Source organism: Dipodomys spectabilis, unplaced genomic scaffold, assembly GCF_019054845.1.
Source record: "Dipodomys spectabilis isolate Male_0828 unplaced genomic scaffold, ASM1905484v1 ptg000047l, whole genome shotgun sequence".
Lineage (NCBI taxonomy): Eukaryota > Metazoa > Chordata > Mammalia > Rodentia > Heteromyidae > Dipodomys > Dipodomys spectabilis.
Genome location: NW_024870724.1, coordinates 3,013,434 through 3,157,612, shown reverse-complemented (window position 1 = coordinate 3,157,612; position 144,179 = coordinate 3,013,434).

Genomic DNA, 144,179 nt, shown 5'->3' with positions numbered 1-144,179 from the left:
AAAAAACTGAGCCTGGTGAGACATATTCTTCTGGTACTCATAGGAGGGCCAAGGTTAGAGGTAAGAAGTAGGGTAGAGGACAGTTGCTGGTGGCTCACCTCTGTAATCTTAGCTACTCAGGAGGCTGAGATCTGAGGATCACAATTGCAAGCAGGAAAGTCTATATGAGACACTTTTCTCCAATCAAACACCCAAAAAGTCAGAAGTAGAGCTGTGGTTCAAGGAATAGAATGCTAGCCTTGACCACAAAACCTCAGGAATAGCATCCAGGCCATGAATTCAAACCTCAGGACTGCCACAAACACACACACACACACACACACATACACACACACACACACACACACACACACACACACACACACACACACACCAAGCTAGAGCATTTACCAGTCAGCCTGCACAAGTTCCATCTCTAGCAACTCAATATTTAAAAAAAAGGGGGGAAAGGGAAGGAAAGACTTGCTCCTGGAGGTGATATAACCAGTGCCAAAATTCCACAGGCATTCTAAGATGTGGAACAAGATAGAGAGCCTCAGGCAGAAGGTACAACATGCACAAAGTTTCCTGAGGTGTGGTGTAGAATAGGTGGTGTGGGTGGAATGAAGGTTCTGTGGCTTCAGACATGTCCAGCAGCACATTCAAGGCTGGGTCAAGGTTTATACTTGAGGCACAGGGAGGGCAGATGGAGGAGGTCCCAGAATGGGGCCCAGGGGGAAGATTAGCTTGGCTTTTAACCATGGACCCCAGCCTTTACTTGTGGCTGGAAGCCTATTTTTCACAGCTCCTGACCCTCAGACCTCCTTTGCATGGAGGAGTCAGGGCAAATGCAGGGAAGAACACTTGCTTAAGAAAAGCTTCTAGCCCAATGCCAGTGGTGGTTCAACCCCTGCAAATCCTAGCTACTCAAAAGACTGAGATCAGAAGTCGTGGGTCAAAGCCAGCTCAGGGGAGGAAAGTTAGTGAGACTCTTCTTGCCGATCAACTACCAAAATCCAGAAAAGGAGCTGTGGCTCAAGTGGTAGAGTGTCAGCCTTGAGGCAAAAATTAAAGAGACTAGAGTTCAGAATCTAAGTTCAAGCCCCAGTACTGGCACATAAAAAATAAAGAAAAGCTTTCAGGAGGTCTTAGTCCACTGTGGTGAAAGCCCAAATCAGTTGCGTGTGGTTGGCTCATGCCTATCCTCCTAGCTCCTCAGGAAGCTGAGATCTGAGGATCATGGTTCAAAGCCAGCCCAGGCAGGAAAGTCCGGGAGACTCTGATCTCCAATGAACCACAGAAAAACTGGAAGTGTTACTGTGGCTCAAGTGGTAAGCTGAAGAGCTGAAGAAACAGTGCCCAGGCCCAGAGTTCAAGCCCCAGGAGCAACACCTGGCCTGCTTGAACCTCACTCTGTGGCTCTAGGCAGAGTAATTTCCAGTGGGCCCCTAAGGGTCTCCCAAGATCTAGGTGTCCTACAATTCTTGAAAGCAGCCTCTTTGGGAGCCTTTTCCTACAGAGCGGGCCAAAGTAGCAGAGAAGGGTCTAGCCTTGGGGCACAGAGGTCATTGGCCAGGTCATCAGAATAGCATCTGTCATGGGTGCAGTGTGGATCTGAGCAGTGAATCAATATTTCAGACCAGGTTTCTGGGCCAGGAGAGGCAAGAGCTGCAAGATGGCACAGGGGCAAATTTGTCAGGCACACCTTGGGTGGGTGTTGAGTTGGGCTCATGAAAGACTTGTAGGCTCAGGAATCCACAGCTGGCTGGCTACTGCTTGTAGTAGTGGCTATCCCAGGAGTCCCAGGGCTCAGAGCCCTGCTTTCCTCACCAATGTTCAGCGGCAGATGAAGGTCTGCAATCATGCACTGAGTATAAACGAGCATCCATCGTGTTCTTCCTTTGATCCTTTACCTTAGGCATGGATGGAGGTGCAGGTTCCATGCACCAGACCCCTCAGCCCAAGAAAGAGTTGGGGAGAAATAACTGATGTGGCAAGAGGTTACTATGACTGTGCCTTTGAACTGCCCCCAGTTATATCTCAGCTCATCATTACCACCTTCCTATGTGTGTGTGTGTGTGTGTGTGTGTGTGTGTGTGTGTGTGTGTGTGCATGGGCACATCGTGGTACTAGGGGTTGAACTCAGGATCCGGGCTCTGTCCCTCACTTTTCATTCAAGGCTAGCAACTCTAGCACTTGAGCCACAGCTTTTCTTCCAGCTTTCAGGTGGTTATTGGGAAAGGAGAGTCTCACACACTTTAGAAAAGTGAGCTGGTGATAAGAAATGTACTCATTATCTTGCCCATGTAATTGTAACTCCTCTGTACAGTATTTTCACACACACAAAAAAATAGATCCTACTGATACTAAAAAAAATGAAAGAAAGAAGAAAAGTGAGCTGGGCTTCCTCTGAATGCCAATCCTTAGATCTCAGCCTCCTGAGGAGCTAGGAATATGAGAGCATGAGCTATTAACTTCTGGCCACACTTTCCTTCTTGGCTAAGACAGTGTACCTATCTCCCAGCCTAGCAGCCGCTACAGCTAACCTTCCTCCCCCGCCCCCCACTATTCCTCCAGGCTTCAGAGGAAACGTACCCTCACCTGAGGACATAGAAATAGGATGCTTGACAGGTTTGAGCTTTATGTTCTCCACTCAGTCAAGGGCTGCTGGGAGCTGATGTGGAGATCAGAGATCTAGGCCAGGGCAAGTAGACAACTGTTAGAACAGAAGACAGTATGAAGAGACATCCTTGCAGCTGGATGCCAGTGGCTCATGCTTATAATCCTAGCTACTCAAGGCTGACACATGAGGATCAATCAAGATTCGAAGCTAGCCTGGGTGGGCAGACTCTTATTTCCAATGAATCACCAAAAAGCTGGGAAGCAGAGCTACTGGAGTGCAAGTGCTACAGCACCAACCTTGAGCAAACAAGCTAAAGGATAACAACTAGGCTCTGAGTTCAAGCCCTGGTAAACACACACACACACACACACACACACACACACACACACACACACACACACACACACACACAAACATCCTTAGCAGGTGCCAGTGGCTCATACTAGCAATCCTAGCTACTCAAGAGGCTGAGCTCTTAAGATGGCAGCTTGAAGCCAGCCCAGGCAGGAAAGTTCCCGAGACTCTTATCTCCACTAAACTACTAAAAAAGATGAAATGTGAGCTGTGGTTCAAGTGGTAGAGTGATAGATTTGAGCAAAGGAAGCTCGGTGCCTAGGGCCTGAGTTTCAGCTCTAAGTTTTTTTTTAAAAGACATCTTTTGACACCCCCCCCCCTCCCTCTGGCCATAAATCCAGATTTTGATCATACTAGATCTCACTTCCACTCCTGCCACTTCCACAGCACCACCACAAGTGGCCTGTTTCTGGCCAGTTCTGGGTTAAGAAGTGACGTGCACAATGGGGGCATACCCAGGTCAAGGCTAATGCTCCAGAACATTGAAGTATTGGCCATACCAGTCTCTCCTCCCCCAATTCCTTGGCCCTGGAATCTAAAATCTGTGCCTCTGTATTCTGGGCATCCAGAATTCTCTAGAATGATTGGAGAGGACCAGCTGGGGCTGGAAGATAGACTTGCCTGAGATAAAGTACGTTGACATTTCCTAGACACTAACAGATACTTCCAAGCCACCTTGGCCTTACATCCAATGTAGCCCAGAATCCTTCTTGCTTGGGCGGCCTTCAGTCCGCTATCAAGCTGGAGTTGGCCAGAGCCACCGGCAACCCCCTTCCCCCACTCCAAAGCCAGCCTGCTGAGAGGGACATGCAGCCAGAGGTCTAGCTGAGGAAAAGGGCAGGACATCCCATGTCTGAGTTCCCCACCCAGAGACAGGCAAGACTTTATTGCAGCTGGCCCGGCTGACCCAGAATCCCCTGCAGGTGGCCAAAGATTTGGACAGCTGGACTTGGGCCCCAAAGAAAAGCTTGAACTCAGGTCTCTAGCAATTTAGGACTCATTGTAGACCCAGATAGGAGGCTAAAGGCAAGGTCGGTGTGGAGGAGGGGCACCATCCGAGGTCAGAAAGAGGCAGACAGGCACCCAAGAAGGGGACAGAGAAAGATGAGGAAAACACATACACACACACACACACACACACTCACACACATATGGCACTGGTGTCTCACACCTGTCATCCTAGCTACTCAGGAGGCTGAGGTCAAAGCCAGTCAGCACAGAAATGTCTGTGAGACTCCTATCTCCAATGAACCACCAAATAGCCAGAAATGGAGCTGCAGCTCAAGTGTTAGAGCACTAGCTTTGAGCACAGAAGCATAGGAACTTCACCTAGACCCTGAGTTCAAGGCCCAGGTCTTCTACATCCAAGCACACAGACACAGACACATACAGACAAAAGACACACAAGCACACAGACACACACACTGGTAGCCCAAGGCCTCAACAGTCCCTGAGCACCCTGAATATTCCACCCCAGAGATGATGGCACTACCATCATCAGACCAAGTGTAGACAAAACTCAGAGCCTCTCACATGTCTGGAATGGTTCACAACACATCATGGCATTTCTACTGTACACACTGTTATGCAGAAAATTCAGCTACCTTTTGTTTGGCTGTAGGTTATGGAGTTTGAACTTTGGGCCAGCCAGCAGGCCCTCAGCTCTTCAGATGAAAGTGTGCGCTCTACTCCTGGAGCCACAGCACCACATCCAATTTTCTGGTGGTTCATTGGAGATAAAGTCTCACAGATTTTTCTGTCCAAGTTGGCTTTGAACCGTGATCCTTAGATATCAGCCTCCTGAGTACCTAGGATGACAGTTGTGAGCCACTGGCAGCACCCGGCTACACCCAACTTCCTTTTTTTTTTCTTCAGCTCTTTTCTTTCTTTCTTTTTAATTGTGAAAATACTGTACACAGGGGTTACAATTACATGGGCAAGATAAGGAGTACATATCTTATCAAGAATTGTAGCCTCCTCCTTTGTTTCCCCTTCCCACCCCTTCCCAGCTTCCCTCTACCTCCCAACCAACCCTCCCCCCACCACCAAAGTTGTAAAGTTCATTTTCGATATGACAACTTGTACTTCTCATTGATGCAAGAGTCAGCCTGTATCCTTATTTCAACGACTTGTTTTTCCCCTTCCCCTCCACAAACTATACCATAATTAAATACAGTGAAAGCAGGGGTTGTACTGTAGGCGAGGGACATACAAAGCAACAAAGAAATAATCTTATAAATGCATTAGAAACAAATGCATGAAAGAAAAAAAAACATTTAAATATAAACCTTAGGGTTCATTTTCCTAACATCACCTTACCTAACCTTTTCTGCTTGACTCATATATATACTAAATATTGCAAATAAGGAAAACCATGGGATCTATGTTTCTTTTAGCTTGGCTTACTTCACTTAATATAATTTTTTCCGTCTTTCCATTTCCTAACAAATGGGGCAATGTCATTCTTTCTGATGGAGGCATAGAATTCCATGGTGTATATATACCACATTTTCTTGATCCATTCATCTACTGAGGGGCATCTGGGTTGGTTCCATATCTTAGCTATGGTAAATAATGCTGCAATAAACATAGTTGTGCTGGTAGCTTTAGTGTGGTCTTGTTTCTAAACATTTGGGTAAATGCCCAATAGTGGGATTGGTGGGTCATAGGGGCGCTCTATGTGGAGTCTTTTGAAGAACCTCCATACTACTTTCCAAAGTGGTTGAACAAGTTCACACCCCCACCAACAATGAAGTAAGGTTCCCTTCTGTCCACATCCCCTCCAGCATCTGTTGTTATTAGAGTTCTTGATTTTTGCCATTCTACCCGGGGTGAGGTAGTATCTTAATGTTGTTTTTATTTGCAACCCTACTACTTCACCATCTCTTGCAAGCAAGGAAGGGGTATCTTTCTTTCTTGTTTGGTTTTTTGTTTTTTGTTTTGGTTGAGGGGCTTGAACTCAGGGCTTGGGTACTGTCCCTGATGTCTAATTTTCCTCAAGGCCAGTGCTCTACCATTTGAGCCACAGTGCTCCTTCCAGTTAGAGATTGGAGATGAGGCTCTGGAGGGACTTTCCTGCCTAGCTGGGAAATGAGATCCTCTGGATCTCAGCCTCCCACGTGGCCAGGATGACACATGTGAGCCACCAGCTCATGGCTTAAGGTGTCTGAAGGACTAGACATCTTAAGCCAAAAATGGCAAAAACTCCCATGCTCTTGGATTGGAAAGATTAACATTGTGAAAATGGCAATACTTCAGAAGGCTATCTACAAATTCAATGTCATACCTATCAAAATTCCAACCTCATTCTTCAAGGAAATAGAAGAGGCAATCCAAAAATTCATATGGAACAATAAAAGACCCCAAATAGCAAATATGCTCCTCAACGGAAAGAACGCTGCGGGAGGAATATCAATACCAAATTTCAAACTCTACTATAAAGACATAGTAATCAGAACAGCTTGGTACTGGCACAAGAACAGACCTCAGGACCAATGGAATAGAACTGAAAACCCAGAAATGAACCTAAAAACCTATAGCCATCTAATCTTTGATAAGGGAGCTAAAAAAATAGAATGGAAGAAAGACAGCCTCTTCAGTAAATGGTGCTGGCAAAATTGGTTAACTACTTGTAGAAAACTAAAGTTAGATCCTTATATACCACCCTGCACCAGAATCAACTCCAAATGGATCAAAGACCTCGGAGTCAAAGCAGACACTCTGAAAACATTACAGGATGGAATAGGAGAAACCCTAGGTCTTCTTGGCGCAGGCCAAAATGTTCTTAATAGAGACCCAGAAACACAACAAATCAAAGAAAGGTTGGAGAAATCGGATTGCATGAAGTTGCAGAGCATCTGCATGGCAAAGGACATAGCTACCAAGATCAATAGAAAGCTTACAGATTGGGAGAAGATCTTCACTAGCCATACAATGGACAAGGGTCTCATATCTAAAATATACTTGGAACTCAAAAAATTAGATCCCCCAACAACAAATCCTCAAAGAAACAACTGCCCAATAAATAAGTGGGCTAAAGACTTAAAGAGAAAATTCTCTGAAGAAGAAAGAAGTATGGCCAATAGACACATGAAGAAATGCTCAACCTCCCTAGCCATAAAAGGAGTACATTTCTTATCAAGCATTGTAGCCTCCTCTGCAGCCACCTTCTTATACCAAGGGAAAACCCAACTCATCAAGACACAAACCAAATGTAACCCTACACTTCAGACTTTGTCACCAGCATCCAAAACCATTCTTCCATGGATGGAGAGCATATAATTGACACTACCATTCCACCCCAGCTCCCATTCACCCACTCCCTGCCTGCCATAGCCATAACCTCTGGAGTTCTTGGTAAGGCACCACCCACACTGCTTTGGCTTCACACTGGGGCAAACCTGGGGACTTATTAGAAAAGTCTATACTGTGAGGTCAGCATCTGGTCTCACAACCACAGCAACCCTACTACTTCACCATCTTTTGCAAGCAAGGAAGGGGTGTCTTTCTTTCTTGTTTGTTTTTTTGTTTTTTGTTTTTGGTTGAGCGGCTTGAACTCAGTGCTTGGGTAGTGTCCCTGATGTCTAATTTTCCTCAAGGCTAGTGCTCTACCACTTGAGCCACAGTGCCACTTCCGGTTGGAGATTGGAGATGAGGCTCTGGAGGGACTTTCCTGCCTGGCTGGGAAATGAGAACCTCTGGATCTCAGCCTCCCTAGTGGCCAGGATGACAGGTGTGAGCCACTGGCTCATGGCTTAATGTGTCTAGTCCTTCAGAATTTCCACCTAGTCATCTAGACACTACCACCTAGACACCCCTCTACCTCCTTCAGGGAAAGTAAAGGAGGCTAGAATCTGGGTGGGGCCATGGGCATTAAAGGGCCCACTCTACATCACTAACCCCCTCTAAGCTCCCATCTGCCTCCTCTGGTTTGCCTGGTCTTCCCGGGCAGATCAGACCCACTAGGAGTTCTGGGCTTGCTCTATGTCCCCATACCCCACCCAACCGATACCTGAGGACTTCTGGGGCCAGCTGCTCCATGTCCCGGTGGAAGACGTTGGGAGGGTTGCTGATAACTGGGCCCAAGGGTGCCCAGGGCAGAAGGAGTGTCCAGCTCCCCTCTGTCAAAGGAGACACAAAGCACGGATGGATTTATTAAGAGCTTCAGGGCATAGCCATCTACCTGTCACAAAGGTCCCTGGGAGAAATGTTTTATAGTGACAGCCCTGGGGCCTGACCTCATGGCCCAGCACTGTCCCTGACTTTCTGTGTCTGCAGGGGAGTGCTCTTTCACCTGAGCCACGGTGCCACTTCCAGCTTTTTCTGTGTATGCAGGACCTAGGAATCGAACCCATGCTTTCCTGTGTGCTAGGCGAGCCTTCTATCTCTAGGACACAATCCCAGCCCTGGATAGCTGTTCTTCTGTGACCCCTCAGGCCTGTCTTGGGACAGTCTCGCACATCTATACCAAGTCTCTCATCAGCAGCCCTGGCTGGAAATGAACACGCTCTGCTATGTTGCCCATCATCTGTAGCACCTTTGTTCTCTATGCTACCTTCAGATCCTCCTTGTTAAGCAAGACCCCCTTTTCAAGTGCTGTCTCCAAGAAGCCCTTTCTGATCACCTTGGAAAAGCTGGAGCCTCTCCGCTGTGCAGGCTGCCAGCCTTGTCAGGCTCTGCCCTCCAGCCAGTGTGGGTTGAGAATGCATGGAAGGGGAAGGCCTGGATTCCACCACCGGATTTGTCAAGGCCCTGATACACCACCCAGGGGCAGGTGATGTATCACACTCCATGAGACTGGGCTCGAGGCCTAGGCAATCTGTGGGCAACATGACAGGGCCATTTCTTTTTGTGGGCTTGAACTGAGGATCTGGGAGCTGTCTTTCTGAGTTTTATTGCTCAAGGCTGGTGCTCTACCACTTCAGCCACAGCTCCACTTCTGGCTTTTTGGTGGTTCCATGGAGAGAAGAGTCTCTCTGGCTTTCCAGCTTATGGCTGGCTTTGATCTTTGATCCTCAGATCTCTGCCTCCCAAGTCGCCAGGATGTCAGGCTTGACCCTGAGCCAGAGGTGACGGGCACCAAAAGCTTTTTGGTTTCTGTTTGCTTCCGTTTATCTCCTGTGAACTAGCAAGCCCAAGTTAAAATAATCAGTTACAGGGGATCAAATTCCTCTCCTAGGTCAGTTAATCCAAGGAGATAAAGTGTCTTTGGAAAAGGCTAGTCTGAGTTGGCTTAGTGGTGTTTATGTTTGTGTGTGTGTGTGTGTGTGTGTGTGTGTGTGTGAGTGTTGGGGATACCTACCCTCATCTCTGTGATGCCTCCTCCTCCCAGCAGGGAGAGCATCCAGGATCCTGACCCCAAGAGAGGTGGATGGGGGAGGGTACCTAAAGTCACATCCAGGGTGATGATCCGAATTCTGTCCTGCAGCAGATAAAGCCTGGATCGATAAAGGAGAGAAGGAGAGGGTTAGGGGAACATGAAAGGGAGCCCCTTACCTTTGGCTACATGTACCAGTGAGAAAACTGAATACATCTTTCTTGGTAGTCAGATGAAAGATGTACACTATTCATTTATTTTATGATTGTGTTAGTCTTAGGGCTTGGATTCAGGGCTTGGGTGTTATCCCTGAGCTTCTTTTGTTCAAGGCTGAGGCTCTACCAGTTGAGCCACAGCACCACATCTGGCTTTTTTGTGTGTGGGTTTGGGGAGGAAGGTGGTTTATGGGAGATAAGAATCTCCTGGACTTTCCTGTCCGGGCTGCTCTGAGTCACAACCATCAGACCTCAGCCTCCCAAAGAGCCAGGATGATGGGTGGGAGCCATGAGCTCCTGACTGCCACCATCCATTTATAATCCCTTAGGCCAAGGGCCTGGCCACCCATACTACACCTCCTTGTTGGGAGTAGGAAGCAGACACGAGTGGGTTTGATACTTCAACAGCCTACCTATCTTTGAGCATTGTTCTGGGTCAGTCTGATGGAGGCTTCTTCCTTATCCACAGCAATGACTTGGCTCTGTCACAAGAACAAATGTCCCCCTGGGAGGTGTCAGGTCTGGGGTCTTTCCTCTGAGCCCCGCCCCCCTAACCAAAATGACACTCCCCAGCAAAGGGTAGTACACACAGAGTATTTTTATTGTCTTATAGCCAGGGTCTTGTCAGATAGGTGGGGGTATAGGTCAGAGGCCCAGGATTGTGCTGGGCAGGGGGACAAGGTTACACCTTCTCATCCACTTTCCTTCAACGGTGAAGCAGAGGGATGTGGGGAAGGACTCATAGGATGGACAATGAATAACTGTCACAGTCTAGCCAGGGCACAGAGGAGCTTACCTCATGAAGCTGGTTCAACAGGCTGAGCAAAACAGGTCCTGACCCACAGGCCACCTCCAGGATGAGAGGGCTACCTGGGGTTCTTGCCACATGGGGGTGCTGGGCCACCTCCTCTAGCACTCATTCAATCAGTTCCTGAGAGAGAGAAAGAGAGAGGGTGAGAGAGAGAGAGAGAGAGTCAGAGAGACAGAGCGACAGAGAGACAGAGAGGGAGAGACAGAGGTCCAGAATTACACTTAAGCCTGGTGCCGGTGGCTCAGACCTATAATCCTACCTACACAGGAGGCTGAGATGTGAAGATCGTGGTTCATAGCTGGCTCAGGAGGAATGTCTGTGATACTCTTATCCTCAAAGAACCAACAGAAAACTGGAAGTGATGTTGTGGCACAGGGGGTAGAGTACTAGCCTTGATCTGAAGAGCTCAGGGATAGCATCCAGGCCCAGAATCCCCACAAATGACAAGAACTGGTCTTCCCACCACAAGAAGTGGACTGAATAACACCCACTGTCCTAGGAAGCATGGCAAAGAAATCAGGCCAAGATTCCTGTCAGCTGGAGGTCATGAGTAGGTCACCTGGCTTCTCAATGACTCATTTTCCCCAGCTGGAAAAATGAATAGAGTGAAGGATCCCTTCCTCATTGGGATAGGATAATGATGAAAGACAGCCATGTTTTGTTTCATAATCCCACACCTGTTGCATGATTAGTAACAGACCGCATCTGAGCCCTTTCCTGGCAACTTCCTGTCATATGCTCACAGAATTGTTGAGAACTGTATCTGACACCTGTCCCTCTGTACCTGGCCCTGCTCCAGAGATCCATCTGTATTAGCCCCTTATTCACTCACAACTGTCCCATGAGGAGACTGATGTCCGATGGTCGACATCCAACCCAGAGCTTCACCTGTGGTCAAGAATTGGCTGCCGTGAACTAAGAGTTTGGCACAAGCCATCTAAAATGATGACTGAGCAGGGTGCTAAATGTCTATCACCCCCCCCACACACACACACACACATACACACAAACACACCTCCATCGTCCTTTGCAGGCAAAGATGTTTTACTTTGTTTCTTTTTGTTGGTTGTGGGGCTTGAACTCTGGGCCTGGGTGCTATCCCTGAGGTCTTCAACTCAAGTCCAGCACTCTACTACTTGAGCCACAGCACCACTTCCAGTTTCCTGGTGCTTTATTGGAGAGAAGAGTCTGAGGGTCTTTCCTGCCCAAGCTGGCTTTCACCCGTGATCCTAAGATTCAGCTCTGGTGTACTTAGGATGACAGCCATGAGCCACTGGCAATGGCCAAAGATGCTTTTCTATGCCTGTCATCCTATCCCCTCAGGAGACTGAGATCTGAGAACTGCAGTTGGATGCCACCCTTGGCAGCAAAGTCATTCAGAACTCTTATCTCCAATTAAACACCCAAAAACCTTGCAAGTGGAGCTGTGGCTCAAATGGTAGAGTGCTAGCTTTGAGCATGAAACAAGGGATGGGACACAGGCCCTAGTTTTAAGCTTTTTCTAGCATAGACCCACCCAAGAAAAGGAAGCAGGTGAGCACACAGGAGCTCAAAGCTCACACATAATACTCAAGACTCACAGAATAGACCCCATCCTGCTCTGATTCTCTAGATTCTATGTCCTAGATCATGGCAGGCTGAGATGGGACTGACCATGCACCAAGTCAGGACATTCAAGTACAATCTCATACTGAGGATCCCATGACCTCATCAAGGACTCAAGATCTCTCACTCTCCTACCTTGACACTGGGCAGTCAGGTGAGATCTTGTTATCCAAACAAAGGTTATGGGAATGAATGAATTTCTCAGCCAAGGGATGCAGACTGGAGGGCTCTAGGCCCCTCTCTCTCAAGGAGGAGAAAAGGGCTGATCCATCTCAGGAATGTTCTTGGGTTGTGAGTATCCTCAAAAAAACAACCCTGCTCCCAGCCCAGTGACTCCTGTTTTCCCACTAGCCTTGACCTTCATTCAGCCCCTCCCACATCTGCCATCTAGACTAAAGGCTGAGCCAGCAAAGAGACCCACCTCTACCTCTGAGGTTGGCAGTCACGGGGCCCTAAAGTCCCCTAGATGAAATCTGGGGGCAACACGGGTCTGACTCTCGCCCTCATTCCCTGGGTGTCCTGTTCCAGTGGCACGCTTACCTCTGTCTCTGGTTGAGGAATGAACACTGGGGGTGTCATCTTCAGATTGAGCCAGCAAAAGTGCCAGTCCCCAAGGATGTACTGCACAGGCATCCTGCAGTGGATGACAGGCAGGTTGTCAACGGTGAACACAGAGTGCCAGGACTTTTAATAGCCATGTGGCTGGGTTGAAGATTCTATCACTGATAGTCTAGGTTGTCAGTTGAGGTCATGGCTCCAATGGCCTGACACACTGGATCTGGGATTTTCCTCCCTCTTCATCTTCCTGCTTATCCCTTGCCATCCCACCTCCTGCCACTCCCTCACCTTATACCTCCCCAGCCCTGGGACAGGTTCTTCTTATCTGAGCCAGGGGAGATTGAAACTCTGTGACCCACCCTGAGCCCTAGGTTCTACCCGAGGCTGTTTCCTTCTGCAGTCAGCAACCACTCAGATTTGGATGTCATGAAGTTGCTAATGTCATGAATGGGTCAGTGGCTTGGTCCTACACACTAGCTTTAGGCTCTGAAACTGTCCCCACAAAGATTGTGAATGGCTGGCTCCCTTGATCCTGGGACTCCAAACCAAGTCTTCCATGCTCCCTTCTTCCTTACTTTCCTCCTTTTCTCCCTCCATCCTTCCCTCCTCTCTTTCTCTTTCCTTTCTTTGTGTCACTCCTGGGCATGAACTCAGAGCCTGGGTGCTGTCCCTGAGCCTTTTTACTCAAGGCCAACAGTTGACAGCTTGAGCTATTCATCCACTTCTGGCATTTTCTTTTTGGTAGTCAGTTGGAGATAAGAGTCTTACAGGCTTTTCTGCCTGGCCCTTAAGCCTCAATCCTCCTATCTCAGCCTCCTAAGTAGTTAGGATGACAGTTGTGAGGCACCAGCATCAAGCTCAAACCAAGATTTCTTCATGTGCTATGGAACCAGCACTGGAGCCTTTCATCGTGTATGACCCCCATGACATCCCCCCCAGGATCTGGCACACACTGTAACGTTTTGTTAGATAAATAGATGAGCATCTGTCTATGACAATACTATAGAAAAGTCCCATCCAGCTCAGGGAAGCATCCTGGGTGGGAGTAAGCCTAATATAGCTCTTCCACAGTTCTCTCTCCTCCCTCTTCCCACCCTCCTGGTGCCACCACACTTAACTGTTTTGGTTCCAAGGACATGAGCCATGATGTACTCACTGTATTCTGGGGCCTCTGGGATGCCTATCTTCTCAAAGATCTCTGTCCAGCCACTGACCAGCTGTATGGCACTCAATTCCCCACTCAGCTGTGAACAAGGTTGTCGTGAGGCGAAAGCCTGGCTCAAGGGGCCTCCTCTGCACTCCCTAGGGCCAGACAGGATGGTCCACCATATCCAACCCCCAATTTTCATGTTGCAGAAAAGGATCCCTGAGGCATCCTGGGTCTCTGAATCTCCCAGAGTCCAGTACAGGTCCTGGGAATTGTCTCTGCTCACAGCGATCAGGCTGCAGATGACAAGGTCACAATCTCTGCTCCCCACAACATTCTCGGCTGTAGTGATCACCCTAGAGAGAGCCGGAAGGAGAATCGACAGCTGCCGGAGAAAGGCAGTCAAGGCAGGACGTTCATAGCAGGACACCATTTGGCTCATTAACTCTGCTTGTGCTGCTTGAATGTCATTGTTTGGTGGCTGAAATGGTCCATCTCATTTGACCCAGTATCCCAAGCATTAGAAGAAATTGCCAGCTTCAAGGAAAAATGCCTGGAAATGCTGGCATTTCAACTTGTCCCAATCAAACTTAAAGGGTTCCAAAGTCAGTGGTCCCCTTTTCCTTCCAGACAGCCTACAGCAGGTTACAGAAAATGGCATTCAGAGAGCCCTAGCTAACTGCTATGTCCTGATCCCAAGTAGGCTCCAGCAGGGGGAACACACTTGCCTACCATTGCCCAGCTGGAAACAGTCCAGGAGGGACACAGATTGGAGTCTGCAGGACTCCAGGGAGGACTGCCCACCAGTGCACTGTCCCTGGAGGGAATCCATGTCACCATTGGGAGCCCAGAGCCCCCTGCCCAGATGCCCACTTTCACAGTCAATACCCTGGGTAAGATTCCCCTCTCATCCTCAGTCGTGGTGAACCATCTGCAATGTCACACCGTTCGTCACTTTCCAGACCCTCCTAGATTCACAGCCCCTGTCCTACTACCTCCCATCTCGTTCCCTATTTTTGTTTGGCAGACTCATTCCCAACCTTGAATTAGCTCCAACTATACACACCAGAGCAGACTGTCTGGCTGGAAGAGTGCGGCTGTGATCACAGTAGCCTCATGAGCCTTCTGGCTAAAGACAGAAGGGCAGGTGATCACTCTCGTCTGCGGTTCACACTGGACTCCTAGGGAGACCCACGCAGGTCCAGCAGCTACTGTGGGCTGCAGGAAAGGGGAAGAAAGAGGTGGAAAGGAACATCTACTGAAACCTTCTCTAAAGGAGCCATGAAACGGTGAAAGAGAAAACAAAAATTATGGCTGGGCTCATACTGGGCATTAATTGAAAAAGAATAACAAATACACACATACACACAAATAAAATGCTTTTGCTCTTTTTAGACATGGTGACTGTACAATGAGAAAGATGATCTCTCTCTCTCTCTCTCTCTCTCACACACACACACACACATACACACACACACACACACACACACACACACACACAGATTCAGAGCAGTGTCTCTCCTGAGTTTGTTGGTTTATCATCTGGGCAATGTACTAGCTAGAACACAGGGGTTCCCTTGTCAGAACCAGGGAATCTCACCCAAGGGGAACAATGCTCTAAAAATGCAGAACCACCCTGACTCTCCCTTTCTTTAGGGCCAGAACCTTCCCATTGGGAACAAGCAGCCTTGACTCCCCATTCACCAAAACCCTAGGCCAGGACGCTGGGTGAAGGAGTCCCGAGACACGTGGCTTCTCAGAGCCTGGACAGAAAACAAAGCAGGTGCCTCCAGAAAGGTGTCTGACCTGCGGTGGGGGTGTTGTTGGGGACTTTGATGGGGTCCTAAAGGCTATAGACATGGTTGGAGTCCCTACTTCCCTCCTACATACTTCTGGGCAACTTGGCAAATTCTTGGGGAGGACTAGGAGACAGAATGGACTGGGAGCATTAGCAGAAACTGGCAGAAGTGGGAAATGTGATCACCCAGTCAGAACTGTCGGATGCTGGGGTTGGGGGTACAGGCCGGTTGTATGTGTGTCAGAGGGGGTGTGTTTTTCTCCCAAATACCCACCTTCTATCTGACCCCAGTGCCCTCACCTCTCTAGTGGGCTCTTCTGGGAATGTCCTCAGTTGAAAGGGTGACTGAGCAAAAAAGACAAGGGCTCACACAGCAAGAGGGTCTATCTTCTGCATCCAACACCCCCTTCCCAGCAAAAGGGAAAAGAACCGAGAAGGCAGGTGTGGAGGTGCAGCTCCCCACCTCTGACTAAAGCCACCAGGTTCCCACCAGGGAGAGGAATGGGCAGATGCACAGCTGTGTGGCTCCCACTGCTCCAGGCCAGGGGCTCTGTGGTGCCCCCACTTCCCCATCCCTGAAGCTCCCCTTTTCCTGGAACACTGGCCACTAGGGATGAGGGTAGGATCCCTGCGTGGACACCCACCTCCACCCCCCACCCCTGGGGTGCATTTGTGGCAGAACCAGAACAGACTGTGGGGCACGGGGGGGAGAGGGGGGAGGCACAGGCAGGAAGGGAGGGGGAGGCAAGAGGCAAGGATCCGGGTTCGCGAGGATTGGGAGGAAGGGTAGAGTGGGGGACGGGGTTTACAGGGGGTGTTGTGGGGTGCGTGAGCGCAGTTCGGCCACTCACGTGTGCTGCTGGAAGAAGCTGTAGGCTGCGACTCCAGGTGCATGCCGGGAGTCTGAAGACCGAGGGCCGGAACCAAGTCAGGGTCACAAGCAGGCCAGGGGCACAACAGCTCAGCCAGGTGACTGCTAGAGGCTCCGCGGGTCCCAGCCAGCAGGGCCATGTTTGAAACGCAGCGCGGGTGCATGGTGAAGCTGCTCACAGCCTCTGCTCCTCCTCAGCCACCACCGCAGCCTCAGCGGCCTCCTAACCTGTGGCCGCCGCCGCCTCAGCAGCCACTGCCTCTGCCGTGCTCCCCGCACCGGGACCTCAGACTCAGGGCCACCATGGCTGGGCGCCTCCGAGGGGCTGCGTGTGGTGATGTGCCTGCCATGCAGGCTCCACATGCTCTGCGCACCCAGCCAGGACCCACACTATGATCTGAGCAGCCGCCAGCCACTGAAGCCATTTCCACGGGTGCTAGTTCTCGTGGTCCCTCTTCTCCCAGCTCTCTCTTGGCCCCAAACTTCTCTCCTGGGCCACCCTGCCCCTGCTGCACACACACCCCTGCCCCCTTGGGCTCCTGGCCTTTGCTGCCACCAAAGTGCGCTCCTGGGCCCCGCCCCCTCCTCTCCAGGGCCCGCCCCCCAGCCCTGGCCACAATTGCAGCCCTGACTGAGCCCTGAGGCTTCTAGACCATGGCAATTGCAGCCTTACCTCAGCTCAGCACTACCCTCCACCCCCAGTACAGGCCCAAGGGATTGAATCTCCCCTCAGCCCCACCGCTGGAGAAGACTCTCCTCCATCCTCCTCCACTCCACACACCAAGCAGGTGCATGGTGACACTCGTGTGTGTATGTTTTTTTGTGTTTGTGTCTGTGTGATTGTTGGGGATAACCACCTCTCAAGGACTCAGAACATAGCACCCTTTGGGATGACTCAGCACACAGCACAATTCCAAAATCAGCACAAAGCACCCTGTGTAAATGACTCAGCACACAGCTCCCTTTGAAGGACTCAGCATGTAGTATGCTGGGTTGAGTACTCAGCACACAGCACCCTTTGAAGGAGGGAGTCCATAGCCCACAGTGTAAAGGACTCAGTGCATGGCCGCTTTGAAACACTCAGCACGTAGCAATCTTTTCCAGGGACTCATCACACTTTGTGTTGAAGCACGCTGTGTAAAACACCCAGTGCACAGCTTCCTTCGATAAACTCAGCACACAGAACAATTTTGAAGGACTCAGCACATACCACACTGTGGAAGCTCTCAGCACACAGAACCATTTGAAGGACAATACAGAGCACCCTATGTAAAGGACTTGGCACACAGCACTCAAAATACACCTCATCCCTCTCTTCTCAAGGGCTCACACATAGCAGGACCCTTCAGGATGCATTAGCACACCACACCTTTTGAAGGACTCAGCATACAATACATTGTCTAATGGACTCAGCACTAAGCCCCCTTTAAAAAACCCAGGATGGCCCACTCTTCTCAGGGACTCAGCACATAGCACCCTTTGGGATGACTCAGCAAACAGCACATTTTTGAGGACTCAGCACATAACTTCCATGAGGGAAGGACCCAGGAAATACGGCCCTGTGAGGGACTCAGCACATAGCTGTATGTCACAAGTTCAGCTGTCATTAGAATTAGGGTGCTTTCTTCAGTATCACCATTCTTCAGAAACACTTCACAAATCCTACTAGTTCACATTTAGACAAGTTGTGTTTTATGGGGGAATGTAAGCTGGGGGTCTTGAACTCAAAGCTTGGGGGCCCTGTCCCTGAGCTCTTTGGTTCAATGCTAGAACTCTACCACTTGGAGGCCCAGCTCCAATTTGGTTTTTTGGGCTTGTTCTTTGACAGGTCTTATGGTGATAAGTAAGACCAAGTTGGGGTATCCGTGGGCAAAGGCTCTTAGCTCAGCCTGGAGCAGACCTCTCCCTTCCTTGTGTCGCTGAAAAGCCGGGCCTCCTGGAGCTCTCTTGGCCTAGGGTGGAACAGACCTGCTCTAGCATCAGCAATCAGGGTGAGCAAAAGTCAATGGCATGGGACCGCCTGTTCCTTGTGTGGCCACAAGGGGGCAGGAGTGACCCACCATAGAGATTGTACCTGCGAGTTGTGTTTACTCTTGCTTCCCTGGGGCCCCCATCATGATTCAAAGCCACCCTGGAGAGGAAAGTCCTTGAGACTCTTACCTACAATTAACCATCCAAAAGCAAGTGGGGCTGTGGCTCAAGTAGCACAACGCTAGTTTTGAGCAAGAAAACCCAGGGAAGCCGGGTGCTGGTGGCTCACGCCTGTAATCCTAGCTACTCAGGAGGCTGAGATCTGAGGATCGCAGTTCAAAGCCAGTCCGGGCAGGAGAGACCGTGAGACTCCTATCTCCAATAAACCACCAGAAAACCGGAAGTGGGGCTGTAGCTCAAGTGGTAGAGCACTCGCCTTGAGCTGAAGAGCTGAGGGACAGCGCCCAGGCCCAGAGTTCAAGTCACACGACCGACAAAAAAGAAAAAAAAGAAAACCCAGGGATAGAGCCTCGGCCCTGAGTTCACACACACACACACACACACACACACACACACACACACGCACACACACACACACACACACACACACCACATGAATGCAAAATCAGAGATTTCTACGCTGCAGTCTTTGGGTATTCTCTACTTTTTCCACAATAAGCCTGGTGTCTGCTGGCCTAGGTGTTTGGTGCATACAACATCACCTGGCATCTTCAATGTTGGGGGAACAGAATGGCTAGAAGGTCAACCTTCCCCCATCCTAGCTCCTTAATTGGGTCATGGTCTATTCAGGCCCTTTGGGGATCCTTTACAGACTCGCCAAGATGCCTTCAAAAGGCATCACATACTGGGCACTGGTGGCTCATGCCTGTCATCCTAGCTACTCAGGAAGCTGAGATCAGGAGGATCACAGTGCCAAGCCAGTCTGGGCAGGACAGTGTATGAGACTCTTATCAATGAACCATCAGAAAACAAAAGAGGCATTGTGGCTCAAGTGGTAGAGTGCCAGCCTTGAGAAAAAGAGCTCAGGGACAGTGCTCACGGCCAACAACAACAAGGAGAGACATTGCATACTGTCTTTGGGATTGGCATGGGCCAAATATCATTGGAATTAATTATAATTGGAATTAATCAAGTCCCCTAAGACAAAGCAGTACCTCCTTTAGTCCTGTTCTACTCCATCTCATCTCACCCCCTGGCCTTGTCCGTGCTTTGGGTCAGCATGTGTCTGGTTGGACGGGAGGGCTCCAAGGAAGTTCCCAGAGCAATCACCCCACTTCCTTCTGCCCTGTTCACCCTGCTGCTTTTGCTCTTTGCCATAGACCTTCTTCCTGGAATCCAGCCATGAGGTCATCACCACCAACATAGTGGTAAGTGGTGGGTCTAGCCTAACTGGAGGCAGTCAGAAGTGGAAGTAGGTCTGGACTAGGAGCTTCCACTTTGGGTGTGGGCTGAGGCCTGGTCTGACCTTTATTTCATCCTGAGCCTTGCAGTGGTGGGGAGACAGTGTAGATTTCACATTGAGTCAGGTAAAATCACAATCTGGAGAACCACTTGTGTGGGGAAGGATGTGGGACTCAGGGGGACACGGTTGTTGGTACTCTCTTGGGACTCCCCTCTCCCTCTCTCATCCCTCAATGGTAGAAGAGAAACTTCAACTCAGCGTGTGGGAAGATGGTGCGGGGGAATATTTTGGGGGGAACCAGACTTGTGCTTCATATTCATCCTAGCCCCTACTTCCTATTTATCTGAGGAATGGCCATATGGGTTTGGGAGGGGGAAAAATCATCCTACCTAAGAATGTGGCTCAGTGGTAGAGTGTTTGCCTAGCATGCCTGAAGCCCTTGGTTCTATTCCACACAGAAAAAAGCTGGAAAGAGGGGTGGGGCAATCCTGGAACAAAAAGAGCTCAGGGACAGTGGCCAGACCCTGAGTTCAAGTCCCAGGGCTGGAAGAACAAATCTTTGCTTTTAGGCTGTTTTTTTTTTTTTTTGCTTTGAAAACAATTTATTCTTTGTGATAAGCAAAACATAGGACTCTTTCCTGGCCACCAATGGGCAATTAGATGTCCCTTGAGTTTGGACCAACTTCCTGCAGCCTCTGCCCTACCCTACCCCCAGTTTAACCTTCCAGTTGCCCGGCAGATGGAGGCCTGAGAGAAAGCCACTTCGTCACCTACTTCTGGTGGCTGCCAAGGCTTTTGAGAGTCAGTATGTCACATAGAGAGGCATGATCTGCAGCAATCTACAGGAGAAAGTGAGGGAGCACTCCTACCCTGAGCCTGGGAGCTGTGGGCAGATCTGGATGTGGGGCATCTGGGGCAGGACATACTCCTTGAGGGAGTCCACTATGGGGTCGGGAACCCTGACCTCTCCTCTGGCAGTTTCCATGCTGTCTTCAAGTTGCATCTGAAGCAGTGTTGTGGGAGGGGGGGGGGAGGCTCAGCCTGTGCTGGCATCTGGAGACTGCTGTCTGTGCCTTCCCTTGCGAGGAGTGACAGCAGCTCCCGCAGCACTCTCCTCTTCTCTATCTTCTCCTGGGACAGCCAGTGCATGCACTGGGCTTTCTCCCAACACAGTTCATTCAGGATCAACATCTGCTCTTTACACACCATGAGGGATTCCTCGATAGTTTGGATGTGTGCTGACAGCTGGCTGCATCAATGGTGGAGCTCACTTGCTGGACTATGGAAGTCCACCTCATCAGGCAGGTCACGGACAAAGCAGATTTTCTTTTCAGATGCCTATGTGTCCCGCTTCCCATCCCCATGCATGCTGTGGTGGCAGCTCATGGGGCTGAGGGCCTCTGGCTCCAGCTCAGTCTGGCACTGAGCTGCTGGGGCGGCCAGGGGGCATCTGAAGCTGGCCCGCCATTCTTGTGTCAGAAGTTTCCCCCGTGGATCTCATCCTCCAAGAGCACTCTCAGAGCCATGTCACTCTTGGTCTGGGGGACATCTCCATCCTCTGTGATGGTCACATGGCGGGGGGGAGGGAGTCGCCTCTTTACCTTTGGCTTCTCAAGGGTTCATGCCTTCCCCTTCCCCAGGGAAAGCCAAGGAGCTCAGCTGGGCCTGCAGGCACTCCTCCTGTGATCTGGTGGCTTCCAGGCTCTTGAGAGTGTCCTGCAACTTCGGGGACACCACCTGGTCCCTCCAGTTTGTTGAGCCCTGCACTTGCTTCAGCTGCTCCAGCAGCTGGGCTGCCTCTCTAAGTGCTGCTGCAGGGCCTCCTTCTCAGAGCACAGCCGCTCATTGGGGGCAATGTGCCATTCACAGGAGGCTCCGAACTCCTGCACTGCCCAGGGACTGCTCCTGCTGCTCCTGAGCCGCTTGGCTCTCTCTCAGCCACCACTATCCATTTCTCTATCTTCTCCTCTGAGCAGTCCAACTGTTCCCACAGATGTTCCTTCATCTGCTGCTCTGCGTCCAGGATGCTGGCAAGCTCCTCCTTCTCACTGCTCACCTTGTGGAGAGCGTCCCACAGCAGGGCCAGCTTTTCCACAGGTTGTTCATCCCACACACATGCGCATCGTGGGGTCTCAGGGATCTCCTGCCCATCCTAGACTTTCTCCTCCAGTCTCTGCAGTTACTCCTGCTGCTCCACATTCTGAAGACGGAGACTCTGGTTTTCCTGGACCTGGATGTGAAGTTGTTCCTCTAGGTTCTTCAATTCCATCTGCTTGCTGTAGGCCTATGCTTGCAGCTGCTGCTTGGCCTGAGATGGTCCCTGGGGTGGGCTGTGGCTTTACCAGCTCCCTTCTCAGTTTGCACAGCTCATTCCCTAGGTCCAACACATGCCTTGCCCCTCATTCCTTCTCCTCTGTCAGTTGGTTCAGCCATTGGGTCCGCCGCCATGCCTCCTCCTTCCGTGCGACCTCTCAATGCTCAGGTCCTCCATGAAGGTGTGGCTCTCCAGATTCGCTGTGGTAACCAGCCAGCTCAGGTTGTCCAGTAGTGTCTTCAGTACCTCACGCCACTCCAGCACTTGTTGGAACTTGCATATTCTCTTCTTCATGTTGCTCGTCTGTATCCACAGCACTTCCACCATCTCCTGCAACTCTGTGTTCACTTGCTCCAGGTCATCAAAGTTTCTGGTCTTTTCCTCGAGCTGAAGGGTCACATCATTCAGCTGTTTGAAGAACATTTTGGTCCCCTTCTTTGCAGCAGTGACCGCAGAAGCCGTTATCTCCAGCTCTGCCACACACCACTCTAGCTTGCAGGCAGCTGGTGAGAGCTTCGTGCTCCCTTTCTCTGTCATCAGTGGCCTGCTGCACTTGGGCCAGTGCACATTGTAAATTGCTTTCTGCTGAAACCAACCACTGTATGGGTGCCTTGTGGATCTCTACCTCCATTTTTGGCTCTGCGTATATCTGGACTATCTTCTCCCTCTCTTACTCCCATTGACCCTGCGGGTCTGTCTTTCCTTGCTTCAGTGGTTGGATCTTGGCAAAGAGTGCCTGGTTTCTTATTTTCTGTGGTCTAGGGTGGGCACCACATGAGGGTAGCACCTCTGTGGATCCTTGGTGGTATTGGGACCCTTGACACTCTGGACCCTGGTGGCTGTGACTGTGTCCAAAGGGAGGGGAGGCCCATGGTCCGCATCACCTTTGGCCGGACTCTCCCTTCAATCCGGCTCCCCAGTGCTGTTTGTCTTGGGGATCCCTCCCTTTTTCCTGTGCTTTGTTTTCTTGAATGCTTCAGGTCTGTCAGGAGGATACTGCTGGTGTTCTTGGGGCAGTTTCTTGCCCAGAGTTCTCTCATTGAGTCATTGTTTCAGACATCTGAGCAATGGGACGGAAAAGTTGGGCTGCCCAGTACCCAGGCTCTAGGAAATCCTCTATTCTCCCACTCACAGACTAGGACATCATTTCCTACTCTACCTCAAAGTCACCTGGAGTCTCTTGCTCACCACTCAGCCACCTCTGTCTTCCTCAACTGCTGGTAGTGGTGTCAACCAACAGAGGGAATCCAGGTGTAACTGGGAAGCATGGAATGTGGACGTGGCCACTATTCTTGTATCCCATTGGTCAAAAAGAACCATGAAAGAATGGGAGTGTGCCTGGAATCCTGTGATGCAGACATAATGGGCAGAGTCAAGATGACTGCAGCCCCTTTACCAGGAAACTCTGTCCAATCCAGTTGGGGAAAAGAGGGAGACCTGCTTTAGCCAGATGGCTGCACAGATGGTGTGTATGTCTGTTTGTTGCCAGTCCTGGACCTTGAACTCAGGACCTGGGCACAGTTCTTGCTCAAGATTAGCCCTCTACCACTGGAGCCACACAGCTCTACTTCTGGCTTTGTTGGCATTGAGGTTGGACAGGGGTCTCTAGGACTTTCCTGCCTAGGGTGACTTTGACCATGATCCTCCTATCACAGCCTTGTAAGTATGAAGGAGGACTGGTGAGAGCCACTGGTGCCTGGCTAATCATTGTTCGGGATTATGGCTTCCTCAGTAGCCTGCAAACCTTCAGCAATGCAAGGTGAAGTATCCTTTGGAACCAGATCACTCAGACCCAGATGGCCATAGTGCAAAGAAGAAACTGTAAAAACGCTATCCCGCCACTTTTTTTCTGTGCATTTCCCCCCCTGCACAAGGCCTGAAGTTCTAGGATCCCAGGATAGGCTGTGTTTCCAGCGGCTGCACGCCAGCCTATGGTGATGAAAGCTGAGACACGGTTGCCCTGACCTGAGTTCAAGACCGTGCCTGGCACAAAAAGTAAAAAAAAAAAAAAAAAAAAAATAGCTCCCTGGCTTGCAATTCACGCCGTTTCTCCTACCTTTGAATTTGAACTTAAGGCCTGGGTAACTCTGAAGCACTGTGGATGAAGGGGAAGCTCACCATGCTCGAAGACAAGAAAATAAGACCTGGTCCCTAGGACTGAATTCAAGTCCCAGTGGTTATTTATTGTATTTTTGTTTTATTCATTTATTTTCCTTTTTTTATTGCGAAAATACTGTACAGACGAGTTACAATAACATGGTCAAGATAATGAGTACATTTCTTATCAAGCATTGTAGCTTCCTCCTTTGTTTCCCCTTCCCATCCCTTCCCATCCTCCCCTCCGCCACCCATCCAATCCTCCCTGCTCCCCCATGCCACCCTGCACCAAAGTTGTAAAGTTCGTTTTCAACATAACGACTTGTACATCTCATTGTTGCAATGGGTCCACCTGTATCCCTGTTTAAGTGAATTGTTTTTCCCCTTCCCCTCCACAAATTATACCGACATCAAAGAGTGAAAGCAGGGGTTATACTGTGGGGGAGGGTCACTCAAAGCAACAAAGAAATAATCTTATAAATGTGTTAGAAACAATCACAAGAAAGAAAAAAACATTTGAGTACATATCTTAGGGCTCATTTCCTTAAAATCATCTTATCTGACCTTTTCTGCTTGATTCCGACATATACTAGATATTGCAAATAAGGGAAACTATGGGACCTATGTTTCTTTGGGCCTGGCTTACTTCACTTAATATAATTTTTTCCAAGTCTTTCCATTTGCTAATAAATGGGGCAATGTCTTTCTTGCTGATGGAGGCATAGAATTCCATTGTGTATATATACCACATTTCCTTGATCCATTCATCTACTGAGGGGCATCTGGGTTGGTTCCATATCTTAGCTATAGTAAATAGTTTTGAAATAAACATAGTCGTGCTGTTAGCTTTAGTGTGGTCTTGTTTGTAAACATTTGGATAAATGCCCAAAAATGGGATTGCTGGGTCATAGGAGCGCTCTATGTGGAGTCTTTTCAGGAACCTCCATACTACTTTCCAAAGTGGTTGAACAAGTTCACACTCCCACCAACAATGAAGTAAGGTTCCCTTCTGTCTACATTCCCTCCAGCATCTGTTGTTATTAGAGTTCTTGATTATAGCCATTCTAACTGGGTGAGGTGGTATCTCAATGCTGTTTTGTTTTGCATTTCTTCTATGGCTAGGGAAGTTGAGCATTTCTTCATGTGTTTATTGGCCATCCTTCTTTCCTCTTTAGAGAAGTTTCTTATTAAGTCTTTTGCCCACTTATTTATTGGGCACTTGTTTCTTTGAGGATTTGTTGTTGGTGGATTTAATTTTTTGAGTTCCAAGTATATTTTATATATGAGATTATTGACTGTGATGACAAACATTCCATTTATGATATTGATGACTACCCATCACATAGTATCTGGATTTGTAGATGTGTTCTTCATCATGTGTGACACCCAGGACTCTCAGAGAAAAGGAAAACAGGTATCACACTCAGCTTCTTACTCCATGATCCAATTGTTGGCAGTGCTAGGATCTGAACTCAGGGCCTGGCAGACCAAATTCAGACCCAGAATGGGTGTGTCAACATGGCAACCACTAGCCAATGAAGCTGACAGAGAATTTCCAGTGAATTCACAGACCCTGAGATTGAGCCACAGGGTTGGACAAAATAGCCATACATGGATAGACAGGTGGTAGAACACCAATTTATATATATTTGTACAGAGTGCCAGAGACATCTACCTAGGATTCAATGACATCAACTATATTCCTACTAACTCTTAGGTATTTATTATGCCACCATTGAAGGAATAGTATTCTTTTCATGCTTAATAAACCATTCATTAAGATGAATCATCGTCCTAGGATCATTGCATCTAATTTTGGACTAGACTAATACATGCAGAAACTTCTCATTTAATCATGAGTTTGCTAACATTTCATTGTTATTCCCATGCATAGGAACAAGTATCTTGGGATCTCCCCCAACTGGTAGGTGTCAGGATCAGGATTCAAGCTCAGGGCCTACGTAGTCGCATGGGCCTATATCTTCCCTGATAGCCCATTAACCTTCATCAATGCAAGGTGAAATAACATTTACAGCCATGTAATTCAGACCCAGGATTGTCACCGTACAAAAGAAAATATAAAAAATCCATCCTGCGACATTTTTTCTGTCATTTTTTTCCTGTCATTTTTCTGACATTTTTTTCCTGCAAAGTTTCAAAGCCTAAGATCCCAGGATCGGCTACGGGCCTAGGGAGTCCACCAGTCTGAGGTGATCGAAGCTGAGGCAAAGTTGTCATAACCTGAGTTCAAATCCCATGCTTAGCAATAATAATAATAATAACAGCAAACCCTGGCTCAGAATTCTCACCATTTTTCTGCCACCTCTGAGATTCCAACTCAGGTCTGTGTAACTTTGTTGAACTGTGGGGGAAGGTGAAGCTCATCATCCTTGAAACTAGAAGGTCAGGCCTAGTCCCAGGGCCTGAACTGAAGCCCCAGCACTGGCAAAAATCATATGCTCACCTATTTTACACATAGGATCTCTCTTTACATAGAGATGTGGAATGCATCATGCATTCAATGTAGTTATTCTTTTTATTGTGTGTCTTAGTCATGGATGCATTTTGTATTTTATTACATATGATGACAGCTATAACTGTGCTGACATGGATGGCAACTGATTCCCATGAATATAGAGTTGCCTATATAGCATACTGCATCCTAGCTGAGACCCAGGACTTTCACAGGACAGAGAAACAGGTGCAACGATTGGCTGCTCACATCAGGTTTCATCTTTTGGCAGTGCTGGAATCTGACACGGGGACTGACAGGCCCAATAGACGAATGGGTCCAGGTAAGCACACCAGCCTGTGAGCCACTGAGGAGCTAGGCCATTCCCAGGACCTGAGATTGAGCCCCGGAGGGGGAGGGGAGAGGGGGAAGCACAATAGTCATCCATTCAAAATCTGAAGGTAATATGTAAATAAGTACATATTTGTATACAGTAGGAGAGATAGGGACCAGTGATGGAATCCAATCTACCTTGTGACTAACAATTCTTGGATCTTCCCCAAAGCCTCCATTTCATGACTGTGATGATTATGGCCATGTTTCATCAACTCTTCATTAAAAAATATTCGATACCCCATGAGTCTTGCCTATCATTTCCTACTCGTATCAAGCAGGAACTACTCATTCAAAGATGAGATCCATCGAATTCCATGTCTCTTCCTAGGTCCGGAAATGAGTATCTCAGGATCTCCTGCCATTCCCTCAATGTATGGGGGCTGACTGGGAATCGAACTTGGGGCCTACATTGCTGGGTCTGCCTCTGGCTCTTTTGATAGCCAACAGGCCATCAGCCACTCCAGGTCACCTTCACTCTGCAGGCCACCGTGTTTGGACCCAGCATGGTCAGCATGCAAAGGAAAATAAATGTAAAAGTGCCAGGTGGAACTTCCCACCGCTTTTATTCCCCCTCGCGGCTTTTTTTTTCCAGCAAGCCCCGGGATCCTAGGGTCCGAGGTCTGTGGGTCCAGAGGCTGCAGCCTAGGATGATAAGAGCTGAGGCAGTGTTACCATGACTTGAGTTCAAGTCCTGGGTCTGGCAAAAAAAAAAATTAAAAAATTATGAATGAAGCACTCTAGCTAAGAACTCACAGTGCTATAATGCTAAAGCTGGGATTTGAACTCAGGTCTAGGGAACCCCATTGCACTATGGGAGAAGGGGAAGCTCACCATCCTTGAAGACTAGAATATCAGGCCTGGTCCAGGTCTTGATTTGAAGCCCAAGCACTGGACAAAAAACAAGCCCACTTCATTAACACATAGGATCTCTATTTACATACAGGTGTGGTATGCATCTTGCATTCAATGTAGTTATCTTTTTTTTATTCTGAGTGTTATTCATGGATGTATTGTGTATTTTATTGAGTATGGTGACAGGTATATCTGTGCTGACATGGATGACAACTATTCCCATTTCTATAGAGTTGCCTATATAGCATTCTCCATCCTCGCTGAGGCCCAGGACTTTCACAGGACAGGAAAACAGGGGGATCGATGGGCTTCTCACATCAGGGTGAAGCTTTTGGCAGTACTGGGATTTGAACTCAGGGCCTAGCAAGCCCAATTGGTGAATGGGTCAATTTGAGCACACCAGCCTGTGAGCCACTATGGAGCTAGGATGTACCCAGGTCCTGAGACTGAGCCCTGGAAGCGGGGATCAATATAGTCATGAATTCATAATTTAAATACAGGATCTATATTATCATACATGGATGGGTGACATCTTGCATTCAGTGTACTCATTCTCTTTATTTTGTGTCTTATTCATGGATGCAATGTGTATTATATCGATTATGATGACAGATATAACTGTGCTGACATGGATGGCAACCCATTCCCTTGGGTATAGGGTTGCCTATGTAGTAATCTCTGTCCTCCCTGAAACCCAGGTCTTTCTCAAGATAGGAAAACAGATGGATCGATGGGTTTCTCACATCAGGATAATCTTTTGGCAGTGCTGGGATACAAACTCAGGGCCTAGCAGGCCCAATTGGTGAATGGGTAAAGGTGAGCACACCAGCCTGTGAGCCACTAAGGAGGTAGGCCAATCCCAGAACCTGAGATACAGCCCTGGGAAGAGGAGATTGGGAGGAGGGCGGAAATAGACATGCATTTATAAGTGTAAGTTAATATGCAAATAAGTACATATTTTTATAGTGTAGGAGAGATGGCGACCTTAATGGAATCTACCTTGTGACTACCAATGCTTGGATCTTCCCCGATGCCTCCATTTCATGACTGTGATGATTATGGTCACGCTTCATCAATTCTTCATTAAAAATAATCGATACCCCATGAGTCTTGCCTATCATCTCCTACTCGCATCAAGCAGGAACTACTCATTCAAGGATGAGATTGATTGCATTCCACGACTTTTCCTAGGTCTGGAAACGAGTGTCCCAGGATCTCCAGCCATTCCTTCGTAGTAACAAGGCTGACTGGGATTCATCTTCGGGGCCTTTATTGTCTGGTTAGACTGTGGCTCCTCCGAAAACCAGCAGGCCTTCAGCCATGCCAGGTTACCTTCACTCTGCAGGCAGCCATGTTCTGACCCAGAATGGTCACCATGCAAAGGAAAATAAACATAGAAGCGGCAGGTGGAACTTGCCACTGCTTTTTTTTCCCCTTGCCTGTTTGTTTTTTTCTTCGAGCAAGCCCCAGGGTCCGAGGGTCCAAGGACCGGCTGTTGGTCCAGAGGCTGCAGCCTAGAATTATCAGACCTGAGGCAGAGTTGCCACGACTTGAGTTCAAGCCCCGGGTCTGGTAACAAAAAAAAAAAAATGGAAAAACTATGAACGAAGAACCCTAGATCAGAATTTGTGGCATTTTACTGCGAGAGCTGGGATTTGAACTCAGGTTTGGGTAACTCTGTTGCACTGTAGAGGAAGGTGAAGTTCACCATCCTTGAAGACTAAAAGGTCAGACCTGGTACTGGGCCTGATTTGAAGCCCCAGCACTGGACAAGCCCACCTCTTTTAAACATAGGATCTCTATATACATACAGGTGTGGTATGAACTTTCTTTTCAGTATAGTTATCTTTTTATTTTGTGTCTTATTCATCTATGTATTGTGTATTTTATTGAGTATAGGATGACATATATAACTGTGCTCACATGGATGACAACCTATTCCCATGGGTATAGAGTTGCCTATGCTTTCTAGATCCTAGCTGTGACCCAGGACTTGCACAGGATAGGGAAACATCTGCAAGGTTTGGCATCTCACATCAGGATGAACCTTTTGGCAGTGCTGGAAGTTGAACTCAGGGACTGGCACAACCAACTGCCAAATGGGTCCACATGAGCACACCAGCTTGTGAGCCACTTAGGAGCTAGGCCATTCCCAGGACCTGAGACCTAGCCCTGGGGTGGGGGTGGAGCACCATATTCATCCATTCATAAGCTGAAACTAATATGCTAATAAAGGCCTGTTTGTATAGAGTAGGAGATGTGGCGAGCTGTGTTGGAATCCTATCTTTCATGTGACTACCGATTCTTGGATCTTTCCCAATGCTTGGATTTCCTGAATGTAATTATAATTGTCACACTTCATGCACTCATACTTGAGTTCAAATCCTGTGCCAAGCCAAAAATGAAAAATTAAGTCACTGACTTCAGTTGGGGGATGGGGGGTAGCTGTGGAGGTGGGAGGGAAGGGATGGCAAAGGGAAAACAAAGGAGGAGGCAACAATGCTCAATAGTAAATGTACTCATTACTTTGCTCATGTAACTGTAACCCCTCTATACAACATTTTTACAACAAAAAAATGGACAAAAAAGGAAACAATTTAGAGCTCGGAGAAGCACTTTGCAGGTAAGGGAAGGATGTCTGAATAGATATACAAATTAATACACTGCTGTTTTTAAAATGTTCAGTATGGAACTGAATAAAAATAACTGCTTCCATTAAAAATAATTAAGTCACTGTCTTGGAACTGGGGCTAGTATTTCTGCCACTGTTGGGATTTGATCTCACCATCCGGGTAACTCTTTTGCATCATAGGTGAAGGGGAAGCTCACTGTCCTTGAGGAAAAGAAATTCAGGGTAGAGTTCCCAGGGCCTGAATTAAGTCCCTATAATGGAAAATATTTATGTACATGTGTAATATATGTTATGTATTACATGTGTATGTTCAATACAAACTATGATTTTTTATTATTGATTTTGTATTTCTGTATTTCTATATTTTAGTCATTTACTTATTGTTTATTGTATTAGTATTATTATACACATAATATTTATTATATTTTGCACATCTATTATAGAATTATATACAATAATTTATGACATTGACTCATTTTTAATTAATACTTTATTAAGTGTTAAAACATGATACATAATTAAATGGAGACTTTTGTCACAGTCTTCACATGTTTAGAGTCTCTCCCAAATATGAGCTTTGACTTGTTTATCTTTAACACCTTCCTATAGGGATTTCTTTAGATGATTTATACTCAGAAGCCTTTCCTTGAGGATATGCAAGTTGAGGGATAATATTGTAAGGGTGGGACTGGGAATGTGGCTTAGTGGTAGAGAGCTTGCTCAGCATGCATGAATGCCAGGGTTTGAATCTTCAGTGCCACATACTCAGAAAAAGCCAGAAGCTGTGGAGTGCTCAAGTGGTAGAGCACTAGCCTTGAGAAAAAGAAGCACGGAGACAGTACCCAGGCTTTAACTTCAAGCCCCAGCACTTTCAAAAACAATAGGCCAGATGCCAGTGGCTCACACCTGGAAACCTATCTTCTCAGGAGGCTGAGATCCGAAGACCACAAATCAAAGACATCCTAGGCAAGGAAAGCCTGTTAGATTCTTATCACCAATGAACCACCAAAAGACCCCATATGGTGCTGTGGCTCAAGTAATAGAGTGTTCGCCTTGAGATGAAGGGCTCAAGAACAGTGCCCAGGCTTGAGTTCGAGACACACAATGGAAAAAAAGTGAGTGTTAATCAAAGTACTTGTCCTATTTGCTAATTAGGAGAACATTCTCTGGGAAATGAACGCTGATGCTGATGTACACCAGAATTGGAGTCAGAGCTCAAGGTTCAAGTTTAGGAGATCCATATGCCCAGCCTCTCAGACTCCAGCATTATAACCTTGTGTCCTACATGGTTCTGAAAGGTCCATTTTTGAAAGGCTTAATATGCGCCCCAAGTCCTTTGTGATAAGCAGTTGACTTGTATTGTCAATGTCATTACACTTCTGACCTAGCAGAGCACCAGTAGCTAAGGCCCATCACCCTTGCTCAGGAGGTCTGAAGATCACAAGGTGAAGCCAGCCAGGGCAGGAAAGTCTATGACACTCTGATTTCCACTTTTGAAAGGCAGCTGTTCAAGAACTTCCTGGATTTCCCTTGGTGATGAGAAGTTACTTGTGCTTGAGTTGAACTCAAGGCCTGGGCACTGTCTCTAGAACTATACTACTAGAGCCACAGCACCAATTCTGGCTTTTTCTGTGCATGTGCTACAGAGGAATCAAACCCTCTGTAGGGCTTCTTGCATGGCAGGGAAAAGAACTCTCTCACTAATCCACATTCCAAGACCTCTCATCTTTTTCTTAATGGTAGTTTCTACATAAGTATGCTACCATTTTACATCCCCCAAGTTTAATTTTCTGAATACGGGTTATTTCAAAAACCCTGATCTTCTCTTCCCCTGCCTGATTTGTGGCTGTTCCTGCCTTGGCCTCATAATAAAATGTAAATAAAGGCTGCTGAGATCTTAAGTGTGCATCATATAAGGACCCAGGCTTGGAATTCTGGAAGAGAAAAGCCATGGGACTGAAAAGAAGAGAACGATGCAGTATGTGCAACAAGCCTATCTGAAATATAAATCTGTACATAAAAGGAGAAGCATTGCATACAATCTGTTTGCACTCAGGGAGGTAATATACACACATAAGTAGGTAGGACACTCATACATAAACTTGGCCTTCTATTTTTGAATTTTTTTGGTGGTCATCTCAAGGCTTAAACTCAGGGCCCTATGTGTTCCTCAGCTGTTTTGCTCAAGGCTGAGACTCTACCACTACCACAGCTCCACTTCTAGCCATCTGGCTTAATTGGACATAAGCGCCTGCCAGGTTTTCCTGCCTGGTCTGGCTTGTATCTCCTGTTCGGCTTTCTTTCTCAAAGCTGGAGCTCTACGCTCTGGGCCACTGATACACTTTTGGTTTTCTGGTGGTTTATTGGAAATAAGAGTCTCACAGACTTTCCTGCTCGGGCTGGCTTTGAACAGAGATCTCCTGAGGAGACTTCAAGTGGCTTTTCTCAGGGATTCGCCAATAATCCCCTCCACATAAACCCTTAGTCTAAATCTCCAGAGGTTCTAGAGAAAAAAGAAAACATGAAGATGCTTCTAGTATGTTCTAGATACTTCAGGTTGGAGACACAAATCACTCATAAGTATTAGATAATTTAAAAGGCAGACAGTATGAGGATCACTCCAGCTTTTGGTCCTCTCAACCTGAGACAGTAAATTCACTGCAGCTCAATGCTAAGTTACTGAACTGGCATGTCCTGTGGACATTTGCTGCCAAAATCATGTGACACTCATTTCTCACCTTTGGCTTCAAACCTGTGTACAGAGGAGAAGATAAGGAAAGATAATGCTTCTCAGAGAAAGCACCTATAAAGAACATTAGGTAGTTTACTTATAAATTCAAGACATTAGAATGATGCTGTTAAGAAGTCAGATTGTCCAGATTAAAAAATGAAGAAGAAAAGAAAAGCACGTGCCAGTGGCTGATGACTGTAATCTCAGCTCCTCAGGAGGCTGAGATGTAGAGAATCTGAGTTTGAATCCAGCCAGCATAGGAAAGTCCATGACAATGTTATTTCTAAGAGATCACAGAAAACCCAGAAGTGGGGCTGTGGCTCAAGGTTAATGCACTACTCTTGAGGAAAAGTAGCTCAGGGACAATGCCTATGCTCACAGTTCAACCCCAGGACCTGCTTCCATGTCTTTGTGCATGTGTGGATGTATTCTTATAGGTGAAGCTCCAGAGTAGCTATGATGAAAGCCACCAAGCTAGAAAATTTGTTTTCAATACAATGATTTCATAACACAGAGACTACTTTCATGACAGTGCATGTTCCTGGGCTCCCGTCACAGTTCCCAGTGCAGCCTGAGGGTTTCTCTGCCTCCCAGGCCTGTTGGAAGAAGGCTCTCTCATTGTCTGGACAGGCAGACAAAAGGCCTCAGTCCTGTACAGCTGTGTAACAAACAACTCCATCTGGGCCAATTAGTGAGGATGAGTGTGGATGAGCTCTGAAGGTCACGACAAAAAGGCCTCTTTGTACCCCAAGCTATCTCTCTCCCCAGTGCTCCATTTTGACAGGAAGCCTTCATTTGTGCCACCTCCTGTGACAGGCCATGTTCCCAGCACTTATCCTGCCTTTGTGAGACTATATTCTGGTGTTCAGATACAGTGCTCAATATAATTCATGAGTCCTTCTGGCAGACAACTAGGGCACTTAACCTCAAGAAATGTTCCATTGAGGGTGATGATGGGGTTAGGTTTCCAGAAGCTTTGGAAATCCAAGCACCTGTCTGATCTCACCATGCTTCCTGTCATCTAGGACTGCTGAAGCACATTAGGTTTTGAAACCTTTGACCTCTCCTAATTGAGCTCTGGGTGGCAAGGTTTTGGAGATGAACACAGGACCTGTGTGCTGACCATGAGCTCAGTGCAGGAGCCCAGTGCTTTACCATTTTCTGTCACAGCTTTACTTCTAGTCTGTGTGTGTGTGTGTGTGTGTGTGCATGCGTGCACACATACACCAGTCCTGAAGCTTGAATTCAGGACCTGAGCCCTGTACCTAATTTCTCTTTTACGAGGATAGCCCTCTCCCACTTGAGCCACAGAGCCACTTCAGTTTTTTTTCTAGTGATGTGTTCCTGAGAATTCAAGTCCAGAGTTTCATAGATGCAAAGTACTCTACCCGTAAGGCACATTCTCAGCCCTCTACTTCAGGTTTGTTATTTTGTTTCTTTTTTGTTGCTGTTTCTTGTAGGAGTTGAAGTCTGGGCCTGGGTGCTGTCCCTCAAGTCTTGTGCTCTACCACTTGAGCCAAAGCACCATTTTAGGTTTTCTCATGGTTCATTGGAGCTAAATGTCTCGAGGACTTTTCTGCCCAGGCTAGCTTTGAACCATGATCCTCCGAGCTCAACCTCCTGAGGAGAAGCTAGGATGACAAGTATGAGTGACAAGCATCCAGCTTCCATTTCAGGTTTCTTAGTGGTGAATTGGAGATAATAGTCTCATGGGACCTTTTGTGTCTGGCATAGTTTAGATGCCAGATCCTCAGATCTCAGCTTCCTGAGAAGGCAGGCTGACAGACCTCAGCCATAAACCCCAAGGCTGTGGCACTTTACTGCAAGGGGGTCCTTGGCTCCACATGGTGGAGTGCTAGCCATGTGCCCAAGAGGTAAGGGTCAGTGCCTATGCCGCGAGTTCAAGGTTCATGATTGGGAAAAATCAAAACAAAACAATTGTCTGCAATAGACAACTCACCCACTCTTCAGTAATACATAATTTTGTCCCTGCCATGGGGACATATCTGCATCTCAATATTCTTGTCTGCATAATCATCTCAGTTGTGTAGCTCTTACAAGGACCATATGAAAGAATGCACTCTGTGAAGGACACAGCAGATGGCACTCTTTGAAGGACTCAGCACACAATATCCTGTGAAGACTCAGCACCCAGCACCCAATGTAGGACTCAGCACATAGCACCCTATGAAGGACTCAGCACATAGCTCTATTCCACAAGCTGTCATTAGAATTAGGTTGCTTTCATCAGTATCACCATTCTTTGAGGAACATTTCACAAATCACACAAATTCACTTCTAATAGTTTAGTGTGGGTATTTTTTTTTGGGGGGGGAAGGCTACCCATAGGGCTTGAACTCAATGCATGGGGATACTGTTCTAATAACATTTGCTCAAGTCTAAGGCTCTACTACTTAGAGCCACATCTCCAAGAGTCTCACATACTACCTACCAGGGCTTGGTTTTAAAACTCCCAAGCAGCCAGGATGATGGGGGTAAGACAGCAGCATCTGGTTCTATGGAGCTGGGTTGCAGCTGTTTACATCTGCCTGAGTCAGGTCAGATGGCAGCTGTGTGCCAACTCCTAGCTTGTTCTGTGATGTGGTATTTGTAGTCCTGTCCTTCTATAATTGCAGTTAGAACATTCTACCTTTTGTTGGTGGCAGTGCTGGGAATTGAGTAAGGGCTTAGACTCTGTCCCTAAGCATTTGTGCTCAAGGCTAGCACTCAATTGATTGAAAGACAGCAGAACTTCCAGGTTTTCTGCTTATGTGGCACTGAGGAATCGAACCCAGGGCTTCGTGCTTATTAGGGGAACACTCAATCACTGAGCCCCAGGAGTAAAGGAGGTATAAATAGATAGATTGTTGTATATAAATATTATATACACAAAAGAGAAATGTCTATATTATTAAATTATAGATAATATTATTACCAATTATTAGGTATTAAGTTATATCTCCATTTAATGATGTGTCCCAGCTAACAATTAATAAAGCATTAATACTCAATATCCTGTTATTGTTTATCACATATGTACATACGTCTATGCATATAATTAAATATTTTAAAGAATGAGACAGATGTCTATATATTATTAAATTATGCATCATGTGCTACTACCAATTATTAGGTATTTATGTCTCCATGCAATTTTTATTCTGTTATTACTTAATATTAATTAAACTTAATCCATGTCCTATAATTACTGCATCTAATTTTATCCTAGAATGATTCATTACTAATTCAATCTGTTTATTATTTATTGTAGTGACAATTCTTCCACCTATGATTTTTTTTTAACTTTGTGACATCCTATTTACATAGCATATTGATTTGCATCCGAATTATATACCCTACCTTACACGGAGCACTTTCAAAGAAAAGAAAATCATGTGTCACACTCGGCTTCCCAGTCCACGATTACATTTTTGGCAGTGCTGGGATCTAAACTCAGGGCCTAGAAGGCTCAATTCATTTATGGGTGGCTGCCAGCACAGCAGCCTCTAGCCAATTCAGCTGCCAGGTTGTTCCCAGGCCCTGAGATCGAGCCCCATATATTGACTCCAAATTGTGCTTAGTGTAGCTATTCATTTTTTTGTTTTATTCATTTATTTACCATTTATTTTATTGACTGTTCTTAAACATGGACTATTTATTACATTTATTATATAGGATAGATTTGCCTATGTATGAAACTTCACACCTGACATCCAGGACTTTCACAGCAAAGGAAAACCTGTGTCACCATGGGCTTCTTACTCCATGAGTCAATTTTTGTGAGTGCTGGCATCTGAACTCACAACCTACAAGGCCCAATTCATGAATGGGTGAGTGTCAGTACGCCAGCCTGGGGCATATTGAGCTGACAAGCAGTTTCCAGCACCTGAGGTCAAGCCCCAGGGGTTGACAAAATAAGAACAGATTGACATTGGTAGTACACAAATAAATATAGATCTTTATAGAGTGCCAGAGATGTCTATACATTATTCAGTTAAATAGGCTACATTCCTACCAATATTTGGGTATTTTTAATGCCTCCATGTAATTTATATTATTGTTTTCATCCTTAATGAATTATTAATTAAACCAACCACTGTCCCGAAACTATTGCGTCCATGTAATTAATAGTATTCTTTTAATGTGTCAAAAATATTCATTAAAATCCATCAGCCTCCTAAAATCACTCTAATTTTATAGTAGTATCATTCAGGACCAACTAATTCAACCTTGACATTCATAACCTTCCATCAGTATTCCTATGAATAGGAATGAGACTATTAGGATCTCCCGCCATTTGTCGGGGTCAGGACCAGGCTTTGAACCCAGGGCCTATGTTGCCGTGTTGGCCTATGCCTTCCCTGGTAGCCCTCCAGCCTTCAGCAATGCCAGGTTTCCAACACTTTTCAGCCATGTCATTCAGACCCAGGAAGTTCACCTTGAAAAGAAAACAAATATAAAACCGGCAGCCATCTGGAAGTTGCAGGTTTTTCTTCTTTGTTTCTGTGTTGTTTTATTTATTTATTATTCCTGTCAGCGTTTGGTCCCCAGGTACCCAGGTTTGGATGTGGGTCCAGTGGCTGCACCAAGCCTGGAGTGATCGAAGCTGAGGCAGAGTTGCCATGCCGAGTTCAAGTTCTGTGCTTGACAAAATAAAAATAAATAAATATAATAATAAAAACACATTCAAAATATTTTAAAAAATATGAAGCTGCTTGGCTTAGAATTCATGCCATTTTTTTCTGCCAGTCCTGGGATTTGAACTCAGAGCCTGGGTACATCTACAGCGCTGTGGGAGAAGGGGAAGCTGACCGTGCTGGTAGACAAGAAAGTCAGGCCTGTTCCCAGGGCCTGAATTCAAGTCCTAGCTCTTGCAAAAATAATATTTGTATGCATTTTAAATACAGGATTCATATTTACATACACATGTTTACTGCATATTGCAGTTAGTGTGGTTATTCATTTTATTTTGTGTTTTATCTATTTCTTATGTATTTTAGTGAATATGATTACACACATAACCTTTTTTACATCTTATTACATAGGACATAGATTTGCCAATGTACTATAAATCATTCCTGAGACTCAGGACTTTCACCGATAAGGAAAACAAATGGGACATTTGGCTTCTTCCACCAGGATTACTTAAGTTTTTGGCAGTTCTGTGATTTGAACTCAGGGCCTAGAAAGCCCACTTCATGAATGGGGACTGGATCAATTTGCACCAGTCTGAAGCAAGTGAAGTTGTCAGGCAAATTTGGCCCTAGAAGTGGCCAATATATAAACATATAGATGCGTAAAATGCAGTGTGTGTGTTTACATATTTCTGCAGATTCTAGTGTATAACTAGACATTTATGTAGATTTTAGTGTATAACTCTATATAAAGAGTGATGTCTATATCTTACTTTTATATATTCTGTTACTAATAATTTTTGGTCTAAAATTATTCCTCCATTAATTAATCACAATAGAAGACTTAATAAAGTATTAATTAAATTAATGAATGACCCATATTTAACGCATACAATCTTACATTAGAAAGACGTTAATTAGTAATTTAATTAGTACATTTCAAACATTCTATTAGTGTTCCTAGAGATAGGAACCAGTTTCCTAGGACCTTCAGCCATGTGTATGTGGCAGTCCCAGGAATGAACTCAGGGCCCAGGTGTCTGGGTTAACCTCAGGCTTCACTGACAGCCCACCAGCCTCAGCCATGCAAAGTCATGTACAATTTTCAAGCCAAGTCAGTGAGACCCAGGATGGTCACTGTGCAAAAGAAACAAAGGTAAAACTGTTGTGTAAAACTTTCTGGATTTTCCTCTTCCATTTTGATTTGTTTGTTTTTTGGCCAGTGCTGGGAGTTGAAATTGGGTCCTAGGATCCCTGGATCATCTGTGGGTGTAAAAGCTGCACCCTAGCCTAGGGTAATCAAGGCTGAGGCAGAGTTGTGACGACCTGAGTTCAAGCCCCGTGCCTGCTCCCCCCAAAAAGTTAAGGTCCTGCCTTGGAATTTGGTATATTTTATCTGCCATACCTAGGATTTGAAATCAGGGCCTGGGTAACTCTATTTTGCTGTGGGTGAAGTGGAAGCTCACCCTCCTTGAATAAAAGAAAGTCAAGAGCATTTCCCAGGGCATGAATTCTAGCCCCAGGACTGGCAAAATATTTATATACATTTATAATGCCCATCATATATATGTATTTGCATAGGTATTACATATTGTACCGAGGAAACAATATTTTCACAGACAGCAGAACAGGTCAACATTGGTTTCTTACTCCACCTATTGTCTTTAGCACTGCTAGGATTTGAACTCAGGACCTGGAATGCCAATTCATCAAGGGATCAATGTAAACACAGCAGCCTCAAACAAATTCACTGCCAGGGAGTTCCCAGGACCTAAGTTTAACCTCCAGGAGTGGCCAATATATAAATAGATAGATGCATAAATTGCTACAAATACATAGATATGCATAGAGAGTCAGAGAGAAAGAGAGAGAGATGTATATGTGTATTCCAGTGTATATGTAAATATATAAATATATTTATACAATGTGAGATATTTGCCAGGTGCTGGTGGCTCACGCCTGTAATCCTAGCTACTCAGGAGGCTGAGATCTGAGGATCACGGTTCAAAGCCAGCCCGGGCAGGAGAGACCATGAGACTCCTATCTCCAATAAACCACCAGAAAACCAGTGGCGCTGTAGCTCGGGTGGTAGAGTGCTTGCCTTGAGCTGAAGAGCTGAGGGACAGCGCCCAGGCCCAGAGTTCAAGCCCCACGAATAACAAAAAAAAAAAAAAAAAAAAGAATGTGAGATATCTATATATCATTAAATTACATGTAATATATTACTAATAATTATTAGGTATTAAATTATGCCTTCATTTAATGATGTATTATGGTTTAAGGCACAATAAATTGCTTCCTTGTGCAAAAGGAGCTCAGGGACAATGTCTAAGCTCACACAGTTCAAGCCTCAGGACCTGTACTAAAAAAATAAAAAATAGAGCCAGTAACTCCATGTGTCTGTGTATGTGTGAATGTATTTCTATTGGTGAACATCCAGAGTCGCTATGAAGAAAGGCACCCAGCTAGGAAATTAGCTTTGAATAGAATGATTTCATAGCACAGAGAGTGCTTTCAAGACAGTGCATGTGCCAGGGCTCCCCTCCCTGTTCCCAGTGTAGCCTGAGGGTTTCTCCACACCCCAGGTTGCTAGAGGAACTCTGTCTCTTTGTTGGAACAGGCAGAAAAAAGGCCTCACTCCTGTACAGCTCTGTAACAAACAACTCTATCCGGGCCAACTAGTGATGATGAGTGTGGAAAGGCTCTGAAGACCATGAGAAAAAAGGCCTCTTTGTACCCCAAGATATCTCTCTCCCCAGTGCTCTGGTTTGACAGGAAGCCTTCATTTGTGCCACCTCCCATGGCAGGCCAAGTTCCCTGCACTTATCCTGTCTTTCTTAGACTATGTTTCTGTGTTGAAACAAACTGCTACAATTAATTCAAGATTTCTTCTGGCAGACAACAACTAGGGAGCTGAACCTAATGCAATGATTCATTATTGGCAACGGTGCCTACCTAGTTTTTCGGGTGCTTGCTACATCTAAGCACATTTGCAAAATCACTAAGTTCCCTGTTATGTAAGGCTGGTGGAGCTCATCAGGTTTAGAAACCTTTGACCTCTCCTAGTTGGGCCTTGGGTGGCTAGCTTTCCGGGTTGAACACACGGCCTGAGTACTGACCAGAGCAGTACAGCTCAGAACAGAAGCTCAATGTGTAGTGGGAAGACCCCTACTCAGGCAGGCAAAGCCACCTAGTCGTCTGGAGTGACAGAAACCACCGCAACAAAGTTGTTAACAAAGAAGCAACTTTATTGAGAAGTTTCCTACACTGACCAGCCAGGGCCACAGCACAGGCTCAGGAGCTGATACTGCCACCCTGAGCAGCCCCCGTTCTTTGGTCTGTAAAGGCAAAATCCATGAGGTTGAGCCTGGTAATGCACAGGTGACCAATGGGATCATACCACACAAAAGGATTGCATGGTCATACCAGACCACACACTGGTGTCCAATAGGCAGAGTTTACTGTAAGCATGTGTGAAAGGCAGGGTTGACCACCATAAGCACGTGCTGTCGGGTAGTTGGAGCCATTTAACAATCTATCTGTTTTATGGGTCAGTCTTTAACTCAACAATCAAGGTGAGTTAGGTTGTTAAGGAGAGGGAGACCTAGAGGCATTCTTTCCATTCCAGGAATAGGGCTGCTTGGAGCCAAGGTCTAGTTAACCTTGTTTAAAGTTTCTTTTTCTAAAATCCCTAAAACAAAGGCAAAGCCTGGAAAGAAGCTGTACCAGCTCAAGACTCCTCTAAGGGCCTATTTCCCAGTGCTTTACCCTTTGATGTCACAGTTTCACTTCTGGTATCTGTGAGTGGGGGGTGGGGGGGATAATTTGTGTGCATATACCAGTCCTGGAGCTTGAACTCAGGACCTCAGCACTGTACCTGAGTTTCTCCTGTATAAGGATAGCACTCTACCACTTGAGCCACAGAGCCACTTCAGGCTTTTTTTCTAGTGATGTGCCACTGAGGATTCGAAGCCAGGGTTTCATACATGCAAAGCACTCTACCCCCAAGACCCATTCCCAGCAGTGCACTTCAGGTTTCTTTCTTTCTTTTCTTGTAAGTTAGAGGAGTTGAAGTCTGGGCCTGGGTGCTGTCACTCAGCTCTTCAGCTCCAGTGGAGAGCTCTACCACTTGAGCTACAGAGCCCATTTAGGTTTTCTGGTGGTTCATTGGAGATAATCATCTCAAGGAATCTCCTGCTCAAGCTGGCTTTGGACCATGATCCTGAGCTCTCGACCTGCTGAGTAAGTAGCTAGCATGACAGGCATGAGTCACCGGCACCCAGCTTCCACTAAAAGTTTCTAAGTGGTGAATAAGAGATGATAGTGTCATGGGACCTGTTGTGTGTGGGATACTTTTGAACCCAGATCCTCAGCTTCCTGAGCAGGCAGGATGATAGAACTCAGCTAAAGACACCTAACCCGTGACACTTTGCTGCAAGGGGGTCCTTGGCTCCACGTGGTAGAGTGCTAGCCAAGAGCACAAGAGGAAAATCAGAGTCTAGGCTCTGAGTTCAAGGTTCATGATTTAGAAAACTAAACCAAAACAATTGTCTGCAGGATACAAGTCAGTAGAGTTCAGTACATACATAAATTTGGCCCTGCCTTGGGAAATATCTGTGTCTCAAGTTTCTCATCTGCACAATCTTCTTACTTTTAAAGCTCTAACAAGGATCAGATGAAAGAATACACCCCGTGAAGGACTCAGCACATAGCACCCTGTGAAGGACTCAGCACACAGCATCCCGTGAAGGACCTAGCACTCCATGAAGGACTCAGCACCCAGCACCCCAGGAAGGACTCTTTATATAGCTGTATCCCACAAGCTGTCATTAGAATTAGGATGCTTTCATCAGTATCACCATTCCTTCAGAAACATGTCACGAACCAAACAAGTTCACATCTAATGGTTTAGATGGGTGGTTAGTCGGGGGGAGGGTCATCAGACTCAGGGGTTGCACTCATAAGTTGTGGGTACTGTCCTAAGATCTTTTCCTCAAGGCTAGAGCTCTACCACTCTGAGCCACAGCTCAGAGTCTCACAGACTTCTTGTCAGGGCTGAGTTTTCAACCCACCAGTGTCATATCTCATCCCCTGAGCAGCTAGAAATGAGCCAGCAGCATCTGCTTCATTGGAGTTGGTTTGCAGCTGTTAACCTCTGGCTGTCAGGATAGATGGCAGCCGTCATCTTCAGATTCCCGGCTTGCTCTGTCATGAAGTATTTAAAGTCCTGGCTTTGTATAATTGCAGTTAGAACATTCTAACTTTTCTTTGGTGCTTGAGTGACAGCACCACTTCCGGCTTTTTCTGTGCATGTGATAGTGTGGAAACGAACCCAGGGCTTCATACATACTAGGCAAACACTCTACACTGAGCCCCAGGAGTGACAAGTGTAGAAATAGATATATAGACTGCTTATATATATATACACATATATATGTATGTATAAAATAAGAAATATATCTGTACATTATTAAATTACATATACCATATTACTACCAATTATCCATAATTAAATTATTCCTTCCTTTATTTCTCATTGTTGAAAATATAATAAAGTATTAATTGAAAAATAGTCAATGTACTATGATTATTGTTTACAATTTGAAAATATAATCATATACTAGCTACTAATGTAATTGTTACTTTTATAACATTCCATTCATATGGATATATGTCAGAATGCATTTCTTAGGATCTCCCGCCATTTGAAGGTGGTGGTCCCGGGATTTGAACCCTGGGCCTAGGTTGCTGGTTTTGGCTATGGCTTGCCTGATAGCCCACCAAACTTCAGCAGTGTAAAGTCACATACTCTTTCTGGTCCCTTTCATTTAGACCCAGAATGGTCACAATGCAAAGGAAAAAACAAAGTAAAACTGCCTTCTGGAACTTCCCAGTTTTAGCCTTATTCTTTTTTTCCCTCTCTCTCTCTCTCTTTTTTTCTTTTTTGTTGGTTGTGGGGCCAGAAATGTGGGTCTGGACACTGTTCCTCAACTATTCACTCAAGACTAGTGTTCTGCCACTTGAGCCATAGCACCACTTCCAGCTTTTTTCTCCTTATGTGGTGCTGAGGAATCAAGCCCAGGGCCTTATGCATGCAAGGCAAGCACTCTACTACTGAGCCACCTTCCCTGCCCTTCTCCTTTTTTTTTTTAATCAGGCAAAAGATTTGAACTCGGGTCCTAGGATCTCAGGATGGGCTGTGGGTCCATTGGCTGCACCCCAGCCTAGGGTGATCGAAGCTGAGGCAGAATTGCCACAACATGAGTTCAAGCCTGGAGCCTGGACAAAATAAATTAAGGCCGTGACTAGGAATTTGCTTCATTTTTCTGGCAGGCCTGGGATTTGAACTCAGGGTCTGGGTAACTCTGTGACACTGTGGGGAAGGGGAAGCTCACTATTGTTGAAGACAAGAATTTCAGACCAGTTTCTAGGCCTGAATTTAAGCGCTAGCACTGGAAAAAATTATATTCATTTATGTGATCTTTTTACATACATGGGTTTACTCCATATGACATTTATTACCCTTATTTATTCATTATTTATTTTATTTAGTATTATTACATATATAACATTTATTTCATTTATTGCATCTTATCACATGGATATATTTGCATATGGATTATACTTCATACTGAGACCCAAGATTTTTACAGAGAAGGAAAAAAAAATGTGTCAAAGTAGGCAGGGTGACAGATATCAGCCACAGATGCCTAGACTGTAACACTTTTGTACGGGTGTCCTTGGGTCCCCTTGGTACCGTGCTAACCATGAGCCCAACAGGGAATGGTCAGTGGCTAGGCCCTGAGTTCAAGGTTCATGACCAAGAAAAATAAACCAAAACAATTGTCTGCAGGAGAAAACTCACTAGAGTTCAGTACGTACATCATTTTGGCCCTGACATGGGGACATATCTGAGCCTCAAGGTTCTCATCTGCACAATAATCTGTGGAGCTCTTACAAGGACCAGATGCAAGAATGCACTCAGTACACCATTCCTCATATAAGACTCAAGACATAGATGTATCCCACATGCTGTCATTAGAATTAGGGTGCTTTCATCAGTATCGACAAACTACACAAAGTTCACATCAAATGATTTAGAGGGGTGGGTTTTTTGTTGAGGGGGCAGGGAGTCAGCCACGGAGATTCCACTGAAAGTTTGTGGGTACTGTCCTAAAATCTTTTGCTCAAGGCTAGAGCTCTACCACTTTGAACCACAGCTCAGAGTTTTGCAGACTTCCTGTCAGGGCTGGATTTTAAAACTACCAGTGTCTGATCTCGGCCCCCCCGTATCTTGGGATGACAGGGTTGAGTGAGCCACAAGCATCTGGTTCTGTGTAGCTGGGTTGCAAGCAATTTACCTCTGGCTAGGTCAGGTTAGATGGCAGCTCTCAGCACCAGACTCTTAGCTTGCTCTACGATGATGTATTTGCAGTCCTATCCTTAAATCTTCGTAGTCAGAACATTCTATCGTTTTGTTTTGGTGCTAGTTCAACAGCTTGAGTAAGTGTCCAGACACAGTCCCTAAACTTTTATGCTCAAAGCTAGTACTCGACTGCTTGAGCAACAGCATGACTCCTGGATTTTTCTGTGCAAGTGGTAGTGAGGAACGGAACCCAGGACTTTGCACATACTCGGTGAGCACTCTAACACTGAGCCCCAGGAGTGACAAGTGTATAAACAGATAAATGTGTAGATTGATAGAGATAGATAGATAGATAGATAGATAGATAGATAGATAGATAGATAGATAGATAGATGTATATGTATAAAACAAGAGATATCTGCATATTGTGAAACTGCATATATGATATTAATACCAATTTTTGGCAATTAAATTATTCCTTCCTTTTTTAAGTATCATCATTGAATACATAATAAAACATTAATTGAAAATTAGTTAATGTAGAATAATTATTGTGTATAATTTTAGAATATAATCATACACTAAATACTAATTTAAATGTTACTTTTATAACATTCCATTTGTACAGATGTATATCAGAATGGGTTTCTTAGAACCTCCCACCATTCCTTAGTGGCAGTTCTAAGATTCGACCTCCAGGCCTAAGTTGCTGGTTTCAGCTATGGCTTCCCTAATAACCCACCAAACATTAGCAATGCAATCATGTACACATTCTGGGGCTTGTCATTTAGACCCAGGATGGTCACAATACAAAGGGAAAAAAAAGTAAAACCACCTTCTTGAACTTCTCAGTTTTATCCTTCTTCTTTTTATTTATCTATTTTTTTGCCAGCCCCGAAAATTGAAGTAGGGTGGTAGGATCCAATGATAAGCTATGGCAGAGATGCGAAAACCTGAGTTCAAGCTCTGTTCTAGGCCAAAAAAAAGTAATAATAACAATAAGACCCTGGCTAGGAAATTGCACCATTTTTCTAGCAGGCCTGGGATTTGAACTCAGGGTCTGGGTAACTCTGACACTGTGTGTGAAAGGGAGAGCTCACCGTCCTTGAAGACAAGAAATTCATGGGGCTGGGAAGGTGGCTCAGTGGTAAAGTGCTTTCCTTGCATGCATGAGGCCCTGGGTTCAATTCTTCAGCACCACATAAGCAGAAAAACTGGAAGTTGCACTGTAGCTCAAGTGGTAGAGCACTCACCTTGAGCTAAAGAGCTGAGGGACAGTCCCCAGGCCCAGAGTTCAGGCACCATGATTGGCAAAAAAAAAAAAAAAAAAAAGAAAAAGAAATTCAGACCAGTTCCCAGGGCCTGAATTGAAGCCCCAGCACTGGAAAAAATAGTATTCATATATATGAGATCTATTTACATATATGGGTTCTACTTCATATGACATTTATTACCCTTATTTATTTAGTATTATTACACATATAACATTTCATTTATTATATCATATCACATAGGATATATTTGCATATGGATTATACATCGTATTGAGACCCAGGACATTCACGGAGAAGGAAAAAAATTTGTTAAATTGGCTTCTTACTCCACAAATAAATTTATGGCCATGCTGGGATTTCAACTCACCTACAATGCCCAATCCATAAATGGGGTACAGTCTTAGCACACTAGCCTCCGGCAAATTGAGCACCTAGGAATTCTGAGGACCTGTAATCAAGCCACAGTAGTGACCAATAGATAGATATGTACATTGATATTATATATATATACATACATATATACCTACATATATATGAATATATATATATATATACACACACACACATACAAAGAGAGAATGTGAGGATATTATTAAATTATATATATATATATATATATATATGTTATTACCAATTATTAGTTACTAAAGTATTACTCCATTTAATAAAGTATCATGGTTGAATACTTATAAAAGCATTAATTACAAATTAGTCAATATCCTTAATCATACCATGGTGCTAGAATGGAAGATATAAATCCAATAATATTTGTGTGGCATTCTAAAATAGAATCATGAATTAACTGCAAATTTAATTATTACTTTTATAACATTCCATTAGTATTCACATGAACAGGAATGAGTCCATCAGGATCTCCCTCCATTTGTGGGTGGTAGTCATAGCAATCGAATTCCAGGCCTGGATAGATTACTTTGAATGCAAATCATTGGAATGACACCTTGAAGATTTCAGAGTGTCATGATTAAAAAAGAGAACAACAAGAAGAAAAGAAAACCAGATGTCAGTGGCTCCTGCCTATAAACCTAATTCCTCCTGGGGCTGAGATGTAGAGAATGCCAATTTGAATGCATCCGGGGCAGGAAAGTCCACAACACTCTTCTTTCTAAGAGATCACAGGGGGAAAAAACCATGATTGGGGCTGTGGATCAAGGGCAGAGTGCTATCCTTGAGCAAAAGGAGCTCAGGGACAGGCCTAGGCTCATAGTACAACCCTGGACTTGCCTCATCCCCTCAAATAAAGGAGGCAATAACTCCATGTCTCTGTGTATGGATGGATGATGTATGGATGATGGATATTCAGCAGGTTGCCCATGTCCATCCCCCCAACCTGGGCAAGTCCTCAGAGAGTCCTAAGTCAGAGCCAGCAGCAAGAACAAAGCATCCTTCTCTGCCATTTAATAACTGAAGCCCCACCGGCATTGCCTGGGCTGTGCAACAAGTGCCTTATGTTCTGGCTGAGATGTCCCATCGGGTCACCTAGCAGCCAGCCACTGCCTCCAGGCAGACCACAGTTCCTAGGCTGTAGGAGTTGTCAAAGGTTCTGGCTCCATATTCTCTATCCCTCTGTAGAATATGTGAGCCTACTCCTCTGGGGTCTGGTGGCTATCCCTCATTCATCATTCCTCATTGCCCAGTCACAGACTGGTCCCAAATCTTGGCAGAGGTAAGAAATAGCCAGCGATTTCTGCACCAAAAGGGGTAAGCCAATAAATCCCACCCTCATAGATCCTGTCAGAACTGAGCCTTGGGCTGCGAATGTGGCTTAGTGGTAGAGTGCTTACCTAGCACGCACGAAGCCCTGGGCTTGATTCCTCAGTATCACAGAAACAGAAAAAGCCAAAAGTGGCACTGTGGCTTAAGTGATAAGAGTGCTAGCCTTGACCAAAAGAAACTCAGGAACATGCCCAGACTCTGAGTTCAAGCCCTAAGACTGGCAAAAAAGTGAGCCTGGTGAGATACATTCTTCTCCTACTCATAGGAGGGCCAAGGTTAGAGGTAAGAGGTAGGGTAGAGGACAGTTGCTAGTGGCTCACACCTATAATCTTAGCTACTCAGAAGGCTGAGATCTGAAGATCACAATTGCTAGCAGGAAAGTCTACATGAGACACTTTTCTCCAATTAAACCCCCCAAAAGTCAGAAGTAGAGCTGTGGTTCAAGTAATAGAGTGCTAGCTTGAGCACAAAACCTCAGGGACAGCATCCAGGCCATGAATTCAAACCCCAGGACTGGCACAAACACACACATACACACACACACACACACACACACACACACACACACACACACACCAAGCTAGAGCATTTGCCAGTCAGCCTGCACAAGTTCTATCTCTAGTAACTCAATATTAAAAAAAAAAAAAAAAGAGGGAGAAAGAAAGGAAAGACTTGCTCCTGGAGGTGATATAACCAGTGTCAAAATTTCACAGGAGTTCTAAGATGTGGAACAAGATAGAGAGACTCAGGCACATGGTACAACATGCACAAAGTTTCCTGAGGTGTAGTATAGAATAGGTGGTGTGGGTGGAATGAAGGTTCTGTGGCTTCAGACCAGTCCAGCAGGACATTCAAGGCTGGGTTAAGGTTTGTACTTGAGTCACAGGGAGGGCAGAGGGTTAAGGTCCCAGAATGGGACCTAAGGGGAACATTAGTTTGGCTTTTCACCATGGACCCCAGCCATTTCCTGTGGCTGGAAGCCTATTTTTCACAGCTCCTGACCCTCAGGCTTCCTTTACATGGAGGAGTAAGGGTAAATGCAGAGAAGAAAACTTGATTAAGAAAAGCTTCTAGCCCAGTGTCAGTGGTGGCTCAACCCCTGCAAATCCTAGCTACTGAAAAGACTGAGATCAGAAGTCGTGGGTCAAAGCCAGCTCAGGGGAAGAAAGTTAGTGAGACTCTTCTTGCCAATGAACTACCAAAATCCAGAAAAGGAGCTGTGGCTCAAGTGGTAGAGTGTCAGCCTTGAGGCAAAAATTAAAAGACCGGAGCCCAGACCCTAAGTTCAAGCCCCAGTACTGGCACATAAAAAATAAAGAAAAGCTTTCAGGAGTTCCTAGTCCACTGTGGTGAAAGTCCAAATCAGTTGGGTGCTGCTGGCTCATGCTTATCCTCCTAGCTCCTCAGGAGGCTGAGATCTGAGGATCATGTTTCAAAGTCAGCCCTGGCAGGAAAGTCCGGGAGACTCTGATCTCCAATGAACCACAAAAAAACTGGAAGTGGTACTGTGGCTCAAGTGGTAAGCTGAAGAGCTGAAGGGACAGTGCCCAGGCCCACAGTTCAAGCCCCACCTGGCCTGCTTGAACCTCACTCTGTGGCTCTAGGCAGAGTAATTTCCAGTGGGCCCCTAAGGGTCTCCCAATATCTAGTTGTCCTACAAGTCTTAAAAGCAGCCTCTTTGGGAGCTTTTGCCTACAGAGCGGGCCAAAATATCCGAGAAGGGTCTAGCCTTGGGGCACGGAAATCATCGGCCAGGTCATCAGAAAGGCACCTGTCATGGGTGCAGTGTGGATCTGGGCAGTAAATCAACATTGCAGACCAGGTTTCTGGGCCAGGAGGGGCAAGAGCTGCAAGATGGCACAGCAGGTAATGCCTACTCACAGGGGCAAATTTGTCAGGCACACCTTGGGTGGGTGTTGAGTTGGGCTCATGAAAGACTTGTAGGCTCAGGAATCTATAGCTGGCTGGCTGCTGCTTGTAGCAGTGACTATCCCAGGAGTTCCAGGGCTCAGAGCCCTGTTTTCCTCACCAATGTTCAGAGGCAGATTAAGGTCTGAAATCATGCACCGAGTATAAATGAGCATCCACCTTGTTCTTCCCTTGGTCTTGTACCCTACGCATGGATAGAGGTGCAGGTTCCATGGAACTTACTGCCATGGCCCAGACCGCTCAGCCCAAGAAGGAGTTGGGGAGAAAAAACTTACGTGTTGAGAGTTTACTATGACTGTGCATCTGGACTGCCCCCAGTTCTAGCTCAGCTCATCATTACCACATTCCTGTGTGTGTGTGTGTGTGTGTGTGTGTGTGTGTGTGTGTGTGTGTGTGTATGTGTGTGCGCATGGGCACATCTTGGTACTAGGGCTTGAACTCAGGACCCGGGCTCTGTCCTTCACTTTTTTCATTCAAGACTAGCAACTCTACCACTTGAGCCACAACTTTTCTTCCAGCTTTCAGGTGGTTATTGGGAGAGGAGTCTCACACACTTTAGAAAAGTGAGCTGGTGATAAGAAATGTACTCATTATCTTGCCCATGTAATTGTAACCCCTCTGTACAGTATTTTCACACACAAAAAAGGTCCTACTGATACAAAAAGAAAGAAAAAAAGAAAGAAAGAAAGAAAGAAAGAAAGAAAGAAAGAAAGAAAGAAAGAAAGAAAGAAAGAAAGAAAGAAAGGAAAGGAAGAAAGAAAGAAAGAAAGAAAGAAAGAAAGAAAGAAAGAAAGAAAGAAAGAAAGAAAGAAAGAAAGAAAGAAAGAAAGAAAGAAAGAAAGAAAGAAAGAAAGAAAGGAAGGAAGAAAGAAAGAAAGAGAAAAGTGAGCTGGGCTTCCTCTTAATGCCAATCCTTAGATCTCAGCCTCCTGAGGAGCTAGGAATATGAGAGCATGAGCTATGAGCATCTGTCCACACTTTCCTTCTTGGCTCATACAATGTACCTCTCTCCCAGCCTAGCACCCATCTACAGCTAACCTTCCTCCCCCTCCCCCTACTTCTCCAGGCTTCAGAGGAAACGTACCCTCCCCTGAGGACATAGAAATAGAATGCTTGACAGGTTTGAGCTTTATGTTCTCCACACAGGCAAGGGCTGCTGGGAGCTGATGTGGAGATCAGAGATCTAGGCCAGGGCAAGTAGACAGCCGTTAGAACAGAAGACAGTATGTAGAGACATCCTTGCAGCTGGATGCCGGTGGCTCATGCCTATAATCCTAGCTACTCAAGGCTGACACATGAGGATCAATCAAGATTCAAAGCTAGCCTGGGCAGACTCTTACCTCCAATGAATGACCAAAAAGCTGGGAAGCAGAGCTACTGCAGTGCAAGTGGTAGAGCAAGAGCCTTGAGCAAACAAGCTAAAGGATACCACCAAGGCTCTGAGTTCAAGCCCTGGTAAACACACACACACACACACACACACACACACACACACACACACACACACACACATCCTTAGCAGGTGCCAGTGGTTCATACCAGCAAACCTAGCTACTCAAGAGGCTGAGCTCTTAAGATGGCAGCTTGAAGCCAGCCCAGGCAGGAATGTTCCTGAGACTCTTATCTCCACTAAACTACTGAAAAAGATGAAATGTGAGCTGTGGTTCAAGTGGTAGAGTGTTAGATTTGAGCAAAGGAAGCTCAGTGCCTAGGCCCTGAGTTCCAGTTCTAAGAGGTTTTTTTTAAAAACACCTTCCCCCGCCCCTCCCTCAGGCCATCAATCGAGATTTTGGTCATCCTAGATTTCAATTCCACTCCTGCCACTTCTACAGCACCACCACAAGTGGCCTGTTTCTGGCCAGTTCTGGGTTAAGAAGTGAATGTACAAAAGGGGGGCATAGCCAGGTCAAGGCTAATGCCCCAGAACATTGAGGTATTGGCCATACCAGTCTCTCCTCCCCCAATTCCCTGGCCCTGGAATCTAAAGACTGTGTCTCTGTATTCTGGGCATCCAGAATTCTCTAGAAAGATTGGAGAGGCACACCTGGGGCTGGAAGATAGACTTGCCTGAGATAAAGTACGTTGACATTGCCTAGACACCAACAGACACTTCCAAGCCACCTTGGCCTCACCTCCAATGCAGGCCGAAATCCTCCTTGCTTGGGCGGCCTTCAGTCCGCTATCAAGCTCAAGGTGGCCAGAGCCACCGGCAACCCCCTTCACCCACTCCAAAGCCAGCCTGCTGAGAGGGACATGCAGCCAGAGGTCTAGCTGAGGAAAAGGGCAGGACATCCCATGTCTGAGTTCCCTACCCAGAGACAGGAAGACTCTATTGTAGCTGGCCCGGCTGACTCAGAATCCCCTGCAGGTGGCCAAAGATTTGGACAGCTGGAACTGGGCCCCCAAGAAAAACTTGAACTCAAGTCTCTGGCAATTTAGGACTCATTGTAGACCCAGATAGGAGGCTAAAGGCAAGGTCGGTGTGGAGGAGGGGCACCATCCGAGGTCAGAAAGAGGCAGACAGGCACCCAAGAAGGGGACAGAGAAAGATGAGGAAAACACATACACACACACACACACACACACACACACACACACACACACACACACAAATATGGCACTGGTCTTGTCATCCTAGCTACTCAGGAGGCTGAGGTCAAAGCCAGCTAGCACAGAAATGTCTGTGAGGCTCTTATCTCCAATGAACCACCAAATAGCCAGAAATGGAGCTGCAGCTCAAGTGTTAGAGCACTAGCTTTGAGCACAGAAGCATAGGAACTTCAACTAGACCCTGAGTTCAAGTCCCAGGTCTTCTACATCCAAACACACAGACACAGACACACACAGACAAAAGACACACGAACACACAGACACACACAGTGGTAGCCCAAAGCCTCAGCAGTCCCTGAGCACCCTGAATATTCCACCCCAGAGATGATGGCACTACCATCATCAGACCAACTGTAGACAAAGCTCAGAGCCTCTCACATGTCTGGAATGGTTCACAATATATCATGGCATTTCTACTGTACACACTGTTATACAGAAAATTCAGATACCTTTTGTTTGGTTGTAGGTTATGGGGTTTGAACTTTGAGCCTGCCAGCAGGGTCTCAGCTCTTCAGATGAAGGTGTGCACACTACTACTGGAGCCACAGCACCACATCCAATTTTCTGGTGGTTCATTGGAGATAATGTCTCACAGACTTTCCTGCCCAAGCTGGCTTTGAACCGTGATCCTCAGATCTCAGCCTCCTGATTAGCTAGGATGACAGTTATGAGCCACTGGCAGCGCCTGGCTACACCCAACTTTTTTTTTTGTCAGCTCTTTTCTTTCTTTCTTTTTTTATTGTGAAAATACTGTACAGAGGGGTTACAATTACATGGGCAAGATAAGGAGTACATTTCTTATCAAGCATTGTAGCCTCCTCATGCAGCCACCTTCTTATACCAAGGGAAAACCCAACTCATCAAGACACAAACCAAATGTAACCCTACACGTCAGACTTTGTCACCAGCATCCAAAACCATTCTTCCATGGATGAAGAGCACATAATTGACACTACCATCCCACCCCTGCTCCCATTCACCCACTCCCTCCCTGCCCTAGGCCACAAACTCTGGAGTTCTTGGTAAGGCACCACCCACCCTGCTATGGCTTCACACTGGGGTAAACCTGGGGAGTTTTTAGAAATGTCTGTACTGTGATGCCAGCATCTGGTCTCACAACCACAGCAACCCTACTACTTCACTATCTCTTGCGAGCAAGGAAGGGGTGTCTTTCTTTCTTGTTTGGTTTTTTGTTTTTGTTTTTTGGTAGAGGGGCTTGAACTCAGGGCTTGGGTACTCTCCCTGATGTCTAATTTTCTTCAAAGCCAGTGCTCTACCACTTGAGCCACAGTGCCACTTCCGGTTGGAGATTGGAGATGAGGCTCTGGTGGGACTTCCCTGTCTGGCTTGGAAATGAGAACCTCTGGATCTCAGCCTCCCTAGTGGCCAGGATGACAGGTGTGGGATGACAGGCATGAGCCACCGGCTCATGGCTTAAGGAGTCTAGTCCTTCAGAATTTCCACCTAGTCCTTCTCTAGACACTACCACCTAGACACCCCTCTACCTCCCTCAGGGACAGCAAAGGGAGGCTAGAATCTGGGTGGAACCATGGAGATTAAAGGGCCCCCTCCACATCACTAACCCCCTCTATCCTCCCATCTGCCTCCTCCGGATTGCCTGGTCTTCCAGGGCAGATCAGAACCACAGTTCTGGAGCCTGCCCTAGGTCCCCCTGCCCCACCCAACCGATACCTGAGGACTTCTGAGGCCAGCTGCTCCATGTCCTGGTTGAAGACGTTGGGAGGGTTGCTGATGGCCGGGCCCAGGGGTGCCCAGGACAGAAGGAGTGTCCAGCTCCCCTCTGTCAAAGGAGACACAAAGCAAGGATGAATCTACTGAGAGCTTCAGTGCATAGCCATCCACCTGTCACAAAGGTCACTGGGAAAACTGTTTTATGGTGATAGGGCTGGGGCCTGACGTCAGGGCCCCGGCACTGTCCCTGACTTTCTTCGTCTCCAGGGCAGTGCTCTTTCACCTGAGCCACCATGCCACTTCCAGCTTTTACTGTGTATGCAGGACCTAGGAATCGAACCTATTCTTTCCTGTGTGCTAGGCGAGCCCTCCACCTCTAAAACAAAATCCCAGTCCTAGTTAGCTGTTCTTCTGTGACTCCTCAGGCCTGTCTTGGGACAGTCTCGCACATCTATACCAAGTCTCTTACCAGAAGCCCTGGCTGGAAATGAACACGCTCTGCTATGTTGTCCATCATCTGCAGCACCTTTGTTCTCTGTGCTTCCTTCAGATTCTCCTTGTTAAGCAACACCCCCTTTTCAAGTGCTGTCTCCAAGAAGCCCTTTCTGATCACCTTGGCAAAGCTGGAGCCTCTGCACTGTGCAGGCTGCAAGCCTTTTCAGGCTCTGCCTTCCAGCCAGTGTGGGTTGAGAATGCACCAAGGGGAAGGCCTGGATTCCACCACCGGATTTCAGAAGGCCCTCATACACCACCCAGGGGCAGGTGTTGTATCACACTCCGAGAGAGGGGGCTCGAGGCCTGGGCAATCTGTGGGCAACAAGACTGGGCCATTTCTTGGTGTGGGCTTGAACTGAGGATCTGGGAGCTGTCTCTCTGAGTTTTATTGCTCAAGGCTGGTGCTCTACCACTTGAGCCACAGCACCAATTCTGGCTTTTTGGTGGTTCCATGGAGAGTAGAGTTTCACGGGCTTTCCAGCTTATGTCTGGCTTCAAACTGTGATCCTCAGATCTCAGCCTCCCGAGTAGCTAGGATGACAGGCTTGAGCCTGAACCCCAGGTGATGGGCACCAAAGGCTTTTTGGTTTTTGTTTGCTCCCATTTATCTCCTGTCAACTAACAAGCCCAAGTTAAGATAATCAGTTACAGGGGATCAAATTCCTCTCCTAGGTCAGTTAATCCAAGGAGATAAAGTGTCTTTGGAAAAGGCTAGTCTGAGTTGGCTTAGGGGTGTTTGTGTGTTTGTGTGTGTGTGTGTGTGTGTGTGTGTGTGTGTGTGTATGTGTGTGATTGTTGGGGATACCTACCCTCATCTCTGTGGTGCCTCATCCTCCCAGCAGGGAGTGCATCCAGGATCCTGACCCCAAGGGAGGTGGATGGGGGAGGGTACCTAAGGTCACTTCCAGGGGGATATTCCCAATTCTGCCCTGCAACCTAAGCCTGGACAGATAAAGGAGAGAAGAAGAGGGTTAAGGGAACATCAAAGAGAGCCCCTTATCTTTCGCTACATGTACCAGTGAGAAAACTGAATACATCTTTCTTGGTAGTCAGATAAAAGGTGTACACTATCCATTTATTTCATGATTGTGTTAGTCCTAGAGCTTGGATTCAGGGCCTAGGTGTTATCCCTGAGCTTCTTTTGTTCAAGGCCGAGGCTCTACCAGTTGACCCACAGCACCACATCTGGCTTTCTTGTGTGTGGGTTTGGGGAGGAAGGTGGTTTATGGGAGATAAGATTCTCACAGACTTTTCTGCCCGGTTACTCTGAGTCATAACCATCAGACCTCAGCCTCCCAAAGAGCCAGGATGATGGATGGGAGCCATGAGCTCCTGACCGCCACCATCCATTTATAATCCCTTCGGCCTAGGGCCAGGCCACCCACACTACACCTCCTTGTTGGGAGTAGGAAGCAGACATGAGTGGGTTTGATACTTCAACAGCCTACCTATCTTTGAGCAATATTCTGGGTCAGTCTAATGGAGGCTTCTTCCTTATCCACAGCAATGACTTGGCTCTGTCACAAGAACAAATGTCCAATGGGAGGTGTCAGGTCTGGGGTCTTTTCTCTGAACCCCGCCACACTAACCAAAACGACATTCCCTAGCAAAGGGTAGTACACACAGAGTGTTTTTATTGTCTTATAGCCAGGGTCTTGACAGATGGGTTAGGTTATAGGTCAGAGGCCCTGGATTGTGCTGGGCAGGGGGAAAAGGCGACACCTTCTCATCCATTTTTCTGCAATGGTGTAACAGAGGGATGTGGGGAAGGACTCATGGGATGGACAATGAAAAATAGTCAAGGCCTAGCCAGGGCACAGAGGGGTTTACCTCATGAAGCTGGTTCAACAGGCTGAGCAAACAGCTTCTGACCCACAGCCCACCTCCAGAATGAGAGGGCCACCTTGGGTTCAAGCCACATGAGGATGCTGGGCCACCTCCTCCAGCATTCATTCAACAATTCCTGAGAGAAGGCTGGGAAGGTGGCTCAGTGGTAGAGTGCTTGCCTTGCATGCCTGAGGTCCTGGATTTGATTCCTAAGCACCACATAAGAAAAAAGTAGGAACTGGCGCTGTGGCTCAAGTGATAGAGTGCTAGCCTTGAGCTGAAGAGCTGAGGGACAGCTCCCAGGACCTGAGTTCAGGCCCCACGACCGGACCAAAAAAAAACAAAAAATAAATAAAAAAATTCCATAGAGAGAGAAAGAGAGAGAGAGAGACAGAGAGAGAGACACACACACACACAGAGGGCCAGAATTACACTTAAGCCAGATGCCGGTGGTTCAGACCTATAATCCTAACTACACAGGAGGCTGAGATGTGAAGATCATAGTTCATAGCTGGCTCGGGAGGAATGTCTGTGAGACTCTTATCCTCAAAGAACCAACAGAAAACTGGAAGTGATGATGTGGCTCTTGTGGTAGAGCGCTAGCCTTGATCTGAGAAGCTCAGGGACAGCATCCAGGCCCAGAATTCAAGCCCATAAATGACAAGAAGTGGACTTCCCACCACAAGAAGTGGACTGAATAACACCCACTGTACTAGGAAGCATGGCAGAGAAATCAGGCCAAGATTCCTGTCAGCTGGGGGTCATGAGTAGGTCACCTGGCTTCTCCATGACTCATTTTCCCCAGCTGGAAAAATCAATAGAGTGAAGGATCCCTTCCTCATGGGGACAGGGTAATGATGAAAGACAGCCATGTTTTGTTTCATAATCCCACACCTGTTGCATGATTAATAACAGACCCCATCTGAGCCCTTTCCTGGCAACTTCCTGTCATATGCTCACAGAATTATTGAGAACTGTATCTGACACTTGCTCCCTCTGTGCCTGGCCCTGCTCCAGAGATCCCTCTGTATTAGTCCCTTATTTACTCACAACTGTCCCATGAGGAGACTGAGGTCCGATGACCGACATCCAACCCAGAGCTTCACCTGAGGTCAAGAATCGACTGCCATCTTCCCGGGCACTGGTGGCTCACGCCTGTAATCCTAGCTACTCAGGAGGCTAAGATCTGAGGATCGAGGTTCAAAGCCAGCCCGGGCAGGAGAGACCATGAGACTCCTATCTCCAATAAACTACCAGAAAACCGGAAGTAGCGCTGTAGCTCCAGTGGTAGAGCGCTCGCCTTGAGCTGAAGAGCTGAGGGACAGTGCCCAGGCCCCAGAGTTCAAGCCCCACAGCCGAACAAAAAAAAAAAATCGGTTGCCGTGAACTAAGAGTTTGGGACAATCCATCTAAAATGATGACTGAGCAGGGCGCTAAATGTCTACCAACACCCCCCTCACACACACACACACACACACACACACACACACACATACATACAAACAAACCTCCACCGTACTTTGCAGCCAAAGATGTTTTACTTTCTTTCTTTTTGTTGGTTGTGGGGCTTGAACTCTGGGCCTGGGTGCTACCCCTGAGCTCTTCAGCTCAAGTCCAGCACTCTACTACTTGAGCCACAGCACCACTTCCGGTTTTCTGGTGCTTTGCTGGAGAGAAGAGTCTGAGGGTCTTTCCTGCCCAAGCTGGCTTTGAACGGTGATCCAAAGATTCAGCTCCTGAGTACTTAGGATGACAGCCATGAGCCACTGGCACCTGGCCAAAGATGCTTTTCTATGCCTGTCATCCTATCCCCTCAGGACACTGAGATCTGAGGACTGCAGTTGGATGCCACCTTTGGCAGCAAAGTAATTGAGAACACTTATCTCCAATTAAACACCTAAAAACTTTGCAAGTGGAGCTGTGGCTCAAATGGTAGAGTGCTAGCTTTGAGCATAAAACAAGGGATGGGGCGCATGCCCTAGTTTTAAGCTTTTTCTAGCATAGACCAACCCAAGAAAAGGAAGCAGGTGAGCACACGGGAGCTCAAAGCTCACACATAATACTCAAGACTCACAGAATAGACCCCATCCTGCTCTGATTCTCTAGATTCTATGTCCTAGATCATGGCAGTCTTAGATGGGACTGACCACGCACCAAGTCATGACGTTCAAGTACAATCTCATACTGAGGATCCCATGACCTCATCAAGGACTCAAGATCTCTCACTGTCCTGCCTTGACACTGGGCAGTCAGGTGAGATCCAGTTGTACAACCAAAGGATATTGGATTGAATGATTTCTCAGCCAAGGGATGCACACTGGAGGACTCTACGTCCCCCTCTTTTGGGAAGGAGAAAAGGGCTGATCCATCTCAGGAATGATCCTGGGTTGTGAGTATCCTCGAAGAAACAACCCTGCTCAGAGCCCAGTGCCTCTTGTGTTCGCACCAGCCTCAACCTTCAGTCCACCCTCTCTAAATCCCACATCTGCCATCTAGACTAAAGGCTGAGCCAACAAGGAGACCCACCTCTACCTCTGAGAATGGCAGTCACGGGGCCCTAGAGTCCCCTAGAGGAAGTCTCAGAGCAACATGGGTCTGACTCCTGCCCGCATTCCCTGGCTGTCCTGTTCCACTGGCCTGGTTTCGTCTGTCTATGGTTGAGGAATGAACATTGGGGGTGTCATCTTCAGATTGAGCCAGCAAAAGTCTCAGTCCCCAAGGATGTACTGCACAGGCACCCTGCAGTGGACGAAAGCGACGTTGTCAACGGTGAACCCAGAGTGCCAAGACTTTTAATAGCCATGTGGCTGGGTCGAAGGCTCTATCACTGATGGTCTAGGTTGTCAGGTGAGGTCCTGGCTTCAATGGCCTGACACACCTGATCTGGGATCATCCTCCCTCTTCATCTTCCTGCTTATCCCCTGCCACCCCCCTCTGGACACTCTCTCTCCCTATCCTCCCTAGCCTTTGGACACTTTCTTCTTATCTGACCAGAAAATAAACTCGGTGAGCCAGGGGAGATTGGAACTCTGTGACCCACCCTCAGCCCTAGGGTCTACCAGAGGCTGTTTCCATCTGCAGTCGGCCGACCATTCAGATTCTGGATGTCATGAATTTGCTGAGGGGATAGTGGCTTGGTCATACATACTGGCTTTAGGCTCTGAAACTGTCCCCACAGAGATTGTGAATGGTTTTCTCCCTTGATCCAGATACTTCAAACCAAGGCCTGCATGCTCCCTTCTTCCTTCCTTTCCTCCTTTTCTCCCTCCATCCTTCCCTCCTCTCTTTCTCTTTCCTCTCTTTGTGTCACTCCTAGGCCTTGAAATCAGATCCTGGGTGCTGTCTCTGAGCCTTTTTACTCAAGACCAACAGTCTATGGCTTGAGCCACTCATCCACTTCTGGCATTTTCTTTTTGGTAATTAGTTGGAGAAAAGAGTCTTACAGGCTTTCCTGCATGGGCCTTAAGCCTCAATCCTCCCATCTTAGCCTCCTAAGTAGCTAGGATGACAGGAGTGAAGCAATGCTATCCAGCTCAAACCAAGATTTTTTCATGTGCTGTGGAACCAGTACTGGAACCTTTCATTGTGTATGCCCCCCCCCCCCTTCCTGCCCTGGGCTTGGCACATGCTGTAACGGTTTGTTGGATAAATAAATGAGCATCTGTCTATGACAATACTACAGCAAAGTCCCATCCAATTCAAGTAAGCATCCTGGGTGGGGGCAAAGCCTGATATAGCTCTCCAACAGTTCTCCCTCCTCCCTCTTCCCACCCTCCTGGTGCCACCGCACTTAACTGTTTTGGTTCCAAGGACGTGAGGCATGATGTCCTCACTGGATTCCAGGGCCTCTGGGATGCCTATCCTTCTCAAAGATCTCTGTGCAGACACTGAACAGCTCTGTGGCACTCCACTCCCCACTCAAGTGTGAACAAGGTTGCTGTGAGGTGAACGCTAGGCTAAAGGGGCCTCCTCTCCACTCTCTGGGGCAGACAGGATGGTCCACTATATCCGGCCCCCAAGTTTCATGTTGCAGAGAAAGGATCCTTGAGGCATCCCGGGTCTCTGAATCTCCCAGATTCCAGTGCCAGTGCTGGGAATTGTCTCTGCTCACAGCTGGCTGGCTGCGGGTGGCGAGGTCACAATCTCTGCTCCCCAAGACATCCTCAATTGTAGTGGTCACCCTAGAGAGAGCTGGAGGAGAATCAGCAGCTGCCGGAGAAAGGCAGTCAAGGCAAGACTTTCGTAGCAGGAAACCATCTGGCTTGGGAACTCTGCCTGTGCCGCTTTGAACGTCATTGTTTGGTGGCTGAAAGGTCCATCTAATTTGACCCAGAATCTCAGGCGTTAGTAGAAATTGCCAGCTTCAAGAAAAAACCCTGGAAAAGCTGGCATTTCACTTGTCCCAATAGAACTTAATGGGTTCCAAAATCAGTAGTCCCCTTTTCCTTCCAGACAGCCTACAGCAGGTTACAGAAAATGGCATTCAGAGAGCCCTAGCTAACTGCCATGTCCTGATCCCAAGTAGGCTCCAGCAGGGGGAACACACTTGCCTACCATTGCCCAGCTGGAAACAGCTCAGGAGGGACACAGATTGGAGGTCTGCAGGACTCCAGGAAGGACTACCCACCAGTGCACAGCCCTGGGAGGAAATCCATGGCAACATTGGGGGCCCAGAGCCCCCTGCTAAGATGCCCATGGACACCATCAATGCCCTGCGTAAGATGCCCCTCTCATCCTCGGTTGTGATGAACCATCTGCCATGTCACACCGTTCATCAATTCCCAGACCCTCCTAGCTTCACAGCCCCTGCCCTACACCCCCTATGTCATTCCCTAATTATGTTTGGCAGACACATTCCCAACTTTGAATTAGCTCCAACTATACACATGAGAACAGACTGTCTGGCTGGAAGAGTGCAGCTGTGGTCACAGTAGCCTCATGAGCCTTCTGGCTAAAGACAGAAGGGCAGGTATCCACGCTGGTCTGCGGTTCACACAGGCCTCCTAGGGGAGACCCATGCAGACCCAGCAGTTACTGTGGGCTGCAGGAAAGGGGAAGAAAGTGGTGGGAAGGAACATCTAATGAAACCTTCTCTAAAGGAGCCATGATACTGTGAAAGAGAAAACAAAAATTGTGGCTGGGCTCATACTGGGCATTAAGGAGAAAAGAACAACAAATACACACATGCACACAAATAAAATGCTTTTTCTCCGGCTTGGGACGTGGCTCAGTGGTAGAGCGCTTGCCTTGTATATACGAGTCCCTGGGTTCGATTCCTCAGCACCCCGTAAGCAAAAAGAACACAGTCGGAAGTGGCTCTGTGGCTCAAGTGGTAGAGTACTAGCCTTGGGCTGAAGAGCTGAGGGACAGTGCACAAGCCCAGAGTTCAGATCCCACAACCGGACCCCGCCCCCAAAAGTGCTTTTGCTCTTTTTAGACATGCTGACTGTACAATAAGAAAGATGATCTCTCTCTCTCTCTCTCTCATACAGACCTAAACACACAGACTCAGAGCAGTGCCTCTCCTGAATTTGTTGGTCTCTCATCTAGGCAATGTACCTGCTCAAGCACAGGGGTTCCCTTGTCATAACCAGGGGCAACCACCCAAGGGGAACAATGCTCTAATAATGTAGAACCACCCTATCTTCCCCTTTCTCCAGGGCCAGACCCTTCCCCTTGGGAACAACCAGCCTTGACTCCCCATTCACCAAAACCCTAGGCTAGGACTCTGGGTGAAAGAGACACGTGGCTCCTCAGAGCCTGGACAGAAAACAAAGCAGGGGGTCATGGTGCCTCCAGAGAGGTGTCTGACCGGGGGTGGGGGCCTTGTTGGGGACTTTGATGAGGTCCTAAAAGCTATATACGTGGATGGACTCCCTACTTCCAGCCTACATACTTCTGAGCGACTTGGCAGATTCTTGGGGAGGACAAGGAGACCAGATGGATTGGGAGCACTAGCAGAAGCTGGCAGAACTGGGAAATGTGATCACCCAGTTAGAACTGTTGAATGCTGGGGTTGGGGGTACAGGCCGGTTGTATGTGTGTCAGAGGGGGTGTGTTTTTCTCCCAAATACCCACCTTCTGTCTGACCCCAGTGCCCTCACCTCTCTAGTGGGCTCTTCTCGGAATGTCCTCAGTTGAAAGGGTGACTGAGCAAAAAAGACAAGGGCTCACACAGCAAGAGGGTCTATCTTCTGCATCCAACACCCCCTGCCCAGCAAAAGGGAAAAGAACCAAGAAGGCAGGTGTGGAGGTGCAGCTCCCCACCTCTGACTAAAGCCACCAGGTTCCCACCAGGGAGAGGAAGGGTGCAGATGCACAGCTGTGTGGCTCCCACTGCTCCAGGCCAGGGGCTCTGTGGTGCCCCCACCTCTCCATCCCTGCAGCTCCCCTTTTCCTGGAACACTGGCCTCTAGGGATGAGGGTGGGATCCCCGGGTGGACACCCACCTCCTCCCCCCAACCCTGGGGTTCATTTGAGGCAGAGCCAGGACAGACTGTGAGGCACGGGGGGGGGGGGGGCGGGCACAGGCAGGAAGGAAGGGGGAGGCAAGAGGCAAGGGTCTGGGTTCGTGAGGGTGGGGAGGAAGGGTGGAGTGGGGGACGGGGTTTACAGGGGGGGTCGTGGAGTTTGGGAGCGCAGGTCGGCCACTCACGTGAGCTGCTGGGAGAAGCTGTAGGCTGCAACTCCGGGTGCGCGCCTGGAGTCTGTGCACCGAAGGCCAGAATCAAGTCAGGGCCACAAGCAGGCCAGGGCACAACAGCTCCGCCAGGTGACTGCTAGAGGCTCCGCAGGTCCGACCCAGCAGCGCCATGTTTGAAATGCAGCGCGGGCGCATGGTGGAGCTGCACACAGTCTCTGCTCCTCAGCCACCACCGCAGCCTCAGCGGCCTCCTAACCTGTGGCCGCCGCTGCCTCAGCAGCCTCTGCCTCTGCCGTGCTCCCCGCACCGGGACCTCAGACTCAGGGCCACCATGGCTGGGCGCCTCCAAGGGGCTGCGTGTGGTGATGTGCCTGCCGTGCAGGCTCCACATGCTCTGCGTTCCCAGCCAGGACCCATGCTATGATCGGAGCAGCCGCCAGCCACTGAAGCCATTTCCACGGGTGCTAGGGCTCATGCTAGTGCTCGTGCTCGCTCTTCTGCCAGCTCTCTCTCAGCCCCACACTCCTCTCCTGGGCCACCCCGCCCCTGCTGCACACACACCCTTGCCCCCTTGGGCTCCTAGCTATTCCTGCCACTAAAGTGCGCTCCTGGGCCCCGCCCCCTCCTCTCCTGGGCCCTGTCCCCACCCCTGGCCACAATTGCAGACCTGACGGGGCCCTGAGGCTTCTAGACCATGGCAATTACAGCCTTACCTCAGCTCAGCACCACACCCCACCCCCAGTACTGGCCCAGGTGATTGAATCTCCCCTCACCCCCCCCCCCCCCCCCCCGCTGGAGGAGACTCTCCTCCATCCCCCTCCACTCCACACACCAAGCAGGTGCATGGTGACACTCGTTTGTGTATGTGTGTTTGTGTTTGTGTGTGTGTGTTGGGGATAACCATCTCTCAAGGACTCAGGACACAGCACCCTTTGGAATGTCTCAGCACACAGCACTCTTCCAAAATCACCACAAAGCACCTTGTGTAAATGACTCAGCACACAGCTCCCTTTGAAGGACTCAGCATGTAGTATGCTGGGTAGAGTACTCCTTTGAAGAAGGGAGTCCATAGCTCCCAGTTTAAAGGACTCAGTGCATGGCATGCTTTGAAAAACTCAGCACATAGCACTCTTTCCCAGGGACTCATCACACCCTGTGTTGACGCACACTGTGTAAAACACCCAGTGCACAGCATCCTTCAAAAAACTCAGCACACAGAACAATTTTGAAGGACTCAGCACATACCACACTGTGGAAGCAGTCAGCACACAGCAACCTTTGAAGGACAGTACAGAGCACCCTGTGTAAAGAACTGGGCACACGGCACTCAAAAAACACATCCCTCTCTTCGCAAGGGCTCAGCACATAGCAGGACCCTTTGGGATGCATTAGCACACCACATCTTTTGAAGGATTCAGCATACAGTATGTTGTGTAATGGACGCAGCATACAGCACCCTTTGAAAATCTCAGGATGGCCCACTCTTCTCAGGGACTCAACACATAGCACCCTTTGGGATGACTTACCAAACAGCACATTTTTGAGGACTCAGCACAAAACCCCCATGTGGGAAGGACCCAGCAAATAGCACTCTGTGAAGGACTCAGCACATAGCTGTATGTCACAAGTTCAGCTGTCATTAGAATTAAGGTGCTTTCTTCAGTATAACCATTTTTCAGAAATGCTGCACAAATCCTACTAGTTCACATTTAGACAGCCTGTGTTTTATGGGGGAAGGTCAGCTGGGGGTCTTGAATTGAAAGCTTGGGGGCACTGTCTCTGAGTTATTTGGTTCAATGATAGAGCTCTACCACATGGAGGCACAGATCCAATTTTGGTTTTTTGGGTTTTTCTTTCACAGGTCTTATGGTGATAAGTAAGGGCAAGTTGGGGTATCCGTGGGCAAAGGCTCTTAGTCAACCTGGAGCTGGCCTCTCCCTTCCTTGTGTCCCTATAAAGCTGGGCTTCTTGGAGCTCTCTTGGCCTCGTGTTGAACAGACCTGCTCTGGCATCAGCAATCAGGGTGAGCAAAAGTCCACTTGGCTCTGGTCACTTCCCCAAATTGAACTCTAGAGGATAATGGCATGGGGCCACATGTTCCTTGTGTAGCCACAAGGGGGCAGGAGTAGCCCACCATAGGGATAGTACTTGGGAGTTGTGTTTACTCTTGCTTCCCTGGGGCCCCCATTATGATTCAAAGCCACCCTGGAGAGGAAAGTCCTTGAGACTCTTACCTACAATTAACCATCCAAAAGCAAGTGGGGCTGTGGCTCAATTGGCAAAGCACTAGCCTTGAGCAAGAAAACTCAGGGATAGAGCCTAGGCCCTGAGTTCACACACACACACACACACACACACACACCACATGCATGCAAAATCAGAGATTTCTACACTGCAGTCTTTGGGTATTCTTTACTTTTTCCCCAATAAGCCTGGTGGCTGCAGGCCTAGGTGTTTGGTGCATACAACATCACTTGGCATCTTCAATTTTGGGAGAACACAATGGCCAGAAGGTCAACCTTCCCCCATCCCAGCGCCTTGATTGGGTCATGGTCTATCCAGGCCCTTTGGTACTCCTTTACAGACTTGCCAAGATTCCTTCAAAAGGCATCACATACTGGGCACTGGTGGCTCATGCCTCTCATTCTAGTTACTCAGGAAGTTGAGATCTGGAGGATCATGGTGCCAAGCCAGTATGGGCAGGACAGTGTATGAGACTCTTATCTATGAATCATCAGAAAACAAAAGAAGCATTGTGGCTCAAGTGGTAGAGTGCCAGCCTTGAGAAAAAGAGCTCAGGGACAGTGCTCACGGCCAACAACAACAAGGAGAGACATTGCATGCTGTCTTTGGGATAGGCATGGGCCAAATATAATTGTAATTAATTATAATTGGAATTAATCAAGTCCCCTAAGACAAAGCAGTACCTCCTTTAGTCCTGTGCTACTCCATCTCATCTCACCCCCTGGCCTTGTCCGTGCTTTGGGTCAGCATGTGTCTGGTTGGATGGGAGGGCTCCAAGGAAGATCCCAGAGCAATCTCCCCACCTCCTTCTGCCCTGCTCACCCTCCTGCTTCTGCTCTTTGCCATAGACCTTTTTCCTGGAATCCATCCATGAGGTCATCACCACCAACATAGTGGTGAGTGGTGGGTCTGGCCTAACTAGGGGCAGTCAGAGGTGGAAGTAGGTCTGGGACTAGAAGCTTCCACCTTGGGTGTAGGCTGAGGCCATGGCTGACCTTTATTTCTTCCTGAGCCTTGCAGTGGTGGGGAGACAGTGTAGACTTCACATTGAGTCAGGTAAAATCGGAATCTGAAGGACTACTTGTGTGGGGGAGGATGTGGGACTCAGGGGGTCAGTTGTTGGTACTCTCTTGGGACTCACTTCTCCTTCTCTCATCCCTCAATGGTAGAAGAGAAACTTCAACTAAGGGTGTGGGAAGAGGGGTCAGGGGAATATTTTGGTGTGAACCAGACTTGTGGTTCATATTCATCCTAGCCCTTACTTCCTATTTATCTGAGGAATGGCCATATGGGTTTGGGAGGGGGGAGAATCATCCTAGCTGAGAATGTAGCTTAGTGGTAGAGTGTTCACCTAGCATGCCTGAAGCCCTGGATTCTATTCAACACAGAAAAATTGGAAGTTAAGGTGGGACCAGCCTTGATCAAAAAGAGCTCAGGGACAGTGGCTAGGCATGGGTTCAAGCCCCAAGGCTGGAAGAACAAATCTTTGTTTTTAGGCCTTTTTATTGCTTTGAAAACAATTTATTCTTTGTGATAAGCATAACATGGACCTCTTTCCTGGCCACCAATGGGCCATTAAATGTCCCTTGAGTTTGGGCCAACTCCCTGCAGCCTCTGCCCTACCCTACCCCCAGTTTATCCTACCTGTTGCCCTGCAGATGGAGGCTTGAGAGAAAGCCACTTGGCCACCTACTTCTGGTGGCTGCCAAGGCTTTTGAGAGTCAGTATGTCAAATAGAGAGTCATCATCCGCATCAGTCTACAGGAGAAAGTGAGGGAGCACTCCTCCCCTGAGCCTGGGAGCTGTGGGCTGATCTAGATGTGGGGCATCTGGGGCACGACATGCTCCTTTGGGGAGTCCACTAAGGGGTCAGGAACTCTTACCTCTCCTCTAGCAGTTTCCATGCTGTTTTCAAGTTGTAATTCTTCATAACCTTTCTGCTCCTCCCTCATTTCACCCACCACAAGCTCTGAGGCATCTGAAGCAGTGCTGGTGGTGGGGGGCTCAGCCTGTGCTGGCATCTGGAGACTGCTGTCTGTGCCTTCCCTTGGAAGGAGTGACAGCAGCTCCCACAGCACTCTCCTCTTCTCCAGCATCTCCTAGGACAGCAAGTGAATGCACTGGGCTTTCTCCCAGCACAGCTCATTCAGGACCAACATCGGCTCTTTACACACCATGAGGGACTCCTCGATAGTTCGGATGTGTGCTGACAGCTGGCTGCATCAATGGTGGAGCTCACTTGCTGGACTCTGGAAGTCCACCTCATCAGGCAGGTCATGGACAAAGCAGATTTTCTTTTCAGATGCCTATGTGTCCCGCTTCCCATCCCCACTCATGCTGTGGTGGCAGCTCATGGGGCTGAGGGCCTGTGGCTCAAGCTCAGTCTGGCACTGAGCTGCTGGGTTGGCCAGGGGGCCACTGCAGCTGACCTGCCATTTTTGTGGCAGGAGTTTCCCCCTGTGGTTCTCATCCTCCAAGAGTACTCTCAGAGCCATGTGACTCTTGGTCTGGGGAACATCTCCATCCTTTGTGATGGTCACATCGCGATGGGAGGTGGGGGGCAGAGAATCGCCTCCTTCTCTTTTGTTTCTGCAGAGTTCATGCCTTCACCTTGCACAGGGAAAGCCAGGAAGCTCAGCTGGGCCTGGAGGCACTCCTCCTGTGATCTGGTGGCTTCCAGGCACTTGAGAGTGTCCTGCCACTTCGGGTACACCACCTGGTCCCTCCAGTTTGCTGAGCCCTTCACTTGCTTCAGCTGTTCCAGCAGCAGGATCTGCCTCTCGAAGTGCTGCTGCAGGGCCTCCTTCTCAGAGCACAGCCATTCATTGGAGGAGATGTGCCATTCACAGGAGGCTCTGAACTCCTGCTCTGGCCCAGGGACTGCTCCTGCTACTCCTGAGCCGCTTGGCTCTCTCTCTCAGCCACCACTATCCATTTCTCTATCTTCTCCTCTGAGCAGTCCAACTGTTCCCGCAGATGTTTCTTCATCTGCTGCTCTGAGTCCAGGATGCTGGTGAGCTCCTCCTTCTCACTGCTCACCCTGCGGAGAGCTTCCCACAGCAGGGCCAGCTTTTCCTCCAGTTGCCTATCCCACACACATGCTCATGTGGGGCCTCAGGGATCTCCTGCTGATCCTAGGCTTTCTCCTCCAGTCTCTGCAGTTGCTCCTGCTGCTCCATGTTCTGAAGACGGAGACTGGCTTTCCTGGACCTGGATGTGAAGTTGTTCCTCCAGGTTTTTCAACTCCATCTCCTTGCTGTAGGCCTGAGCTTGCAGATGCCACTTGGCCTGAGATGGTCCCACGGGGGGCCGTGGCTTTACCAGCTTCCTTCTCAGTTCCCGCAGCTCATTCCCTAGGTCCACCACATGCCTTGGCCCTCATTCCTTCTCCTCTGTCAGTTGGTTCAGCCATTGGGTCAGCAGCCATGCCTCCTCCTTTCGTGTGGGCCTCTCAATGCTCACGTCCTCCATGAAGGTGTCTCTCTCCAGATTCGCTGTGGTCACCAGCCAGCTCAGATTGTCCAGTAGTCTCTTTAGTACCGCATGCCCCTCCAGCACTTGTTGGAACTTGCATATTCTCTTCTTCACGTTGCTCCTCTGTATCCACAGCACTTTCAGCTTCTCCAGCAACTCTGTGTTCACTTGCTCCAGGACATCTTAGCTTCTGGTCTTTTCCTAGAGCTGAACGGTCACATCATTCAGCTGTTCGAAGAACATTTTGGTCTCCTTCTTTGCAGCAGTGATTGCAGAAGCCGCTATCTCCAGCTATGCCATGGGCAACTCTCTAGCTTGCAGGCAGCTGGAGAGCTTCATGATCCCTTTCTCTGTCATCAGTGGCCTGCTGCACTTGGGCCAGTGCACATTGTAAATCGTTTTCTGCTGAAAACAACCGCTGTATGGGTGCCTTGTGGATCTCTACCTCCATTTTTGGTGCTGCATGTATCTGGGCTATCTTCTCCCTCTCTTACTCCCATTGATCCTGTGGGTCTGTCTTTCCCTGCTTCAGTGGTTGGATCTTGGCACAGAGTACCTGGTTTCTTCTTTTCTGTGGTCCAGGGTGGGCACTACATGCGGGTAGCACCTCTGTGGATCCTTGGTGGTATTGGGACCCTTGACACTCTGAATCCTGATATCTGTGACTGTGTCCAAAGGCAGGGAAGGTCCATAGTCTGCATCACCTTTGGCCGGACTCTCCATTCAATCTGGCTCCCCAGTGGTGTTTGTCTTGGGGATCCTTCCCTTTTTCGTGTTCTTTGTTTTCTTGAATGTTTCAGGTCTGTGGGGAGGATACTGCTGGTGTTCTTGGGGCAGTTTCTTGCCCACAGTTGTCTCATTGAGTCTTATTGTTTCAGACATCTGAGAGCCGGGATGGGAAAGTTGGGCTGGCTACCTTCCCAGGCTCTAGGAAATCCTCTCTTATCCCACTCACCGACTACGATGTCATTTCCTACTCTACCTCAAAGTCACATGGAGACTCTTGCTCACCACTCAGTCACCTCTACCTTCCTCAACTGCTGGTAGTGGTGTCACCCAACAGAGGGAATCCAGGTGCTACTGGGAAGCATGGAATGTGGGCGTGGCAACTATTCTTGTATCCCATTGGTCAAAAAGAACCATGAAAGAATGGGGGTGTGCCCAGAATGCTTTGATGCAGACAGAATGGATGGAGTCAAGATGACAGCAGACCCTTTACCAGGAAACTATGTCCAATCCAGTTGGGGACAAGAGGGAGACCTGCTTTATCCAGATGGCTGCACAGATTGTTTTTTATGTCCGTTTGTTGAAAGTCCTGAAACTTGAACTCAGGATCTGGGCACAGTCCATGAGCTGTTCTTGCTCAAGATTAGCCCTCTACCACTGGAGCCACACAGCTCTACTTCTGGCTTTGTTGGCATTGAGGTTGGACAGGGGTCTCAAGGACTTCTCTGTCTTGGTGACTTTAACCATGATCCTCCTATCACAGCCTTGTAAGTATGAAGGAGGACTGGTGAGAGCCACTGGTGCCTGGTTAATCATTGTTCGGGATTATGGCTTCCCCAGTAGCCTGCAAGCCTTCAGCAATGCAAAGCGAGGTATCCTTTGGTGCCGGATCCCTCAGACCGAGATGGCCACGGTCCAAAAAAAGAAAATGAAAAAACACCATCCCACCATTATTTTTCTGTGCATCCCCCCCATCCCCACCCCCACCCCCACCCAGCCCACCCCCCGCCCAGCACAAGGCCTGAAGTTCTAGGATCTCAGGATAGGCTGTGTTTCCAGCGGCTGCACCCCAGCCTATGGTGATGAAAGCTGAGGCACAGTTGCCATGACCTGAGTTCAAGACTGTGTTTGGCAAAAAAAGCAAAAAAAAAAAAAAAAAAAATAGCTCCCTGGCTTGCAATTCATGCAGTTTCTCCTACTATTTAATTTGAACTTAAGGCCTGGGTAACTCTGAAGCACTGTGGATGAAGGGGAAGCTCACCATGCTTGAAGACAAGAAAGTAAGGCTTGGTCCCTAGGCCTGAATGCAAGTCCTCAACCCGGAAACATTCTATTTATATACATTGTAAAGGTAGGATTTGTACTTACGTATAGATGGTCAGTCTATATCCTGTTTGTTGTGGTTATTTATTGCATTTTTGTTTTATTCATTTATTTTCCATTTTTTTATTTTGAAAATACTGTACAGAGGGGTTACAACTACATGGTCAAGATAATGAGTACATTTCTTATTAAGCATAGTAGCCTCCTCCTTTGTTTCCCCTTCCCATCCCTTCCCATCTTCCTCCCAGCCCACCCCCACAATCCTCCCTGCTCTGCCACCCCTCCCCACCCCGCCGCCCCTGCTGCACCAAAGTTGTAAAGTTCGTTTTTGACATAACGACTTGTACATCTCATTGTTGCAATGGGTCCACCTCTATCCCTATTTAAACGATATGTTTTTCCCCTTCCCCTCCACAAATTATACCTACATCAAATACAGTGAAAGCAGGGGTTATACTGTGGGGAAGGGACATACAAAGCAACAACGAAGTAATCTTATAAATGTGTTAGAAACAATCCCAAGAAAGAAAAAAAAACATTTGAGTACATATCTTAGGGTTAATTTCCTTAACTTCACCTTATCTGACCTTTCCTGCTTGACTCAGACATATTCTAGATATTGCAAATAAGGGAAACAATGGGACCTATATTTCTTTGGACCAGGCTTACTACACTTAATATAATTTTTTTCCAAGTCTTTCCATTTCCTAATAAATGTGGCAATGTCATTTTTTCTGATGGAGGCATAGAATTCCATTGTGTATATATACCACATTTCCTTGATCCATTCATCTACTGAGGGGCATGTGGGTTTGTTCCATATCTTAGCTATAGTAAATAGTGCTGCAATAAACATAGTCGTGCTGGTAGCTTTAGTGTGGTCTTGTTTGTAAACATTTGGGTAAATGCCCAAAAGTGGGATTGCTGGGTCATCGGGGAGATCTATGTAGAGTCTTTTGAGGAACCTGCATATTACTTTCCAAAGTGGTTGAACAAGTTTACACTCCCATCAACAATGCAGTAAAGTTCCCTTCTGTCCACATCCCCTCCAGCATCTGTTGTTATTAAAGTTCTTGATTCTAGCCATTCTAACTGGGGTGAGGTGGTATCTCAATGTTGTTTTGATTTGCATTTTTTTATGGCTAGGGAGGTTGAGCATTTCTTCATGTGTCTATTGGCCATGCTTCTTTCCTCTTCAGAGAAATTTCTCTTTAAGTTGTTAGCCCACTTATTTATTGGGCAGTTGTTTCTTTGAGGATTTGTTGTTGGGGGATTTAATTTTTTGAGTTCCAAGTATATTTTAGATATGAGATTTTTTATTGACTCTGATGATACATATTCCATATATGATATTGATGTCAACCCATCACATAGTATCTAGATTTGTAGATGTGTTCTCCATCATGTTTGACACCCAAGACTCTCAGAGAAAAGGAAAACAGGTATCACACTCAGCTTCTCACTCCATGATCCAATTATTGCCCGTGCTGGGATCTGAACTCAGGGCCTGGCAGACCCAATTCAGACCATGAATGGGTGTGTCAACACAGCAACCTCTAGCCAATGAAGCTGCCAGGGAATTTGCAGACCCTGAGATTAAGCTGCAGGGGTGGACAAAATAGCCATACATGGATAGACAGGTGGTAGAACACCAATAAATATATATTTGTACAGAGTGCCAGAGACATCTACCTAGGATTCAATGACATCAACTACATTCCTACTACCTCTTAGGTATTTATTATGCCACCATTGAAGGAATAGTATTCTTTTCATGCTTAATAAACCATTCATTAAGATGAATCATCGTCCTAGGATCATTGCATCTAATTTTGGACTAGACCAATACACGCAGAAACTTCTCATTCAATCATGAGTTTGCTAACATTTCATTGTTATTCCCATGCATAGGAACAAGTATCTTGGGATCTCCCCCCACTGGTAGGTGTCAGGACCAGGATTCAATCTCAGGGCCTATGCTGCCACATGGGCCTATTTCTTCCCTGATAGCCCGTTAGCCTTCGCCAATGCAAGGTGAAGTACCCTTTGCAGCCGTGTAATTCAGACCCAGGATGGTCACCGTGCAAAAGAAGAAAATATAAAAAATCCATCCTGCCACATTTTTTCTGTCATTTTTCTGTCATTTGTTCCTGCAAACTTCAGAGCCTAGGATCTCAGGATTGGCTACGGGCCCATGGGAGCCCACCAGCCTAAGGTGATCAAAGCTGAGGCAGAGTAGTCATGAACTGAGTTCAAATTCCATGCTTGACAATAATAATAATAATAATAACACACCCTGCCTCAGAATTCTCACCATTTTTCTGTCACCTCTGAGATTCCAACTCAGGTCTGGGAAACTTTGTTGCACTGTGGGGGAAGGTGAAGCTCACCATTTCTGAAGACTACAAGGTCAGGCCTAGTCCTAGGTCCTGAACTAAAGCCCCAGTACTAGCAAAAATCATACGCTCACCTGCTTTACATAGAGATGTGGAATGCATCATGCATTCAGTGTAGTTATTCTTTATATTATGTGTCTTAGTCATGGATGCATTTTGTATTTTATTGCATATAATGACAGCTGTAACTGTGCTGACATGGATGGCAACTGATTCCCATGAATATAGAGTTGCCTATATAGCATACTGCATCCTAGCTGAGACCCAATACTTTCACAGGACAGAAAAACAGGTGCAACGATTGGCTGTTCACATCTGGATTCATCTATTGGCAGTGCTGGGATCTGACCTCGGGGACTGGCAGGCCCAATAGGCGAATGGGTCCAGGTAAGCACACCAGCCTTTGAGCCACTAAGGAGCTAGGCCATTCCCAGGACCTGAGATTGAGCCCCACAATGATGGCGACCAGTGATGGAATCCAATCTACCTTGTGACTAACGATTCTTGGATCTTCCTCAATGCCTCCATTTCATGACTGTGATGATTATGGTCATGTTTCATCAACTCTTCATTAAACATAATCAATACCCCATGAGTCTTGCCTATCATTTCCTACTCGCATCGAGCAGGAACTACTTATTCAAGGATGAGATTGATTGCATTCCACGACTCTTCCTAGGTCTGGAAACGAGAGTCCCAGGATCCCCAGACATTCCCTCATCGTAACAAGGCTGACTGGGATTCGTCCTCAGGGCCTTCACTGTCTGGTTAGCCTGTGGCTCCACAGAAAATCAGCAGGTCTTCAGCCATGCCGGGTCACCTTCACTCTGCAGGCAGCCATGTTTGGACCCAGAATGGTCACCATGCAAAGAAAATAAACATAAAAGAGCCAGGTGGAATTTCCTCCGCTTTTTTTCCCCTCGAAGGTTTTTTTTTTCCAGCAAACCTCAGAGTCCAAGGGTTCGAGGACTGGCTGTGGGAACAGAGTCTGCAGCCTAGGATGATCAGAGCTGAGGCAGAGTTGCCATGACTTGAGTTCAAGCCCCGGATCTGGTAAAAAAAAAAAAAATGAAAAAAATATGAATGAAGAACCCTAGCTCAGAATTTGCGCCAGTTTACTGAGAGAGCTAGGATTTGAACTCAGGTTTGGGTAACTCTGTTGCACTGTAGGGGAAGGTGAAGCTCACTGTCCTTGAAAACTAAAAGGTCAGACCTGGTACTGGGCCTGATTTGAAGCCCCAGCACTGGACAAGCCCACCTCTTTTAAACATAGGATCTCTATTTACATACAGGTGTGGTATGCACCTTGTTTTCAGTGTAGTTAATCTTTTTATTTTGTTTCTAATTCATCTATGTATTGTGTATTTTATTGAGTATAGGATGACATATATAACTGTGCTCACATGGATGACAACCTTTTCCCATGGGCATAGAGTTGCCTATGCTTTCTAGATCCTACCTGTGACCCAGGACTTGCACAGGATTGGAAAACATCTGCAAGGTTTGGCATCTCACATCAGGATGAACCTTTTGGCAGTGCTGGAAGTTGAACTCAGGGCCTAGCAAAACTAACTGCCAAATGGGTCCACATGAGCACACCAGCCTGTGAGCCACTAAGGAGCTAGACCATACCCAGGACCTGAGATGTAGCCCCGAGGTGGGGGTGGAGCACCATATTCACTCATTCATAAGCTGAAATTAATACGCTAATAAAGGCCTGTTTGTATAGAGTTAGAAATGTGGTGAGCTGTGTTTGAATGCTATCTTCCATGTGACTACCAATTCCTGGATCTTTCCCAATGCCTCGATATCCTGAATGTAATTATTATTGTCACACTTCATGCAGTCTTAATTAAGATCTTGCCTTATCATTTCCTATGCCAATCATGCATGAACTTCTCAACTCTTCTCTAGGCCTGAATTCAAGCACCAGTACTGAAAAACATAACATTTATAGACATTTTAAAAATTTGAGTTATATCTCTATATTCATTTTAAATCATGTTTGTTGGAGTGATTCATTATATTTTATTATTATTATTTGATTGATTGATTGATTTAGCATTAATTTTATGTACTGTGAGTACAACTATAACATTTATTACATATGTTCCAATCTATTCCATAGCATGTAGCTTTGCAGACATAATATGTACATCATACCTGACACCCAGCACTTGCACAAAAAAGGAAAACAGGTGTCACACATGGAATCTTACACCAGGAAGAAACTTTTGGAAATGATGGGACCTTGACTGAGGGACTAGGAGGCCCAATTCATGAAGGGGTGAGTGTCAGCACAGCAGCATCTAACCCATGCAGGTGCCAAGTGGATCCGAAGACTTGGGATCAAGTTCCAGGTTTGGCCAAAATAGCAAACATCTTCTATTCAGATGATGGTATACAAATAAATATAAATTTAGATATTTATATACTGCCAGAAATGTCTATTTAGTATTCAATGACACATAATATGCTCCTCCAGATTCTCAGGTCTTTAGTGAGGACTCCATTTAATCAATAGTATTCTTTTAGTGCATAATAAACTATGAAATAAAATCAGTCCATGTCCTGTGATTATTGGGTCTAATATTCTGCTAGACTAATTGATGAACTACTCATCCAACCATGACACTGTTCACATTCCTCTGGTGCCCCTATGGACAGGCAATAGTTTCTTAGGCTCCCCACCCCTTTGTGGCATGACCGGGATTGAAACTCAGGACCTAGGATTCCAGGTTGGCTTATGGCTTCGTTGACAGCCTGCCAGCCTTCAGCAGTGCCAGGTGACCTATAGGTTGCAGCCGTGTCATTTGGAACCGGGGTGGTCACCATGCAAGGAAGGAAAACCAAGAAACCGCCAACCATCCACAGATCGCGGGTTTTTTTCGGTGCTGTTTTCATTTTGTTTTCCTGTCAGCCCCAGAGGCCTACCATCCCATGATCGGCTGTGGGTCCAGAGGCTGCACTATCCCAGCCTAGGGTGATGGAAGCTGAGTCAGTGTTGCCACAACCTCAGTTCAAGTCCCGTGATTGGAAATCAATCAATCAATAAAAAAATAAAATTTTAAAATATTAAAAATAGCCAGGTACCGGTGGCTCACACCTGTAATCCTAGCTACTCAAAAGGCTGAAGATTATGGTTCAATCCAACCCAAGTTGTAAAACCCATGAGACTCTTATCTCCAATAAAGCACTAAAAAACCAGAAGTGGTGCTGTGGATCAAGCGGTAGTGTGCTCACCTTGAGCTGAAGAGCGCAGGGACAGCGCCCAAGGCCAGAGCTCAAGCCCCATGGAAAAAAAAATTGTAAAAATACTAATGAAGCTCCCCAGCTTGGCATTCGTGCATTTTTTTTTTCCTGTCAGGCCTGGGATTTGAACTCAGAGTCTGGGTAACTCTAATGCACTTTGGGGGATGGGGAAACTCACCATCTTTGAAGACAAGCAATTCAGGCCTGTTCCTTAGGCCTGAATTCAATCCCCAGCCCTGTTAAAGTAATATTCATCCACATTTGAAATAATGATTAATATCCACGTACTTATTTTTACCGCATATTATTTTACTGTGTATTTATTTTATTTTTTGCACTATTCATTCATTCATTATTTATATTGACTATTATTACACTTATAACATGTATTAAATTGATTACATCTTATGAGAACTATACAGATTAGCATATGTATTATATATCTTACTTCAGACCCAGGACATTCACAGAAATTCTACAGTAGATGATCCCATGCTTAGAAAAACACAAAGAATACACTCACCAAGTCGAATTCATATCTAGGCACCCCAGTGGCTCACATCTGTAATCCCAGATACTCAATAGGTGAAAACTGGAAGATGAAGTTTCAAAGCCAATCCAGGCAGAAAAGCCTGAGAGATGACATCTCCAATTAACTGGCAAAAAGCCAGGCTACAAGTATGGCTGAAGTGGTAGAAAATCAGCTATGAACAATCAAGCCAAGAAAGAGCAAGCTGAATTCAAGTGCAGAGAGAGGGGGTAGGGGAAGAAAGCAGAGAGAACTCCTCCAAAAACAGAGAACAAAACAATAGTACACACATCCCACCTAATTTATGGCACCAACAAACTGAAAATAAAAAATCAAGCTTGTGCAGTTGTATAACTTTACATGAACTCATATGCCTTTAGGTACACTTCAAAACTATGTTTTAATAATACATATGTATATATATTAAATATATATATATATATATATATATATCTTTAAATAAACTAAGAAAGCAGCCAATGAATAAATACTTCTGAATTAGTGCCTTAACGATGGCATCAGAATCAATCTTTAAGAAGTTGGCTCATGCACCGGGTGTTGGTGGCTCATGCCTATAATCCTAGCTACTCAGGAGGCTGAGATCTGAGGATGGCGGTGCAAAGCCAGATTGGAAAGGAAAGTCCATGAGAGTCTTATTTCCAATAAACTGGAAACGGCACTGCGGCTCAAGTGGTAGAGCACTTGCCATGAGTTGAAGAGCTGAAGGCAGGCAGCCAAACCCAGACTTCAAGCCCCACCACCGACAAAAAAAAAAAGGAAGAAGGAAAGAAAGAAGTTTGTTCATACAGATCATAAAATTCTAACCTTCTGAGCTTTAGGAAACTTGTCTTCCTTTTCTTCCAGGGTCTTATGCTCCCTAGGCAAGTACTCCACTACTGAGCTACATCCCAGTCCCAATGGTTTAGTTTTTCATTTTACAATTCACTTTATTCCCAAAATGCTTATAAGTACCTCCTGTCCTCATAGAAGTGAGTTTTTATTCAGAAACCCAACCTTTTGTGGTATGAGGACTCCCCTAGTGTATTTTGTGGTAGGCACTGAGGAAAACTCACACCATGCAATTGCAGAGAGTTTATAGTTATAGAAATAACTCTAAATAGAAATAACATCAACTGTCCCTCTAGGGAGGAATGATGTACTCATTTTCATTCTCACTCTTCATGGCAGATGGTCAAATTGGAAACACCAATGTGCTATGCTTAAATGTAAACATTTAAACCCCTTTTTGAAAAACTCTCATGTTATAAAATCAAAATGTATAAAATAAAGGCCAAGTGAACTTTAAAAAATATGAAAAAAGCTAATGAAGCTCCCTGGCTTGGAATGTGTGTTATTTTTTGTCTGCAAGGCCTGGGATTTGAACTCAGGGTCTGGGTAACTCTGTTGCACCTGGGGGAAGGGGAAGCTCTCTATGCTTGAACATCAGAAAGTCAGGCCTCTTCCCTAGGCCTGAATTCAGGCCCCAACTCTGGAAAACGTAGTCCTTACATGTATTTTAAAGATAAGATTGAACTTCCAGACAGGTGTTCAGTCTATATCATGTTTGGTGTGGTTATTCATTGTACTTTTTGTTTTATTCATTTATTTACTGTTTATTTTATTGACTGTGATGACACCTAACAATGTATTACATTGTTTACACGCTATCACATAGCATTTAGATTTGTAGACTTGTTCTCCATCATGCCTGACACCCACACTCTCACAGAAAAGGAAAACAGGTGTCACACTTGACTTCTTACTCCAGGAGGAAATTTTTGGCAGGCTCTGAGATCGAGCCCCAGGGATGGCCAAAATAGCCATAACATGGATAGGTAGGTGGTAGTACACCAATAAATACATATTCGTACAGAGTGCCAGAGCCGTGTATCTAGTATTCAATGACATCTGCTACGTTCCTACCAAGTGTTAGGTAGTTATTATGCCTCCATTGAAGGAATATTATTCTTTTCATGCCTAATTAACCATTAATTAAGTTCAATCAGCGTCCTAGGATTATTGCGTCTAATTTGAATCGAGACCGCTGCATGAACTATTCAATCATGAGTTGGATCCCATTCCATCGGAATTTCTATACACAGGCAGGATTCTCTTGGGATCTCCTGCCATTGGTAGGTGTCAGGACCAGGATTTGAACTCAGGGACTGTGTTGCGGGGATGGCCTATGGCTTTCCTGACAGTCCGCCAGCCTTCAGCAATGACAGGTCACTTGTGTGTGGCATCCATGTCATTCAGACCTAGGATGGTCACCGTGCAAGGAACCAAAGCCAAGAAACCGCCTACCATGTGGGGCTCATGGCTTGTTTTAATGTCATTTTCATTTTGTTTTCCTGTCAGACATCGGGTCTTAGGATTCCAGGATCAGCTTTGGTTCTGGAGGCTGCACCCCAGGCTAGAGTGATGGAAGCTGAGACAGAGCTGTCATGATCTGAGTTCAAGCCATGTGCATGGAAAAAAACAAACAAAAAAATTAAATTAAAAAATTAAAACAATTAAAAATTTTAACAATTAAAAAATTTAAAAAACAATTATTTATCTCCCTGTTTTGCAATTTGTGCCATTTTTTCTGTGAGGCCTGGGATTTGAACTCAAGGTCAGGGTAAATAGGCAGGAGTGTCAGGCTAAGGGAATCACACCATACTTGAAGCCAAGAAAGTCAAGCCTGTTCCCTAGGCCTGAATTCAACCTCAGTCCTGCAAAACATACTCCTCATATACATTTTATTTACATTTTAAAGACAGGATGTATACTTCCATATAGTCAGACAATATCATGTTTGGTATGGTTATTCATTCCAATTCTTATTTTATTCATTTATTTACCATTTATTTTATTGACTCTGATGACATCTATACGGTTTAATACAGTGTTTACTTCCTATCACATAGGATCTAGATTTGTAGATGTGTTCGCTATCATGCCTGACACCCAGGACTCTCTCAGAAAAGGAAAACTTGTGTCACACTCGGCTTCTTACTCCAAGATTAAATTTTTGGCAGTGCTGGGGTCCAAACTCGGGGCCTAGCAGGCCCAATTCATGAATGGGTAAGCGTGAGCATGGCAGCCTCTAGCCAATAAAGCTGTGAGGTGGTTCCCATGTGCTGAGATGGAGCCCAGGTTTGGCCAAAACCGTGATACATGGATTGGCAGATGGTGGTATACAATTAATACATATTGGTAAAGAGTGCCAGAGCCATCTATCTGACTGAATGACGCCTACTACATTCCTACCAACTCTTAGGTATTTATTATACTGCCTTTGAAGTAATATTATTTTTTTCATGTTTAATAAACTATCAATTAAAATCAATCAGCATCCTAGGATTATTACATCCCCTTTTAGACTCGACTGATGCACCAACTACTCTTTCAATCAGTATTCCTATGCATAGGAATGAGTCTCTTGTGATGTCCTGCCATTGGTAGGTGTCAGGACTTAGATTTTTAACCCAGGGCCTATGTTGACAGGTTGGCCTATGGCTTCCCTGATGGCCCACAAGCCTTCAGGAATAGCAGTCCAGCTCCAGTTTGCAGCCATGTCATTCAAACTCAGGATGGTCACCCTGCAAAGAAAAAAATAATGTAAAACCCCCAGTCTTCTGCAGCTCGCCACTTTTTGTGCTGTCCACATTTTTTTTTCTTCCTGCAAGCCCTCTGGGCCTAGGATCCCAGGATCAGCTATAGGTGAGAGGCTGCAACCCAGTCTAAGGCAATCAAAGCTGAGGTAGAATTGCCACGACCTGAGTTCAAGCTCCATGGTTGGCAAAAAAAAAAAAAAAGAATAAATAAAATAATTAATTAATTATTTAACTAAATTGAAAAAAATCTGCATGGTTTGGAATTTCTGCCAGTTTTCTTTCCTAGCCTGGGATTTGAATTCAGGATCTTGGTAAATCTGTAGCAATGTGAGGGAAGGTGCAGAGTTTCTACTATTTGAGTTCAAATCCTGTGCCAAGCCAAAAACAAAAACTTAAGTCACTGACCTCAGCTGGGGAGTGGAGGAATAGCTGTGGAGGTGGGCGGGATGGGATGGCAAAGGGAAACAAAGGAGGAGGCAACAATGCTCAATAGTAAATGTACTCATTACTTTGCTCATGTGACTGTAACCCCTCTATACAACATTTTTACAACAAAAAATGCACAAAAAAGGAAATAATTTAGAGCTCAGAGAAGCACTTTGCAGGTAAGGGAAGGATGTTTGAATAGATATACAAATTTATACACTGCTGTTTTTAAAATGTTCAGTATGGAACTGAATAAACATAACTGCTTCCTAAAAATAATTAAGTCACTGTCTTGGAACTGGGGCTAGTGTTTCTGCCACTGCTGGGATTTGATCTCACCATGCGGGTAACTCTTTTGCATCGTAGGTGAAGGGGAAGCTCACTGTCCTTGAGGAAAGACATTCAGGGTAGAGTTCCCAGGGCCTGAATTAAGTCTCTATGATGGAAAATAATATTTGTGTACATGTGTAATATATGTTACGTATTACATGTGTATGTTTAATACAAACTATGATTTTTTATTATTGATTTTGTATTTCTATATTTCTATATTTTCTTCATTTACTTATTGTTTATTATTACTTATTGTTTATTATTATACACATAATATTTATTACATTTTGCACATCTATTATAGAATTATACACAATAATTTAGGATATTGACTCATTTTTCATTAATACTTTATTAAGTGTTGAAACATGATATATAATTAAATGGAGGCATTTGTCACAGTTTTCACATGTTTAGAGTCTCTCCCAAATATGAGCTTTGTCTTGTTTATCTTTAACACCTTCCTATAAGAATTTCTTTAGATGATTTATACTCAGAAGCCTTTCCTTGAGGATAGGCAAGTTGAGGGATAATATTGTAAGGGTGGGACTGGGAATATGGCTTAGTGGTAGAGAGCTGGCTCAACATGCATGAATGCCAGGGTTTGAATCCTCAGTGCCACATACTCAGAAAAAGCCAGAAGCTGTGGAGTGCTCAAGTGGTAAAGCACTAGCCTTGAGAAAATGAAGCATGGAGACAGTACCCAGGCCCTAAGTTCAAGCCCCAGCACTGGCAAGAACAATAGGTCAGTTGCCAGTGGCTCACACCTGGAAACCTATCTTCTCAGGAGGCTGAGATCTGAAGACCACAGTTCAAAGACAGCCTAGGCAAGGAAAGCCTGTTAGACTCTTATCACCAATGAACCACCAAAAGACCCCATGTGGCACTGTGGCTCAAGTGGTAGAGTATTCACCTTGAGATGAAGGACTCAGGAACAGTGCCCAGGCTTGAGTTTGAGACACACAATGGGAAAAAAGTGAGGGTTAATCAAAGTACTTTTCCTATTTGCTAATTAGGAGAACATTCTCTGGAAAATGAACGCTGACACTGATGTACACCAGAATTGGAGTCAGAGCTGAAGGTTCAAGTTTAGCAGATCCATACACCCAGACTCTCAGACTATAGCATTATAACCTTGTGTCCTACAGGGTTCTGAAAGGTCTATTTTTGAAAGGCTTAATACTCTCCTCAAGCCTTTTGTGATAAGCAGTTGACTTGTATTGTCAATGTCATTACACTTCTGACCTAGCATAGCACCAGTAGCTAAGGCCCATCATCCTTGCTCAGGAGGCTGAGGTCTGAGGATCACAGGCTGAAGCCAGCCAGGGCGGGAAAGTCTCTGACAATCTGACATCCACTTCTCAAAGGGCAGCTGTTCAAGAACTTCCTGGGTTTCCCTTGGCGATAAGAAGTTACTTGTACTTGAGTTGAACTCAAGGCCTGGGCACTGTCTCTAGCACTCTACTACTTGAGCCACAGCACCAATTCTGGCTTTTTCTGTGCATGTGCTACAGAGGGATCAAACCCTCTGTAGGGCTTCTTGCATGGCAGGGAAAAGCACTCACTCAATAATCCACATTCCCAGCCCTCTCATCTTTTTCTTAATGGTAGTTTCTACCTAAGTATGCTACCATTTTACATCACCCAAGTTTAATTTTCTGAATACCGGTTATTTCAAAAACCCTGATTTTCTTTTCCCCTATCTGATTTGTGACTGTTCCTGCCTTGGCCTCATAATAATATGTAAATAAAGCTGCTGAGATCTTAAGTGTGCATCATATAAGGACACAGGCCTTGAACTCTGGAAGAGAAAAGCCATGGGCCTGAAAATAAGAGAATGATGCAGTATGTGCATCAAGCCTATCTGAGAAATAAATCTGTACATAAAAGGAGAAGCATTGCATACAATCTGTTTGCACTCAGGGAGGTAATATACACACATAAGTAGGTAGGACACTCATACATAAACTTGGCCTTCTCTTTCTGAATTTTTTTGGTGGCCATCCCAGGGCTTCAACTCAGGGCCCAATGTGTTCCTCAGCTGTTTTGCTCAAGGCTGAGACTCTACCACTTCCACAGCTCAACTTCTAGCCATCTGGGTTAACTCAACATAAGCGCCTGCCAGGTTTTCCTGCCTGGTCTGGCTTGTATCTCCTGCTCGGCTTTCCTTCTCAAAGCTGGAGCTCTATCCTCTGGGCCACTGATTCACTTCTGGTTTTCTGGTGGTTTATTGGAAATAAGAGTCTCGCAGACTTTCTTGCTCAGGCTGGCTTTAAACAGAGATCTACTGAGGAGAATTTGAGTGGCTTTTCTCAGGGATTCGCGGAGGATCTGCTCCACACAAACCCTTAGTCTAAATCTCCAGAGGTACTAGAGAAAAATGGAAACATGAAGATGCTTCTAGTATGTTCTAGATACTTCAGGTTGGAGACACAAAACACTAAATTATTAGATAATTTTGTAGGCAGACAGTATGAGGATCACTCCAGCTTTTGGTCCTCTTGTCTTGAGGCAGTAAATTCACTGCAGCTCAGTGCTAAGTGAGTGAACTGGCATGTTCTGTGGACATTTGCTGCCAAAATCATGTGACACTCATTTCTCACTTTTGGCTTCAAACCTGTGTACAGAGGAGAAGATAAGGAAAGAAAATACTTCTCAGAGAAAGCACGTATAAAGAACATTGAGTAGTTTACTTATAAATTCAAGGCATTGGAATGATGCAGTTAAGTAGTCAGATTGTCCAGATTAAAAAATGAAGAAGAAAAGAAAGGCAGGTGCCAGTGGCTGCTGCCTGTAATCCCAGCTCCTCAGAAGGCTGAGATGTAGAGAATCTGAGTTTGAATCCAGCCAGCATAGAAAAGTCCATGACACTGTTATTTCTAAGAGATCACAGAAAACCCAGAAGTGGGGCTGTGGCTCAAGGTTAATGCACTACTCTTGAGGAAAAGTAGCTCAGGGACAATGCCTATGCTCACAGTTCAACCCCAGGACCTGCTTCCATGTCTTTGTGTATGTGTGGATGTATTCTTATAGGTGAAGCTCCAGAGTAGCTATGATGAAAGCCACCAAGCTAGAAAATTTGTTTTCAATACAATGATTTCATAACACAGAGACTGCTTTCATGACAGTGCATGTTCCTGGGCTCCCCTCACTGTTCCCAGTACAGCCTGAGGGTTTCTCTTCCTCCCAGGCCTGTTAGAAGAAGGCTCTCTCATTGTCTGGACAGGCAGACAAAAGGCCTCAGTCCTGTACAGCTGTGTAACAAACAAGTCCATCTGGGCCAATTAGTGAGGATGAGTGTGGATGGGCTCTGAAGTCCAGGAGAGGAAGGCCTCTTTGATCCCCAAGCTGTCTCTCTCCCCAGTGCTCCATTTTGACAGGAAGCCTTCATTTGTGCCACCTCCTGTGACAGAGCAAGTTTCCAGCACTAATCCTGCCTTTGTGAGAGTATATTCTGGTGTTCAGATACAGTGCTCAATATAATTCAGGGGTCCTTCTGGCAGACAACTAGGGCACTTAACCTCAAGAAATATTTCATTGAGGGTGATGATGGGACTATAATGCCTCTGGTAGGTTTCTGGAAGCTTTGGAAATCCAAGCACCTGTCTGATCTCACCATGCTTCCTGTCATCTAGGACTGCTGAAGCACATTAGGTTTTGAAACCTTTGACCTCTCCTAGTTGAGCTCTGGGTGGCAAGGTTTTGGGGATGAACACAAGACCTGGGTGATGACCATGAGCTCAGTGCAGGAGCCCAGTGCTTTACCATTTTGTGTCACAGCTTTACTTCTAGTCTGTGTGTGTGTGTGTGTGTGTGTGTGTGTGTGTGTGTCTGTGTGTTTGTGTGCACGTGTGCACACATACACAGTCCTGAAGCTTGAACTCAGGACCTGAGCACTGTAACTAATTTCTCTTACGAGAATAGCCCTCTCCCACTTGAGCCACAGAGCCACTTCAGGCTTTTTTCTAGTGATGTGTTCCTGAGAAATCAAGTCCAGAGTTTCATAGATGCAAAGCACTCTACCCCTAAGGCACATTCCCAGCCCTCTACTTCAGGTTTGTTATTTTCTTTCTTTTTTGTTGCTGTTTCTTGTAGGAGTTAAAGTCTAGGCCTAGGTGCTGCCCCTCAAGTCTTGTGTTCTACCACTTGAGCCAAAGCACCATTTTAGGTTTTCTCATGGTTTATTGGAGCTAAATGTCTTGAGGATTTTCCTGCCCAGGCTATCTTTGAATCATGATCCTCAGATCTCATCCTCCTGAGGAGCTAGGATGACAAGCATGAGTGACAAACATCCAGCTTCCACTTCAGATTTCTTAGTGGTGAATTGGAGATAATAGTCTCATGGGACCTTTTGTGTCTGGCATAGTTTGGAAGCCAGATCCTCAGATCTCAGCTTCCTAAGAAGGCAGGCTGACAGACCTCAGCTATAGACCCCTAGGCTGTGGCACTCTACTGCAAAGGGGTCCTTGGCTCCACATGGTGGAGTGCTAGCGATGTGCCCAAGAGGTAAGGGTCAGTGCCTATGCCGCTAGTTCAAGGTTCATGATTGAGAAAAATCAAAACAAAATAATTGTCTGCCGTAGACAACTCACCCACTCTTCAGTAATACATAATTTTTTCCCTGCCATGGGGACATATCTGCATCTCAATATTCTTGTCTGCGGAATCATCTCAGTTGTGTAGCTCTTTCGAGGACCATATGAAAGAATGCACACTGTGAAGGACACAGCAGATGGCACTCTTTGAAGGACTCAACACACAACATCCTGTGAAGACTCAGCACCCAGCACCCAATGCAGGACTCAGCACACTGCACCCTGTGAAGGACTCAGTACATAGCACCCTGTGCCAGACTCAGCACAGAGAACCCTATAAAGGACTCAGCACATAGCTCTATTCCACAAGCTGTCATTAGAATTAGGTTGCTTTCATCAGTATCACCATTCTTTGAGGAACATTTCACAAATCACACAAATTCACTTCTAATGGTTTAGTGAGGGTGTTTTTTTTTTTTTTTTTGTGGGGGAAGGCTACCCATAGGGCTTGAACTCAATGCATGGGGATACTGTTCTAATAACATTTGCTCAAGGCTAAGGCTCTACTACTTAGAGCCACATCTCCAAGAGTCTCACATACTGCCTACCAGGACTTAGTTTTAAAGCTCCCAAGCAGCCAGGATGATGGGGGTAAGCCAGCAGCATCTGGTTCTGTGGAGCTGGGTTGCATCTGTTTATATCTGCCTGAGTCAGGATAGGTGGCAACTGTCAGTGCCAGACTCCTAGTTTGTTCTGTGATGTGGTATTTGAAGTCCTGTCCTTCTATAATTGCAGTTAGAACATTCAACCTTTTTTTGGTAGCAGTGCTGGGGCTTGAGTAAGGGCTTAGACACTGTCCCTAAGCATTTGTGCTCAAGGCTAGCACTCAATTGATTGAAAGACAGCAGAACTTTCAGGTTTTCTGCTTATGTGGCACTGAGGAATCGAATCCAGGGCTTTGTGCTTACTAGGGGAGAACTCAATCACTGAGCCCCATGAGTAAAGGAGGTATAAATAGATAAATTGTTGTATATAAATATTACATACACAAAAGAGAGATGTCTATCTTATTAAATTTTAGATAATATTATTACCTATTATTAGGTATTAAATTATATCTCCATTTAATGATGTGTCCCAGCTAACAATTAATAAAGCATTAATTAATACTCAATATCCTGTTATTGTTTATCACATATGTACATACATCCATACATATAATTAAATATTTTATAAAATGAGACAGATGTCTATATATTATTAAATTATGCATCATGTGCTACTACCAATTATTAGGTACTTATGTCTCCATGCAATTTTTATTCTGTTAATACTTAATAAAATATTAATTAAACTTAATCCATGTCCTATAATTACTGCATCTAATTTTATCCTAGAATGATTCATTACTAATTCAATCTGTTTATCATTTATTGTAGTGACAATTCTTCCACCTATGACATTTTTTACCTTTGTGACATCCTATTTACATAGCATATTGATTTGCATCTGAATTATACATCCTACTTGACACTGAGCACTTTCAAAGAAAAGAAAATCATGTGTCACGCTCGGCTTCCCACTCCACGATTACATTTTTGGCAGTGCTAGGATCTAAACTCAGGGCCTAGAAGGCTCAATTCTTTTATGGGTGGCTGCCAGCACAGCAGCCTCTACCCAAATCAGCTGCCAGTTGTTCCCAGACCTTGAGATCGAGCCACATATATTGACTCCATATTGTGCTTAGTGTAGCTATTCATTTTTTTTGTTTTATTCATTTATTTACCATTTATTTTATTGACTATTCTTACACATGGACTATTTATTACATTTATTACATAGGATAGATTTGCCTATGTATGAAACTTCACACCTGACATCCAGGACTTTCACAGCAAAGGAAAACCTGTGTCACCATGGGCTTCTTACTCCATGAGTCAATTTTTGTGAGTGCTGGCATCTGAACTCACAACCTACAAGGCCCAATTCATGAATGGGTGTGTGTCAGTACGCCAGCCTGGGGCATATTGAGCTGACAAGCAGTTTCCAGCACCTGAGATCGAGCCTCAGGGGTTGACAAAATAAGAACAGATTGACATGCAGATGGTAGGACACAAATAAATATAGATCTTTATAGAGTGCCAGAGATGTCTATACATTATTCCGTTAAATAGGCTACATTCCTACCAATATTTGGGTATTTTTAAAGCCTCTATGTAATTTATATTATTGTTTTCATCCTTAATGAATTATTAATTAAATCAACCACTGTCCCGAAACTATTGCATCCATGTAATTAATAGTATTCTTTTAATGTGTCAAAAATATTCATTAAAATCCATCGACCTCCTAAAATCACTCTAATTTTATAGTAGTATCATTCAGGAACAACTTATTCAACCTTGACATTCATAACCTTCCATCGGTATTCCTATGAAGAGGAATGAAATTATTAGGATCTCCCGCCATTTGTAGGGGTCAGGACCATGCTCTGAACCCAGGGCCTATGTTGCTGTGTTGGCCTATGGCTTCCCTGGTAGCCCTCCAGCACCTTTCAGCAGTGGCATTCAGGAAGGTCACCTTGCAAAGAAAACAAATGTAAAACCGGCAGCCATCTGGAAGTTGCAGGTTTTTCTTCTTTGTTTCTGTGTTGTTTTATTTATTATTCCTGTCAGCATTTGGGCCTTAGGAACCCAGGTTTGGCTGTGGGTCAAGTGGGTGCACCCAAGCCTGGAGTAATTGAAGCTGAGGCAGAGTTGCCATGCCCTGAGTTCAAGTTCTGTGCTTGACAAAATAAAAATAAATAAAAATAATAATAAACACATTCAAAATATTTTAAAAATTATGAGGCTGCTTGATCTAGAATTCATGCCATTTTTTTCTTCCAGTCCTGGGATTTGAACTCAGAGCCGAGGTACATCTACAGCACTGTGGGAGAAGGGGAAGCTCACCGTGCTGGTAGACAAGAAAGTCAGGCCTGTTCCCAGGGCCTGAATTCAAGTCCTAGCTCTTGCAAAAATAATATTCTCATGCATTTTAAGTACAGGATTCATATTTACATACACATGTTTACTGCATATTGCAGTTAGTGTGGTTATTTATTTTGTGTTTTATTTATTTCTTATGTATTTTAGTGAATATGATTACACACATAACCTTTTTTACATCTTATTACATAGGACATAGATTTGCCAATGTACTATACATCATTCCTGAGACTCAGGACTTTCACCGATAAGGAAAACAAATGGGACATTTGGCTTCTTCCACCAGGATTACTTAAGTTTTTGGCAGTTCTGTGATTTGAACTCAGGGCCTAGAATGCCCTCTTCATGAATGGGGAGTGGATCAATTTGCACCAGTCTGATGCAAGTGAAGTTGTCAGGCAAATTTGGCCCTAGAAGTGGCCAATATATAAACATATAGATGTGTAAAATGCAATGAGTGTGTGTTTACATATTTGTTGTAGATTTTAGTGTATAATTTTATAGTTATGTAGATTCTAGTGTATAACTAGACATTTATGTAGATTCTAGTGTATAACTCTATATAAAGAGTGAGGTTTATATCTTACTTTTATATATTCTATTACTAATAATTTTTGGTCTAAAATTATTCCTCCATTAATTAATCACAGTAGGAGACTTAATAAAGTATTAATTAAATTAATGAATGACCCATATTTAATGCATACAATCTTACATTAGAAAGACGTTAATTAGTAATTAAATTAGTACATTTCAAACATTCTATTAGTGTTCCTAGAGATAGGAACCAGTTTCCTAGGACCTTCAGCCATGTGTATGTGGCAGTCCCAGGATTGGACTCAGGGCCCAGGTGTCTGGGTTAACCTCAGGCTTCACTGACAGCCCACCAGCCTCAGCCATGCAAAGTCATGTACAATTTTCAAGCCAAGTCAGGGAGACCCAGGATGTTCACTGTGCAAAAGAAACAAAGGTAAAACTGTTGTGTAAAACTTTCTGGTTTTTCCTCTTCCATTTTCGTTTGTTTGTTTCTTTATTGGCCAGTCCTGGGAGTTGAAATTGGGTCCTAGGATCCCTGGATCATCTGTGGGTGTAAAAGCTACACCCTAGCCTAGAGTAATCAAGGCTGAGAGTTCAAGCCCCGTACCTGCCCCCCAAAAATGTTAAGGTCCTGGCTTGGAATTTGGTATATTTTATCTTCCACACCTGGGATTTGAAATCAGGGCCTGGGTAACTCTATTTTGCTGTGGGTGAAGTGGAAGCTCACTCTCCTTGAATAAAAGAAAGTCAAGAGCATTTCCCAGTGCATGAATTCTAGCCCCAGGACTGGCTAAATAATACTTATATACATTTATAATGTACATCATATATATGTATTTGCATAGGTATTACATATTGTACCTAGGAAACAATATTCTCACAGACAGCAGAACAGGTCAACATTGGCTTCTTACTCCACCTATTGTCTTTGGCACTGCTGGGATTTGAACTCAGGGCCTTGAATGCCCAACTCATCAAGGCATCAATGTAAGCACAGCAGCCTCAAACAAATTCACTGCCAGGGAGTTCCCAGGACCTACGTTTAACCTCCAGGAGTGGCCAATATATAAATAGATAGATGTGTAAATTGCTGCAAATATATAGATATGCATAGAGAGTAAGGGAGAAAGAGAGAGAGATGTATATGTATATTCCAGTGTATATGTATATATATAAATATATTTATAGAATGTGAGATGTCTATATATCATTAAATTTCATGTAATATATTACTAATAATTATTAGGTATAAAATTATGCCTTCATTTAATGATGTATTATGGTTTAAGACACAATAAAGTGCGAAAGGAACTCAGGGACAATGTCTAAGCTCACAGTTCAAGCCTCAGGACCTGTACCAAAAAAATAAAAAATAGAGCCAGTAACTCCATGTGTCTGTGTATGTGTGAATGTATTTCTATTGGTGAACATCCAGAGTCGCTATGAAGAAAGACACCTAGCTAGGAAATTTGCTTTGAATAGAAGGATTTCATAGCACAGAGAGTGCTTTCAAGACAGTGCATGTTCCAGGGCTCCCCTCCCTGTTCCCAATGTAGCCTGAGGGTTTCTCCACACCCCAGGTTGTTGGAGGAAGTCTGTCTCTTTGTTGGAACAGGCAGACAAAAGGCCTCAGTCCTGTACAGCTCTGTAACAAATAACTCTATCCAGGCCAACTAGTGATGATGAGTGTGGAAAGGCCCTGAAGACCAGGAGAAAAAGACCGCTTTGTACCCCAAGATATCTCTCTCCCCAGTGCTCTGGTTTGACAGGAAGCCTTCATTTGTGCCACCTCCCATGGCAGGCCAAGTTCCCTGCACTTATCCTGTCTTTCTTAGACTATGTTTCTGTGTTGAAACAAACTGCTACAATTAATTCAAGATTCCTTCTGGCAGACAAAAACTAGGGAGCTGAACCTAATGCAATGATTCATTATTGGCAACGGTGCCTACCTAGGTTTTCAGAAGCTTGCTACATCTAAGCACATTTGCAAAATCACTAAGTTCCCTGTTATGTAGGGCTGGTGAAACTCATCAGGTTTGGAAACCTTTGACCTCTCCTAGCTGGGCCTTGGGTGGCTAGCTTTCCGGGTTGAACACACGGCCTGAGTACTGACCAGAACAGTACAGCTCAGAACAGAAGTTCAGTGTGTAGAAGGAAGACCCCTACTCAGGCAGGGAAACCCACCTAGTCGTCTGGAGTGACAGAGCCCACCCCAACAAAGTTGTTAACAAAGAAGCAACTTTATTGAGAAGTTTCCTACACTGACCAGCCAGGGCCACAGCACAGGCTCAGGAGCTGATACTGCCACCCTGAGCAGCCCCCATTCTTTGGTTTGTAAAGGCAAAATCCATGAGGGTGAACCTGGTCATGCACAGGTGACCAATGGGATCATACCAAACAAAAGGATTGCATGGTCATACCAGACCACACACTGGTGGCCAATAGGCAGAGTTTACTGTAAGCATGTGTGAAAGGCAGGGTTGACCACCATAAGCATGTGCTGTCGGGTAGTTGGAGCCAGATAACAACCTATCTGTTTTATCGGTCAGTCTTTAACTCAACAAAGAAGGTGAGTTAGGTTGTTAAGGAGAGGGGGACCTAGAGGCATTCTTTCCATTCCAGGAACAGGGCTGCTTGGAGCCAAGGTCTAGTTAACCTTGTTTAAAGTTTTGTTTTCTAAAATCCCCAAAACAAAGGCAAAGCCTGGAAAGAAGCTGTACCAGCTCAAGTCTCCTCTAAGGGCCTATTTCCCAGTGCTTTACCCTTTGATGTCACAGTTTCACTTCTGGTATCTGTGTGTATGGGGGCGGGGGGGGGGGTAATTTTTGTGCCTATACCAGTCCTGGAGCTTGAACTCAGGACCTAAGCACTGTACCTGAGTTTCTCCTGTATAAGGATAGCACTCTACCACTTGAGCCACAGAGCCACTTTAGGCTTTTTTTCTAGTGATGTGCCACTGAGGATTCGAAGCCAGGGTTTCATACATGCAAAGCACTCTACCCCTAAGACCCATTCCCAGCACTGCACTTCAGGTTTCTTTCTTTCTTTTCTTGTAAGTTGGAGGAGTTGAAGTCTGGGCCTGGGAGCTGTCACTCAGGTCTTCAGCTCAAGTGGAGAGCTCTACCACTTGAGCTACAGAGCCCATTTAGGTTTTCTGGTGGTTCATTGGAGATAACCATCTCAAGGAATCTCCTGCTCAAGCTGGCTTTGGACCATGATCCTGAGCTCTCGACCTGCTGAGTAAGTAGCTAGCATGACAGGCATGAGTCACCGGCACCCAGCTTCCACTTCAAGTTTCTAAGTGGTGAATAAGAGATGATAGTGTCATAGGACCTGTTGTGTGTGGGATACTTTTGAACCCAGATCCTCAGCTTCCTGAGCAGGCAGGATGATAGAACTCAGCTAAAAACACCTAACCCGTGACACTTTGCTGCAAGGGGGTCCTTGGCTCCATGTGGTAGAGTGCTAGCCATGAGCATAAGAGCAAAATCAGAGTCTAGGCTCTGAGTTCAAGGTTCATGATGGAGAAAACTAAACCAAAACAATTGTCTGCAGAATACAAGTCAGTAGAGTTCAGTACATTGATAAATTTGGCCCTAGCTTGGGAAATATCTGTGCCTCAAGTTTCTCATCTGCACAATCATCTTACTTTTGGAGCTCTAACAAGGATCAGATGAAAGAATACACCCCGTGAAGGACTCAGCACATAGCACCCTGTGAAGGACTCAGCACACAGCATCCCATGAAGGACCTAGCACCCCATGAAGGACTCAGCACCCAGCACCCCATGAAGGACTCTTCATATAGCTGTATCCCACAAGCTCTCATTAGAATTAGGATGCTTTCATCAGTATCACCATTCCTTCAGAAACATGTCACGAACCAAACAAGTTCACATCTAATGGTTTAGATGGGTGGTTAGTCGGGGGGAACGTCATCAGACTTAGGGGTTGCACTCATAGGTTGTGGGTACTGTCCTAAGATCTTTTCCTCAAGGCTAGAGCTCTACCACTCTGAGCCACAGCTCAGAGTTTCACAGACTTCTTGCCAGGGCTGAGTTTTCAACCCACCAGTGTCAGATCTCATCCCCTGAGCAGTTAGAGATGAGCCAGCAGCATCTGGTTCAATGATGTTGGTTTGCAGCTGTTAACCTCTGGCTGTCAGGATAGATGGCAGCCGTCATCTTCAGATTCCCAGCTTGCTCTGTCATGAAGTATTTAAAGTCCTGGCCTTGTATAGTTGCCGTTAGAACATTCTAACTTTTCTTTGGTGCTTGAGTGACAGCACCACTTCTGGCTTTTTCTGTGCATGTGATAGTGTGGAAACGAACCCAGGGCTTCATACATACTAGGCAAACACTCTACACTGAGCCCCAGGAGTGACAAGTGTAGAAATAGATATATAGATAGCTTACATATATATACACACACATATATATATGTGTAAAATAAGAAATATATCTGTATATTATTAAATTACATATACTATATTACTACCAATTATCCATAATTAAATTATTCCTTCCTTTATTTCTCATTGTTGAAAATATAATAAAGTATTAATTGAAAAATAGTCAATGTACTATGATTATTGTTTACAATTTGAAAATATAATCATATACTAGCTAAAATGTAATTGTTACTTTTATAACATTCCATTCATATGGATGCATGTCAGAATGCATTTCTTAGGATCTCCTGCCATTTGAAGGTGGTGGTCCCGGGATTTGAACCCTGGGCCTAGGTTGCTGGTTTTGGCTATGGCTTGCCTGATAGCCCACCAAGCTTCAGCAGTGTAAGGTCACATACTCTTTCTGGGTCCTTTCATTTAGACCCAGAATGGTCACAATGCAAAGGAAAAAACAAAGTAAAACCGCCTTCTGGAACTTCCCAGTTTTAGCCTTATTCTTTTTTTCCTCTCTCTCTCTCTCTCTTTTTTTCTTTTTTGTTGGTTGTGGGGCCAGAAATGTGGGTCTGGACACTGTTCCTCAACTATTCACTCAAGCCTAGTGTTCTACCACTGGAGCCATAGCACCACTTCCAGCTTTTTTCTGCTTATGTGGTGCTGAGGAATCAAGCCCAGGGCCTTATGCATGCAAGGCAAGCACTCTACTACTGAGCCACCTTCCCTGCCCTTCTCCTTTTTTTTATATCAGGCAAAAGATTTGAACTCGGGTCCTAGGATCTCAGGATGGGCTGTGGGTCCATTGGCTGCACCCCAGCCTAGGGTGATCGAAGCTGAGGCAGAATTGCCACAACCTGAGTTCAAGCCCAGAGCCTGGACAAAATAAATTAAGGCCGTGACTTGGAATTTGCTCCATTTTTCTGGCAGGCCTGGGATTTGAACTCAGGGTCTGGGTAACTCTGTGACCCTGTGGGGAGGGGAAGCTCACTGTTGTTGAAGACAAGAATTTCAGACCAGTTTCTATGCCTGAATTGAAGTGCTAGCACTGGAAAAAATAATATTCATTTATGTGATCTTTGTACATACATGGGTTTACTCCATATGACATTTATTACCCTTATTTATTCATTATTTATTTTATTTAGTATTATTACTTATATAACATTTATTTCATTTATTGCATCTTATCACATGGATATATTTGCATATGGATTATACTTCATACTGAGACCCAAGATTTTTACAGAGAAGGAAAAAAAATGTGTCAAAGTAGGCAGGGTGACAGATATCAGCCACAGATGCCTAGACTGTAACACTTTTGTACCAGTGTCCTTGAGTCCCCTTGGTACGGTGCTAACCATGAGCCCCACAGGGAAGGGTCAGTGGATAGGCCCTGAGTTCAAGGTTCATGACCGAGAAAAATAAACCAAAACAATTGTCTGCAGGAGAGAACTAACTAGAGTTCAGTACATACATCATTTTGGCCCTGACATGGGGACGTATCTGAGCCTCAAGGTTCTCATCTGCACAATAATCTGTGGAGCTCTTACAAGGACCAGATGCAAGAATGCACTCAGTACACCATTCCTCATATAAGACTCATGACATAGCTGTATCGCACATGCTGTCATTAGAATTAGGGTGCTTTCATCAGTGTCAACAAACTACACAAAGTTCACATCAAATGATTTAGAGGGGTGGGTTTTTTGTGGGGGGGCAGGGAGTCAGCCACAGAGATTCCAGTGAAAGTTTGGGGGTACTGTCTTAAGATCTTTTGCTCAAGGCTAGAGCTCTACCACTTTGAGCCACAGCTCAGAGTTTTGCAGACTTCCTGTCAGGGCTGGATTTTAAAACTACCAGTGTCTAATCTCGGCCCCCCAGTATCTTGGATGACAGGGCTGAGCGAGCCAGAAGCATCTGGTTCTGTGTAGCTGGGTTGCAAGCAATTTACCTCTGGCTAAGTCAGGTTAGATGGCAGCTCTCAGCACCAGACTCCTAGCTTGCTCTACGATGATGTATTTGCAGTCCTATCCTTATATCATTGTAGTCAGAACATTCTATTGTTTTGTTTTGGTGCCAGTTCTGCAGCTTGAGTAAGTGTCCAGACACAGTCCCTAAACTTTTATGCTCAAAGCTAGTACTTGACTGCTTGAGCAACAGCATGACTTCTGGATTTTTCTGTGCAAGTGGTAGTGAGGAATGGAACCCAGGACTTTGTACATACTCGGTGAGCACTCTAACACTGAGCCCCAGGAGTTACAAGTGTATAAACAGATAAATGTGTAGATTGGTAGATAGAGATAGAGAGATAGATAGATAGATAGATAGATAGATAGATAGATAGATAGATAGATAGATAGATAGATAGATAGATGTATATGTATAAAACAAGAGATATCTATATATTGTGAAACTGCTTATATGATATTACTACCAATTTTTGGCAATTAAATTATTCCTTCCTTTTTTAAGTATCATTATTGAATACATAATAAAGCATTAATTGAAAATTAGTTAATGTAGAATAATTGTTGTGTATAATTTTAGAATATAATCATACAATAACTACTAATTTATATGTTACTTTTATAACATTCTATTTGTACGGATGTATATCAGAATGGGTTTCTTAGAACCTCCCACCATTCCTTAGTGGCAGTTCTAAGATTGGACCTCCAGGTCTAAGTTGCTTGTTTCAGCTTTGGCTTCCCTAATAGCCCACCAAACATTAGCAATGCAATGTCATGTACACATTCTGGGGCTTGTCATTTAGACCCAGGATGGTCACAATACAAAGGGAAAAAAAAGTAAAACCACCTTCCTTAACTTCTCAGTTTTATCATTCTCCTTTTTATTAATCTATTTTTTTGCCAGCCCCGAAAATTAAAGTAGGGTGGTAGGATCCAATGATCAGCTATGGCAGAGATGCGAAGACCTGAGTTCAAGCTCTGTGCTAGGCCAAAAAAAAGTAATAACAACAATAAGACCCTGGCTAGGAAATTTCACCATTTTTCTAGCAGGCCTGGGATTTGAACTCAGGGTCTGGGTAACTCTGTGACACTGTCTGTGAAGGGGAGAGCTCACCGTCCTTGAAGACAAGAAATTCATGGGGCTGGGAAGGTGGCTCAGTGGTAGAGTGCTTGCCTTGCATGCATCAGGCCCTGGGTTCAATTCTTCAGCACCACATAAGCAGAAAAAGCTGGAAGTGGCGCTGTAGGTCAAGAGGTAGAGCGCTCACCTTGAGCTGAAGAGCTGAGGGACAGTGCCCAGGCCCAGAGTTCAGGCACCATGACTGGCAAAAAAAACAAAAGAAAAAAGGAATTCAGACCAGTTCCCAGGGCCTGAATTGAAGCCCCAGCACTGGAAAAAATAGTATTCATATATATGAGATCTATTTACATACATGGGTTCTACTGCATATGACATTTATTACCCTTATTTATTTAGTATTATTACACATATAACATTTCCTTTATTATATCATATCACATAGGATATATTTGCATATGGATTATACATCTTATTGAGACCCAGGACATTCACAGAGAAGGGAAAAAATGTGTCAAATTGTCTTCTTACTCCACAAATAAATTTTTGGCCATACTAGGATTTCAACTCACCTACAATGCCCAATCCATAAATGGGGTACAGCCTTAGCACACCAGCCTCTGGCAAATTGAGCATCTAGGAAATTCTGAGGACCTTTAATCAAGCCACAGTAGTGCCCAATAGATAGATGTGTAGACTGATATTATATATATATTATATATACATACATATATACCTACATATATATGTATATACACACACACACACACATACAAAGAGAGAATGTGAGGATATTATTAAATTATATATATGTTATTACCAATTATTAGTTACTAAATTATGACTCCATTTAATAAAGTATCATGGTTGAATACTTATAAAAGCATTAATTACAAATTAGTCAATATCCTTAATCATACCATCGTGCTAGAATGGAAGATATAAATCCAATAATATTTGTGTGGCATTCTAAAATAGAATCATGAACTAACTACAAATTAAATTATTACTTTTATAACATTCCATTAGCATTCACGTGAACAGGAATAAGTCCATCAGGATTTCCCTCCATTTGTGGGTGGTAGTCATAGCAATCGAATTCCAGGCCTGGATAGATTACTTTGAATGCAAATCATGGAATGACACCATGAAGATTTCAGATTGTCAGGATTAAAAAAGAGAACAACAAGAAGAAAAGAAAGCCAGGTGTCAGTGCCTCCTGCCTATAACCCTAATTCCTCCTGGGGCTGAGTTGTAGAGAATGCCAATTTGAATGCATCCGGGGCAGGAAAGTCCACAACATTCTTCTTTCTAAGAGATCACAGGGGGAAAAAAACCATGAGTGGGGCTGTGGCTCAAGGGCAGAGTGCTATCCTTGAGCAAAAGGAGCTTAGGGAAAGGCCTAGGCTCATAGTACAACCCTGGACCTGCCTCACCCCCCCCCCCAAAAAGGAGGCAATAACTCCATGTCTCTGTGTATGGATGGATGATGTATGGATGATGGGCATTCAGCAGGTTGCCCATGTCCATCCCTCCAACCTGGGCAAGTCCTCAGAGAGTCCTAAGTCTGAGCCAGCAGCTTGAACAAAGCATCCTTCTCTGTCATTTAATAACTGAAGCCCCGCCAGCTTTGCCTGAGATGTGCAACAGGTGACTTATGTTCTAGCTGAGATGTCCCATTAGGACACCTAGCAGCCAGCCACTGCCTCGAGGAGACCACAGTTCCTATACTGTAGGAGTTGTCAAAGGTTCTGGTTCCATATTCTCTATCCCTCTGTAGGATATGTGAGCCTACTCCTCTGGGGCCTGGTGGCTATCCCTCATTCACCATTCCTCATTGCCGAGTCACAGACTGGTCCCAAATCTTGGCAAATATATGAAATAGCCAGCGATTTCTGCACCAAAAGGGGTAAGCCAATAAATCCCACCCTCATAGTTCCTGTCAGAACTGAGCCTTGGGCTGCGAATGTGGCTTAGTGGTAGAGTGCTTACCTAGCATGCACGACGCCCAGGGTTCGATTCCTCAGTATCACAGAAACAGAAAAAGCCAAAAGTGGCACTGTGGCTTAAGTGATAAGAGTGCTAGCCTTGACCAAAAGAAACTCAGGAACATGCCCAGACTCTGAGTTCAAGCTCCAAGTCAGGCAAAAAAGTGAGCCTGGTGAGACACATTCTTCTCTTACTCATAGGAGGGCCAAGGTTAGAGGTAAGAGGTAGGGTAGAGGACAGTTGCTGGTGGCTCACAACTGTAATCTTAGCTACTCAGGAGGCTGAGATCTGAAGATTAGAATTGCAAGCAGGAAAGTCTACATGAGACACTTTTCTGCAATTAAACACCCCAAAAGTCAGAAGTAGAGCTCTGGTTCAAGTAATAGAGTGTTAGCCTTGAGCACAAAACCTCAGGGATAGCATCCAGGCCATGAATTCAAACCCCAGGACTGGCACAAACACACACACACACACACACACACACACACACACACACCAAGCTAGAGCATTTGCCAGTCAGCCTGCACAAGTTCTATCTCTAGCAACTCAATATTAAAAAAAAAAAAAAAAGAGGGAGAAAGAAAGGAAAGACTTGCTCCTGGAGGTGATATAACCAGTGCAAAAATTCCACAGGAGTTCTAAGATGTGGAACAAGATAGAGAGACTCAGATGGTATAACAATGCACAAAGTTTCCTGAGGTGTGGTGTAGAATAGGGGGTGTGGGTGGAATGAAGGTTCTGTGGTTTCAGACAAGTCCAGCAGGACATTCAAGGCTGGGCCAAGGTTTGTACTTGAGTCACAGGGAGGGCAGAGGGTGAAGGTCCCAGAATGGGGCCCAAGGGGAAGATTAGTTTGGCTTTTCACCATGGACCCCAGCCATTTCCTGTGGCTGGAAGCCTATTTGTCACAGCTCCTGACCTTCGGGCTTCCTTTACATGGAGGAGTCAGGACAAATGCAGGGAAGAACACTTGATTAAGAAAATCTTCTAACCCAATACCAGTGGTGGCTCAACCCCTGCAAATCCTAGCTACTGAAAAGACTGAGATCAGAAGTCATGGGTCAAAGCCAGCTCAGGGGAGGAAAGTTAGTGACTCTTCTTGCCGATGAACTACCAAAGCCCAAAATGGAGCTTTGGCTCAAGTGGTAGAGTGCTAGCCTTGAGGCAAAAATTAAAAGACCGGAGCCCAGACCCTAAGTTCAAGCCCCAGTACTGGCATATAAAAAATAAAGAAAAGCTTTCAGGAGTTCCTAGTCCACTGTGGTGAAAGTCCAAATCAGTTGGGTGCTGCTGGCTCATGCTTATCCTCCTAGCTCCTCAGGAGGCTGAGATCTGAGGATCATGTTTCAAAGTCAGCCATGGCAGGAAAGTCCAGGAGACTCTGATCTCCAATCAACCACGAGAAAACTGGAAGTGGTACTGTGGCTCAAGTGGTAAGCTAAAGAGCTGAAGGGACAGTGCCCAGGCCCACAATTCAAGTCCCACCTGACCTGCTTGAACCTCACTCTGTGGCTCTAGGCAGAGTAATTTCCAGTGGGCCCCTAAGGGTCTCCCAATATCTAGGTATCCTACAAGTCTTGAAAGCAGCCTCTTTGGGAGTTTATGCCTACAGAACGGGCCAAAATATCAGACAAGGGTCTAGCCTTGGGGCACGGAAGTCATCGGCCATTGCATCAGAATGGCATCTGTCATGGGTGCAGTGTGGATCTGAGCAGTAAATCAACATTGCAGACCAGGTTTCTGGGCCAGGAGGGGCAAGAGCTGCAAGATGGCACAGCAGGTAATGCCTACTCACGGGGGCAAATTTGTCAGGCACACCTTGGGTGGGTGTTGAGTTGGGCTTATGAAAGACTTGTAGGCTCAGGAATCTATAGCTGGCTGGCTGCTGCTTGTAGCAGTGGCTATCCCAGGAGTCCCAGGGCTCAGAGCACAGCTTTCCTCACCAATATTCAGTGGCAGATTAAGGTCTGAAATCATGCACCGAGTATAAACGAGCATCCATCTTGTTCTTCCCTTGGTCCTGTACCCTATGCATGGATGGAGGTGCAGGTGCCATGGAACTTACTGCCATGGCCCAGACCCCTCAGCCCAAGAAGGAGTTGGGGAGAAATAACTTACGTGTTGAGAGTTTACTATGACTGTGCCTCTGGACTGCTCCCAGTTCTAGCTCAGCTCATCATTACCACATTCCTCTGTGTGTGTGTGTGTGTGTGTGTGTGTGTGTGTGTGTGTGTGTGTGTGTGTGTGTGTGTGTGTGTATTTGTGTGCACATGGGCACATCTTGGTACTAGGGCTTGAACTCAGGACTCGGACTCTGTCCTTCACTTTTTTCATTCAAGACTAGCAATTCTAACACTTGAGCCACAGCTTTTCTTCCAGCTTTCAGGTGGTTTTTGGGAGAGGAGTCTCACACATTTTAGAAAAGTGAGCTGGTGATAAGAAATGTACTCATTATCTTGCCCATGTAATTGTAACCCCTCTGTACAGTATTTTCACACACAAAAAAAGGTCCTACTGATAAGAAAGAAAGAAAGAAAGAAAGAAAGAAAGAAAGAAAGAAAGAAAGAAAGAAAGAAAGAAAGAAAGAAAGAAAGAAAGAAAGAAAGAAAGATAGAAAGAAAGAAAGAAAGAAAGAAAGAAAGAAAGAGAGAAAGAAAGAGAGAAAGAAAGAGAGAAAGAAAGAAAGAAAGAAAGAAAGAAAGAAAGAAAGAAAGAAAGAAAGAAAGAAAGAAAGAAAGAAAGAAAGAAAGGAAAGTGAGCTGGGCTGCCTCTTAATGCCAATCCTTAGATCTCAGCCTCCTGAGGAGCTAGGAATATGAGAGCATGAGCTATTAACATCTGGCCACACTTTCCTTCTTGGCTAATACAATGTACCTCTCTCCCAGCCTAGCACCCATCTACAGCTAACCTTCCTCCCCCTCCCCCTACTTCTCCAGGCTTCAGAGGAAACGTACCCTCCCCTGAGGACATAGAAATAGAATGCTTGACAGGTTTGAGCTTTATGTTCTCCACACGGTCAAGGGCTGCTGAGAGCTGATGTGGAGATCAGAGATCTAGGCCAGGGCAAGTAGATAGCCATTAGAACAAAAGACAGTATGTAAAGACATCCTTGCAGCTGGATGCCAGTGGCTCATGCCTATAATCCTAGTTACTCAAGGCTGACACATGAGGATCAATCAAGATTCAAAGCTAGCCTGGGCAGACTCTTATCTCCAATGAATGACCAAAAAGCTGGGAAGCAGAGCTACTGTAGTTCAAGTGGTAGAACAAGATCCTTGAGCAAACAAGCTAAAAGATACCACCTAGGCTCTGAGTTCAAGCCCTGGTAAACACACACACACACACACACACACACACTCACACACACAAACATCCTTAGCAGGTGCCAGTGGCTCATACCAGCAATCCTAGCTACACAAGAGCCTGAGCTCTTAAGATGGCAGCTTGAAGCCAGCCCAGGCAGGAATGTTCGTGAGACTCTTATTTCCACTAAACTACAAAAAAAATGAAATGTGAGCTATGGTTCAAGTGGTAGAGTGTTAGATTTGAGCAAAGGAACTCAGTTCCTAGGCCCTGAGTTTCAGCTCTAAGAGTTTTTTTTTTAAAGACACCTTCCCCCCACCCCTTCCTTAGGACATCAAGGGAGATTTTGATCATCCTAGATCTCAATTCCACTCCTGCCACTTCTACAGCACCACCACAAGTGGCCTGTTTCTGGCCAGCTCTGGGTTAAGAAGTGAATGTACACAAGGGCGGCATACCCAGGTCAAGGCTAATGCCCCAGAACATTGAGGTATTGGCCATACCAGTCTCTCCTCCCCCAATTCCCTGGCCCTGGAATTAAAGTCTGTGCCTCTGTATTCTGGGCATCCAGAATTCTCTAGAAGGATTTGAGAGGCCCAGCTGGGGCTGGAAGATAGACTTGCCTGCGATAAAGTACGTTGACATTTCCTAGACACCAACAGACACTTCCAAGCCACTTTGGCCTCACCTCTAATGCAGGCCGGAATCCTCCTTGCTTGGCGGCCTTCAGTCCGCTATCAAGCTGGAGTTGGCCAGAGCCACCGGCAACCTCCTTCCCACCCTCCACTTTGGACATGCAACCAGAGGTCTAGCTGAGGAAAATAGCAGGACATCCCATGTCTGAGTTCCCCACCCAGAGACAGGCAAGACTCTATTGCAGCTGGCCCGGCTGACCCAGAATACCCTGCAGGCGGCCAAAGATTTGGACAGCTGGACTTGGGCCCCCAAGAAAAACTTGAATTCAAGTCTCTGGCAATTTAGGACTCATTGTAGACCCTGGTAGGAGGCTAAAGGCAAGGTCAGTGTGGAGGAAGGGCACCATCCAAGGTCAGAAAGAGGCAGACAGGCACCCAGGAAGGGGACAGAGAAAGATGAGGGACACACACACACACACACACACACACACACACACACACACACACACACAAATATGGCACTGGTCCTGTCATCCTAGCTACTCAGGAGGCTGAGATCAAAGCCAGTCAGCACAGAAATGTCTGTGAGGCTCTTATCTCCAATGAACCACCAAATAGCCAGAAATGGAGCTGCAGCTCAAGTTTTAGAGCACTAGCTTTGAGCACAGAAGCATAGGAACTTCAACTAGACCCTGAGTTCAAGGCCGAGGTCTTCCACATCCAAACTCACAGACACAGACACACACAGACAAAAGACACTCGAACACACAGACACACACAGTGGTAGCCCAGAGCCTCAGCAGTCCCTGAGCACCCTGAATATTCCACTCCAGAGATGATGGCACTACCATCATCAGACCAACTGTAGACAAAACTCTGAGCCTCTCACATGTCTGGAATGGTTCACAACACATCATGGCATTTCTACTGTACACACTGTTATGCAGAAAATTCAGCTACCTTTTGTTTGGTTGTAGGTTATTGGGTTTGAACTTTGAGCCTGCCAGCAGGGTCTCAGCTCTTCAGATGAAGGTGTGCACACTACTACTGGAGCCACAGCACCACATCCAATTTTCTGGTGGTTCATTGGAGATAATGTCTCACAGACTTTCCTGCCCAAGCTGGCTTTGAACCGTGATCCTCAGATCTCAGCCTCCTGAGTAGCTAAGATGACAGTTATGAGCCACTGGCAGCGCCCGGCTACCCCCAACTTTTTTTTTTCTTCAGCTCTTTTCTTTCTTTCTTTTTTTATTGTGAAAATACTGTACAGAGGGGTTACAATTACATGGGCAAGATAAGGAGTACATTTCTTATCAAGCATTGTAGCCTCCTCAGCAGCCACCTTCTTCTACCAAGGGAAACCCCAACTCATCAAGACACAAACCAAATGTAACCCTACACTTCAGACTTGGTCACCAACATCCAAAACCATTTTTCCATGGATGGAGAGCATATAATTGACACTACCATCCCACCCCTGCTCCCATTCACCCACTCCCTCCTTGCCCCAAGTCACAAACTCTGGAGTTCTTGGTAAGGCACCACCCACCCTGCTATGGCTTCACACTGGGGTAAACCTGGGGAGTTATTAGAAATGTCTGTACTGTGAGGCCAGCATCTGGTCTCACAACCACAGCAACCCTACTATTTCGCTATCTCTTGCAAGCACGGAAGGGGTGTCTTTTTTCTTGTTTGGTTTTTGTTTTTGTTTTTTGGTTGAGGGGCTTGAACTCAGGGCTTGGGTACTGTCCCTGATGTCTAATTTTCCTCAAAGCCAGTGCTCTACCACTTGAGCCACAGTGCCACTTCCTGTTGGAGATTGGAGATGAGGCTCTGGTGGGACTTTCCTGCCTGGGCTGGGAAATGATATCCTCTGGATCTCAGCCTCCCTAGTGGCCAGGATGACAGGTGTGGGATGACAGGCATGAGCCACCGGCTCATGGTTTAACGTGTCTAGTCCTTCAGAATTTCCACCTAATCCTTCTCTAGACACTACCACCTAGACACCCCTCTACCTCCCTCAGGGACAGCAAAGGGAGGCTAGAATCTGTGTGCAACCATGGAGATTAATGGGGGGGCCCTCCACATCACTAACCACCCCTAAGCTCCCATCTGCCTCCTCCGGATTGCCTGGTCTTCCAGGGCAGATCAGACCCACGAGGAGTTCTGGGGCCTGCCCTATGTCCCCCTGCCCCATCCAACCAATACCTGAGGACTTCTAGGGCCAGCTGCTCCATATCCAGGTGGAAGACGTTGGGAGGGTGGCTGATGGCCGGGCCCAGGGGTGCCCAGGGGTGCCCAGGGCAGAAGGAGTGTCCAGCTCCCCTCTGTCAAAGGAGACACAAAGCAAGGATGAATCTACTGAGAGCTTCAGTGCATAGCCATCCACCTGTCACAAAGGTCACTGGGAGAACTGTTTTATGGTGACAGCCCTGGGGCCTGACCTCAGGGCCCCAGCACTGTCCCCGACTTTCTTTGTCTCCAGGGCAGTGCTCTTTCACCTGAGCCACCGTGCCACTTCCAGCTTTTTCTGTGTATGCAGGACATAGGAATCGAACCCATGCTTTCCTGTGTGCTAATCGAGCCGTCCACTTCTAAGACAAAATCCCAGCCCTAGATAGCTGTTCTTCTGTGACCCCTCAGGCCTGTCTTGGGACAGTCTCGCACATCTATACCCAGTGTTTCACCAGCAGCCCTGGCTGGAAATGAACACGCTGTGCTAGGTTGTCCATCATCAGCACCTTTGGTCTCTGTGCTTCCTTCAGATCCTCCTTGTTAAGCAATACCCTCTTTTTAAGTGCTGTCTCCAAGAAGCCCTTTCCGATCACCTTGGCAAAGCTGGAGCCTCTGCATTGTGCAGGGTGCCAGCCTTGTCAGGCTCTGACTTCCAGCCAGTGTGGGTTGAGAATGCACTAAGGGGAAGGCCTGGATTCCACCACCGGATTTCAGAAGGCCCTGATTCACCACCCAGGGGCAGGTGTTGTATCACACTCCGAGAGAGGGGGCTCGAGGCCTGGACAATCTGTGGGCAACAAGATAGGGCCATTTCTTGGTGTGGGCTTGAACTGAGGATCTGGGAGCTGTCTCTCTGAGTTTTATTGCTCAAGGCTGGTGCTCTACCACTTGAGCCACAGCACCAATTCTGGCTTTTTGGTGGTTCCATGGAGAGTAGAGTTTCACAGGCTTTCCAGCTTATGTCTGGCTTCAAACTGTGATCCTCAGATCTCAGCCTCCCGAGTAGCTAGGATGACAGGCTTGAGCCTGAACCCCAGGTGACGGGCACAAAAGGCTTTTTGGTTTTTGTTTGCTCCCATTTATCTCATGTCAACTAGCAAGCCCAAGTTAAGATAATCAGTTACAGGGGATCAAATTCCTCTCCTAGGTCAGTTAATCCAAGGAGATAAAGTGTCTTTGGAAAAGGCTAGTCTGAGTTGGCTTAGGGGTGTTTGTGTGTGTGTGTGTGTGTGTGTGTATGTGTGTGAGTGTTGGGGATACCTACCCTCATCTCTGTGGTGCCTCATCCTCCCAGCAGGGAGTGCATCCAGGATCCTGACCCCAAGGGAGGTGGATGGGGGAGGGTACCTAAGGTCACTCCAAGGGGATATTCCGAATTCTGTCCTGCAACCTAAGCCTGGACAGATAAAGGAGAGAAGAAGAGGGTTAGGGGAACATCACAGAGAGCCCCTTATCTTTGGCTGAATGTACCAGCAAGAAAACTGAATACATCTTTCTTGGTAGTCAGCTAAAAGGTGTACACTGTCCATTTATTTCATGATTGTGTTAGTCCTAGGGCTTGGATTCAGGGCCTGGGTGTTATCCCTGAGCTTCTTTTGTTCAAGGCCAAGGCTCTACCAGTTGAGCCAGAGCACAACTGGCTTTTTTGTGTGTGGGTTTGGGGAGGGAGGTGGTTTATGGGAGATAAGATTCTCACGGACTTTCCTGCCCCGTTGCTCTGAGTCATAACCATCAGACCTCAGCCTCCCAGAGAGCCAGGATGATGGATGGGAACCATGACCTTCTGACCACCACCATCCATTTATAATCCCTTAGGTCCAGGGCCAGGCCACTCACACTACACCTCCTTGTTGGGAGTAGGAAGCAGACATGAGTGGGTTTGATACTTCAACAGCCTACCTATCTTTGAGCAATGTTCTGGGTCAGTCTAATGGAGGCTTCTTCCTTATCCACAGCAATGACTTGGCTCTGTCACAAGAACAAATGTCCAATGGGAGGTGTCAGGTCTGGGGTCTTTTCTCTGAACCCCGCCACCCTAACCAAAACGACATTCCCCAGCAAAGGGTAGTACACACTGAGTGTTTTTATTGTCTTATAGCCAGGGTCTTGTCAGATAGGTGGGGGTATAGGTCAGAGGCCCTGGATTGTGCTGCACAGGGGGACAAGGCGACACCTTCTCATACATTTTCCTACAATGTTGTAGCAGAGTGATGTGGGGAAGGACTCATGGGATGGACAATGAATAACCGTCAAGGTCTAGCCAGGGCACAGAGGGGTTTACCTCATGAAGCTGGTTCAACAGGCTGAGCAAACAGCTCCTGTCCCACAGCTCACCTCCAGAATGAGAGGGCCACCTTGGGTTCCAGCCACATGAGGATGCTGGGCCACCTCCTCCAGCATTCATTCAACAATTCCTGAGAGAGGGCTGGGAAGGTGGTTCAGTGGTAGAGCGCTTGCCTTGCATGCCTGAGGTCCTGGATTTGATTCCTCAGCACCACATAAGAAAAAAGCAGGAAGTGGCGCTGTGGCTCAAGTGGTAGAGTGCTAGCCTTGAGCTGAAGAGCTGAGGGACAGCACCCAGGCCCAGAGTTCAGGCCCCATGACCCGACCAAAAAAAAAAAAAAACAAAAATAAAAAAAAATTCCAGAGAGAGAGAAAGAGAGAGAGAGATAAAGAGAGAGAGAGAGAAAGAGAGAGAGAGATACACACTCACAGAGGTCCAGAATTACACTTAAGCCAGATGCCAGTGGTTCAGACCTATAAGCCTAACTACACAGGAGGCTGAGATGTGAAGATCATAGTTCATAGCTGGCTCGGGAGGAATGTCTGTGAGACTCTTATCCTCAAAGAACCAACAGAAAACTGGAAGTGATGCTGTGGCTCTTGTGGTAGAGCGCTAGCCTTGATCTGAGGAGCTCAGGGACAGCATCCAGGCCCAGAATTCAAGCCCACAAAAGACAAGAAGTGGACTTCCCACCACAAGAAGTGGACTGAATAACACCCACTGTCCTAGGAAGCATGGCAGAGAAATCAGGCCAAGCTTCCTGTCAGCTGGGGGTCATGAGTAGGTCACCAGGCTTCTCCATGTCTCATTTTCCCCAGCTGGAAAAATGAATAGAGTGAAGGATTCCTTCCTCATTGGGATAGGGTAATGATGAAAGACAGCCATGTTTTGTTTCATAATCCCACACCTGTTGCATGATTAATAACAGACCCATCTGAGCCCTTTCCCGGCAACTTCCTGTCATATGCTCACAGAATTATTGAGAACCATATCTGACATCTGCTCCCTCTGTACCTGGCCCTGCTCCCTGTATTAGTCCCTTATTTACTCTCAACTGTCCCATGAGGAGACTGAGGTCCGATGGCCGACATCCAACCTAGAGCTTCATCTGTGGTCAAGAATTGGTTGGCCTAGTTCCGGGAGCTGGTGGCTCATGCCTGTAATCCTAGCTACTCAGGAGGCTAAGATCTGAGGATCGCGGTTCAAACCCAGCCCGGGCAGGAGAGACCGTGAGACTCCTATCTCCAATAACTACCAGAAAACCAGAAGTGGTGCTGTAGCTCCAGTGGTAGAGCGCTCGCCTTGAGCTGAAGAGCTGAGGGACAGTGCCCAGGCCCAGAGTTCAAGCCCCACAGCCGACCAAAAAAAAAAAAAAAAAGAATCGGCGGCCGTGAACAAAGACTTTGGGACAATCCATCTAAAATGATGACTGAGCAGGGCGCTAAATGTCTACCAACACCCCCCTCACACACACACACACACACACACACACACACACATACATACAAACACACCTCCACCGTACTTTGCAGCCAAAGATGTTTTACTTTCTTTCTTTTTGTTGGTTGTGGGGCTTGAACTCTGGGCCTGGGTGCTACCCCTGAGCTCTTCAGCTCAAGTCCAGCACTCTACTAATTGAGCCAGAGCACCACTTCCAGTTTTCTGGTGCTTTGCTGGAGAGAAGAGTCTGAGGGTCTTTCCTGCCCAAGCTGGCTTTGAACGGTGATCCAAAGATTCAGCTCCTGAGTACTTAGGATGACAGCCATGAGCCACTGGCACCTGGCCAAAGATGCTTTTCCATGCCTGTCATCCTATCCCCTCAGGAGACTGAGATCTGAGGACTGCAGTTGGATGCCACCTTTGGCAGCAAAGTAATTGAGAACTCTTATCTCCAATTAAACACCTAAAAACTTTGCAAGGGGAGCTGTGGCTCAAATGGTAGAGTGCTAGCTTTGAGCATAAAACAAGGGATGGGACCCAGGCCTTAGTTTTAAGCTTTTTCTAGCATAAACCCACCCAAGAAAGGGAAGCAGGTGAGCACACTGGAGCTCAAAGCTCACACATAATACTCAAGACTCACAGAATAGACCCATCCTGCTCTGATTCTCTAGATTCTATGTCCTAAGTCATGGCAGTCTTTGATGGGACTGACCACGCACCAAGTCAGGACATTCAAGTACAATCTCATACTGAGGATCCCGTGACCTCATCAAGGACTCAAGATCTCTCACTGTCCTGCCTTGACACTGGGCAGTCAGGTGAGATCCAGTTGTACAACCAAAGGATATTGGATTGAATGATTTCTCAGCCAATGGATGCAGACTGAAGGGCTCTATGTCCCCCTCTTTTGGGAAGGAGAAAAGGGCTGATCCATCTCAGGAATGATCCTGGGTTGTGAGTATTCTCAAAGAAACAACCTTGCTCAGAGCCCAGTGCCTCTTGTGTTCCCACCAGCCTCAAACTTCAGTCCGCCCTCTCTAAATCCCACATCTGCCATCTAGACTAAAGGCTGAGCCAGCAAGGAGACCCACCTCTACCTCTGAGAATGGCAGTCACGGGTCCCTAGAGTCCCCTAGAGGAAGTCTCAGAGCAACATGGGTCTGACTCCTGGCCGCATTCCCTGGCTGTCCTGTTCCACTGGCCTGGTTTCGTCTGTCTATGGTTGAGGAATGAACATTGGGGGTGTCATCTTCAGATTGAGCCAACAAAAGTCCCAGTCCCCAAAGATGTACTGCACAGGCACCCTGCAGTGGACGAAAGCGACGTTGTCAAAGGTGAACCCAGAGTGCCAAGACTTTTAATAGCCATGTGGCTGGGTCGAAGGCTCTATCACTGATGGTCTAGGTTGTCAGATGAGGTCCTGGCTTCAATGGCCTGACACACCTGATCTGGGATCATCCTCCCTCTTCATCTTCCTGTTTATCCCCTGCCACCCCCTTCTGAACACTCCCTCACCCTATCCTCCCTAGCCTTTGGACACTTTCTTCTTATCTGACCAGAAAATAAACTCCCTGAGCCAGGGGAGATTGGAACTCTGTGACCCATCCTCAGCCCTAGGGTCTACCAGAGGCTGTTTCCCTCTTCAGTCGGCGAACAACTCAGATTCTGGATGTCATGAATTTGCTGAGGGGATAGTGGCTTGGTCATACATACTGGCTTTAGGCTCTGAAACTGTCCCCACAGAGATTGTGAATGGTTTTCTCCCTTGATCCAGATACTCCAAACCAAGGCCTGCATGCTCCCTTCTTCCTTCCTTTCCTCCTTTTCTCCCTCCATCCTTCCCTCCTCTCTTTCTCTTTCCTCTCTTTGTGTCACTCCTAGGCCTTGAAATCAGATCCTGGGTGCTGTCTCTGAGCCTTTTTACTCAAGACCAACAGTCTATGGCTTGAGCCACTCATCCACTTCTGGCATTTTCTTTTTGGTAATTAGTTGGAGAAAAGAGTCTTACAGGCTTTCCTGCATGGGCCTTAAGCCTCAATCTTCCCATCTTACCCTCCTAAGTAGCTAGGATGACAGGAGTGAAGCAATGCTATCCAGCTCAAACCAAGATTTTTTCATGTGCTGTGGAACCAGTACTGGAACCTTTTATTGTGTATGCCCCCCCCCTTCCTGCCCCGGGCTTGGCACACGCTGTAACGGTTTGTTGGATAAATAAATAAATTGTCTATGACAATACTACAGCAAAGTCCCATCCAATTCAAGTAAGCATCCTGGGTGGGGGCAAAGCCTGATATAGCTCTCCAACAGTTCTCCCTCCTCCCTCTTCCCACCCTCCTGGTGCCACCGCACTTAACTGTTTTGGTTCCAAGGACGTGAGGCATGATGTCCTCACTGGATTCCAGGGCCTCTGGGATGCCTATCCTTCTCAAAGATCTCTGTGCAGACACTGAACAGCTCTGTGGCACTCCACTCCCCACTCAAGTGTGAACAAGGTTGCTGTGAGGTGAACGCTAGGCTAAAGGGGCCTCCTCTCCACTCTCTGGGGCAGACAGGACAGTCCACTATATCCGGCCAACAAGTTTCATGTTGCAGAGAAAGGATTCATGAGGCATCCCGGGTCTCTGAATCTCCCAGATTCCAGTGCCAGTGCTGGGAATTGTCTCTGCTCACAGCTGGCAGGCTGCGGGTGGCGAGGTCACAATCTCTGCTCCCCAAGACATCCTCAACTGTGGTGGTCACCCTAGAGAGAGCTGGAGGAGAATCAGCAGCTGCCGGAGAAAGGCAGTCAAGGCAAGACTTTCGTAGCAGGAAACCATCTGGCTTGGGAACTCTGCCTGTGCCGCTTTGAACGTCATTGTTTGGTGGCTGAAAGGTCCATCTAATTTGACCCAGAATCTCAGGCGTTAGTAGAAATTGCCAGCTTCAAGAAAAAACCCTGGAAAAGCTGGCATTTCACTTGTCCCAATAGAACTTAATGGGTTCCAAAATCAGTAGTCCCCTTTTCCTTCCAGACAGCCTACAGCAGGTTACAGAAAATGGCATTCAGAGAGCCTCAAGTAACTGCCACGTCCTGATCCCAAGCAGGCTCCAGCAGTGGGAACACACTTGCCTACCATTGCCCAGCTGGAAACAGCTCAGGAAGGACACAGATTGGAGTCTGCAGGACTCCATGGAGGACTACCCACCAGTTCACTGCCCTGGGAGGAAATCCATAGCAACATTGGGGCCCAAAGCCCCCTGCTAAGATGCCCACTGAAACCATCAATGCCCTGGGTAAGATTCCCCTCTCATCCTCGGTCATGGTGAACCATCTGCCATGTCACACCGTTCATCAATTCCCAGACCCTCCTAGCTTCACAGCTCCTGCCCTACCCCCCTATGTCGTTCCCTAATTATGTTTGGCAGACACATTCCCAACTTTGAATTAGCTCCAACTATACACATGAGAGCAGATTGTCTGGCTGGAAGACTGTGGCTGTGGTCACAGTAGCCTCATGAGCCTTCTGGCTAAAGACAGAAGGGCATGTGTCCACTCTGGTCTGTGGTTCACACAGGCCTCCTAGGAGAGACCCACTCAGGCCCAGCAGTTACTGTGGGCTGCAGGAAAGGGGAAGAAAGTGGTGGGAAGGAACATCTAATGAACCCTTCTCTAAAGGAGCCATGATACTGTGAAAGAGAAAACAAAAATTGTGGCTGGGCTCATACTGGGCATTAAGGAAAAAAGAACAACAAATACACACATGCACACAAATAAAATGCTTTTCCTCCGGCTTGGAACGTGGCTCAGTGGTAGAGCGCTTGCCTTGCATATACGAGGCCCTGGGTTCGATACCTCAGCACCGCATAAGCAAAAGGAAAACAGTCGGAAATGGTGCTGTGGCTCAAGTGGTAGAGTGCTAGCCTTGGGCTGAAGAGCTGAGGGACAGTGCACAAGCCCAAGTTCAGATCCCACAACCGGACCCCTCCCAAAAAAAGTGTTTTTGCTCTTTTTAGACATGCTGACTGTACGATGAGAAAGATGATCTCTCTCTCTCTCTCTCATACACACCTAAACACACAGACTCAGAGCAGTGCCTCTCCTGAATTTGTTGGTCTCTCATCTAGGCAATGTACCTGCTCAAGCACAGGGGTTCCCTTGTCATAACCAGGGGCAACCACCCAAGGGGAACAATGCTCTAATAATGTAGAACCACCCTATCTTCCCCTTTCTCCAGGGCCAGACCCTTCCCCTTGGGAACAACCAGCCTTGACTCCCCATTCACCAAAACCCTAGGCTAGGACTCTGGGTGAAGGAGACACGTGGCTCCTCAGAGCCTGGACAGAACACAAAGCAGGGGGTCATGGTGCCTCCAGAGAGGTGTCTGACCGGGGGTGGGGGCCTTGTTGGGGACTTTGATGAGGTCCTAAAAGCTATATACGTGGATGGACTCCCTACTTCCAGCCTACATACTTCTGAGCGACTTGGCAGATTCTTGGGGAGGACAAGGAGACTAGATGGATTGGGAGCACTAGCAGAAGCTGGCAGAACTGGGAAATGTGATCACCCAGTTAGAACTGTTGAATGCTGGGGTTGGGGGTACAGGCCGGTTGTATGTGTGTCAGAGGGGGTGTGTTTTTCTCCCAAATACCCACCTTCTGTCTGACCCCAGTGCCCTCACCTCTCTAGTGGGCTCTTCTCGGAATGTCCTCAGGTGGAAGGGTGACTGAGCACAGAAGACAAAGCCTCACACAGCAAGGGGGTCTATCTTCTGCATCCAACACCCCCCTGACCAGCAAAAGGGAAAAGAACCGAGAAGGCAGGTGTGGAGGTGCAGCTCCCCACCTCTGACTAAAGCCACCAGGTTCCCACCAGGGAGAGGAAGGGTGCAGATGCACAGCTGTGTGGCTCCCACTGCTCCAAGCCAGGGGCTCTGTGGTGCCCCCACCTCCCCATCCCTGTAGCTCCCCTTTTCCTGGAACACTAGCCACTAGGGATGAGGGTGCGATCCCCGGGTGGACACCCACCTCCACCCCCCACTCCTGGGGTGCATTTGAGGCAGAGCCAGGACAGACTGTGGAGCATGGGGGGAGGCGCAGGCAGGAAGGAAGGGGGAGGCAAGAGGCAAGGGTCCGGGTTCGCGAGGGTGGGGAGGAAGGGTAGAGTGGGGGATGGGGTTTACGGGGGAGGGGGGGCGTCATGGAGTGTGGGAGCGCAGGTCCGCAACTCAGGTGAACTGCTGGGAGAAGCTGTAGGCTGCGACTCTGGGTGCACGCTGCGAGTCTGAGGACCAAAGGCCAGAACCAAGTCAGGGCCACAAGCAGGCCAGGGGCCAACAGCTCCGCCAGGTGACTGCTAGAGGCTCCGCAGGTCCCACCCAGCAGCGCCATGTTTGAAAAGCAGCGCGGGGGCATGGTGGAGCTGCGCACAGCCTCTGCTCCTCCTCAGCTACCACCACAGCCTCAGCGGCCTCCTAACCTGTTTCGGCCGCTGCCTCAGCAGCCACTGCCTCTGCCGTGCTCCCCGCACCGGGACCTCAGACTCAGGGCCACCATGGCTGGGCGCCTCCGAGGGGCTGCGTGTGGTGATGTGCCTGCCGTGCAGGCTCCACATGCTCTGCCCTCCCCGCCAGGACCCATGCTATGATCGGAGCAGCCGCCAACCACTGAAGCCTTTTCCACGGGTGCTAGGGCTCGTGCTAGTGCTCGTGCTCGCTCTTCTGCCAGCTCTCTCTCAGCCCCACATTCCTCTCCTGGGCCACCCCGTCTCTGCTGCACACACACCCCTGCCCCCTTGGGCTCCTGGCCATTCCTGCCACTAAAGTGCACTCCTGGGCCCCGCCCTCTCCTCCCCTGGGCCCCGCCCCCACCCCTGGCCACATTTGCAGCCCTGACTGGGCCCTGAGGCTTGTAGACCATGGCAATTGCAGCCTTACCTCAGCTCAGCACTACCCTCCACCCCCAGTACTGGCCCAGGTGATCGAATCTCCCCTCAGCCCCACCGCTGGAGGAGACTCTCCTCCATCCCCCTCCACTACACACACCAAGCAGGTGCATGGTGACACTCATGTGTGTATGTGTGTTTGGGTTTGTGTGTGTGTGTTGGGGATAACCATCTCTCAAGGACTCAGAACATAGCACTCTTTGGAATGTCTCAGCACACAGCACTCTTCCAAAATCACCACAAAGAACCCTGTGTAAATGACTCAGCACACAGCTCCCTTTGAAGGACTCAGCATGTAGTATGCTGGGTAGAGTACTCAGCACACAGCACCCTTTGAAGGAGGGAGTCCATAGCTCCCAGTTTAAAGGACTCAGTGCATGGCATTCTTTGAAAAACTCAGCACATAGCACTCTTTCCCAGGGACTCATCACACCCTGTGTTGAAGCACACTGTGTAAAACACCCAGTGCACAGCATCTTTCAAAAAACTCAGCACACGGGGCTGGGAAGGTGGCTCAGTGGTAGAGCGCTTGCCTTGCATGCATGAGGCCCTGGGTTCGATTCCTCGGCACCACATAAGCAAAAAGAAAAAAAATTTAAAAAAATAAAAAATAAAAAAAATAAAAAAATAAAAAAAAAACTCAGCACACAGAACAATTTTGAAGGACTCAGCACATACCACACTGTGGAAGCAGTCAGCACACAGCAGCCTTTGAAGGACAGTACAGAGCACCCTGTGTAAAGGACTGGGCACACGGCACTCAAAAAACACCTCATCCCTCTCTTCGCAAGGGCTCAGCACATAGCAGGACCCTTTGGGATGCATTAGCACACTACACCTTTTGAAGGATTCAGCATACAGTATGTTGTGTAATGGACGCAGCATACAGCACCCTTTGAAAAACCCAGGATGGCCCACTCTTCTCAGGGACTCAGCACATAGCACCCTTGGTGATGACTTACCAAACAGCACCTTTTTGAGGACTCAGCACAAAACCCCCATGTGGGAAGGACCCAGCAAATAGCGCTCTGTGAAGGACTCAGCACATAGCTGTATGTCACAAGTTCAGCTGTCATTAGAATTAAGGTGCTTTCTTCAGTATCACCATTCTTCAGAAACACTGCACAAATCCTACTAGTTCACATTTAGACAGCCTGTGTTTTATGGGGGAAGGTCAGCTGGGGGTCTTGAATTGAAAGCTTGGGGGCCCTTTCTCTGAGCTCTTTAGTTCAATGCTAGAGCTCTACCACATGGAGGCACAGATCCAATTTTGGTTTTTTGGGTTTTTCTTTCACAGGTCTTATGGTGATATGTAAGGACAAGTTGGGGTATCCGTGGGCAAAGGCTGTTAGTCAACCTGGAGCTGACCTCTCCCTTCCTTGAGTCCCAGGAAAGCTGGGCTTCCTGGAGCTTTCTTGGCCTCGTATTGAACAGACCTGCTCTGGCATCAGCAATCAGGGTGAGCAAAAGTCAGCTTGGCTCTGGTCACTTCCCCAAATTGAACTCTAGAGGATAATGGCATGGGGCCACATGTTCCTTGTGTAGCCACAAGGGGGCAGGAGTAGCCCATCATAGGGATAGTACTTGGGAGTTGTGTTTACTCTTGCTTCCCTGGGGCCCCCATTATGATTCAAAACCACCCTGGAGAGGAAAGTCCTTTAGACTCTTACCTACAATTAACCATCCAAAAGCAAGTGGGGCTGTGGCTCAAGTGGCAAAGCACTAGCCTTGAGCAAGAAAACTCAGGGATAGAGGCTAGGCCCTGAGTTCACACACACACACACACACACACACACACACACACACACACACACACACACACACACACCACATGCATGCAAAATCAGAGATTTCTACACTGCAGTCTTTGGGTATTCACTACTTTTTCCCCAATAAGCCTGGTGGCTGCTGGCCTAGGTGTTTGGTGCATACAACATCACTTGGCATCTTCAATTTTGGGGGAACAGAATGACCACAAGGTCAACCTTCCCCCATCCCAGCGCCTTGATTGGGTCATGGTCTATCCAGGCCCTTTGGGGCTCCTTTATAGACTCGCCAAGATTCCTTCAAAAGGCATCACATACTGGGCACTGGTGGCTCATGCCTGTCATTCTAGTTACTAAGGAAGTTGACATTTGGAGGATCATGGTGCTAAGCCAGTCTGGGCAGGACAGTGTATGAGACTCTTATTGATGAACCGTCAGAGAAAAAAAATGACATTGTGGATCAAGTGGTAGAGTGACAGGCTTGAGAAAAAGAGCTCAAGGACAGCGCTCACAGCCAACAACAACAAGGAGAGGCATTGCATACTGTCTTTGGGATTAGCATGGGCCAAATATAATTGGAATTAATTATAATTGGAATTAATCAAGTCCTCTAAGACAAAGAAGTACCTCCTTTAGTCCTGTGCTCCTCCATCTCATCTCACCCCCTGGCTTTGTCTGTGCTTTGTGTCAGCATTGGTCTGGCTGGATGGAAGGGCTCCAAGGAAGATCCCAGAGCAATCTCCCCACCTCCTTCTGCCCTGCTCACCCTGCTGCTTCTGCTCTTTGCCACAGACCTTCTTCCTGGAATCCATCCATGAGGTCATCACCACCAACATAGTAGTGAGAGGTGGGTCTGGCCTAAATAGGGGCAGTCAGAGGTGGAAGTAGGTCTGGGACTAGAAGCTTCCACCTTGGGTGTAGGCTGAGGCCATGGCTGACCTTTATTTCTTCCTGAGCCTTTCAGTGGTGGGGAGACAGTGTAGACTTCACATTGAGTCAGGTAAGATCGGAATCTGAAGGACTACTTGTGAGGGGGAGGATGTGGGACTCAGGGGTCCAGTTGTTGGTACTCTCTTGGGACTCACTTCTCCCTCTCTCATCCCTCAATGGTAGAAGAGAAACTTCAACTAAGGGTGTGGGAAGAGGGGGCAGGGGAATATTTTGGTGTGAACCAGACTTGTGGTTCATATTCATCCTAGCCCTTACTTCCTATTTATCTGAGGAATGGCCATATGGGTTTGGGAGGGGGGAGAATCATCCTAGCTGAGAATGTGGCTTAGTGGTAGAGTGTTCACCTAGCATGCCTGAAGCCCTGGGTTGTATTCCACACAGAAAAAGTGGAAGGGGAGGTGGGACCAGCCTTGATCAAAAAGAGCTCAGTTACAGTGGCTAGGCATGGGTTCAAGCCCCAAGGCTGGAAGAACAAATCTTTGTTTTTAGGCCCTTTTTTTGCTTTGAAAACAATTTATTCTTTGTGATAAGCAAAACATAGGCCTCTTTCCTGGACACCAATGGGCCATTAGATGTCCCTTGAGTTTGAGCCAACTCCCTTTAGCCTCTGCCCTACCCTACCCCCAGTTTAACCTTCCCGTTGCCCCACAGATGGAGGCCTGAGAGAAAGCCACTTGGTCACCTACTTCTGGTGGCTGCCAAGGCTTTTGAGAGTCAGTATGTCACACAGAGAGTCATCATCAGCATCAGTCTACAGGAGAAAGTGAGGGAGCACTCCTCCCCAGAGCCTGGGAGCTGTGGGCTGATCTAGATGTGGGGCATCTGGGGCACGACATGCTCCTTTGGGGAGTCCACTAAGGGGTCAGGAACTCTTACCTCTCCTCTGGCAGTTTCCATGCTGTCTTCAAGTTGCAATTCTTCATAATCTTTCTGCTCCTCCCTCATTTCACCCACCACAGGCCCTGAGGCATCTGAAGCAGTGTTGGTGGTGGGGTGCTCAGCCTGTACTGGCATCTGGAGACTGCTGTCTGTGCCTTCCCTTGGAAGGAGTGACAGCAGCTCCCACAGCACTCTCCTCTTCTCCAACATCACCTAGGACAGCAAGTGCATACACTGGGCTTTGTCCCAACACAGCTCATTCAGGACTGACATCTGCTCTTTACACACCATGAGGGACTCCTCGATAGTTCAGATGTGTGCTGACAGCTGGCTGCATCAATGGGGGAGCTCACCTCTTGGACTCTGGAAGTCCACCTCATCAGGCAGGTCATGGACGAAGCAGATTTTCTTTTCAGATGCCTATGTGTCCCGCTTCCCATCCACACTCATGCTGTGGTGGCAGCTCCTGGGGCTGAGGGCTTGTGGCTCAAGCTCAGTCTGGCACTGAGCTGCTGGGTCGGCCAGGGGGCCACTGCAGCTGGCCTGGCATTCTTGTGTCAGGAGTTTGCCCCTGTGGATCTGATCCTCCAAGAGTACTCTCAGAGCCATGTGACTCTTGGTCTCGGGAACATCTCCATCCTTTGTGATGGTCACATCCCGATGGGGGGTGGGGGGCAGAGAATCGCCCCCTTATCTTTTGTTTCTGCAGGGTTCATGCCTTCACCTTGCACAGGGAAAGCCAGGAAGCTCACCTGGGCCTGCAGGCACTCCTCCTGTGATCTGGTGGCTTCCAGGCACTTGAGAGTGTCCTGCCACTTCGGGTACACCACCTGGTCCCTCCAGTTTGCTAAGCCCTTCTCTTGCTTCAGCTGCTCCAGCAGCTGGATCTGCCTCTCTAAGTGCTGCTGCAGGGCCTCCTTCTCAGATCACAGCTGTTCATTGGAGGAGATGTGCCATTCACAGGAGGCTCTGAACTCCTGCCTTGTCCCAGGGACTGCTCCTGCTGCTCCTGAGCTGCTTGGCTCTCTCTCTCAGCCACTACTACCGATTTGCCTATCTTCTTCTCTGAGCAGTCCTACTGTTCCCGCAGATTTTTCTTCATCTGCTGCTCTGAGTCCAGGATGCTGGCGAGCTCCTCCTTCTCACTGCTCACCCTGTGGAGAGCGTCCCACAGCAGGGCCAGCTTTTCCTCCGGTTGTCTATCCCACACACATGCTCATGTGGGGTCTCAGGGATCTCCTGCTGATCCTAGGCTTTCTCCTCCAGTCTCTGCAGTTGCTCCTGCTGCTCCATGTTCTGAAGACTGAGACTGGCTTTCCTGGACCTGGATGTGAAGTTGTTCCTCCAGGTTTTTCAAATCCATCTCCTTGCTGTAGGCCTGGGCTTGCAGATGCCCCTTGGCCTGAGATGGTCCCGCAGGGGCCGTGGCTTTACCAGCTTCCTTCTCAGTTCCCACAGCTCATTCCCTAGGTCCAATACATGCCTTGCCCCTCATTCCTTCTCCTCTGTCAGTTGGTTCAGCCATTGGGTCAGCAGCCATGCCTCCTCCTTCCGTGCGGACCTCTCAATGTTCAAGTCCTCCATGAAGGTGTCTCTCTCCAGATTCGCTGTGGTCACCAGTCAGCTCAGGTTATCCAGTAGTGTCTTTAGTACCGCATGCCCCTCCAGCGCTTGTTGGAACTTGCATATTATCTTCTTCACGTTGATCCTCTGTATCCACAGCACTTTCAGCTTCTCCTGCAACTCTGTGTTCACTTGCTCCAGGACATCTTAGCTTCTGGTCTTTTCCTAGAGCTGAACGGTCACATCATTCAGCTGTTTGAAGAACATTTTGGTCTCCTTCTTTGCAGCAGTGATCGCAGAAGCCGCTATCTCCAGCTCTGCCATGGGCAACTCTCTAGCTTGCAGGCAGCTGGTGAGAGCTTCGTGATCCCTTTCTCTGTCATCAGTGGCCTGCTGCCCTTGGACCAGTGCACATTGTAAATCGCTTTCTGCTGAAACCAACCGCTGTATGGGTGCCTTGTGGATCTCTACCTCCATTTTTGGTGCTGCATGTATCTGGGCTATCTTCTCCCTCTCTTACTCCCATTGGTCCTGCGGGTCTGTCTTTCCCTGCTTCAGTGGTTGGATCTTGGCACAGAGTACCTGGTTTCTTCTTTTCTGTGGTCCAGGGTGGGCACTACATGCGGGTAGCACCTCTGTGGATCCTTGGTGGTATTGGGACCCTTAACACTCTGGATCCTGGTGGCTGTGACTGTGTCCAAAGGCAGGGGAGGTCCATGGTCCGCATCACCTTTGGCCGGACTCTCCATTCAATCTGGTTCCCCAGTAGTGTTTGTCTTGGGGATCCCTCCCTTTTTCGTGTTCCTTGTTTTCTTGAATGTTTCATATCTGTCGGGAGGATACTGCTGGTGTTCTTGGGGCAGTTTCTTGCCCACAGTTCTCTCATTGAGTCTTATTGTTTCAGACATCTGAGAGCTGGGATGGGAAAGTTGGGCTGGCTACCTTCCCAGGCTCTAGGAAATCCTCTCTTATCCCACTCACCGACTACGATGTCATTTCCTACTCTACCTCAAAGTCACATGGAGACTCTTGCTCACCACTCAGCCACCTCTACCTTCTTCAACTGCTGGTAGTGGTGTCACCCAACAGAGGGAAACCAGGTGCTACTGGGAAGCAGGGAATGTGGGCGTGGCCACTGTTCTTGTATCCCATTGGTCAAAAAGAACCATGAAAGAATGGGGGTGTGCCCAGAATGCTTTGATGCAGACAGAATGGATGGAGTCAAGATGACAGCAGCCCCTTCACCAGGAAACTATGTCCAATCCAGTTGGGGACAAGAGGGAGACCTGCTTTATCCAGATGGCTGCACAGATTGTTTTTTATGTCCGTTTGTTGAAAGTCCTGAAACTTGAACTCAGGATCTGGGCACAGTCCATGAGCTGTTCTTGCTCAAGATTAGCCCTCTACCACTGGAGCCACACAGCTCTACTTCTGGCTTTGTTGGCATTGAGGTTAGACAGGGGTCTCAAGGACTTTCCTTCCTAGGGTGACTTTGACCATGATCCTCCTATCACAGCCTTGTAAGTATGAAGAAGGACTGGTGAGAGCCACTGGTGCCTGGCTAATCATTGTTTTGGATTATGGCTTCCCCAGTAGCCTGCAAGCCTTCAGCAATGCAAGGTGAAGTATCCTTTGGAGCCGGATCACTCAGACTGAGATGGCCATGGCGCAAAAGAAGAAAATGAAAAAAAAAATCCCAACATTTTTTTTCTGTGCATCCCCCTTCCCCCCCTCCATCCCCCCAACCCCCCCACCCCCCTCCACCCCAGCACAAGGCCTGAAGTTCTAGGATCTCAGGATAGGCTGTGTTTCCAGGGGCTGCACCCCAGCCTATGGTGATGAAAGCTGAGGCACGGTTGCCATGACCTGAGTTCAAGACCATGTTTGGCGAAAAAAGCAAAAAAAAAAAAAAAAAAAATAGCTCCCTGGCTTGCAATTCATGCCATTTCTCCTACCTTTGAATTTGAACTTAAGGCCTGGGTAACTCTGAAGCACTGTGGACGAAGGGGAAGCTCACCATAATTGAAGACAAGAAAGTAAGGCCTGGTCCCTAGGCTTGAATGCAAGTACCCAACCCGGAAACATTCTATTTATATAGATTGTAAAGGTAGGATTTGTACTTACGTATAGATGGTCAGTCTATATCCTGTTTGTTGTGGTTATTTACTGCATTTTTGTTTTATTCATTTATTTTCCATTTTTTTATTTTGAAAATACTGTACAGAGGGGTTACAACTACATGGTCAAGATAATGAGTACATTTCTTATCAAGCATAGTAGCCTCCTCCTTTGTTTCCCCTTCCCATCCCTTCCCATCTTCCTCCCAGCCCACCCCGACAATCCTCCCCGCTCTGCCCCCCCCTGCCCCTGCTGCACCAAAGTTGTAAAGTTCATTTTCGACATAACGACTTGTACATCTCATTGTTGCAATGAGTACACATCTGTCCCTATTTAAACGATTTCTTTTTCCCCTTCCCCTCCACAAATTATACCTACATCAAATACAGTGAAAGCAGGGGTTATACTGTGGGGAAGGGACATACAAAGCAACAAAGAAGTAATCTTATAAATGTGTTAGGAACAATCCCAAGAAAGGAGAAAAAAAACATTTGAGTACATATCTTAGGGTTCATTTCCTTAACTTCATCTTATCTGACCTTTTCTGCTTGACTCAGACATATTCTAGATATTGCAAATAAGGGAAACAATGGGACCTATATTTCTTTGGACCAGGCTTACTTCACTTAATATAATTTTTTTCCAAGTCTTTCCATTTCCTAATAAATGCGGCAATGTCATTTTTTCTGATGGAGGCATAGAATTCCATTGTGTATATATACCACATTTCCTTGATCCATTCATCTACTGAGGACCATGTGGGTTGGTTCCATATCTTAGCTATAGTAAGTAGTGCTGCAATAAACATAGTCATGCTGGTAGCTTTAGTGTGGTCTTGTTTGTAAACATTTGGGTAAATGCCCAAAAGTGGGATTGCTGGGTCATCAGGGAGATCTATGTAGAGTCTTTTGAGGAACCTGCATATTACTTTCCAAAATGGTTGAAGAAGTTTACACTCCCATCAACAATGCAGTAAAGTTCCCTTCTGTCCACATCCCTTCCAGCATCTGTTGTTATTAAAGATCTTGATTCTAGCCATTCTAACTGGGGTGAGGTGGTATCTCAATGTTGTTTTGATTTGCATTTCTTTTATGGCTAGGCAGGTTGAGCATTTCTTCATGTGTCTATTGACCATGCTTTTTTCCTCTACAGAGAAATTTCTCTTTAATTTTTAGCCCACTTATTTAGTGGGCAGCTGTTTCTTTGAGGATATGTTGTTGGGGGATTTAATTTTTTGAGTTCCAAGTATATTTTAGATATGAGATTTTTATTGGCTGTGATGATACATATTCCATTTATGATATTGATGACAACCCATCACATAGTATCTAGATTTGTAAATGTGTTGTCCATCAAATTTGACACCCAGGACTCTCAGAGAAAAGGAAAACAGGTATCACACTCAGCTTCTTACTCCATGATCCAATTGTTGCCAGTGCTGGGATCTGAACTCAGGGCCTGGCAGACCCAATTCAGACCCTGAGTGGGTGTGTCAACACAGCAACCTCTAGCCAATGAAGCTGCCAGGGAATTTCCAGACCCTGAGATTGAGCCATGGGGCTGGACAAAATAGCCATACATGGATAGACAGGTGGTAGAACACCAATAAATATATATTTGTACAGAGTGCCAGAGACATCTACCTAGGATTCAATGACATCAACTACGTTCCTACTAACTCTTAGGTCTTTATTATGCCACCATTGAAGGAATAGTATTCTTTTTATGCTTAATAAACCATTCATTAAGATGAATCATCGTCCAAGGATCATTGCATCTAATTTTGGACTAGACCAATACACGCAGAAACTTCTCATTCAATCATGAGTTTGCTAACATTTCATTGTTATTCCCATGCATAGGAACAAATATCTTGGGATCTCCCCCCACCGGTAGGTGTCAGGACCAAGATTCAAGCTCAGGGCCTATGTTGCTGCATGAGCTTATTTCTGTCCTGATAGCCCGTTAGCCTTCACCAATGCAAGGTGAAGTACCCTTTGCAGCCATGTAATTCAGACCCAGGATGGTAACCATGCAAAAGAAGAAAGTATAAAAAAATCCATCCTGCGACATTTTTTTGTCATTTTTCTGTAATTTGTTCCTGCAAACTTCAGAGCCTACGATCTCAGGATTGGCTACGGGCCCATGGGAGCCCGCCAGCCTAAGGTGATCGAAGCTGAGTCAGAGTAGTCATGAACTGAGTTCAAATTCCATGCTTGGCAATAATAATAATAACAATAACAATAATAATAATAATAACACACCCTGGTTCAGAATTCTCACCATTTTTATGCCACCTCTGAGATTCCAACTTAAGTCTGGGTAACTTTGTTGCACTGTGGGGGGAAGGTGAAGCTCACCGTCCTTGAAGACTACAAGTTCAGGCCTAGTCCTAGGGCCTGAACTAAAGCCCCAGCACTGGCAAAAATCCTATGCTCACCTGCTTTACACATAAGATTTCTCTTTACATAGAGATGTGGAATGCATCATGCATTCAGTGTAGTTATTCTTTTTATTGTGTGTCTTACTTATCATGCTCATTTTGTATTTTATTACATATGATGGCAGCTATAACTGTGCTGACATGGATGGCAATTGATTCCCATGAATATAGAGTTGCCTATATAGCATACTGCATCCTAGCTGAAACCCAGGACTTTCACAGGACAGAAAAACAGGTGCAACGATTGGCTTCTCACATCAGGATTCATCTTTTGGCAGTGCTGGGGCCTGACCTCGGGGACTGGCAGGCCCAATAGGCAAATGGGTCCAGGTAAACACACCAGCCTTTGAGCCACTAAGAAGCTAGGCCATTCCCAGGACCTGAGATTGAGCCCTGCAGTGATGGCGACCAGTGATGGAATCAAATCTACCTTGTGACTAACGATTCTTGGATCTTCCCCAATGCCTCCATTTCATGACTGTGATGATTATGGTCATGTTTCATCAACTCTTCATTAAAAATAATCGATACCTCATGAGTCTTGCCTATCATTTCCTACTCACATCAAGCAGGAATTACTCATTCAAGGATGAGACTGATTGCATTCCCCGGCTCATCCTAGGTCTGGAAACGAGTGTCCCAGGATCTCCAGACATTCCTTCATTGTAACAGGGCTGACTGGGATTCGTCCTCAGGGCCTTCACTGTCTGGTTAGCCTGTGGCTCCACTGAAAATCAGCAGGCCTTCAGCCATGAGAGGTCACCTTCACTCTGCAGGCTGCCATGTTCGGACCCAGAATGGTCACCATGCAAAGGAAAATAAACATAAAAGAGCCAGGTGGAATTTCCTCCGCTTTTTTTCCCCTCGAAGGTTTTTTTTTTCAAGCAAACCCCAGAGTCCGAGGGTTCCAGGACTGGCTGTGGGTCCAGAGGCTGCAGCCTAGGATGATCAGAGCTAAGGTAGAGTTGCCATGACTTGAGTTCAAGCCCTGAATCTGGTAAAAAAAAAATGAAAAAACTATGAACGAAGAACCCTAGCTCAGAATTTGTGCCATTTTACTGCGAGAGCTGGATTTGAACTCAGGTTTGGGTAACTCTGTTGCACTGTGGGGGAAGGTGAAGCTCACCGTCCTTGAAGACTAAAAGGTCAGACCTGGTACTGGGCCTGATTTGATGGCCCAGCACTCGACAAGCGCACCCCTTTTAAACATAGGATCTCTATTTACATACTGGTGTTGTATGCACCTTGTTTTCAGTGTAGTTAATCTTTTTATTTTGTATCTAATTCATCTATGTATTGTGTATTTTATTGAGTATAGGATGACATATACTGTGCTCACATGGATGACAACCTATTCCCATGGGTATAGAGTTGCCTATGCTTTCTAGATCCTAGCTGTGACCCAGGACTTGCACAAGATAGGAAAACATCTACAAGGTTTGGCATCTCATATCAGGATGAACCTTTTGGCAGTGCTGGAACTTGAACTCAGGGCCTAGCAGAACCAACTTCCAAATGGGTCCACATGAGCACACCAGCTTGTGAACCACTAAGGAGCTAGACCATACCCAGGACCTGAGATCTAGCCCCGGGGTGGGGGTGGAGCACCATATTCACCCATTCATAAGCTGAAATTAATATGCTAATAAAGGCCTGTTTGTATAGAGTAGGAGATGTGGCGAGCTGTTTTGGAATCCTATCTTCCATGTGATTACTGATTCTTGGATCTTTCCCAATGCTTCAATTTCCTGAATGTAATTATTATTGTCATACTTTATGCAGTCTTAATTAAGATCATTTCCTATGTGAATCCTGCTTGAACTTCTCAACTCTTCCCTAGGCCTGAATTCAAGCACCAGTACTGAAAAACATAACATTTATAGACATTTTAAATATTTGAGTTATATCTTTATATTCATTTTAAATCGTGTTTGTTGGAGTGATTCATCATATTTTATTATTATTGATGGATTGATTGATTTAGCATTTATTTTATGGACTGTGAGTACACCTATAACATTTATTACATTTGTTCCAAACTATTCCATAGCATGTAGCTTTGCAGACATAATATGTACATCATACCTGATACCCAGCACTTGCACAGAAAAGGAACACAGATGTCACACATGGAATCTTACACCAGGAAGAAACTTTTGGAAATGATGGTACCTTGACTGAGGGACTATGCGGCCCAATTCATGAAGGGGTGAGTGTCAGCACGGCAGCCTCTAGCCCATGTAGGTGCCAAGTGGATTCCAAGACCTGGGTACAAGTTTCAGGTTTGGCCAAAATAGCAAAAATGTTCTACGCAGATGATGGTATACAAATAACTATAAATTTTGATATTTACATACTGCCAGAAATGTCTATTTAGTATTCAATGACACATACTATGCTCCTATGGATTCTCAGGTCTTTAGTGATGACTCCATTTAATCAATAGTATTCTTTTAGTGCATAATAAACTATGAATTAAAATTAGTCGGTGTCTTGTGATTATTGGGTCTAATTTTCTGCTAGACTGATTGATGAACTACTCATCCAACCATGACACTGTTCACATTCCTCTGGTGCTCCTATGGACAGGCAATAGTTTCTTAGGCTCCCCAGCCCTTTGTAAGTGGCATGACTGGGATTCAAACTAAAGACCTAGGTTTTCAGGTTGGCCTATGGCTTCACTGACAGCCTGCCAGCCTTCAGCAATGCCAGGTGACCTACAGGTTGCAGCCCTGTCATTTGGACCCGGGATGGTCACCATGCAAGGAAGGAAAACCAAGAAACCTCCGACCATCCACAGATTGCCGTTTTTCTCAGTGCTGTTTTCATGTCAGTCCCCGAGGTATACCAACCCATGATCGGCTTTGGGTCCAGAGGCTGCACCATCCCAGCCTAGGCTGATGGAATCTCAGGCAGTGTTGCCAGAACCTCAGTTCAAGCCACGTGATTGGTAATCAAGCAATCAAAAAAAATTAAAATATTAAAAATAGCCGGGCGCTGGTGGCTCACACCTGTAACCGTAGCTACTCAAGAGGCTGAGGACTGTGGTTCAATCCAATCCAGGCTGTAAAGCACGTGAGACTCTTCTCCAATAAAGCACTAGAAAACCAGAAGTGGTGCTGTGGCTCAAACGGTAGTGCACTTGCCTTCAGCTGAAGAGCGCAGGGACAGTGCCCAAGGCCAGAGCTCAAGCCCCACGACAAAAAATTATAAAAATACTAATGAAGCTCCCCAGCTTGACATTTGTGCCTTTTTTTTTCCTGTCAGGCCTGGGATTTGAACTCAGAGTCTGGGTAACTCTAATGCACTATGGAGGATTGGGAAACTCACCATCTTTGAAGACAAGCAATTCAGGCCTGTTCCCTAGGCCTGAATTCAATCCCCAGCCCTGTTAAAGTAATATTCATCCACATTTGAAATAATGAGTAATATCTACATACTTATGTTTACCGCATATTATTTGCCTGTGTATTTATTTTATTTTTTGCACTATTCATTCTTTATTTATATTGACTATTATTACACTTATAACATGTATTAAATTGATTACATCTTATGAGAACTATACAGATTAGCATATGTATTATATATCTTACTTCAGACCCAAGATATTCACAGAAATTCTATAGTAGATGATCCCATGCTTAGAAAAACAGGAGGAATACACAAATCAAAGTCGAATTCATCCCTAGGCACCCCAGTGGCTCACATCTGTAATCCCAGCTACTCAAGAGGTGAGAACTGGAAGATGAAGTTTCAAAGCCAATCCAGGCAGAAAAGCCTGAGAGAAAACATCTCCAATTAACTGGCAAAAAGCCAGGCTACAGGTATGGCTAAAGTGATAGAAAATCAGCTATGAACAATCAAGCCAAGAAAGAGCAAGCTCAATTTGAGTGCAGAGAGAGGGGGGTAGGGGAAGAAAGCAGAGAGAAATCCTCCAAAAACAGAGAACAAAATAACAGTACACACATCCCACCTAATTTATCGTACCAACAAACTGAAAATAAAAAATCAAGCTTGTGCAGTTGTATAATTTACATGAGCACATATGCTTTTAGGTACACTTCAAAGCTATGTTTTAATAATATATATGTAGATATATTAAAAATGTATGTATATATATCTTTAAATAAACTAAGAAACCAGCCAATGAAAAAATACTTCTGTATTAGTGCCTTAACGATGGCATTATAAATTATTTATATTAAAAGTGTATTCCAACTTTCATTCCTCAGAATCAATCTTTAATAAATTTGTTCATGGGCTAGGTGTCGGTTGCTCATGCCTATAATCTTATCTACTCAGGAGGCTGAGATCTGAGGATGGAGGTTCAAAGCCATCCTGGAAAGGAAAGTCTATGGGACTCTTACCTCCAATAAACCGGAAACAGCATTGTGGCATATCTCCAACAAACCGAAAATGGCACTGTGGCTCAAGCCGTAGAGCACTTGCCATGAGTTGAAGAGCTCAAGGCAGGCAGCCAAGCCCAGAGTTCAAGCCCTACCACCGACAAAAAAAAGAAAAAATAAAGAAAGAAGTTTGTTCATACAGATCATAAAATTCTAACTTTCTGAGCTTTAGGAAACTTGTCTTCCTTTTCTTCCAGGGTCTTATGCTCTTTAAGCAAGTACTCCACTACTGAGCTACATCCCAGTCCCAATGTTTCAGTTTCTCATTTTAAAATTCACTTTATTCCCATAATGCTTACAAGTACCTACTGTCCTCACAGAAGTGAGGTTTTATTTATTTATTTGTGGTATGAGGACTCCCCTAGTGTATTTTGTGGTAAGCACTGAGGAAAACTCATACAATTGCAGAGAGTTTATAGTTATAGAAATAACTCTAAATAGAAATAACATCAACTGTCCCTCTAGGGAGGAATGATGTACTCATTTTCATTCTCACTCTTCATGGCAGATGGTCAAAATGGAAACACCAATGTGCTATGCTGAAATGTAAACATTTAAACCCCTTTTTGAAAAACTCTCTTGTTATACAATCAAAATGTATCAAATAAAGGCCAAGTGAACTTTAAAAAAATATGAAAAATGCTAATGAAGCTCCCTGGCTTGGAATGTATGCTATTTTTTATCTGCAGGGCCTGGGATTTGAACTCAGGCTCTGGGCAACTCTGTTGCACTCTGGGTCAAGGGGAAGCTCTCTATGTTTGAAGATCAGAAAGTCAGGTCTCTTCCCTAGGCCTGAATTCAGGCCCCAACCCTGGAAAACGTAGTCCTTACATGTATTTTAAAGATAGGATTGAACTTCAAGAAAGGTGTTCAGACTTTATTATGTTTGCTGTGGTCATTCATTGTACTTTTTGGTTTATTCATTTATGTACCATTTATTTTATTGACTATGATGACACCTAACCATGTATTACACTGTTTACACCCTATCACATAGCGTTTAGATTTGTAGACTTGTTCTTCATCATGCCTGACACCCCGCAATCTCACAGAAAAGGAAAATAGGTGTCACACTTGGCTTCTTACTCCAGGATGAAATTTTTGGCAGGCTCTGAGATCGAGCGCCAGGGGTGGCCAAAATAGCCATACATGGATAGGCAGGTGGTAGTACACCAATAAATGCATATTAGTACAGAGTGCCAGAGCTGCGTATCTAGTATTCAGTGACATCTGCTATGTTCCTACCAAGTCTTAGGTAGTTATTATGCCTCTATTGAAGGAATATTATTCTTTTCATGCCTAATTAACCATTCATTGAGTTCAATCAGCGTCCTAGGATTATTCCTGCACGAACTATTCAATCATGAGTAAAGACAGCTGCACGAACTATTCAATCATGAGTTGAATACCATTCCATCGGAATTTCTATGCACAGGCAGGAGTCTCTTGGGATCTCCTGCCATTGGTACGTGTCAGGACCAGGATTTGAACTCAGGGACTGTGTTGCGGGGTTGGCATATGGCTTTCCTGACAGTCTGCCAGCCTTCAGCAATGACAGGTCACCTGTGCGCGGCATCCATGACATTCAGACCTAGGATGGTCACCGTGCAAGGAACCAAAGCCAAGAAACCGCCTACCATGTGCGGCTCATGGCTTGTTTTAGTGTCATTTTCATTTTGTTTTCCTGTCAGACATGGGGTCTTAGGATTCCAGGATCAGCTTTGGTTCTGGAGGCTGCACCCAAGGCTAATGTGATGGAAGCTGCGACAGAGCTGTCACGATTGACAGAGCTGTCACAATCTGATTTCAAGCCATGTGCATGGCCAAAAACAAACAAAAAAATTAAATTAAAAAAGTAAAACAATTAAAAAATTAAACAATTAAAAAAATTTAACAAACTATTATTTATCTCCTTGTTTTGCAATTCGTGCCATTTTTTCTGCCAGGCCTGGGATTTGAACTCAAGGTCTGGCTAAATAGGCAACACTGTCGGGCTAGGGATATCACACCATACACCATACTTGAAGCCAAGAAAGTCAGGTCTGTTCCCTAGGCCTGAATTCAAGCCTCAGTCCTGCAAAACATACTCCTTATATATATTTTATTTACATTTTAAAGACAGGATTTATACTTCCATATAGTCAGACAATATCATGTTTGGTATGGTTATTCATTTCATTTCTTGTTTTATTCATTTATTTTCCATTTATTTTATTGACTCTGATGACACCTATACTGTTTATTCCATTGTTTACTTCCTATCACATAGCATCTAGATTTGTAGATGTGTTCACTATCATGCCTGACATCCAGGACTCTCCCAGAAAAGGAAAACATGTGTCACACTAGGCTTCTTACTCCAAGATTAAATTTTTGGCAGTGCTGGGATCCAAACCCGGGCCTAGCAGGCCCAATTCATGAATGGGTAAGGGTGTGCATGGCAGCCTCTAGCCAACGAAGCTGTGAGGTGGTTCCCAGGCACTGAGATGGAGCCCCAGGTTTGGCCAAAACAGTGATACATGGATTGGCAGAGGGTGGTATACAATTAATACATATTGATAGAGTGCCAGAGCCATCTATCTGACTGAATGATGCCTACTACATTCCTACCAACTCTTAGGTATTTATTATACTGCCTTTGTAGTAATATTATTCTTTTCATGTTTAATAAACTATCAATTAAAATCAATCAGCATCCTAGGATTATTACATCCACTTTTAGACTCAACTGATGGCATGAACTATTCTTTCAATCAGTATTTCTATGCATAGGAATGAGTCTCTTGTGATGTCCTGCCATTGGTAGGTGTCAGGACTTAGATTTTTAACCCATGGCCTATGTTGGCAGGTTTCGCCTATGGCTTCCCTGATGGCCCACCAGCCTTCAGGAATAGCAGCTCAGCTCCACTTTGCAGCCATGTCATTCAGACTCAGGATGGTCACCCTGCAAAGAAAAAAATAATGTAAAACCCCCAGTCTTCTGCAGTTCGCCACTTTTTGTGCTGTCCCACTTTTTTTTTTCTTCCTGTGCAAGCCCTCTGGGCCTAGGATCCCACGATTGACTATGGGTGAGAGGCTGCAGCCCAGTCTAAGGAAATCAAAGCTGAGGTAGAGTTGCATGGCCTGAGTTCAAGCTCCATGGTTGGCAAAAAAAAAAAAAAAGAACAAAAAAAATTAATTAATTATTTAACTAAATTGAAAAAAATCCCCATGGTTTGGAATTTCTGCCAGTTTACTTTCCTAGCCTGGGATTTGAACTCAGGATCTTGGTAAATCTGTAGCAATGTGAGGGAAGGTGCAGAGTTTCTACTACTTGAGTTCAAATCCTGTGCCAAGCCAAAAACAAAAAATTAAGTCACTGACCTCAGCTGGGGGGTGGAGGAATAACTGTGGAGGTGGGAGGAAGGGATGGCAAGAGGAAAACAAAGGAGGAGGCAACAATGCTCAATAGTAAATGTACTCATTACTTTGCTCATGTAACTGTAACACCTCTATACCACATTTTTACAACAAAAAATGTACAAAAAAGGAAAGAATTTAGAGCTCAGAGAAGCACTTTGCAGGTAAGGGAAGGATGTCTGAATAGATATACAAAATTATACACTGCTGTTTTTAAAATGTTCAGTATGGAACTGAATAAAAATAACTGCTTCTATTAAAAATAATTAAGTCACTGTCTTGGAACTGGGGCTAGTATTTCTACCACTGCTCGGATTTGATCTCACCATCTGGATAACTCTTGTGCATCGTAGGTGAAGGGGAAGCACACTGTCCTTGAGGAAAAGAAATTCAGGGTAGAGTTCCCAGGGCCTGAATTAATTCCCTATAATGGAAAATAATATTTATGTACATGTGTAATATATGTTACATATTACATGTGTAAGTTTATTACAAACTATGATTTTTTATTATTGTATTAGCGTTACTATACACACAACATTTATTACATTTTGCACATATATTATAAAATTATACACATCAATTTAGGACATTGACTCATTTTTCATTAATACTTTATTAAGTGTTGAAACATGATATATAACTAAATGGAGGCATTTGTCACAGTTTTCACATGTTTAGAGTCTCTCCCAAATATGATCTGTGTCTTGTTTACCTTTAACAACATCCTATAGGGATTTCTTTAGATGATTTATACTCAGAAGTCTTTCCTTGAGGATAGGCAAGTTGAGGGATAATATTGTAAGGGTGGGACTGGGAATGTGGCTTAGTGATAGAGAGCTCACTCAGCATGCATGAATGCCAGGGTTTGAATCCTCAGTGCCACATACTCAGAAAAAGCCAGAAGCTGTGGAGTGCTCAAGTGGTAGAGCACTAGCCTTGAGAAAAAGAAGCACAGAGACAGTACCCAGGCCCTAAGTTCAAGCCCCAGCAATGGCAAAAACAATAGGCCAGATGCCAATAGCTCACACCTGGGACCCTTCTTCTCAGGAGGCTGAGATCCGAAGACCACAGTTCAAAGACAGCCTAGGCAAGGGAAGCCTGTTGGACTCTCATCGCCAATGAACCACCAAAAGACCCCATGTGGCTCTGTGGCTCAAGTGGTAGAGTGTTCGCCTTGAGAGGAAGGGCTCAGGCACAGTGCCCAGGCTTGAGTTCTAGACACACAATGGGAAAAAAGTGAAGGTTAATCAAAGTACTTTTCCTATTTGCTAATTAGGAGAACATTTTCTGCAAAAATGAAAGCGGATATACACCAGAATTGGAGTTAGAGTTCAAGGTTCAAGTTTAGCAGATCCATATGCCCAGCCTCTCAGACTCTAGCATTATAACCTTGTGTCCTACAGGGTTCTGAAAGGTCCATTGTTGAAAGGCTTAATATGTTCCCCCAGCCTTTTGTGATAAGCAGTTGACTTGTATTGTCAATGTCATTACAGTTCTGACCTAGCAGAGCACCAGTAGCTAAGGCCCATCCCCTAGCTCAGGAGGCTGAGGTCTGAGGATCACAGGGTGAAGCCATCCAGGGCAGAAATGTCTATGACACTGACTTCCACTTCTGAAAGGGCAGATGTTCAAGAGCTTCCTGGGTTTCCCTTGGTGATGAGAAGTTACTTGTGCTTGAGTTAAACTCAAGGCCTGGGCACTGTCTCTAGCACTCTACTACTTGAGCCACAGCACCAATTCTGGCTTTTTCTGTGCATGTGCTACAGAGTGCTCAAACTCAGGGCTTCTTGCATGTCAGGCAAGCACTCTCTCGCTAATTCACATTCCTATCCCTCTCATCTTTTTCTTAATGGTAGTTTCTACCTAAGTATGCTACCATTTTACATCCCCCAAGTTTAATTTTCTGAATACCGGTTATTTCAAAAACCCTCATCTTCTCTTCTCCTGCCTGATTTGTGACTGCTCCTGCCTTGGCCTCATAATAAAATGTAAATAAAGGCTGCTGAGATCTTTAGTGTGCATCATGTAAGACACAGCCCTGGAACTCTGGAAGAGAAAAGCCATGGGCCTGAAAAGAAGAGAATGATGCAATATGTGCAACAAACCTATCTGAAAAATAAATCTGTACATAAAAGGAGAAGCATTGCATACAATCTGTTTGCACTCAGGGAGGTAATATACACACATAAGTAGGTAGAACACTGATACTTAAATTTGGCCTTCTCTTTTAAAATTTTTATGGTAGCCATCCCAGCGCTTAAACTCAGGGCCCTATGTGTTCCTCAGCTGCTTTGCTCAATGCTGAGACTCTACCACTGCCACAGCTCCACTTCCAGCCATCTGGGTTAATTGGACATAAGCACCTGCCAGGCTTTCCTGCCTGGTCTGGCTTGTATCTCCTGTTCGGCTTTCTTTCTCAAAGCTGGAGCTCTACCCTCTGGGCCTCTTATTCACTTCTGGTTTTCTGGTGGTTTATTGGAAATAAGAGTCTTGCAGACTTTCCTGCTCCGGCTGGCTTTGAACAGAGATCTCCTGAGGAGACTTCAAGTGGCTTTCCTCAGGGATTCGCCGAGGATCTGCTCCACACAAACCCTTAGTCTAAATCTCAAGAGGTACTAGAGCAAAAGGGAAACATGAAGATGCTTCTAGTGTGTTCTAGATACTTAAGGTTGGAGACACAAAACATTCATAATTATTAGATAATTTTATAGGCCTAAGGAGCAATTCAGACAGTATGAGGATCACTCCAGCTTTTGGTCCTCTCATCCTGAGAGAGTAAAGTCAATACAGCTCAATGCTAAGTGACTGAACTGGCATATCCTGTGGACATTTGCTGCCAAAATAATATGACACTCATTTCTCACTTTTGGCTTCAAACCTGTGACCAGAGGAGAAGAGGAGGAGAGAAAATCCTTCTCAGAGAAAGCACCTATAAAGAACATTAGGTAGTTTACTTATAAATTCAAAGCATTGGAATGATGCTGTTAAGTAGTCAGATTGTCCAAATTAAAAAAATGAAGAAGAAAAGAAAGACAGGTGCCAGTGGCTGCTCACTGTAATCCCAGCTCCTCAGAGGCTGAGATGTAGAGAATCTGAGTTTGAATGCCGCCAGCATAGAAAAGTCCATGACACTGTTATTTCTAAGAGATCACAGAAAACCCAGAAGTGGGGCTGTGGCTCAAGGTTAATGCAATACCCTTGGCAAAAGTAACTCAGGGACAACGCCTATGCTCATAGTTCAACCCCAGGACCTGCTTCCATGTCTTTGTGTATGTGTGGATGTATTCCTATAGGTGAAGCTCCAGAGTAGCTATGATAAAAGGCACCAAGCTAGAAAATTTGTTTTCAATACAATGATTTCATAACACAGAGACTGCTTTCATGACAGTGCATGTTCCTGATCTCCCCTCACAGTTCGCCTCAGTCCTGTACAGCTGTGTAACAGACAACTCCATCTGGGCCAATTAGTGAGGGTGAGTGTGGATGGGTTCTGTAGGTCAGGACAAAAAGGCCTCTTTGTACTCCAAGCTATCTCTTTCCCCAGTGCTCCTTGTTGAGAGGAAGTCTTCATTTGGGCCACCTCCTTTGGCAGCCAAGTTCCCAGCACTTATCCTGCCTTTGTGAGACTATATTCTGGTGTTCAGATACAGTGCTCAATATAATTCAGGCATCCTTCTAGCAGACAACTAGGGCACTTAACCTCAAGAAATGTTTCATTGAGGGTGATGACGGGCCTATGATGCCTCTGCTAGGATTCCGGAAGCTTTGGAAATCCAAGCACATGTCTGATTTCACCATGCTTCCTGTCATCTAGGACTGCTGAAGCACATTAGGTTTTGAAACATTTGACCTCTCCTAGTTGAGCCCTGGGTGGCAAGGTTTTGGGGTTGAACACAGGGCCTGGGTGCTGACCATGAGCTCAGCGCAGGAGTCCAGTGCTCTAACATTTTGTGTCACAGCTTTACTTCTGGTCTGTGTGTATGTGTGTGTGTGTGTGCATGTACATATGCGTGCGTGTGCACACATGCACCAGTCCTGGAGTTTGAACTCAGAGGACCTGAGCACTGTACCTAATTTCTCTTGTACAAGAATAGCCCTCTCCCACTTGAGCCACAGAGCCACTTCAGGCTTTTTTCTAGTGATGTGTTCCTGAGAAATCAAGTCCAGGGTTTCATAGATGCAAAGCACTCTATCACTAAGGCACATTCCCAGCCCTCTACTTCAGGTTTGTTATTCATGCCATTTTTTATGCCAGTCCTGGGATTTGAACTCAGGGCCTAGGTACATCTACAGCACTGTGGGAGAAGGGGAAGCACACCGTGCTGGTAGACAAGAAAGTCAGGCCTGTTCCCAGGGCCTGAATTCAAGTCCTAGCTCTTGCAAACATATTATTCTTATGCATTTTAAATACAGGATTCATATTTACATACACATGTTTACTGCATATTGCAGTTAGTGTGGTTATTCATTTTATTTTGTGTTTTATTTATTTCTTATGTATTTTACTGAGTATGATTACACACTTAATCTTTTTTATATCTTATTACATAGGACATAGATTTGCCAATGTACTATACATCATTCCTGAGACCCAGGACTTTCAATAATAAGGAAAACAAATGGGACATTTGGCTTCTTCCACCAGGATTACTTAAGTTTTTGGCAGTTCTGTGATTTGAACTCAGGGCCTAGGAAGCCCACTTCATGAATGGGGAGTGGGTCAATATTAGCACACCAGTCTGATGCAAATAAAGTTGTCAGTCAAATTTGACCCTAGGAGTGGCCAATATATGAACACATAGATGTGTAAAATGCAGTGTGTGCCTATTTACATATGTATATACATCTATAAACGAATACAAAGAGAGACAGACAGATAGACATTTATGTAGATTCTAGTGTAAACCTCCATATAAAGAGTGATGTCTATGTCTTACTTTTGTATATTCTGTTACTACTAATTATTTGGTCTAAAATTATTCCTCCATTAATTAATCACAATAGAAGACTTAATAAAGTATTAATTAAATTAATCAATGACCTATATTTAATGCATACAATCTTACATTAGAAAGACTAGTTAAATAGTAATTCAATTAGTACATTTCAATCATTCTATTAGTGTTCCTAGAGATAGGAACCAGTTTCCTAGGACCTTCAGCCATGTGTATGTGGCAGTCCCAGGATTGAACTCAGGGCCCTCAGGGCCCAGATGTCTGGGTTAACCTCAGGCTTCACTGACAGCCCACCAGCCTCAGCCATGCAAAGTCATACAATTTTCAAGCCAAGTCAGTGAGACCCAGGATGGTAACTGTGCAAAAGAAACAAAGGTAAAACTGTTGTGTAAAACTTTCTGGTTTTTCCTCTTCCATTTTGTTTGTTTGTTTTTTGGCCAGTGCTTCGAGTTGAAATTGGGTCCTAGGATCCCTGGATCATCTGTGAGTGTAAAAGCTGCACCCCAGCCTAGGATAATCAAGGCTGAGGCAGAGTTGTGACGACCTGAGTTCAAACCCTGTGCCTGCTCCCCCCCACACAAAAAAATTAAGGTTCTGGCTTGGAATTTGAGAAATTATATCTGCCATACCTGGGATTTGAAATCAAGGCCTGGGTAACTCTATGTTGCTGTGGGTGAAGTGGAAGCTCACCCTCCTTGAATAAAAAAAAAGTCAAGAGCATTTCCCAGGACATGAATTCTAGCCCCAGGACTGGCAAAATAATATTTATCTACATTTATAAAGTACATCATATGTATGTATTTGTATAGGTATTACATATTTAACCTAGGAAACAATATTTTCACAGACAGCAGAACAGGTCAATATTGGCTGCTTAATCCACCTATTGTCTTTGGCACTGCTGAAATTTGAACTCAGGGCCTGGAATGCCCAATTCATCAAGGGATCAATGTAAGCACAGCAGCCTCAAATAAATTCACTGCCAGGGAGTTCCCAGGATCTAAGTTTAAGCTCCAGGAATGGCCAATATTTAAATAGATAGATGCGTAAATTGCTGCAAATGCATATATATGCATAGAGAGTGAGAGAGAGATGTATATGTATATTCCAGTGTATATTTAAATATATAAATATATTTATAGAATGTGAGATGTCTATATATCATTAAATTACATGTGATATATTACTAATAATTATTAGTTATTAAATTATGCCTTCATTTAATGATGTATCATGGTTTAAGGCACAATAAAGTGCTTCCTTGTCCAAAATAAGCTCAGGGACAATGTCTAAGTTCACAGTTCAAGCCTCAGGACCTGAACCAAAAAAAAAAAAAAAATAGAGCCAGTAACTCCATGTATCTGTGTATGTGTGAATATATTTCTATTGGTGAACATCCAGAGTCACTGTGAAGACAGGCACCCAGCTAGGAAATTTGCTTTGAATAGAATGATTTCATAGCACAGAGGGTGCTTTCAAGACAGTGCATGTTCCAGGGCTCCCCTCCTGTTCCTGGTGTAGCCTGAGGGTTTCTCCACACCCCAGGTTGCTGGAGGAAGTCTGTCTCTTTGTTGGAACAGGCAGACAAAAAGCCTCACTCCTGTACGGCTCTGTAACAACTCTATCCAGGCCAACTAGTGATGATGAGTGTGGGCAGGCTCTGAAGACCAGGAGAAAAAGGCCTCTTTGTACCCCAAGTTATCTCTCTCCCCAGTGCTCTGTTTTGACTGGAGGCCTTCATTTGTGCCACCTCCCATGGCAGGCCAAGTTCCCTGCACTTATCCTGTCTTTGTTAGACTATGTTCCAGTGTTGAAACAAACTACTACAATTAATTCAAGATTCCTTCTGGCAGACAACAACTAGGGAGCTGAACCTAAGGAATGTTTCACTATTGGCAACAGTGCCTCCCCAGGTTTTGGGAAGCTTGCTACATCTAAGCACATTTGCAAAATCACAATGTTCCCTGTTTTGTAGGGCTGGTGAAGCTCATCAGGCTAATGCTCCAGAACATTGAGGTATTGGTCATACCAGTCTCTCCACCCCCAATTCCCTGACCCTGGAATCTAAAGTCTGTGCCTCTGTATTGTGGGCATCCAGAATTAGAGACCCAGCTGGGGCTGGAAGATAGACTTGCCTGCGATAAAGTACGTTGACATTTCCTAGACACCAACAGACACTTCCAAGCCACCTTGGCCTCACCTCCAATGTAGCCCAGTATCCTCCTTGCTTGGGCGGCCTTCAGTCCGCTATCAAGCTGGAGTTGGCCAGAGACACCAGCAACCCCCTTCCCCCACTCCACTGCCAGCCTGCTGAGAGGGACATGCAGCCAGAGGTCTAGCTGAGGAAAAGGGCAGGACATCCCATGTCTGAGTTCCCCACCCAGAGACAGGCAAGACTTTATTGCAGCTGGCCTGGCTGATCCAGAATACCCTGCAGGCAGCCAGAGACATGGACAGGTGGACTTGGGCCCCAAAGAAAAGCTTGAACTCAGGTCTCTGGCAATTTAGCACTCATTGTAGACCCAGATAGGAGGCTAAAGGCAAGGTCGGTGTGGAGGAGGGGCACCATCCAAGGTCAGAAAGAGGCAGACAGGCACCGAGGAAGGGGACAGAGAAAGATGAGGAAAACACACACACACACACACACACACACACACACACACACACACATACACACATACACAAATATGGCACTGGTGTCTCACACATTGCATCCTAGCTACTCAGGAGGCTGAGGTCAAAGCCAGCCAGCACAGAAATGTCTGTGAGGCTCTTATCTCACATGAACCACCAAACAGCAAGAAATGGAGCTGTACCTCAAGTGTTAGAGCACTAGCTTTGAGCGCAGAAGCATAGGAACTTCTCCTAGACCCTGAGTTTAAGGCCCAGGTCTTCTACATCCAAACACACAGACACAGACACACACAGACACACACACAAACACACAGACACACACAGTGGTAGCCCAAAGCCTCAGCAGTACCTGAGCACCCTGAATATTCCACCCCAGAGATGATGGCACTACCATCATCAGACCAACTGCAGACAAAACTCAGAGCCTCTCACATGTCTGAAATGGTTCACAACACATCATGGCATTTCTACTGTACACACTGTTATGCCAAAAATTCAGATACCTTTTGTTTGGTTGTAGGTTATGGGGTTTGAACTTTGGGCCTGCCAGCAGGCCCTCAGCTCTTCAGATGAAAGTGTGCGCTCTACTACTGGAGCCACAGCACCACATCCAATTTTCTGGTGGTTCATTGGAGATAAAGTCTCACAGACTTTCCTGCCCAAGCTGGCTTTGAACTGTGATCCTCAGATCTCAGTCTCCTGAGTAGCTAGGATGACAATTATGAGCTACTGTTAGCGCCCGGCTACACCCATCTATTTTTTTATACAACTCTTTTCTTTCTTTCTTTTTTTATTGTGAAAATAATGTACAGAAGGGTTACAATTACATGGGCAAGATAAGGAGTACATTTCTTATCAAGCATTGTAGCCTCCTCTGCAAGGGAAAACCCAACTCATCAAAACACAAAACACATGTAACCCTGCACTTCAGACTTGGTCACTAGCATGCACAACCATTCTTCCATGGATGGAGAGCATATAATTGACACTACCATCCCACCACTCCTCCCATTCACCCACTCCCTGCCTGCGACAAGCCACAACCTCTGGAGTTCTTGGTAAGGCACCACCCACCCTGCTATGGCTTCACACTGGGGTAAACCTGGGGAGTTATTAAAAATGTCTGTACTGTGAGGCCAGCATCTGGTCTCACAACCACAGCAACCCTACTACTTCACTATCTCTTGCAAACAAGGAAGGGGTGTCTTTCTTTCTTGTTTGGTTTTTTGTTTTTGTTCTTGTTCTTGTTTTTTGGTTGAGAGGCTTGAACTCAGGGCTTGGGTACTGTCCCTGATGTCTAATTTTCCTCAAGGCCAGTGCTCTACCACTTGAGACACAGTGCCACTTCCAGTTGGAGATTGGAGATGAGGCTCTGGTGGGACTTTCCTGCCTGGGCTGGGAAATGAGATCCTGTGGATCTCACCCTCCCTAGTGGCCAGGATGACAGGTGTGGGATGACAGGCATGAGCCACTGGCTCATGGTTTAACGTGTCTAGTCCTTCAGAATTTCCACCTAGTCCTTCTCTAGACACTACCACCTAGACACCAATCTACCTCCCTCAGGGACAGCAAAGGGAGGCTAGAATATGGGTGGAGGCGTGGGTATTAAAGGGCCCCCTCCACATCACTAACCCCCTCTATCCTCCCATCTGCCTCCTCAGTATTGTCTGATCTTCCATGGCAGATCAGACCCACAAAGAGTTCTGGGGCCTGCCCTATGTCCCCCTGCCCCACCCAACCGATACCTGAGGACTTCTGGGGCCAGCTGCTCCATGTCCTGGTGGAAGACATTGGGAGGGTTGCTGATAACCGGGCCCAGGGGTGCCCAGGGCAGAAGGACTGTCCAACTCCCCTCTGTCAAAGGGACACAAAGCACAGATGGAACTACTAAGAGATTCAGTTCATAGCCATCCACCTGTCACAAAGGTCACTGGGAGAACTGTTTTATGGTTACAGCCCTGGGGCCTGACCTCATGACCCTGCACTGTCCCTGACTTGCTTTGTCTCCAGGGCAGTGCTCTTTCACCTGAGCCACCATGCCACTTCCAGATTTTTCTGTGTATTCAGGACCTAGGAATCGAACCCATGCTTTCCTGTGTGCTAGGCGAGCCCGCCACCTCTAAGACAAAATCCCAGCGCTGGATAGCTGTTCTTCTGTGACCCCTCAGGCCTGTCTTGGGACAGTCTCGCACATCTATACCAAGTCTCTTACCAGCAGCCCTGGCTGGAAATGAACACGCTCTGCTATGTTGCCCATCATCTGCAGCACCTTTGCTCTCTGTGCTTCCTTCAGAGCCTCCTTGTTAAGCAATACCCCCTTTTCAAGTGCTGTCTCCAAGAAGCCCTTTCTGATCACCTTGGAAAAGCTGGAGCCTCTCCGCTGTGCAGGCTGCCAGCCTTGTCAGGCTCTGCCTTCCAGCCAGTGCTGCTTGAGAATGCATGAAGGGGAAGGCCTGGATACCACCACTGGATTTGTGAAGGAGCTCATAAACCACCCAGGGGCAGGTGTTGTATCACACTCTGTGAGAGGGGGCTGAAAGCCTGGGCAATCTGTGGGCAAAAAGACAGGGCCATTTCTTTGTGTGGGCTTGAACTCAGGATCTGGGAGCTGTCTTTCTGAGTTTTATTGCTCAAGGCTGGTGGTCTAAAACTTGAGCCACAGATCCACTTCTGGCTTTTTCGTGGTTCCATGGAGAGTAGATTTTCATGGGCTTTCCAGCTTATGGCTGGCTTCAAACTGTGATCCTCAGATCTCAGCATCCCGAGTAGCCAGGATGACAGGCATGAGCCCAAACCCCAGGTGATGGGCACCAAAGACTTTTCGTTTTTTTTTGCTCCCGTTTATCTCCTGTCAACTAGCAAGCCCAAGTTAAAATAATCATTACAGGGCATCAAATTCCTCTCCTAGGTCAGTTAATCCAAGAAGATAAAGTGTCTTTGGAAAAAGCTAGTCTGAGTTGGCTTAGGGGTGTTTGTGTATGAGTGTTGGGGATACCTACCCTCATCTCTGTGATGCCTCCTCCTCCCAGCAGGCAGTGCACCCAGGATCCTGACCCCAAGGAAGGTGGATGAGGGAGGGTACCTAAGGTCACATCCAGGGGGATGATCCGAATTCTGTCCTGCAACAGATAAAGTCTGCACAGATAAAGGAGAGGAGAGGGTTAGGGGAACATGAAAGGGAGCCCCTTAACTTTGGCTACATGTACCATTGAGAAAACTGGTAGTCAGATGAAAGATGTACACTATTCATGTATTTTATGATTGTGTTAGTCCTAGGGCTTGGATTCAGGGTCTGGGTGTTATCCCTTACCTTCTTTTGTTCAAGGCTGAGCTCTACCAATTGAGCCACAGCACCACATCTGGCTTTTTTGAGTGTGGATTTGGGGAGGAAGGTGGTTTATGGGAGATAAGAATCTCCTGGACTTTCCAGCCCGGGCTGCTCTGAGTCACAACCATCAGACCTCAGCCTCCCAAAGAGCCAGGATGGTGGGTGGGAGCCATGAGCTCTTGACCACCACCATCCATTTATAATTCCTTAAGCCCAGGGCCGGGCCACCCTAACTACACCTCCTTGTTGGGAGTAGGAAGCAGACATAAGTGGGTTTGATACTTCAACAGCCTACCTATCTTTGAGCATTGTTCTGGGTCAGTCTGATGGAGGGTTCTTCCTTATCCACAACAATGACGTGGCTCTGTCACTAGAACAAATGTCCCACCGGGAGGTGTCAGGTCTGGGGTCTTTCCTCTGAACCCCACCCCCCTAACCGAAACGACACTCCCCAGCAAAGGGTAGTACATATGGAGTGTTTTTATTGTCTTATAGCCAGGTTCTTGTCAGATAGGTGGGGGTATAGGTCAGAGGCCCGGGATTGTGCTTGGCAGGGGGACAAGGTGACACCTTCTCATCCACATTCCTTCAATGGTGTAGCAGAGGGATGTGGGGAAGGACTCATGGGATGGACAATGTGAATAACCCTCATGGTCTAGCCAGGGCACAGAGGGGCTTACCTCAAGGGGCTGGTTCAACAGGCTGAGCAAAACAGCTCCTGACCCACAGCCCAACTCTAGAATGAGAGGGCCACCTTGGGTTC